Genomic DNA, 144,179 nt, shown 5'->3' with positions numbered 1-144,179 from the left:
GTTAAAGGAAAAAGAATGGGAGGTGGGAGAGAAAAAGATCGATTGGGCAGCTCTAGAAGCTGAAGACAAGGCACGAGTACCAGGTACCGGTCTTGGAGATAAATGTAAAGAATTACCAGAATTATTGATTCAAGTTTTACCCAGATTATTGACAACGAGAAAAGAAGACTGGGATGCAATCTCAGCCTGTAAACAGAAACAAGATGAAGATATTAGTGATTTTTATTCTAGATTTGAAAAATGTTTCAGTATCAACAGTGGTCTCAAGACAAGTAGTGAGTCATACCCTCACCTTTTCGTTACCAAATTAGTCGAGAATTCAAGTCCACAAATTAAAAATCGAGTTTTGAAAGTCGAAAGCACCTGGCAAGCTAATACTCCGTCCCAGATGCTCCAGATGCTCCAGTATCACCAGAATAGAATCAGGGAAGAGCAAGAACACGAGAGAAAACGTATGAAAGACACGAAAATGAAGGTGCTAGTTGCACAATCCGTTCCTCAAGACAGTCAGAAGAGGGGTCCGAATCAAACCAGTCATCCTGCAGCTCCCGTTAAAGGGAACTGCAATTATTGTAAACAGCCAGGTCATTTTATAAACGAGTGTGCAGTTCTGAAACATAATATAGCTACTGGTAAGACTAAAGAAAGACCACGTCCGCCTAGACAAGAACAAGTTTCACAGACTCCGCAGTCACAGAATGCACAACAGACAGTTTCCGCACCGCAGCCCATTGCTGCAACACAGCACGTTACATCGCAGATGTACCAGTATGCTCAGACAGAGTATCCAGAGTACCAGCCATATTCATGAAACAGCCTAGAGAGGGAGGTAGGCTTGCCTCTCATCGAGATACCTGTAGATCAAGAAGGTCCCTATGTTCACAGTCAAGTATTAGGGAAAGACAGAAAGTTTTTGATCGATACAGGGGCAAGTAGGACCACAATTAGTCATGCCGAAGTTCCAGGGGCTCCGCTCTCAGGCTCAAGAAATGTTTCCCTTGGATTTTCAGGAAAGCCAATAGTTAATGAGATATCTAAGCCAGTTACTCTAGAAGTAGGTCCATTGTCCCGCACTACTGATCTGTTACTCACTAAGTCATGTCCAGAAAACCTGTTAGGCATTAAAACACTGAAAGAGTTAGGTGCAGTCATATGCTGTTCCCCAGAGGGAATACGTCTGTTCCTACGTGACTTTAAGGGTCACTATGTATTACGAGATTTTGATTCGAGATTGTCTAAAGTTCCACAGCATTTATGGGCGCAAGGTCCAACTGATGTAGGTTACATGCAAATCACACCCCATCGTGTGACTCTCAAGCCAGGTGTAGTGTTACCCCGAATCAGACAGTACAGATTGCCACCCGAGGCTGTAGCAGCCTTATCCAAAATTATTGACGAGCTCATGGCTCAAGGAGTAGTTGTAGAAACTGACTCCAATGTATGCAATTCTCCGATCATTCCAGTCATGAAACGTACTGATCCGAATGCACCCCCAGTATATCGATTAGTGATTGATTTACGAGAGCTTAACAAATGTATTATTCCTCAGTACCCAGTTGTCCCAGATATTTCTTCCCTGTTAACAGCCATTGATTCCGAAGCCACGTTCTTCACTGTCATAGACCTCAAGAATGCATTTTTCAGTGTTCCAATTCATCCAGACAGCCAGTTTCTTTTCGGATTTTGTTTAAATGGAAGGAGCTATATGTTTACACGCGCTCCTCAAGGTTTCACAGAAAGTCCTAGTATTTACAGTCAAGCACTCAAGAGACAACTAGACAACATTCACATGCCAACTGACACTGCCCTGCTCCAGTATGTCGATGATCTACTGATCACAGCCCGTTCTGAACGTGACTGCGAGCGAGCATCCCTTACAGTCTTGTATTTTCTAGCCGAGATGGGGCACAAGGTGTCACCTTCGAAGCTTCAATTCTGTGTCCAGCAAGTGGTATACTTAGGACACTTACTGTCCAAGAGGGGTAGGCAGTTGACACCCGACCGTATCCAGTTAATAGCGAGTCTTCCCCAGCCCAGAACCCAGAAGGAGGTACGTGCTTTTATCGGCCTTACTTCTTATTGTAGACAATGGATTCCCCAGTATGCATTTCTAGCCAAGCCACTGATACAGTTAACGACACAGGAGGCAGCCGTATCGACTGTCCTCCCTTGGACATCTGAACATACACTTAGTTTCAACGAGTTAAAGAAAGCCCTATGTCAAGCTCCAGTTCTAGCTACACCGAACTACAGTAAGCCTTTTACACTTTTCGTTACTGAACGCGAAGGTACAGCATTGTCTGTTCTCACACAAGATCAAGCAGGACAATACAAGCCCTGTGCTTATTTTTCGAGCACATTAGATCCAGTCGCCCAGGCGTTGCCTGCGTGCCTCAAGTCAGTTGCAGCCACAGCACTAGCTATCAGACAAAGTGATTCCATAGTTTTAGGACATTCCCTGACAGTACAAGTCCCACATTCCGTGGAAGTTCTTTTAAACCGAACACAAACACAGCACTTGACAATTGCACGTTTAACAGGTTATGAATTGACACTGTTCCAGCCACACATAGAAATCAGACGCTGCAACGTCCTGAATCCTGCTACACTGTTACCATCAGTTAATTCAAATCCAGACCCACATGACTGTGTGGAAGTAGTTAACATTACGACTAAGCCAAGACAAGATCTGACAGACATTCCGTTACCAGATCCCGACCTGACACTTTATGTGGATGGTTCATGTATGAGAACTAGTACAGGAGAACTAGTCGCCGCGTATGCAGTGACTACTGACACTGAAGTTATTGAAACACACCGTATCGACACCCTGTCCGCTCAAGCAGCAGAGCTAGTTGCTCTGACACAAGCCTGTATACATGCCAAGAACCTGAAAGTTAATGTTTACACAGATTCACGTTACGCATTCGGAGTTGTACACGACTTCGGAGTGCTCTGGCAGGAGAGAGGTTTTATGACTTCTCATGGAACCAAGATTCAGCATGGTCTCCTTATTCAAGCCCTGTTAGATGCCATACATTTACCGACATCCATTGCTATCATGAAATGCAAAGCACATACGAAAGTTACTGACATTATTTCTCAAGGTAACGATCTAGCAGACCGCACAGCCAAGCTTACAGCACAGACTCCAGACACTCCAGTTAACATGACACATATTCCAGATCCGATTACATGCATGACAGTTAAGGACCCTACACAAGACGTCATAGATATCCAGTCACATGCTACTTCCGAAGAAATCAAGAAATGGTCTGAACAAGGAGGGGTCCAGACAGATCAAGGATGGTTAACGAAGGGTAGAGCCACATGGTTTCTCCCCGACTCTATGGTTCAAGTCATTATCAATACCGCACATAGTCCAGCACATTTAGGAGAAAAAGCTATGTTAGACAGTATCCAGAACATTTGGTTCAACAAGCATTTACGAGCTGCAGCCAAGCAGAAAGTCCGTACCTGTATGATATGTTGTCAGTTTAATCCAGGTAAAAGTGTCCCGGTGGAACAAGGTGGTTTCCAGCCCCCTGACCACCCTTTTGAGGTCCTCCAGATGGATTATATTCAGATGGAGCGATGTCGAGGTTTCAAGTATGTCCTTGTAGTTGTATGCGCTTTGTCCAGGTGGACAGAAGCATATCCAGTCCCAGATTACACAGCCGCGACCACTGCCAAGCAATTGGTTCGTGAATTCTTCCCTAGATATGGACTCCCTAGAGTCGTATATTCTGATAACGGTCAGCCATTCTCATCTGAACTCATGAAGCACGTTTCCCTTTTGTTAGGGTACCAGTGGAAGTTCCATTGTGTACGCCATCCTGAAGCAGCCGGTCTAGTCGAAAGACATAATCAGACCCTGAAAATCCGTATTGCCAAAGTCTGTAAAGAAAAAGGTGTGGACTGGCTAGTAGCTCTGCCAGTCGCTTTGTTTTATATGCGCATGGTCGCACATTCCAGATCAGGTCTGTCCCCGTATGAGGTCGTATTCGGCCGCCCCCCTAACATGTGGGGTACTCCTAGACCCCGAAGTATTACCGATGTTTCATGTAATATGCTGACAGATTACCTAGCTTCCTTGATGTCTGCCCTCAACTCATGTCGTTCACAGGTTGCTGCCGCCTTTCCAGACAATACCGAGGTGGCACCACATGAAATCGTTCCAGGCTCCCTAGTGATGGTCCGGAATTTCGACAGATCAAGTCCGCTGGAACCACGTTGGAAGGAGCCACGTCAGGTCCTCTTGACCACCCGTACAGCCGTCAAGTTGGAAGGCAGAAAAGGATGGATCCACCTGTCTCATGTTAAACTTTTTAAAGGACTGAAATCCGTTTCTAAAAACATTTCCCAGGATTTGAAGGACTGCCAGAATATTGCTCTTAAGGACTGTCCCGCACAAGACATTATTACAACCCCTCCCTTGTTAGAGAAAACTCCGCAACAGGAGTATAAGTTAAAGCTCAGGTCTAGTAAAATAAGTCAGTCAGTTTGATTGTATAAGTCCTCCCCTAGGTGAAACGGTTAGATTGTTTCTGACATGTATAAAATAGACCCCCATAGTGAGAGAGTCAGTCGAAGTTCAATTCAATGTATCGTTTTTCTGAGTTTCGTATTATTCATCAGCATAATGATTTCCTGCACCAGCTATGCGTTCTATCTGTATTGTCCAGTTCCTCATGTAAATATGTCTGCTAATGCTACAGTAGAGCACACGTTTAGTGATCTGCCTCCTCACGAATATTCTTACCGCCTCGCTATGCGCAACAACACATTTATCCGTATGTTACATTATTCACACCAGACCAGCAATGCCACTAATTGTTGGGTGTGTGGTCGACTCCCCCCTTTCCAGACACCGAAGGGAGTTCTGCCACTCTTTCCTTATCCATTCTCACATAATGGTTCGTGTGGAGCATGGTCCACGTTAACGTCATCCTCAACAGATATGTCTTTTCTTAACAGTACATGTTTTCCAGACAAGCAAGGTTTCCCCCACAGAACAGGTTTAGATCTAGAAAATGAAGTGTATAATTTAGGTAATTATTCGTCGAATTTCATGGTCCTAAATGTTCAGTCCGATACTACTCCAGACTTACCTGCTATTTCAGTACTACCAGTCAAAGGCGAATTATGTGTCCGTAATTATGGTTCCGTACACGTAGGACATAGTGATTGTACTACTGTTATCCAGTATAGTGACAGTGGGAAATCTAATTTTAAAGCTTCACGTCATTCATATTTTATTTGTGGTCAAACCGCATATGTTCGTCTGCCCCTCGATTGGGAGGGAACCTGTTACATTGCCTTCCTACTGCCACCTGTTTTCCTAGCCCCATCTGATTATCACAGAAACACACATCTAGTACACATTAGACATAGAAGGGAGTCCCCAATTGTCGATTATACTGAAACTACTCTAGAACAGTATACAGATTTCAATAAAGGTTTCTTCTTCTTTGTAGGACCTGTCCAGAATAGTAAACTGATCCGTAGGTTAACAAGAACCCTTGAAGCTGTAGTAAATGAGACTGCCTCTGCTCTAGGTAACTTAACCGAAGAACAATCTGCTATGAGATTTGTCGTTTTGCAAAATCGTCTCGTCCTTGACGTCATACTGGCCGATAGGGGCGGGGCCTGTAGGGTCATCGGATCTAGTTGCTGTATTTTCATTCCAAATAACGGGCCGTCTGTTTATTCAGCTATAACCAGACTCCATAAAATTGCCCATCTGTTACACCAAGATCCAGGCACCTGGACATGGTCCGGTTGGTTCTGGAATATAATTTCCGCATGGGGATGGAAAGTCCTGTCCTTTCTAGGTATTGCAGTAGCGATCATATTTAGCTGCTGCCTCTGTATACAATGTGGCCCTGCGATTTGCAGCATGTGTGCTACCTCTTGTATTCCTAGTCCCAAGCCCCGTTCTAAATCCCGTTCCAAGACAATTCGAGACGAGCAAATGATACTGTATGAAATGATAGATGGTATCATGAAAATTGATGTTTCCTGATGGAAACGTAGTGACAAGGAGGGAATGTGGAAAAGTAAATTTTGCCATGTTCTGTGTCCCTACGCTTCATCCATCATATGTTATGTGTGCATGACCAATATGCATATGTTGTTCCCCATGTCCGATTAATGACGCAATTACAGTTGTGTCCACCTCTGGTATGTCATTTTCCAGTCCTCGTGAATACTACGAATATCAGGCCTATGTAAAGTTATGTTGCCACGTTTCTTAGTGTGCACGTTATTCCATTATAAAGTCCCCGTTTCCAGGCCTCAAAAGGGCCCGGACCCTGGATTCAGCTCCTGTCTCCTGAAAGCCTCGCTGAGGAGCGATACAGCCCCCACCTGTATCCTCGACCCTTCACTTACTTCCTGCCTCGCAGTACCTGGTGCAGCTTGGCTCTGCCTCTGAGTCTGCCAAGAGTATGTTATGACTCCAGCTATCAGTTCAGTCCTTCTTCTCTGCATTCCTAAGCTACTGAACTGCATCAATAGTTTCCGTCATTGTCTAGCCTATTCGGCTCCACGTTAGAGAAATACTGTATTAATGGTCATTTAATATTCTTCATCACGCACTACATGTAGAATAATGCATGGTCCAGTCTTAGAATCAAGTTAGCTTTTCCCCTCATGACTTCTAGTTTATATCAACATGTTCCCTAAACATCAGATACCAGATAGGATTCAGGCACATGTCGCTCCGACCCTCCAGACTCTAGTCTCTGCTCCTAGCACAGAGTTCGTAGCCCCCAGCTTCTCCTAGTGATACGTCATTGCCAGTTTTCGCGCACCATTAGGTTAGAGGTCCCGGCTCCTTAGGTAGCCCCCTCCAATGTTTCCGCCCATTTTCATGACATATTCTGTTACGTTTGCATCACATGTCTATGTATACTCCCAGTTACACCTACTTTTACTGTTATCTCTCGCGACTGCTACGCGTCACGCCTTCTGCTCCACCCACTGCTACGCCTACTGCAATGTAATACTATGTGTTTGCGCTATGTATATAAGTTGATGTATTGTTATTAAAAGTTAGCGCGCTCATCCCAGATCAAGCCCCGGCAGCTGCTGGGCCCCAGTTGTCCTGCTGGGCCCTGTCACCTCTGTTCCTATGCAGGTTGTCCTGATCCTGTCCTTATGCTGTAATAAACCTGCAGAAACTCCTACTACCTCGAATCTTGACTCTTATTTTATTGAGCTATCTGTTATTCATTCATTCATCCAAAAATAGATCCGGTATTATTTATTTATATACCACAGTTGGACAGAGTGAGAGAACTGTTTGATGCATTCAGGTTGCTGAGCCATTTGTGGGTAGGTAGGTGGTTGCTTTTAGGGGATAACAGAATGATTTCTGTTTTGTTGGGGTTTAGCTTTAAGTGGTTAGAGTTGAACCAAGATTGTATCTTGCTCAGAGTGGCGTTAAGATGTAGCATGTCACTAGTTGATTTGATTTTGCAATTGAGATGGTTGTTATGAGCATATAGGTGATATTTGATCTTTGCTTGTTTCAGGATGATTATAAGGAGTTCCATGAAGAGGGAAGAGGAGAGAATTAAGCCCTGGGGCACACTAAGTGTGACACGTGTGGGATTCGATAGGCAGTTGATTTTGATTTGTTGCGAACAATGTTGTAGGTATGATGTGAACCACTTTAGGACTGTGCCATTGATACCAGAGCGTATCTTCAGTGATTCAAGTAAGGCTGGGTGATTTATGGTATCAAAGGCCGCTGATAAGTAAAGTAGGATGAGTAGGCAAAAGTAACCATTGTCTAAGGATCTGTGGATGTCATCTGAGATATTGAGCATGGGAATTTCAGTGCTGCAGCCTTTCCTGAATCCTGATTGGAAGGTGTCATGGAGGTTGAATTCCCCTATATGATGGCTGAGTTACTGTAAGACACATTTTTCCATAGCTTTCACTAGGAACAGGAGGTTGGAGATACGTCTGAGGTTGTTGAGATCATTAGGGTCAGCCTTGGGGTTTTTGAGAATGGGTGTGATTTGACCGAGTTGGAGGGAGTCAGGGATACAGCCCAAGGCGAGAGATGCGTTGATCATTTTTGTCTAGTATGGGGCAATGATGTGGTTAAGGTTTTGTACAATCTTGGATGGTAGGAGATCTTGCGTGTGTGAAGTGGGCTTTAATTTCGCGATAATATTAAACTTCGATTTCAGTCATAGGTTTAAAGTCAGACCGGTTGGCATTGTTTTTCAGTTGGGTGGGAAATGGTTGCTCTTATCACCTTTTAGAGCTATTTGGTCATTGGTGAGTTCAGGGGGTGGAGCTGTCATGGAGGGAGGTGGGTTGGTGAGGGTGGTTAGGACAGAGGGTAGATAAGTCACATGTAAAAAGGATTGCTCAAATTTTGTGACTTTGTTCGTGAAAAAGCTGGCAGTTTCTATATAGTGTTCATTGGTGGCAATTATTTCATGTGGGGGTGAGGACGCGATTTGACGTTTGACAATGTTTAAGAGCTCCTTGGATCAATTCTTTGCATGGTCCAGTTGGTTGCAGAAGAAAGAAGCTTTTTCTCTAAAAATGTGTTTTTTATGATAGCCTTGCAGTTCTAAGTAGTGCTATGTGGATTGTCGATGGATTTTGTCTTCATTGCCTTTGAGCTTGTCTGAGTCGTCTTCTCTCATTGTTGAGATCTGGATTAAACCAAGATTTTGATTGGATTAGTCTAGGTTTTTTTGTTTGGGCTTGCCACTTGGTCAAGAACTTCCGACATTGCTGTGTTATAGTATGTAGTGAGATCATCAACGGTAAGGGTGAAGGGGTGATGTTGTAGCTGATCATGAATCTTGGATTCAAGTTCAGTGATTGAGACTTGTTTGAGGTTTCTAGTCCACTGCTTAGGGTCATTTGTCAAGTCTAGGTGGGGTCCGACCGGGTATTGCCATTGAACAGGATGAGATGGTGGTCAGACTAGTCAATGGGTAAAATGGAACTGAGCAAAACCAGTTCATAATTAGTGATAATCGCATCTAGAGTGGAGCCTTTGATGTGTGTTGGTTCATTGCAGAATTGTTTTAGGTCATTTATTTTTAGAAGGTTCACTAGTATCCGGACTGCTGTGTCTTCAGAGTTGTTGCAATGGATGTTGAAAATGCCCCAGAAGACATTTTTCATGTCAGTTAAGGAGAACTGAGTAATTAGGTCAGATAACTCTTCAGCGAAGAGGGAGTGATCGCCAGGAGGGTGGTAAATGGTGTGAAGGCTGATAGGAGGGGAGCCTTTGCTTTTAAGTTCAACACCAAGGTATTCAAAAGTTGAGTATTCAGCGTTAATTAAAGTGGAAAGATGTATTCCTACTTTGTGAATTATGGCTAGACCTCCACCTGTTCTATTAGGTCTGTCGTGTCTAATCCCCAGTTGGAGTCAGCAGGTCAAGTATGGGGGTAGAGTAGTCTTTAAGCCATGATTCAATGAGGAACGCAATAGCAATTTCTTCACTGAGTATATATTCCGCGATGTCTGTGGCATGTTGGACTGCTGATCAACAGCAGAGGAGCATGCATGAGAGAGTACAGGGATTATCTTTAGTGCCACGTAATGTTTGAATGGTGTTGAGTTGTGTGGGAGGTCTTGGCTCACTAATAATTGAAGGGATTCTATTTGTGCTCAAAATGACAGGGATTGTGGAGGGTTTTTTGGAACCCTGGTCTGGTTCTTAGTGAGGTAAGATTCGCTGAGAGCATCAGCTTCAGGTTCGGATAATGGGCGGAGAGCACATTGGGGTCTATGTGACAGGCCAGACAAGGGAATGGAGAACCATGGGAAGCGTTTTACAGCCAAAGGCGAACCTCTGTGTGTAGGCAGGTTATAATTTCTGGAAATGCGATCATGGGTTAATTTAGCTAGGGTAGAAAGATCATGTCTTAGTTACGCTACGTCATTCACACGAGATTCATGTTTTAGCTCCATTTGATCATGATCTGTGTGAGTGTGCTATTTGAGCTTCCCACATTGAGAATGGGAGGTTGAACAGCAAGCCCTGAGAAAAACGGATCAGAGAGTGCAGTGTTATGGAGAAGTTCATTGTCGTTGGGGCTAGTATTGTTGGGAGTTAGCGTGGGCTGTATAGCATCTGTATTCGTAGGGTGGGATGTGTCCGCTGAGGGTTTAGTAAATGATGGTCTAAAGATGGGGGTTATGTCCCTAGGTTAGAAGTAAGCATTGCTGAGGTTTATTACCATGTGATTACTGGTTAAGGTGGGAACGAGTGAAGTCCTTCCAGTGGACATTTGTGGGTATTGTGTATAGATGAGGGTGTCTGGGTTGTTAGTAGCGTAGGGAGGGTGTCTCTGAGTTAAATGGTGAATTTGAGGGGGGAAGACGGCAGGGTGATTCTGGGATGATGGTCAGAGGTAAGGGGAGGAAGGCGCTTGGGAATGATGGCCCTGTTGTGCGAGTGGGCTGAAGAATGACAAGAAGTGTTGGTCAAAGATGATGAGGAGGGGGTCTGTTGCTTGTATAAGTATATTTCCTGTCTTGTAAATGGAAATATTTATTTCCCCTCTAAAGGAAGGGGAGGATGTCATCATTTTAGTTACACAGGGAATCTTGATTGTCTTAGTAACTTGTAGGAGGAGCAGGAAGATGTTTTCCAATTTTGCCGGGCATTTGGAATAAAAGACAAAGTCATTTTGTTTATGCCATTGGTCACGTTATGGTATGTGTGAGAAGTTGGCCTGGCATATGCTATCCACTATTCTAGTGGGCACCTTGCACCAGTCCAAACAACCCTTATTCATTGTAGGTTTAAAGAAAACCTATATAGAAAGCAAAGGCCATTGTATGCGCTCTACAAATATCATAAATAAATAAATAAATAAATAAAGCTATCCTAGTGGTAGCTGTGGAGAGCAGCCTTCAGGCTAAGTCTTGAAGCAATGTAAAGCAGCTTGTTTTACCAGTCTATTATCTCGTGAAGGACCAAATGAAAGGAGACCCACACCAGGTATATATATAAAATATATGTATTTAATCTAAACACATCCCTCTAGTCTCTTTATGAGGCTAGAGGCAAAAGTATATACTGTAAAGTTTACAGCACACAGTAAATTAGCACAATATATGATTAGCCCTAGGGGCGTCACAAACCATATACTAAGTAAGTGGCATAAGAACCACGATGGACATAGAGACAAGGCCTAGGGTCTGTAGAACTGCTGAGATAACCATTTAATTGTGGTAGAGGACCACCAGAATAAAATTGTTTTCCGGTACCTTGTACCACATTTTATCCTCACCCGCACTATCTACTCTGTCCTGGCCCCTCACCCCCACTTCACCCATAGGCAGTTGGATAAAAGATCTCTGAAAAAGAACCCCTCTTTGAGGTGAGCCCGTTGGGCATTGCACCGCCTGCCCGACGAGGAGCATTGCCTATGATGAAGCATGACACTCGCAAGGGTGTGTGAGGCCATTATATCCAACAAATTGGATACCCAGGGGTGGTCCTCCATTGAGCACTAGCCCTTATACCTTAGTGACCTTCTCCTTCTTTCTTTCTCCCCCTAGGAACAGCCCAGTCATCTCTCTTGTTGTCTTGATAACCAGGAACCACCCATGGTAGTGACGCAGGAGACCCACGGGGGACGTGTGCAGTGTCTAAACACAGCCGCGAATCACCATTGACTTCTATGGAGAAAGTTGCGATTAGAATTCAGGAAAGCTCGGGAAGTTGATGCACTAGCAAATGTGCATGGTGTCCAGGAGTTCCGGTTCCACATCACTCGTTAGGGCTGTGGGTCTCAGCTTTGCTGTGATCTCGTGTAGGCCTCAGAGAAGTCTGGAAGTCGATGTCCTGTGTCACAAATCCATCGGGATCTGGCAGGAGCCTTGGAAATGCAGACCGCAAAGAACCTTCTTTGGTGCCTGTTTGAACAGGGGAGTCACTCCTTGACCCCAAGGGAGATTCTTCCGCCTTCTAGTCGAAAAAAAATATCGAAGTTCCAGGATATATGTTGCAGAGTTTCGTCCAGGTACAATCCAAAGTCCTAAGGACTGGGTTCCTATACTTATACTAAGTTTAGGGGTTGGACTTACTCTAGGGTCCCACCTATGGGAGTGCCCCTGCAACTGGTTTGAACTAGGGTGTGCACAGGGACACCAAGTGTGCCCCCAGCACTGTCTGAAAAGCATTCTATGAATGCACCCACCCAGCCCCAATACACTAAAGCCTGTCTGGGAGGTGGTTACACCTCCCTGTGACAGGAAACCTGTTGTCCAGGCCTCCCCTGCCGGAGTTTTGTCCAGCAGCAGGAGGTCAGACTCCTGTCTGTGGCTGCAGCATCCATTTTGTGATGATGGGGCTCTTTTAAACTAATACCAGTCAGGTCAGTGTGTACATGTCTTCTCCGTCCAGAAGGGTGGAATTCTACCCCCGCACTTAAGAGCATATGGTCTGGCTGCATCACAGAACAGCCTCAGAGAATAGATTCCAAAAGCTGCAGAGGGGCTCAGCTCATGCTTCGGCACCCTCTCACACAAAACCAAGCACTCTGCCTTCAGGATTGATATGGCCTGCCATAGGAGTGATTTATAAGTTTATTTGTGTCAGTGATTAAAGGTAGATATAGGTAACCCATCATAGTAAGGGGTGAAAGCACCACCTTACTCAGGCTGCAGTAGCAGACCTGTGGTGCCATTTTGGAAGGCTTCCCAGGGGTTGCATAATACTTGCTTCAGCCCCTGGTAGGCCTCTGGGTACCTAAGGTACCATATACTAGAGACTCACAAGGGTAACCCAGTAACCAATCTGGAGTGTACCTAAAGTACATGCAATCAATTTAGAGAGGAAGCAGCTAGGCTGGGGTCCTGAATAGCAGGGACCCAGCCAAACTAGAGTCGAAAAACAGTGAAACACCAGCAAAAAGTGGGGGTAACCATAGTAACCAGATCCTACTCTCCTACAGTATGTATTAGCGATTAGTGTTTCCGGGTGCTGTTTTAGTAGTTTGAGATTCTTTTTACGTTGTTGGAGACATTTTTAGGATATGTGATGGTCCATGAGATAGGACCATATGTCACAAGTGCAGTGTTGAGGGGATTGTGGCGGTACGTTGTAAGAGACAATTAGTGTCTGATTAGCAGTGAGGCTGTGCGAAGTAAGGAAGTGCATAAAAGGCTAGATTAGGTGTAATGAAGGAGTGGCGATGTGCAGTGAGCAAATTAGTTAGGAATAGGTAGGGTTGAATAGGAGGCTTGGCAACACGTTAAGAAGGTGAGGGGATATAATAGTGAACAATATGATTGTCGGGAATGAGGCGCATATGAGCTGCACTGAGAAAGTCACAGGTAAGTCCGTCAACTGAGGGCAGAGTAGGTAAATAATAGGCACGTCTAAGTTCTAAGCTAAGATAAGTAACAAGTTAGGGGAGTGTAAGGAGATAGCAAATCAATATGGGTCAAAAGCTCAGACGTACAGCTAAGAGCCGCACACTAGATTCAGATGCATGGGATACTAAGCAATCAATATATGCAATATTATGACCAAAGCAGTGGAGGTCAAGCTAATACAAAATGATAGCATAGAAGTGTATGTTGATTACTGTTGCGGCCACAAGGTGGAGCTGCAGGCTTAGGCAGTCAAGCTTACATGTCTAGGAAGAATAATACATAGAGTGGAGGTCAAGCTAATCCAAAATGCCAGCATTCAAGGGTACGATTAATTACTGATTGCGGCCACAAAGTGGAGCTGCAGGCTTAGACCGTCAAGCTTCCATATCTTGGAAGTGGAAGACAGAGTAGTAAGGGAAAAGTGAGCAAAGGAAAATGGCTGCTGTGAGGGGGATAATGAGGGGCAGTTCATACAAAATGGAGGCATAGGCGAAAAATTGGCCATAAATTTCAATATTTGATGCAGCCTGATTTCCAAATCCAGGCTATGCAGCAAGTAGATCTTGATCCAGAGGGGAGGTAGGGAGAGGGGGGCCTCACCTTAAATCGAGTTCAGAGAAGGCAATCACTCTCCCTCTATGCTGCCCTCACTTTGCGGCCACATTCGCCACTCCAGTGGAGGCTCTGCAGCATTAGGTGGCAGCCGGAGTTGGACCGAAACCGGCGAGTCTCAATGAAAATATCACATCAGCCGGTGGAGAAGGCAGCCACGCACACTACTCCAGAATAATGGCCGGCTGCCTCCAGCCCGGTAGGCGGCATCAGCTTTAGGACATCGGCCTCAGGGCTCGGCCACTGGGTAGAGTGAGGTGCCCAGTGGTCACGATTAAGAGCCATATGTAGGTAGCCCAATTGCGCTCCCAAATGCAGAAATTCGCTGAATTTCAGCGTTTGCGATCACAATTTGGGCAGTGTGCTATGTAGCACACAAAAACCCACACGCAAAATAAGGAATCCCAAAATGTGCTATTCCTTATTTTGCAAATGCATTTAAGGAATCCCAAATTACGATTCCTTAAATGCAATGTAGGTAGCAAACAAGTTGTGCGGTTTTGAGTTAAGGAATCGCAAATTGCCACAAACTACAAGTTGGTGGTAATTTCCGGTTTCTTTGAAAATGGCATTTTTCAGAGTGCCATGTGGCGCATATACATGCCCTTAGCGCATGTATTTGCGCCACATGTGCACACATGTTTATTTCAGGGGTGCAAGAGGGTGTCCTATTGACACCCTTGCAACCTTGAAATTGCATTCTCAATTTGCGATTCTCTAATTGAGAATCACAAATTGAGAATGTCTTCCCATTCATTCCTATGGGCCTTCTAGTCCATAGGAATGAATGGGAAGGTATTCCTTATTTGCGAATCCCAATTTGCGATTCGCAAATAAGGAATAGGTGGGATTCACAAAATATTTTACTAATCCTACCTACATTGCGTTTTGTGATTCTCTAATTGTGATTCCCTAAAAATCGCAATTTGAGAATCGCAAAACACATATTACCTACATATGGCCCTATGTTCGGAGCCCTCTAAAAGGCGTCAGCTGCACAGATGGCGGGTCCGGCACCAACGCAGTTGGCGGACCCGAATTCAGGGACATCAATAGCTCTCAATATCCCACTCCACGGACTCAGCTCAGCAGCAGCAGGTAAGCGTTTAGCTTGGCAGCGGCATGGAGAGACTCCTTTGAGTCAAGAGCTCCAGATGGCTGGTAGCGTCGGAAACAGCAGATCCGACACCAACGCACAGGGCTGGCTACACCCGTCGAGTCACAGGTCCTGAACCAGGAACCTCAATGGGACCAGGTAGGTCTCAGCATCTCGGCGGTCGCGGGACAGAGACCTCTCGCCCGGTCATCAGCAGAGAGCCATGGGGCGGCATCATCTTGTTGCAGCCGTCATCTCCCCGGTAAGATAAAAACATTCAATGGTTCAGTTTTCCGTTTTCCTCCTGTATTTAGTGACGAGGGTGGAGAAGGGCTAGGCTAAAGTAGGGATGTATACCACAGTGTTTATACCTAGCCAGGAGCGGCAAAGGTGAGCTCCTCACCATCGGCGGCCATCCTCGGCAGGCACTCTCTACCCTGATATGCTTTTAACTGCAAGCACTCTCTACCCTGAGATGCTTTTAACTGCAAGCACTCTCTACCCCGAGACGCTTATAACTGCATGCACTCTCTACCCTGAGACGCTTTGAAATGCATGCACTCTCTACCCTGAGAGGCTTTTAACTTCATGCCCTCTCCACGCTGAGATGCTTTTAACTGCATGCACTCTCTACCCTGACTCTACCCTGAGGTGCTTTTAACTGCATGCACTCTCTACCCTGAGAGTCATGTGCGGAAAGGGTTGTACTTGGCCCAGTTTGCATAGCAGGAGTATTGACCCAAAGACACCAGTGGTAAATGACTCAACCTCCACGGTTGTAGCCTAGTGACCTGTAGCCCACCAACCAGGAGTCTGAAAGGCGCAGATGAGAGTCACCAAAATCTGCTGCCGTTTTCTGTTTCAGACAGCTTATCAGAATTGTTGGACCCGGACTCGTGGCGTGGTCCAACCCCTCCCGCATGGAGGGCCCGGGACGACATTGGCCCTCCATCGACCCGCTGTCGCCCCCCTGACACTACCCTCCATGAACTCTCGACGAGAGCAGCCCCCCTGGCAACCCACGGCTCTCCCCCCTGGAACCCGGCGAACCCTGCTCGCCCCAACTCTACAGGTCCGGCTACCACTCCGGGCCGCCATTTCAGGCCCGACTCCATCTTGGGCCCATCACGTCCCGAGCACGTGGCCTCGGCCCGACCCCAGCCGCGGCTCCAGCGAAGCCCCAACATCGAGGCACCAAGATTCACCCAGGTGGTAGAGTGGCCACTTGACGGATCCAAGAGGAGGGGAGTTTCGATGGCCCTCCAGCCATCCCCGGACGCCTGGTATCGATCGCCCTCCGGCCTCCCTGGGCGCTGGCTCCACCCCCCTGCTGGGTGTCTGGACACTCTCATCCCGGCCCCTCTGACCCCCAGGCGCGAGGGTCCGGACATCAAAGGACTCCAGTCCTATATCTGGGCCAGCCCTGGATTAGGACTCCAGTTGTCTCTTGGAGTCGAAGCCCTGCTGACCTCGTCGCGGCTGATCCTGATAAGAACTCTTGTACTTGGAACCTGGAACCTCGGAGCCCTGCTGACGCTGTCGCGGCCCGACCATGCTGAACCATCCTCGGAGCCCTGCTGATGCTGTCGCGGCCCGACCACGCTGAACCATCCTCGGAGCCCTGCTGATGCTGTCGCGGCCCGACATCGCTGAACCATCCTCGGAGCCCTGCTGACGCTGTCGCGGCCCGACATCGCTGAACCATCCTCGGAGCCCTGCTGACGCTGTTGCGGCCCGACATCGCTGAACCATCCTCAGAGCCCTGCTGACGACGTCGCGGCTCCTTGCACCCCCCAGCTCGAGGATTGAGAGCTGTGCGCAGGGTATCCTAGTACCAGTTGGTACCAAGACTGTCCCGCTACCCCCTTCCCCCTGATACCGAGACTTTAAGGATCCCTCGATCCCCCTGTACATATTGCTGCGAGAACTTGCCTTCATTCTTATATAAAGACTCTTAAGAATCTACTCTTGTGTGGTGTCCCTTTGTAGTGGTGTGTTTGCTCGGCTGTTACGATTGTAGGAGAGGAGCCTCGCCAAGGAGGCCTCTCGACGGCGCTCGGCCTATTCCATAAGGAGAGGTGGGTCTCGGGTGGTCAGTCAGACATCTTCTGTCTCCCCTGGGATCGCCTTTCTAACATTGGTAGCAGGCGACGGGATCCGAGCCGACGCAAATCGTACAGCGAGTAACTCGCCCACTACTAACAGAGACACACAGCAGCCATGAGTACTAAAGAAGCCGGAACGACCGCAGAGTTCCAGAAGGAACTATTGGAGGAGTACACCCATAAAGAACTCAAACAATTTTGCAAAGACTTAGGTATCGCTACCACTGGACTAAGCATCAAAGAGGATTTTAAAGAAGCGCTGCAAACATGGGTGGAGGCCGGAGCGACACCACCTCAAACTGAAGGTGACACGGTCCCAGACTTGCCCCAGGAAACCATAACAGCCCCAGCGGAAGAAAGACCCGCCAACATAGACACGGGCCTCTCCCACGAAGACGCCCGAGAGCGAGAGAGAAGCTGGCTCCATGAGTTGGAGCTCGCCCGACTCCGGCTGGACGGAGAACTCCAGCTAGCAGAAAAGAAAATGGCCCTTGAGCAACTACGGCCGCAAGGAGACCTGGAGGAGAGACGGAGGCAGAGAGAATTGGAAGAAAAGAAAATCACGTTCGAGCACGAGCGTGGCCTCAAAGAACTGGAAATCAAGGCCAAGAGCGAAGAAGCTGGCGCCGCTGTGAACCGAAGCCCCCGCCTCCTGCCGACACGAAGGTCCACATTCCCAAGGATGTCGTCAAAGAGTACTATAAAAATGACGACATCCAGCAGTGGTTTAAGGCCTACGAAGTCGCAATGACCGCGCACCGCATACCCCGAAAAGATTGGGGTGCCGGCTTATGGGGAAAATTCGTCAGCGAAGGAAGAGACACCCTGCTGGAGCTGGCCGACGACGTGATGTCCTCCTATGATCACATGAAGGACGCCCTGCTCACCCGTTATGGCCTCACCCCTGAGATGTACCAGCAGAGATTCAGAGACTGCAAAAAGATCCCCGGTACTACAAGGGTGGAGTACGTGAACTTTTATAGCAGGGCGCTGGAAGGGTGGATCAAGGGCAGCAAAGTGACCACCTACGAGCAGCTGTTTGACCTCATTGTATGGGAGCACCTCTCCAACAACTGCTTTGTCGAGCTCAGACAGCATCTACTCGACAGCAAACTGACCGAGCCACGGAAACTCGCCGTCGAGGCCGATCGATGGGTGAGCACCCGGGTCCCCCGGGCCCCGATAGGAGAATCAGGACGGAACACCCAGGGGCACCTCCGCCAGCGAGGCAGCGGAGGAGGCCAGAACCGGAACCGAGACTTCCCGTCTGCGCCGCCCCGGAGTCCGCCACGGGGGTCGCCCCAGAACAACACTTCGCCATCCCTGACCAGAAGAGGGCCCCCCCCAGCACGGCCGGGGCCCCACCCGAACGTTACCTGCCACAGATGCCAGCGGCCAGGTCACTTTGCCAGTGAACCCCACTGCCCAATGAACCAGCGTCCCGGCACCACCGGGCCTCCGACCCGCCAGATCGCAGCCGCAGCCCTGGGGGAAGGAGGGGAAGAAGAAGAAGAGGTCTACAACGAGGACCAGACCGAGTGGGAGCCAGCTGCCATGGCCCTAGTCTGTCTGGGCGAGAGAGACATGATCCCCCGGGCTCCACTCCCGAGCAACACCCAAAAATACCGTCAGTGGGTCAACATTAATGGGCGCCGGGCCGAAGCACTCCGTGACACTGGAGCCAGTGTGACAGCCGTCCGCTGCCACTTAGTGACTCCCGAACAGATCCTACCAAATGTGCTGCGCCCCGTGCTGGCCGCTGACAATTCCGAGACCCTGTGCCAGATGACCCAAATCCCATTCGAGTGGGGGGGGTGTCGGGCCTGCTAAGGGTGACCGTCCGGGACGACGCCCCCGTGGACTGCCTCCCTGGAAACGACCTCGAGAATTCCCCCTGGGCCCAAGTCGAGAGGAGAGAGCATCTGGGGATGCTGGGACTACCCGAGTGGGTCTGCGCGACCACCCGATCCATGGCAGCCCGGGCCCCGGCGCCGACCGAGGCCACCCCGACCGAAGAACAGGAGTGGCCCGCGCCGCCACCGCCCGCCGTCGATGAAGGAACCGACTCTGAGTCCGGGCCACCGGAGCCCAACCGCGAAGACATCGCCGAGCTCGGCGACATCCCTGAACTAGCCCAATGGCGCCAGGAAGGTGGTCCCACCTGAGAACAATTCCGGCAGGAACAGAAGGCCTGTCTCTCCCTCGAGGGAACCCGGCAGCAAGCCGCAGCTCAAGCCCCCGGGGACACATTGGGGTCCCACTGGGTCTACTGGGACCACGACCTCCTATACAGCGAACAGAAAATTGCCGAACTGGGGGCCAGCCGAGTGTTGGTGGTCCCCCTACGATACAGTCACTTCGTCTTAAACCTGGTACACGACGTGCCCCTCGCAGGGCACCTGGGGCAGGACAAAACCTGGTGACCCATTTTTACTGGCCCAAAATGCGCAACGATGTGAACAATCACTGCAGGACCTGTCCGACCTGTCAAGCCAGCGGAAAGAGCGGGGGAAAAGTCAAGGCCCCGCTCCAACCCTTTCCCGTGGTAACCACCCCCTTCGAGCGAGTGGGGATCGACATCGTGGGGCCCCTGGACCCCTGCACCTCTCAGGGGCACCGATTCATCCTCGTCCTGGTGGACCCTGCCACCCGCTACCCAGAAGCCATCCCCCTCCGGACCATAACGGCCCCCGTGGTGGGCCGAGCACTAATGGGGATCTTCTCCCGAGTAGGGTTCCCCCGAGAAGTCGTGAGTGATCGAGGCACAAACTTTATATCAAAATATATGCGGTCCCTGTGGCAACAGTGCAGGGTCACATATAAATTCACCACCCCGTATCACCCCCAAGGGAATGGACTAGTGGAGCGGTTTAACCGAACACTCAAGGGGATGATCAAGGGCCTGGAAGAGCCCCTCCGCCGCATATGGGACGTCCTGCTGCCCTGCCTCCTGTTTGCCTATCGGGAGGTGCCACAGAAGTCCCTGGGGTTCAGCCCCTTTGAACTATTGTACGGACACCCTGTCCGAGGTCCCCTCAGCCTGGTCAAAGAAGGCTGGGAGACTACAGTCCGAGATGCTCCGCCTGATGTCTACCGGTACCTCCTGACCCTTCGAAACCAGACTCGGAAGTTCCGGGAACTTGCCGAGGCCAACCTTGAGGCCAGTCAGGAGGAGATGAAACGCTGGTATGACCAAAACGCCTCGTCCATCGAGTTCGAGCCGGGCCAGCAGGTCTGGGTCATGTCACCGGTCGAACCTTGTGCCCTCCGGGACAAATGGACGGGGCCCTTCAAAGTGGTGCAGCGCAAGAGCCCCGTCACCTCTCTGGTGGACATGGAGTCCCCCAGGGACCCCCTCCGGGTTCTGCACGCCAACCGGCTCAAGCCTCACTTTGCCCGCACGGAGCTGAGCCTGATGCTAGCTACGGATGACGGAGCCGAAGACGACTCCGAGCCCCTGCCCGACCTCCTGAAGTGCTCTGAAAAAGACGGCTCAGTCGAGGGAGTCCCCCTCTCCTCTGCCCTGACCCCCGAACAGCGCCAGGACTGCCAAGAGCTGTTGGGGCAGTTTGCGGACCTGTTTTCGCTCACTCCTGGGGTCACACAGTGGTGTGTCCACGATGTCGACACCGGGGACAGCCCGCCCGTGCGACACCGGGCCTACCGAGTTCGGGCCTGTATCCAGTCCGAAGTTGCCAAGATTCTAGCCCTGGGGGTGGTCGAGCCCTCAGACAGTCCCTGGGCCAGTCCAGTTGTCCTGGTCCCTAAAGCCGGCGCCCCCGGCGCCCCTCTGGAACTCCGGTTTTGTGTCGACTACCGGGGACTGAATGCCGTCACCAGGACCGACGCCCATCCCATCCCCCGGGCCGATGAACTGATCGATCGCCTGGGGGCCGCCAAGTACCTCAGCACCTTCGACCTCACGGCCGGGTATTGGCAGATCGGCCTCACCCCTGGTGCCCAAGAGCGATCTGCCTTCTCAACCCCCGATGGCCACTTCCATTTCAAGGTGATGCCCTTCGGCATGAAAAACGCCCCGGCTACCTTCCACAGACTGGTGAATAAGGTGCTGGCGGGGCTAGAAGAGTTCAGTGCCGCATATCTGGACGATATTGCGGTGTACAGCCTCCACTGGGACGAGCACTTGAGGCACCTCTGGGAGGTCCTGACGGCCCTCCGACGGGCCGGACTAACTGTGAAAGCAAGCAAGTGCCAGATAGGCCAAGGGTCTGTGACCTATATAGGGCACCAAGTGGGGAGCGGCCATGTGGCTCCCCTCCAACCCAAGATTGACGCCATCGTGGCCTGGGAGCCCCCGGTCACCCAGACAGCTGTCCGAGCCTTCCTGGGGCTCACTGAATATTACCGGCGCTTCATAAAGGACTATGGGAGCATTGTGGGGCCCCTCACTGAACTGACCTCCAAAAGGCAACCACAGAAGGTGCACTGGACCCCCGAGTGTCAGACGGCCTTCGAGACTCTGAAGACTGCCATGTGCACCGCCCCTGTGCTCCAAGCCCCCGACTACAGCCGAGAGTTTGTGGTCCAAACCGACGCCTCGGAGCACGGCATCGGGGCGGTCCTATCGCAAGTTAACCCCGAGGGGGTTGACCATCCTGTGGCCTTCATCAGCCGGCGACTGCTGGCTAGAGAACAACGATGGAGCACCATCGAGAGAGAAGCCTTTGCCGTCGTGTGGACCCTAAAGAAACTCCGGCCCTACCTCTTCAGCACCCACTTCAGGGTCCAGACCGACCACCGGCCCCTGCGGTGGCTGATGCAGATGCGTGGCGAGAACCCGAAGCTGCTGTGATGGTCCATCTCCCTGCAAGGGATGGACTTCACTGTGGAGCATCGCCCTGGCAACGACCACGCCAACGCTGATGGCCTGTCCCGCTTCTTCTGCCTCGGCGAGGAGAACCCCCAAGAAGATGGGTGACTCTACCTGCCTTCAGCTGGAGGGGACGTGTGTTGGACCCGGCCTCGTGGCGTGGTCCTACCCCTCCCGCATGGCGGCCCGGGATGACATCGGCCGTCCATCGACCCGCTGTCGCCCCTCTGACACTACCCTCCATGAACTCTCGACGAGAGCAGCCCCCCAGGCAACCCACGGCTCTCCCCCCTGGAACCCGGCGAACCCTGCTCGCCCCAACTCTGCAGGTCCGGCTACCACTCCGGGCCGCCATTTCAGGCCCGACTCCATCTTGGGCCCATCACGTCCCGAGCACGTGGCCTCGGCCCGACCCCGGCCGCGGCCCCAGCGAAGCCCCGACATCGAGGCACCAAGATCCACCCAGGTGGTAGAGTGGCCACTTGACGGATCCAAGAGGAGGGGAGTTTCGATGGCCCTCCAGCCGTCCCCTGACGCCTGGTATCGATCGCCCTCCGGCCTCCCTGGGCGCTGGCTGCACAGCCCTGCTGGGTGTCTGGACACTCTCATCCCGGCCCCTCTGACCCCCAGGCACCAGGGTCCGGACATCAAAGGACTCCAGTCCTATATCTGGGCCAGCCCTGGATTAGGACTCCAGTTGTATATTGGAGTCGAAGCCCTGCTGACCTCGTCGCGGCTGATCCTGATAAGAACTTTTGTACTTGGAACCTGGAACCTCGGAGCCCTGCTGACGCTGTCGCGGCCCAACCACGCTGAACCATCCTCGGAGCCCTGGTGACGCTGTCGCGGCCCGACCACGCTGAACCATCCTCGGAGCCCTGCTGACGTTGTCGCGGCCCGACATCGCTGAACCATCCTCGGAGCCCTGCTGACACTGTCGCGGCCCGACATCGCTGAACCATCCTCGGAACCCTGCTGACGCTGTCGCGGCCCGACATTGCTGAACCATCCTCAGAGCCCTGCTGACGACGTCGCGGCTCCTTGCACCCCCCAGCTCGAGGATTGAGAGCTGTGCGCAGGGTATCCTAGTACCAGTTGGTACCAAGACTGTCCCGCTACCCCCTTCCCCCTGATACTGAGACTTTAAGGATCCCTCGATCCCCCTGTACATATTGCTGCGAGAACTTGCCTTCATTCTTATATAAAGACTCTTAAGAATCTACTCTCGTGTGGTGTCCCTTTGTAGTGGTGTGTTTGCTCGGCTGTTACGATTGTAGGAGAGGAGCCTCGCCAAGGAGGCCTCTCGACGGCGCTCGGCCTATTCCATAAGGAGAGGGGATCGCCTTTCTAACAAGAATGCTGCCAGCAAAGGTGTGTTGATTGAGTCTACCGGTAGTGCAGCTCACATCTGCCCTTTAGATAGAGGAGCTTTTAATCCTCTTTGGGGCTCTAAGAGGCTCCCCATACTTTTTCATGAGGGCCTGCATTGTCTCTGTCTGGCCCTGATTCTAGGACACATGGTCTGCTGCCTTTAGGAATGTGCTTGTGTGGTGCCAGGCATGTTAGCGGCTTGAGTCTTCTGGTGCTCACCACTGTCCAGGGAGATAGAAGACATTTGCTCACTAGTTCTTTGGAAACTCCTAGGGGCATTTAGGAACAATCAAAGTACCCTGTATATCTTTAAAAACATATGATTACCGCACACTGCCGTATCCTGCTTGTCAATACCGTAAAATAGTATTGCATACCATGGTATAATCTTCCATAGCATACCAATCTGTACCATTTCATACCAAACCATAGCCACCCGTCAGATACTGGACCATTCCATGCCAAACCATAGCCACCCACCAGATACTGGACCATCCCATACCAAACCATACCCACCCACCAGCTACTGGATCATTCCATACCAAACCATATCCATACGTCAGATACTGGACCATCCAATACCAAACCATAACTCTCCCTGTCAGATACTGGACCATCCCATACCAGACCATATCCACTCCTCAGATACTGGACCATTACATACCAGACCAAATCTACCCATCAGATATTGGACCATTCCATACCAAACCATACCCAACCATCAGATACTGAACCATCCCATTCCAAACCATATTTACCCGTCGGAAACTGGACCATTCCATACTAAACCATATCCACACATCAGATACTGTTCCATTCCATAGCAAACCATATCACCAGTCAGATACTGGACCATTCCATACCAAACAATAGCCAACCATCAGATACTGGACCATTCCATAGCAAACCATAGCCACCAGTCAGATACTGGACCATCCCATAGCAAACCATATCCACCCTTCAGATATTGGACCATTCCGTAGCAAACCATATCCACGAGTCAGATACTGGACCATTCCATACCAAACTATACTCACCAGTCAGATACTGGACCATTTCATACCATACCATACCCACCTGTCTGATATAACCATTCCATACAAACCATACCTAACCGTCAGATACTGGACTATCCCATACCAAACCATATTCACCCGTCAGACACTGGACCATTATATTCCATACCAAACCATATCCACCCGTCAAATACTGGACCATTCCATACTCACCCGTCAGACACTGGACCATTACATTCCATACCAAAACATATCCACCTGCCATATACTGGACCATTCCATACCAAACCCAAACCATATCCACCCATCATTTACTGAATCATTCCATACCAAAGCATATCCACCTGTCAGATACTGGACCATTCCATACCAAACCATATCCACCTGTAATATACTGGACCATTCCATACCAAACGATATCTACCCATCATATCTTGGACCATTCCATACCAAACCATATCCACCCATCATATACTGGACCATTCCATACCAAACCATATCCACCTGTCAGATACTGGACCATTACATACCAACCCCAAACCATATCCACCCATCATATACTGAATCATTCCATACCAAAGCATATCCACCGGTCAGATACTGGATCATTCCATACCATATCCACCTGTAATATACTGGACCATTCCATACCAAACGATATCTACCCATCATATCTTGGACCATTCCATACCAAACCATATCCACCCATCATATACTGGACCATTCCATACCAAAGCATATCCACCTGTCAGATACTGGACCATTCCATACCAAACCATATCCACCTGTAATATACTGGACCATTCCATACCAAACGATATCTACCCATCAGATACTGGACCATTCCATGCCAAACCGTGGCCACCTGTCAGATACTGGACCATTCCATACCAAACCATACCCAACCGTCAGATAGTGAACTATCCCCTTCGAAACCATATTCACCTGTCAGATACTGGGCCATTCCATACTAAACCATATCCATGCATCAGATACTGGACCATTCCATAGCAAACCATGTCCACCAGTCAGATATTGGACCATTCCATAGCAACCCCTATCCACCAGTCGGTTACTGCACCATTCCATACCAAACCATAGCCACCCGTCAGATATTGGACGATTCCATGGCAAACCATAGCCACCAGTCAAATACTGGACCATTCCATAGCAAACCATATCCACCCGTCAGATACTGGACCATTCCATAGCAAACCATATCCACCAGTCAGATACTGGACCATTCCATACCAAACCATACTCACCAGTCAGATACTGGACCATTCCATACCAAACGATAGCCACCCGTCTGATATAGGGCCATTCCATACAAACCATACTCAACCGTCAGATACTGGACTATCACATACCAAACCGTATTCACCCGTCAGATACTGGACCATTCCATACCAAACCATACTCACCTGTCAGACACTGGACCATTACATTCCATACTGAACTATATCCACCCGTCAAATACTGGACCATTCCACACTCACCCGTCAGACACTGGACAATTACACTCCATACCAAAACATATCCACCTGCCAGATACTGGACCATTCCATACCAAACCATATCCACCCATCATATACTGGATCGTTCCATACCAAACCATATCCACCTGTCCATTCCATACCAAACCATATCCACCAGTAATATACTGGACCATTCCATACCAAACCATATCCACCCATCAGATACTGGACCATTCCATACCAAACCATATCCACCCATCATATACTGGAGCATTCCATTCCATACCAAACCATATCCACCTGTCAGATACTGGACCATTCCATACCAAACCATACCCACCTGTCAGATACTGGACCATTCCATACCCAAACCATACCTACCCGTCAGATACTGGACCATTCCATACCAGACCTTACTCACCCGTCAGACACTAGACCATTACATTCCATACCAAACCATATCCACCCGTCAATTATTGGACCATTCCATACTCACCCGTCAGACACTGGACAATTACTTTCTATACCAAAACATATCCACATGCCAGATACTGGACCATTCCATACCAAACCATATCCACCCATCATATACTGGATCATTCCATGCCAAACCAAATCCACCTGCCCATTCCATACCAAACCCATATCCACCTGTAATATACTGGACCATCCCATACCAAACCATATCCACCCATCAGATACTGGACCATTCCATAACAAACCATATCCACCCATCATATACTGGACCATTCCATACCAAACCATATCCACCCGTCAGAAACTGGACCATTCCATACCAAACCATACCCACCCATCAGATACTGGACCATTCCATACCAGACCTTACTCACCCGTCAGACACTAGACCATTACATTCAATACCAAACCATATCCACCCGTCAAATATTGGACCATTCCATACTCACCTGTCAGACACTGGACAATTACTTTCTATACCAAAACATATCCACATGCCAGATACTGGACCATTCCATACCAAACCATATTCACCCGTCAGATACTGGACCATTCCATACCCAAACCATACCTACCCGTCAGATACTGGACCATTCCATACCAGACCTTACTCACCCGTCAGACACTAGACCATTACATTCCATACCAAACCATATCCACCTGTCAAATATTGGACCATTCCATACTCACCCGTCAGACACTGGACAATTACTTTCTATACCAAAACATATCCACATGCCAGATACTGGACCATTCCATACCAAACCATATCCACCCATCATATACTGGATCATTCCATGCCAAACCAAATCCACCTGCCCATTCCATACCAAAACCATATCCACCCGTAATATACTGGACCATCCCAAACCAAACCATATCCACTCATCTGATACTGGACCATTCCATAACAACCATATCCACCCATCATATACTGTACCATTCCACACCAAACCATATCCACTTGTCAGATACTGGACAATTCCATACCAAACCGTACCAACCCGTCAGATACTAGACCATTCCATACCAAACCATATTCACCCATCATATACTGGACCATTCCATACCAAACCATATCCACCTGTCAGATACTGGGCAATTCCATACCAAACCATATCCACCCATCAGATACTGGACCATTCCATGCCAAACCATATCCACCCGTCAGATTCTGGACCATTCCATACCAAACCATATTCACCCGTCAGATACTGGACCATTCCATACCAAACCATATCCACCTGTGAGATACTGGACCATTCCATACCAAACCATACCCACCCATCAGATACTGGACCATTCCATACCCAAACCATACCCACCTGTCAGAAACTGGACCATTCCATACCAAACCATACCCACCCATCAGATACTGGACCATTCCATATCAGACCTTACTCACCCGTCAGACACTAGACCATTACATTCCATACCAAACCATATCCACCTGTCAAATATTGGACCATTCCATACTCACCCGTCAGACACTGGACAATTACTTTCTATACCAAAACATATCCACATGCCAGATACTGGACCATTCCATACCAAACCATATCCACCCATCATATACTGGATCATTCCATGCCAAACCAAATCCACCTGCCCATTCCATACCAAAACCTTATCCACCCGTAATATACTGGACCATCCCATACCAAACCATATCCACCCATCAGATACTGGACCATTCCATAACAAACCATATCCACCCATCATATACTTGGACCATTCCATACCAAACCATATCCACTTGTCAGATACTGGACCATTCCATACCAAACCATACCAACCCGTCAGATACTGGACCATTCCATACCAAACCATATTCACCCATCATATACTGGACCATTCCATACCAAACCATATCCACCTGTCAGATACTGGGCCATTCCATACCAAACCATATCCACCCATCAGATACTGGACCATTCCATGCCAAACCATATCCACCCGTCAGATACTGGACCATTCCATACCAAACCATATTCACCCGTCAGATACTGGACCATTCCATACCATAGCATAGCCACCCATCAGATACTGGACCATTCCATACCAAACCATATCCACCCATCATATACTGGAGCATTCCATACGAAACCATAGCCACCCATCAGATACTGGCCCATTCCATACCAAACCATATTGAGCCGTCAGATAGTGGACCATTCCATACCAAATCATTTCCACCTGTCAGATATTGGACCATTCCATACCAAACCATATCCACCTGTCAGATACTGGAACATTCCATACCAAATGTATTCACCCATCATATACTGGATCATTCCATGCCAAACCAAATCCACCTGCCCATTCCATACCAAAACCATATCCACCCGTAATATACTGGACCATCCCATACCAAACCATATCCACCCATCAGATACTGGACCATTCCATAACAAACCATATCCACCCATCATATACTTGGACCATTCCATACCAAACCATATCCACTTGTCAGATACTGGACCATTCCATACCAAACCATACCAACACGTCAGATACTGGACCATTCCATACCAAACCATATTCACCCATCATATACTGAACCATTCCATACCAAACCATATCCACCTGTCAGATACTGGGCCATTCCATACCAAACCATATCCACCCATCAGATACTGGACCATTCCATGCCAAACCATATCCACCCGTCAGATACTGGACCATTCCATACCAAACCATATTCACCCGTCAGATACTGGACCATTCTATACCATAGCATGGCCACCCATCAGATACTGGACCATTCCATACCAAACCATATCCACCATCATATACTGGAGCATTCCATACGAAACCATAGCCACCCATCAGATACTGGCCCATTCCATACCAAACCATATTGAGCCGTCAGATAGTGGACCATTCCATACCAAATCATTTCCACCTGTCAGATATTGGACCATTCCATACCAAACCATATCCACCTGTCAGATACTGGAACATTCCATACTAAACCATAGCCACCCATCAGATGCTGGACGATTCCATACCCACCTGTCTGATACTGGACCATACCTTGTTATAGTGAATGTATAACATACCCTCCCTTACATCACCCTCACAAACTCAACTGTGCCACACAGCCCACTAGGCCTTATTGCCCCATGCTATAACAAACCCCAGCATACACCACAGCAGCAGGTGCATTGTACCGTATCATAGTATCTCCTTCTTTTCTGTACCTTGCTGCCATGATCTAGCATACCGTCCCGTGCCGCCCCATGCAGGACAGAGGGCTTTCTATGGCACACAAGTGAATCCACTAAGTAAATAAAGATCTCCTGCAGTTCAGGGGGAGGCCCCGCCCCCGGTGCTTCCTGTACGGGGCCGCAGCCGCTCTCCAACTCCAGCTATCATTGGAGGGGCGGGGACAAGAATCATGACTGGCTCTAACCACAGGGTCACAAACAACCCACGGAGTGCACAGAGGGAGAACAGAGGCGCCTCCGGGAGAACAGAGGAGACTCCGGAGAACAGAGGAGACTCCGAGAGAACAGAGGAGACTCCGGGGGAACAGAGGAGACTCCGGGAGACTCCGGGAGAACAGAGGAGACTCCGGGAGACTCCGGGAGAACAGAGGAGACTCCGGGAGAACAGAGGAGACTCCGGAGAACAGAGGAGACTCCGGGAGAACAGAGGCGCCTCCGGGAGAACAGAGGAGACTCCGGAGAACAGAGGAGACTCTGGGAGAATAGAGGAGACTCGGGAGAACAGAGGAGACTCTGGGAGAATAGAGGAGACTCCGGGAGAACAGAGGCGCCTTCGGGAAAACAGAGGAGACTCAGGGGGAACAGAGGAGACTCTGGGGAGACTCCGGGAGAACAGAGGAGACTCCGGGGGAACAGAGGAGACTCCGGGAGAACAGAGGAGACTCCGGGAAAACAGAGGAGACTCCGGGGGAACAGAGGAGACTCTGGGGAGACTCCGGGAGAACAGAGGAGACTCCGGGAGAACAGAGGAGACTCCGGGAGAACAGAGGAGACTCCTGGAGAACAGAGGAGACTCTGGAGAACAGGGGAGACTCCGGGAGAACAGGGGAGACTCCGGGGTGACTCCGGGAGAACAGGGGAGACTCCGGGAGAACAGAGGAGCCTCCGAGAGAACACAGGCGCCTGCAGGATAACAGGGGAGACTCCGGAAGAACAGAGGAGACTTCAGAACAGAGGACACTCCAGGAGAACAGAGGGCGGAGGAAAGAGAAGAACAGTAGAGGTGAGGAGGAGAACAGAGGACCCCCGGGAGAGAGGGCAGAGGAAAGAGAAGAACAGAGGGGTGAGGAAGAGAACGAGGAACGGTTGAGGAAACGAGGAGAGAGGCCTAGAGACAAGGAGAGAGGCCTCTGGAAGAGGGAAGGAGAGACACAGTGAGAGAGGAGAGGAAAGGAAACTACAAAACTAGCAGTGGGGAGAGCGCCTGCCATGGGCTCTAAGGCCAGCAAGGAAACCGGGACCACCAGCTCCTGTTTTGGTGGCAAAAAAGAGCGAGAACTGGGGTGCAGTGGGCCCCCCGCACACCGGGGCCCCAATGCCATTGCAAGCGTTGCACGACTGTACCCGCAATTGTCGAGGTTAGGTTTAGAAAATGGCGAGCTGGCGGACAAAGGACCCGTGCAAGGAATGTTTATTGTCAAAGAATGCGCTGCGGCCGAGCCCCACGGCCAGAAAATGACTCGTATCCAGCACTCTGACCCCCTGTACCCCGGGAAACAGAGAAGCGACTCCCATTTCTGGGAGGGGGAGTTTTTAAAAAATCATCAAGTGCGGGGCGCCTTGGGAGAGCCCTTGCCCCAGCAGGGGTACCCCAACATGCAGCAGATGTGCTCGGGCCTGGAGGCCCCCCGCTTCCCCGTCACCTGGCTGAAACATGTCACCACACTGGAGAAGTTCCGTCACATCGTGAATGAAGGCGCTATCCGCGGCTGCGACAGGACCTTCATCCTGAAGGGGACCCCCGTAACCCTGAGCGTCTCCTGCTGGTCCCCGCACATCCCGCGCTCAGAGATGGAGCGCTTCAAGAACAAGCGCTTGGACGACTTCATGCAGCGCTACTCGGGCACAAGCACCCGCCACCGGGAACTTTACTCAGACGAGCTTGAGATGCGGGAGATGGGCGCCAGCTCCCCGGCACTGCGCGACGACTCCCGCTACGGAAACTGCCTGTTCCCCTTCGGCTTCGAGGAGCTATTGTGGTACTACAAGGAGCAGCACTGCGCGCGGCAGGAGCCGGAACTGAGGGTCCTGGGCACCGAGGCCTACACCCTGGAGGTGGTGCACTGGGTGCTGATCCACAGCCCCTCCTGGGGGGGGTTCGAGCACCTGCCCCTGCTGGATTCCGTGTGGCCCCGCTCCCGGAGAGGAAACCTGCTGTGGGAGCCCGAGTCCACCACAGACCTCTACACCTGGTACTTCGACCCCTCCACGGGCCGCCTGGGGAAGTATCCGCTGAACATGCAGTCACAGCAGACGTACGAGCCCTCCAGGTGGAACAACGTGGTCTTCGCCTTCTACCTGCCCGGGGGTCGCACCCTGAATCTGGGACGGGGCCCCCTCCTGGGCCGCGTGGAGGCCTGCGAGACGGCAAGGAGTCTGTGGGGGGACAGCAGCCGCGTCCTGAGACACCCCCCGGAGAAATATGTATCCAAAGTGCAGGCGGAATATATCATTCACGAAGAGAGAGTTAAAGCCTCGTCTGCAGGGCAGTAATTCCTGTTTTCATTCACTTTATATCAACCAACAGACACAGCCTTGCACAGCCCCCGCACAGCCGCCTCTTCTGCCTCCTTTCACCCCGTCCTCCTCCTGCCACTGAAGGCCGCGCTCTCTCCCCCAACTCACAGAAACGGACTGTTCTTAGAGTCACTCCCCTCCTCCCCCCCTCACCCCCCCGACTGCCTTTGGGTTTCATCTTCTCACTGGTGCTCCTGTGAAGCGCTGCAATACCTCCGAGTGAAGTCAGCGCTACTTACAACTGCAAAAAACATATTGCTTTTAATATTCAAAGGTTAAGCATCTTTTTTACTGGATAAGACGCGCAAGCCATACCCGCCCAATAAAGCTACCAGCACCACTGTGTTGTCGTGAAATACATTCTGCTTTTTAAGTTTTTCTAAAGTTTAACCTGAAACTCTCAGAAAACATACTTCTCCGATTTGGCATTTTTAAGTGTTAAACTTCTTTCCGTTCCTCCTTCCACCCTGTCATGTCTGTGAGAGCTGCTGTAATGCATACTGAAACGGTGCATACATAGTTGTCATAAAGGACTTATCCAGGTATTTATATCTTTTTAAGTGAGTCTTGCAGAAAAGTCCAATTGTTATGTGGAATATTCTAGTTCAGCTGTTGCACCCTGAGCATGTCATTGTTGCAAGATGTTAAAGTGGCCCTTGGGCTCAGGGAGGCCATGTCTGGGTCAGGCAGTGGTGCCTGGCTTACGGTGTCTGCCCAGTAGTATATCTTATTATGACAATATCAGCAACATACTCCTCCTGTAATCACAGCAATCTCATAATAAAGAACACACTAGACATATTGTTTGTTGGAGAAAACATTGCTGCAGGTTTATTTGCATAATAAATATGCCAATATGGTGGGTCAACTTACGGGCGATCCAAGGGCAGGCAGCAGTGACACCCCTAAGTTGCCCTGCCCACCTGATGAGCCAAATTGCACCTTGGCCCTAACCAATTGGTGCTCACCATTTTGGGGGGATTACCCCTTACATCATGTGGACCACCAGTCTACCCATTTACTCACGTCCCTTGAGGTGGTGGAGCGTATCAAGGCAAGCCCCCTGTTGCTCAGATTTACAACCGCCCGCAGGACTAACGGGGCTCCATCGTTCCTCCAGGGTCCTGCCGTAAGGACTTCCTGGGGTTGTTTTGCATTTGCACCCTTGTTGTGCTCCTGAAGAGGGCACCCCTATGTACCATTCGGCATCTGGATCGCCCTGTAACTCCCCCATGGCTCTGGGTGTGGCCCCTGTCACATCCTGGGCCTCCCCACCAAGGCAGGCATTCTTACTTAGCATTCTTACTGACACCCAGCTGATTTTACGGCATCTCCCAGGTCCAACAGGGACAGGTCCATGCCCACTCTAGACAAATGAACCCCTTCCCCATCAAAATATCCTGTGGACTTGGCATGCAGGATACCGTGTCTGATAAATCCCAAACCCCTCTGTTCTGTTAATTTGTGCATGACGCTGTTTACTGTTCTGCAAGAGATTTTCACGGCCTCACCAGACCTGGCCCCATGCCAAACTAAATGTGGCGTAATCTCAGACCACCATAATTCACATTCACCTAATTGGTTGCTCAACTTATGCATGTGGATTTCATCGCTTGCAGCCGGACCTTCCTACCCAAGAAAGTCAAGTCATTGCCTCCCAGGTGTATGACCAAAATGTTGGGAGGGGATCCGCCTACTGCCAGTCTGTGCCGCACCTTCTTCAGCAAGCTGTGCCAACACATTCCTGGGAACCCCAACCTGACTATCTCAGTGAAGGAAAACCCATGCATTCAAATCCTCCTTTCGGCCTATCGCGCAACTCTCGCAATGTGAGAATGGCCACTCACCCAAACCTTTGATCCTGGCAAAATAAAGAAACACAGGGTTGCAAAACACAATTTTATCACTACTACACAAGATTGCCCATAGTTTGATCAGAATTCACACTGCGCACATATTAGCACATGGTGCTCTGCCGAATTGGACATAGTTTGCTCAGAAATCACCATGCACACATCTTAGCAGATGGAGGTGCACAAAATTGCACTTAGTTTGCTCAGATGCCGAGCTGCACACATATTAACACATGGTGCTCCTCAAGTGCACTCAGCCTTTGAAGGCTTCACATGCGGATGTAACGCTTGAAACACTGAGATTCCCACCTCCCAACCCCTGCCTGTATGGGAGTACCAAGCCGGCCAGGATTCTTGGGTTAGAAATTGGGACAGTAGTACCCTTGTCAGGGCAGGGATTTTTTGCATAACTGAAGCAACCTGTAACATGCCTTCGGTTCCAGAGTGCACCTACTTTGCCGATTTTGACCAGAAATTTGCACAGACCTTTTTGATTGCTAAACCAAGGTGAATTCCCTTCCTGTTGTTATATATTTCCTATAATAATGTCACCATTAGCTTGCACTGAACCAAAAGAATACAGTTAGTTAATACACATCATCACACAACGTAAAGAAACCTTGTGTTTTTGTCATTTTATTATACACATTACAATTTAAGGTCATAAATCGCAGATCAATAAACAATACATATAAAAACACATTAATTACACCTTCTTGTACACATTGGTTTGCAAATTATTTAAAAACTTTTTGCCTCTTTTGAGATATTTTTCCATATTCTCATGCTAACCCTTTAAAAAACTTGTTGACAAAGCCACGCCAGTTTATATACAATTCTAAATTGCAATATGTTCTGCCACAGTGTGTAAAGTACATCTGAATATATTAAAAACAATACATATTCTTTTCTGTCCTTATGTCGACGCGTTTCGGTGTGTCTTGTTGTTTCTTAAACACCTTCTTCAGGACTCAGATTAAAAACAAGATATTTTTCTTTTAAAACCAGACCAAATTATCTAAATATAAATAATAAATACAATTAAACGCGAAACATTACGTGTGCGGACATCATCTAATTGTTTTGGTTCAATGCATACTCTAACTAATTTACAATGTGACAAAGCAACAAAGACCATGACAGTTCAGTACTTTTTAGGTCTCGCCTTTTCCATTCCGCAGGAATGGAAAATGGAGAGAATTTTAGTGGTCAAAATACTCGTCAAACCAAGGGTTTTTCGGTGCGGTTTTCTTCGAGTTCACGTGAAATCACGTGACCACAAGCACGCGCATTTCCCCACCTCAAAGCCATCAGCGTCCCTCCCACAGGCTTACCCAGCGTGCGCTGGCTTCCCTTCTCCTCCCCCTAATTGCTTGTTTCCACGGCCACGCTACATCAAAGGGCTCGGCTCCCCGCCCCCCTGCTTCACAGACGCTTCTCAGGCCATCTGTTTTTCTCCTCTAAGCAGGCTCGCTCCCCGCCATATCATGGGTTATATGAGTGCGCTTCTGTCTGCCTGTGCCTCGTCACCCCATCTCTCCCTCTCTCCTTCTCTCTCACCTTACCCACTCACCACTGTGTCTTCATCTCTTTCCCCTTTTTCTTTCTTTCTCATCTTGCACACTCATCTCTATCTTTATCTCTCTCTCTCGCCTTCCTCTCTTGCACTCTCTCATTACCCATGGTGCCTCATCACGCTCTCTGTCCTTAATATCTTTTGCTTCTTCACATCTTTTCCTCTGTTTCTCCCATCTGTGTCGCTCTACACTGTCTCACACACTCATCTCTGTCTTTTATTCCTGTCTTCCGCCATATCTGCCTTTTATCTCCATCTGTTCATCTGTCTCTTGTTTCTATGTCTGCCACCCTATCTGCCTCGCATCTGTCTGCTGCCCCTGTCAGAGCACTTCAAATGCTTACATTTTCCAAACATGTAAATTGAATATTTCATTCAAGGCATCTCACAGGGGTGAGACAAAAAAAGTGTGGGCATGTATATGTGCACATGCGTGCCTGCATGCATATGTGTCTAAATGTGCACATATTCTTAGGAGTGCCTGTGTGCGTGTTCTTGTATATATGTGCATGGACATGTGTGTGTGTGTAAATGTATCTCCGGTTGGTAATGCTGTGTATGAATGTGCATGCTGCCTTATGTGGATGTCTGTGTGCAATCCATTACATTACATTCTAAATTAATGTGATTTGCACAATGTCCACCCAATGCTTGTTATAGACGGGAATGGCACAGCAGAGAGCTAGCAACACAGAGGCTGTCTTGCAGCTACCAATTAAAGCGATCTGCAGCGAAACAGTTTATCATCATAGGAGGGCCTTCAAATACGTGCATTCTGGGTATGCGCTGAACCAAAACCTCTCTCATATTTGATTTTATAACACATTGCTCCAACTATAATACTAATAATGTGATGCACTAAGGTGAAACACGTGTGTGTGTGTTACAGAAATAAACACATACTTACATTTTCAAAAACACCTTTGCTGCAATGATTTAAAGCCCAGCGGTTTTCATGGGTCCGCACGTGGACGGACTCTTAACACCCGCGCCTCAACTTTTACACTTAATTTGTTGACTCTCCCTCCAGACAGGAATGATAAGTCTAGCCCAGGGCTTTCCTTTTAAAACGCTCGCTGTCGGGTGTTAGTGCAATTGAAATAAAACAAGACTATACTTCCCAGAATGCATTGCGTCATAAAATCAAAAGTCAAGGGATTTGATATGGATAACCAAACAGTCTGGTTCCCAAGACTAAAGGGGTGACTCCAAGTATGGTGGCTTGTACGAGGATCAGCCTCCCTCCCACCTCCCCCCTAATTGCTTTAACTTTCATTGCTTTGTGCTCGGCCTCAGGCCGGCATTTCTCCTCCCCTAATTATTCACTGCATGGCCGGCCGGCACATCAAAGCCTGCTGCTCCCCATGCGTCTTGTCACCCTTCCTCCCTTGTTTTGTTTGCATGGATAGGGCAGGCTCTGAGACTTTTTCTTTTGTTTCTGCCCTTTTTTTCGAAATGTTGGCTTTTCTAACTATACATGTTCATCCAGCGGGATTTCAGAAAAGATAACCGTAGTGGTAATAACCCTACATATCGGCATTTGTTTATCCTTTTGTTTCCGTTGCGTTTTTTGTTTCCAATCTGCATTTTTTTGTTGTTTCTCAGCTTCTCCATTGTTTTACTTATTCCGATCTGCATGTCTCTGTAATGTTTTTTTTTAATAGGCACGGGAAGAGCCGAGACTAAAACCAGTTTCCAAACTTTGCAGCTCTGGATATTACATCACATCCTCTCTCTAAATCAATCTGCATTTTTGAGGGGGAGTTTCGCAGTTTATTTCTTCTTCTGATCAGCATGTCTACATTTCTTTTTTTGTTTGCACGGATAGGGTAGGCTCTGAGACTCGAACCCTGTCCCCCAGTTTCAAAGTCAGAAACTCTAAATGTTACGCGACATCCTTTTTTCAGGCATTGCTGGGCACAGGCATCACCCTGAATACTGTTTCATTGTGTTTGGCTTCCCAGAATGCATTGCGTCATAAAATCAAAGTCAAGGGATTTGATATGGATAACCAAACAGTCTCGTTCCCAAGACTAAAGGGGTGACTCTAAGTATGGTGGCTTGTACGAGGCTTGAAAAAATTATTGCAAAGAAAAGCTCAGTTCTCAGAGCGCGCTCCAAAGTGTGCTGAATAAGGTCCAGCATGTGTTTAATTTTATTTATTCGCACACAGCACCACTCAGCACCACCACAGCACCACTCAGCACCACCACAGCACCACCACAGCACCATCCAGCACCACCACAGCACCACCACAGCATCACTCAGCACCACCACAGCACCACCACAGCACCACTCAGCATCACCACAGCATCACTCAGCACCCCCACAGCATCACTCAGCACCATCACAGCGTCACTCAGCACGCCCACAGCGTCACTCAGCACCACCACAGCGTCACTCAGCACCACTCATCACCACCACAGCATCACTCAGCACCACCACAGCACCACTCAGCACCACTTAGCACCACCACAGCATCACTCAGCGCAACCCCAGCATCACTCAGCACCACCAGAGCACCACTCAGCGTCACTCAGCACCACCACAGCGTCACTCAGCACCACCACAGCGTCACTCAGCACCACCACAGCATCACTCAGCACCACCGCAGCATCACTCAGCACCACCACAGCACCACTCAGCACCACCACAGCATCACTCGGCACCACCACAGCATCACTCGGCACCACCACAGCTTCACTCAGCACCACCACAGCATCACTCAGCACCACCACAGCATCACTCAACACCACCACAGCATCACTCAGCACCACCACAGCATCACTCAGCACCAACACAGCATCCGTCAGCACCAACACAGCATCCCTCAGCACCAACACAGCATCCCTCAGCACCACCACAGCACCACTCAGCACCACCACAGCACCACTCAGCACCACCACACCACCACTCAGCTCAACGACAGCATCACTCAGCGCAACCACAGCATCACCCAGCACAACCACAGCATCACTCAGCGCAACCACAGCATCACTCAGCACCACCACAGCATCACTCAGCACCACCACAGCTTCACTAGTTCAAATATGTTCTCTCAATGTTTGAAGCTTTATTGCAAATGTCACAAAAAATGTTAATATTTCACTTCTGTTCTTGGATTTTAGTCACTGAACATAATCTTCACAACAGTTATTTACAAAAGTTTAAGCTATTGCCATTAAAAATTACAATCACTTTTATTTAAGTATTAATTATTTAAAAAAATTAAAAGCCAATGTTAATTGTAATATCAATACTTCTAAGTCAAGTCAATACAAAACATGTGACATTACAAATACTAAAAGTGTCACATATGCTAAAGTTAAAAGTATTGGCACTGTAAATCACAAAACATAAATATAAAATGTCATTTACAAAACCAATAGCTCCAACTTTCCTACTGCGAGACCTATTGGCAACGCCAGTGCTTGTTTGTGTTTACGGGACAAGCTATATAAACCCTAATTACTGGATCACCCTTCCAACTGAATTCTTACAAGGACATCTGATATCGAAATACCTTACCCTTAGTTGCACTTACTAAGAAATTTCAGTAAAGACGATGGATTAGGATTAGTGTTCCATCATGGCTCCTCAGTAGAAACAGAATCCCTGGGGGTATTGCACCTGTGGGCATTGTATTATGTTATTATTTAAGACGATGCCTTGTGATTCAAATAATCATCTTGAGTAGTTATTATAACTATATACTTACAAACACTGCACGCTATTCCTTTCCTGTGATTACGATGTAATGACCATTAGTGTAGTCTTTCGTATCCCTGTATATAAATTGTATATTTAATTATATCTTCTGTCATTCAAATCTCAGATTCTATATCTCATGTGTATGGCCACTTACCAATTTTCTGGAATTTCCTTTAAAGCCAATGCTTGTATAAAATCGCAGACTTTCTTTTGGGGAATCTTCTCAGTGTACTTTGTAAGTTATTCCCTTTATTTTGGATGTACAGCCGCCTTTTATCAGTTGGGGCAGGTATGTACTCCTGGAGTCAAAGAAAGTGCAGAAACATGGGAATATTTTCAGTTATCGCCATTTTCTTTAGTTTCATTATTCTTACGCGCTATCTTCCATTTTTTTTAAAACTTACTCAGTCACTCGTGAAATCTGTTTAAATACACTCGTTAGAATTCTAACGAGCATATCAAAATGAATAGATACACTGTGGAGTCTTTTAAACAGATTTCACAAGTGACTGATTAAGTTTAAAAAAAATGGAAGATAGCGGAAAGAATAATGAAACTAAAGAACATGGCGATAACTGAAAGTATTCCCTCGTTTCTGCCATTTCTTTAAATCCAGGAGTACATACCAGACCCATTTGATAAAATGCGGCTGTACATCCAAAATAAAGGGAATAACTTATAAAATACACTGAGATGATTCCCCAATAGAAAATCTGCGATTTTATACAAGCATTGTCTTTAAAGGGAATTCCAGAAAATTGGTAAGTGGCCATACACATGAGATATAGAATCTGAGATTTGAATGACAGAAGATATAATTAAATATACAATTTTATATACAGGGATAAGAAAGACTACACCAATGGTCATTACATCATAAGCACAGGAAAGGAATAGCGTGCGGTGTTTGTAAGTATATAGTATTAATAACTATTCAAGATGAATATATGAATCACAAGGCATCGTCTTAAATAATAAAATAAGACATTGCCCACAGGTGAAATACCCCCAGGGATTCTGTTTCTACTGAGGAGCCATTATGGAACACTAATCCTAATCCATCGTCTTTACTGAAATTTCTTAGTAAGTACAACTACGGGTAAGGTATTTTAATATCAGATGCCGTTGTAAGACTTCAGTTTGAAGGGTGACCCAGTAATAAGGGTTTATGTAGCTGGTCCCCTAAACACAAAAGAGTATTGAACTGTCTTGGTCTTTTGTTGATTTGTCACATTGTAAATTAGTTAGAGTATGCATTGAACCAAAACATTTAGATGATGTCCGCACAAGTAATGTTTTGCATTTAATCGTATTTATTATTTATTTTTAGATAATTTGGTCTGGTTTTAAAAGAAAAAATCTTGTTTTTATTCTGAGTCCTGAAGAAGGTGTTTAAGAAACAACAAGACACACCGAAACGCGTCGACATAAGGACAAAAAAGAATATGTATTGTTTTTAATATATTCAGATGTACTTTACACACTGTGGTATAAGATATTGCAATTTAGAATTGTATATAAACTGGCGTGGCTTTGTCAACACTTTTTTAAAGGGATAGCATGAGAATATGAAAATATATCTCAAAAGAGGCAAAACGTTTTTAAATAATTTGCAAACCAATGTGTACAAGAAGGTGAAATTAATGTGTTTTTATATGTATTGTTTATTGATCTGCGATTTATGACCTTAAATTGCAATGTGTATAATAAGATGACAAGAACACAAGGTTTCTTTACGTTGTGTGATGATGTCTAATAACTAACTGTATTGTTTTGGTTCAGTGCAAACTAATGGTGACATTATTATAGGAAATATATAACAACACAGAAGGGAATTTTTTATTTTCAAATAGTGTGTTACAACCCTGTCCCTTTTGGTTCTACCTGGGTAACTCTCTCTTTTTCCGGATTACACCAGGGTGAACACATGAATGGTGTCAATCTGGTTTCAGGGATGGTATGTATTGTTCTCACTATTGCCGTCACCTCACCCTTCCCTGGAGTGGCAACTTACTCAGCCCAGCAGGCTTGCTTAGCTGCAGTCCGATCACAGAAGCACACCACCTTCTACCCATCTGTGACCCTTAGTGCTTGAACCAGCAATATACCTAGTTCACTTAGTTTTCCCGGGAATTGATTGCCCTCCATCAAATACAAGCTGGGTTTGGCTTTCATGTTGGACATTTTTTACCCCGCATAGCCAGAGAGTCTTGCTTATTATTAATCCAATGATGTCAGAATCAAAATTCCCAGTTTTATGTTTTATGGCAACCCTCGTTTTGGGGGGCCACTGGGACTGATCTGCCTTCCTACAAGTAACCTTGTTACTTAATACAGCCCCCTTACTGCATTTGCCTGCCACTCAAAGACAACTGGCCACAACATGACTCCCTGCAGCTCGGTGAAGAGGATGCTTGAGCCAAATGCACCCCAGTCCATGTTTTTAGCATTTACCCTTTATGGAGGCTCCCGTTTGTGTGAAGTGTGTGTCAATGTCCTGGCAAAGCATACTCAATAGCATGTTCAACCTTGGTGACTATCCTACTATGATGTGTAAAGGCTCAACTATCCGATGAGCTTAGAACTATGTGACATTAAGCAAGGGTGTCCTCGTGTACACATGTATCCCTCTTTTCTTACAGGAAGTTTGCCTGTTCAATTTATCTGTGGTGTTTGCCCCCTGACTTCTCAGGCTGCTTACTGCTAACCACGTGAGCAGCTGCAGACGTTAATGAGGGAAATCTCCTGGTTGCAACTTAACTTATGCACCGCCCGCCTTAATGTGCTACGTTGTAGGAGATGAAGTACTTAACTCATATCTCTTCCCCTTGAAAAGATACAATAAACCGGCCCGGTCATGAGAACCGTCATAAGCACAAAGTTTTAACATGGACATCCTCTAAGTGTTAATGGCTCTACCCAGCCATAAGACCAGAGATACTCATGCATTAAATCCACAGATATGCCTTTGAGGTATGCTAACCTGTCCCAAAATCTGCTCCAGAACTGGGAACCTGTTGCCTGCAGGTACAACCCCTCCACCTCTGAAACTCTTGACGATATCAGCTGGCTGAAGCTGCGACTAAATGCATTACATTTGTTTGCTGAGGCCTGTTGAAATTAAATTGTATTCCTTTATTTTGAGTCTGGGTGATCTTGAGGTGGGTGGGGGAATAATACCTGCCTTTGAAGAACCAGCTTATTGTTTTAACCCATTTATTATCCACGTGCTGCAGAAAACTGTCCCTTCAGATCTCTGACTCTATCCAATCAAAGCATAAACCTGTGGCTTTGCCTAAGAAACCTGTATGTATGTGTATTTGAGTGCACCGTCACCCTTAAAGGTCTGTTAGCTCTGAATAACAGATGTCTGTTGATACTGAACTTAATGGTAGTCTTATTATCAAACTCAGGAGGCTGAAAGGCTATGTGAACCTGCTGGGAGCTGCACCTGTGACCAAGGGTAAACGACGGTCCCCTACAGGGGATGTATTATTCCTAATGCTTCCATCTTTCTAAAGCAAGGAATGCCCCCACGTGCAGCACTCAATCCCTCTCGAATCACTTATTTCTCACAAGAAATGGCCATGCGCGTGCATGCGCAGTTCTCACAAGGATTAGCGAGACGGAGAAGAAGAGGAGGGCAGTCTGGGGACACCGCATGCCAGGTAAGTGGCTTTAAATTTATTTTTTAATAATGTTTAATTAATTTTTATAATGGGGGAGGCAGGTGGCGGAGTTCCACGGAGTTTGTTTTCAACTCCGTGGACCTCCGCGTAGCCCTGCTATGCACACTACACCCGGGGTTAGTCCAAGCACTAGACGTCTGCATATGTGCCTTCATGTGGCACTAAGGTGGCCGCCCTCTTAGGGGGCCCTCTGTGTGGGCTGCGGGTAGCCTCAATCTGCGAGTTGGGGGGGTCATGGGTCTAAGACAACTTCCTGACAGTCCCTCCAGGCCGAGAGGTAGGTTAGGGGCATTCGAGGGGTGCAGGGCAGCCTGGGCTGTATTCTGAAGAGCAAACAGGATGCGTGAAGTGCTTCAGACCTGTTCAAGCACTGAGATCTCTGGGACGAAGCGAGCACTGCAGACTGTTGAGCTGGGTACATGCCACCGAAACTGTGCCACTTGCAGGTTTGATGCCAATCATATTGCCCAGGAGGCAGAGTGTCTTCTGTAGGGATCTGTGCATACATTGCAGTCCACAGACTCCAATACTGGGTAGATAGTTTGGTGGGATAATGCGTCTGCTGCTCCTTTGGGTGTGTGTGGTCTCAAGGTTAGCTGTATGTTATGTTATATATTGATATAGCAAAAGCTGTCTCCAGTTGCAGCAAGGCACATGGCACAGAACATTTTAATGTCGAGAGGAACATCTCTGACTAAAGATACTGTGTGTGCTTGCACCAGAAAGCAAATGAGATTACAAAAACAAGCATTGGCAAAGCCAGTTGTAAGCTGAGTGAATGAATTAATTAGTGGAAACGTGCAGGATGTATGATTGTATGAATGGGTGAATGGATAAATGGGAAAGGTGCTGGGGCAGTCTGTCAGAAGGGACAGCAAGGCGGCTGAAGGTTTGAAACATAAATGAGGAAGAGGTCCAGACAAGAGGGGTGCTGGAAAGGCAAAAACACACAGCACATGCTTAAATTGTGCTTGTGTTTTCCAGTGCGTGGCACCAGCACTTAACTTTTATACATCACCACATGTTTATGACTGCATACCACATGGTGGCGTCGTCCATCTATTTTTAGTAGCAATCATTGCAAAGTCTGATGGTTAGTCCTTGGCAGTGAGATGGGCGGTGGCCTCTTAAGGAATACCTCGGGCCTCGACGCTTATATTTTCACAAATTAAGCACTGTACTACTGGCAGTAACTTTGGACCACTTTACTAGGACATATAAACCAAAGGTTTCTAAAGACACATCTCATGACTTTCATGCATGTTCAGTTTCTCATGGTGTGGAAGTGGTCTGCATGTCTCCGAAGCAGTGATTACAACCAGTGTCGTATGTGTCCCCAGGCAGTAGGGAGCCTTGGAAGGATCAACCAGTACTGAGCTTCAGTGTCCCCAGGCAGTACAGAGCCTCGGAAGGATCAATCCATCAATCAAAACATTTGTAAAGTGCACTACTCACCCATGAGGGTCTCAAGGCGCTGGGGGGCGGGGGGGATGCTGCAACTGCTCGAATAGCCAGGTCTTGAGTAGTCTCCTGAAGGCTAGCAGGCCCTGCATCTGCCGTAGGAAGATGGGGAGGGTGTTTCAAGTCCTAGTGGTGAGGTGGGAGAATGATCTACCACCGGAGGCCACTCTTCGAATGCGGGGGACGGTGGCGAGGTCAGCGGAGCAGAGCTGGCAGTTGGGGGTGTAGAAGGTGAGTCGTCTGCTGAGGTATGCCGGTCCGGTGTTGTGGAGTGCCTTGTGTGCGTGGGTGGGGAGCTTGAAGGTGGTCCTCTTGTTGGCGGGAAGCCAGTGCAGGTCTCTCAGGTAGGGTGTGATGTGGCTGCGGCAAGGAATGTCGAGGATCAGGCGTGCAGAGGCATTCTGTATGCGTTGTCGTTTCAGGAGTTTGGCCAAGGTTCCTGCGTAGAGGGCGTTTCTGTAGTCCAATCTGCTGGGCCTGGGTGACCGTTCTTCTTGTTTCGGTGGTGATCCACCTGTAGATCTTGTGGAGCATGCAGAGGATGTTGAAGCAGGAGAACGAGATGGCGTTGACCTGCTTTGTCATGGAGAGAGTAGAGTTGAGGATGATCTCCAGGTTGCGTACGTGATCGGTGGGTGTTGGTGCTGTTCCCAGTGCGGTTGTCCACCAGGAGTCGTCCCAGGCTGAGGGGGTGGAGCCGAGGATAAGGACTTCTGTCTTGTCCGAGTTCAGCGTCAGACGGCTGCTCTTCATCCACTCGGCGATGGCTCTCAATCCTTCGTTGAGGTTGGTTTTGGCGGTGAGGGAGAGGATCAGCTGGGTGTCGTCAGCATAGGAGATGATGTTGAGGTCATGCAGTCGGGCGACATGGGTGAGCAGTGCCATGTAGATGTTGAGCAATGTCGGGCTGAGGGATGAGCCCTGGGGTACGCCGCAGATGATCTCGGTGGCTTCAGCGCAGGAGGGGGAGGCGGATGCTCTGGGTTCTATTGGAGAAGATGGAAGAGGTCTATTCCAGAGCCTTGTCTCGGATCCCAGCTTCTTGGAGGTGTGTGCGTAGGGTGTGGTGGCAGACAGTGTCAAAGGCGGCTGACAAGTCCAGGAGGATGAGGGCCCCGGTTTCGCCGCTGTCTAGCAGGGCTCTGATGTAATCGGTGGCAGCGATGAGGGTAGTTTTGGTGCTGTGGTTGCTGCGGAACCTGGACTGGGACGGGTCCAGGATGCTGTTCTCCTCCTGGTAGTGGGTCAGTTGTCTGTTGACGGTCTTCTCGATGACCTTCGCCGGGAACGGGAGTGGGGAGATGGGTAGGAAGTGCTTAACGTCCTTAGGGTCAGCCTTGGGTTGTGTGAGTAAGGCTTTGATCTCGGTGTACTTCCAGCTCTCCGGGAAGGTTGCTGTCTCGAAGGAGATGTTGATGGCCTTGCAGAGATGGGGTGCAATGGTGGTGCTGGTTTTGTTGAATATGTGGTGTGGGCATGGGTCTGATGGAGAGCCAGAGTGGATGAAGTTCATGATTTTGATGGTGTCGTCGTCGTTTACGTTGGTCCAGGTGAGCAGGGGATTGGAGAGGATGGTGGCCGTTGGGTCAGAGGTCTCTGGCTGTCAGAGCGGTCATGGTATTGAAGCTGTTGTGGATGTCTGCGATCTTGCGCTGGAAGAAGGTGGCAAGGGAGTAGCACAGGTCTTGCGAAAGTGGGATGTCATTGGTGTTGGAGCTGGGGTTGGAGAGTTCCCTTACGATGTTGAAGAGCTCTTTGCTGTTGTGTGCGTTGTTGTTTAGGCAGTCTTTGAAGGAGGCCCATTTGGTGAATCTGAAGAGGTGATGGTGTCTGCGGATGGCATTCTTGTGTGCTGCATAGCTGTCCGGTGTCTGTTCACGGTGCCATTTCTTCTCTAGTTTTTGGCAGGTTTGCTTGGAGGCCTGGAGGCCCTCGGTGAACCAGCTGGCTTTCTTGTTGGTGTGTCTGTTGGAGGGTTTCTTTATCGGGGCTAGAGTATTGGTGCAGTCGTCGATCCACTGTCTAAGGTTGTGGGCGGTGGTGTCGGGGTCGGTAGGGTTGGAGGGTGGGCTCCAGGCGATGGTGGTGGTTATCTGGTCTTCAGTGACATTGCTCCAGCAGCGGCGACGGATCTGTTGGATGAGGTGGTGTGTGGTTGGTTTCCGGAAGGTGAAGTAGATGCAGCGATGGTCGGTCCAATGGAGTTCGGTGGTGTGGCTGAAGGAGACGTGAGAGCTTGCAGAGAAAATGGGGTCAAGCATGTGGCCGGCAGAGTGGGTGGGTGTTGTGATGAGCTGTCTGAATCCGAGGTTGGCGAGGTTGTCAATCAAGGTGGTGGAGTTGGTGTCGTTGTTGTATTCGAGATAGAAGTTCAGGTCCCCGAGGAGGATGTAGTCTGTGGGGGCAAGGGCATGTGAGCTGATGAAGTCGGCGATCGAGTCGCTGAACTGTGGCCAGGGTCCAGGGGGTCTATAGATAAGGGTTCCTTTGAGGATGGTGTTGGGATCGGTGTGGATCTGGAAGTGCAGGTGTTCAGTGGTGCTGAGGGTGTCGTTGGTACTGGTCGAGAACCTGAGAGTGTTCCTGTGGACGATGGCGATTCCTCCTCCTGTTCCGTTGGTGCGGTCCCTGCGGGTGATCTTGTAGCCATCCGGGATGGCTATGGCAATGTCGGGTGACAAGGAGGAGTTCATCCAGGTCTCTGTCAGGAAGGCGACATCTGGGGAGGTGGAGTCAAGTAGGTCCCAGAGTTTGATGGCGTGTTTGCGAGCGGAGCGGGTGTTGAGTAGAATGCATCTGAGGTGGTTGCGACCTTTTTCGGTGGGTGGATTGGCGGGTCGGATTCTGGTGAAACTGCAGCTCTGGCTGGAGAAGGGTCCTTGGGTGCACTTCGGGGCGGCCAGGAAGCAGCTGTGAGATCGTCCGGTGTTGAGTGCGTGGAGGGTGCTGGCATCGTAGCTGAGACTAGGGCCAGAGGTTCTGGCACTGGGTGTGGTCCAGGCGCTGACAGGCGCAGACGGGCTTGCCTTAGGTGCGCCAGCGGCACGCCTGCTGTGCATGTAAGGGGAGGTGGGAGGGAGGAGCAGGTGGGAGGTGGGAGCAGGGTGGCAAATGGGAGAGTGGCGGGGGCCGCAGGGGAGGCAACGGGGGGAAACACAAGCGGGCGAAAACAGAAGGCAAAAAAGGCAAAAACCGTACAAAACAGAATTTAGGGGAAACAGTTGAACAGATGAGCAATTACAAATAACAGATAACAATTACAAAAACAATAAAATTAAAAGGGATGCACAAAAAATGAGATGGAGGGGCAGCGAGTTAACACAGCAGTGCCGAACTTACAGCAGCAGCGGGCTTAGACACAAGCACACAGGTGGTGCTCTGCGGCCTGGGGTTCGGCCTAACCTGGAAACAGGGTCAAGGATCAGCCAGTACTGAGCTTCAGTGTCCCCAGGCAGTACGGAGCCTCAGAAGGATCAGCCAGTACTGATATTCAGTGTCCCCAGGGAGTACGGAGCCTCGGTAGGATCAGCCAGTGTTTGCAGGTTCCAGTCAATCAAGGAAGGGGGTCTTTCGAAGAGCCAGGTTTTGAGGTTTCTTACGAAGATGGGGAGCGATGTGATCTGTCTGAGGTGGAGCGGAAGGTGTTCCAGGCTCTGGCCGTGCGGAAGGAGGAGTGGCCTCCCGATCTGGCCCTTCTGGTGCGGGGCCCTCGGTGTAGGAGAGCTGGGCTGATCGTAGGGTCCTTTGGGGTGCGTGGAATTTGAGTCGGCTGTTCAGGTATGCTGGTCCGGTGTTGTGGAGGGCCTTGTGAGCATGGGTTAGCATCTTGAAGGTCACTCTAGCTTCGATGGGGAGCCAGTGGAGTGTGCGCAGGTGCTGGTAGATGTGGCAGTGTCTTGGCAGGTTGAGGACCAGTCTTGCAGTGGCATTTTGGATGTTCTGTAGCTTGCTGGTGAGGTTTTTGTGTATTCCGGCATAGAGTGCGTTGCCGTAGTCGAGCCTGCTGGTGACCAGGGCATGAGTGATGGTCTTTCTGTGTTCGAGTGGGGATCCATTTGAAGGTCTCATGTAGGAGGTGGACGGTGTGGAAGCAGGAGGACAAGACGGAGTTGATCTGGCGGTCCATTTTGAGCTCTGAGTCCAAGATGATTCCCAGGTTGCGTCTGTGCGTGGTCTGTGGGGGTGGGCGGGCTTCCGAGGGCGGGGGGTCACCCAGTGTCGTTTCAGGCATCTGGGTTTGGGCCCATGATGAGTACTTTTGTTTTTTGGTGTTTAGTTGTAGGCAGCTGTTTTTCATCCATTTGGCGACGGCTTCCATGTCATCTTGAAAGTTGTGTTTGGTGGTGTTGGGTTAGTTGGATAGGGAGAGGATGAGTTGGGTGTCGTCTGGGTATGACACAATGTTGAGTCCGTAAGTTCTGACGATGGGGGAGAGCGAAGCCGTGTAGACATTTAAGAGCGTAGGGCTGAGGGAGGACCCCTGGGGGACTACACAGGTGGTAGGGTCGGAGAGGAAAGGGGGGAGTCTGACACGCTGTGTTCTGCCAGAGAGGAAGGAGCGGATCCAGTCGAGGGCCTTGTCTTGGACCCCTGCCTCATGCAGTCTGCGTATTAGGGTGCGATGAGAGACTGTGAGGATGAGGGCTGCTGTTTCTCCATTGTCCAGTAAGTTACAGATGTCATCTGTTGCGCCGAGGAGGGCGGTTTCCATACTGTTTTTTTCTGAAGCCGGATTGGGAGGAGTCGAGGATGTTGGGCTCTTTGATAAATGTGGCGAGTTGACTGTTGATGGCTTTCGCGATGACTTTCGCTGGGAACGGGAGCAGGGAGATGGGTCTGTAGTTTTTGAGGTCGGTGGGGTCCGCCGGGGTTTTTTTCAGAAGGGGATTGATCTCAGCGCGTTTCCAGTCATCAGGGAACGAGGTGGTTGTCAGGGAGCTGTTGATGGTGTGGCATAGCATGGGTGCAATGGTGTCGGAGGCTCTGTTGAAAATGTGGTGGGGGCAGGGGTCCGAGGGGGACAAGGAGTGGATTGACTTAATCGTCTTTAGTGTGTCTTTGGCGGTGAGGGCTGTCCAGTCGCTGGCTTCAGGGTGTCAGGGGTGGTTGGTGAGGGTTCAGTGTGTTGGTTGTCTTCGAATTTGTCATAGATGCTCTTGATTTTGTGGTGGAAAAAGGTGCTGAGCTTGTCGCAGAGGTCTTGTGAGGGAGGGATGTCGGTGGATTCGCTGGTGGGTTGGGCGAACTCCTTGATGATGTTGAAGAGTTCTTTGCTGTTGTGTGCATGAGTGGAGATGCTGTCTTCAATCACTTTTTTCCTCGTTTTTCTGATGAGTTGGTGGTGGGCGTTGGAGGCGGCTCTGAAGTTGTTGTGGGCCTTTTTGAGGTGGCGGCAAGTGCGTCTGGACTCTTCAAGTTCGGTGGTGAACTATCTAGCTTTCTTGGAATATGTGTTGTTGTTTTTCTTGAGGGGGGCTATGGTGTTGGCGCTGTCGGAGATCCATCTGGGCATGGTTCGGGCTGCGGTGTTGGCTTTGTCGTTTACTGTGATGTTTGGGGTGGAGTTGCTGAGTGATGAGGCTAGCTGGTCGTCGGTGAGTCTGGTCAAGTTTCTACGTGGGAGCAAGTGCTGGTGTCTGTGGATGGTGGGTGTTCTGAAGGTGAAGTGGACGCATCAATGGTCAGTCCATGGGAGTTTGGTGGTGTGGCTGAAGGTGATGGAGTTTCCTGTTGTGAAGAGTGGGTCGAGAGTGTGTCCTACTGAGTCTGTTGGTTCAGTCTCGATCTGGCGGAGTGCAATGTTGTGGAGGTTGTCCAGGAGGGATGTGGTCCTGGGGTCCAGTTGGTTGTCGAGGTGAAAGTTGAGGTCTCCTAGTAGGGTGTAGTTGGTGGACGTGATGGCATACGTGGAGAGGATGTCCGTGATGGAGTTGGCTAAAAGTCCAGGGGGTCCAGTGGGTCGGTAGATGAGGGTTCCTCGGAGGGTGGAGGTAGGGCTGGCCAGTATCTTGAAGTGAAGGTGTTCCATCAGGTCTGTGGGCTCGTCGGGGAGTGTGCTCTGGCGTAGGGTGGATTTGTGGACAATGGCGATTCCTCCTCCCGGGCGGGTGGGGCGGTCCTTCCTGGAGCTCTTGTATCCTTGGGGAATGGCAATGGAGATGTCCGGTCCAGAGGTGGTGTTGGTCCAGGTTTCGGTAAAGAATGCTACATCCGGGGTAGTGCTGTCGAGGATGTACCAGATTTCGGTGGTGTGTTTGTGGAGGGATCGAACGTTGAGGAGGATGCATTGCAGGGTCTTCAGTTCGGTTGTGTTCTTGCGGGCGGATTGCGCTGGGTCAGTGATCCTGGCGGTGTTGCAGGTGTGCCGGCAGCAGTGACAGCTGAAGGGTCCGTGGGTGTCGGGTGGTGATGCTAGCTTGCAGTTGTTGTTGCGGCCTGGGTTGACAGCGTAGAGTGCCGCTGGGTCATAGCATTGGTGGTGCAGAGATCCAGGGTTCCTGACGCTGGTCGCAGTCGGGTCGCGGACGGGCACAGACGAGCTTACCTTTGGTGCTCCAGCGGCGCGGCTGCACAGAGGCCACGCAGAAGCCACCATTAAGTAGGTGGGCTGGACAGCTGGGAGACAGGGGCGGGGAGGGGAGCTGGATTGGGCCAGTTGCACTGTTCATGCTGGGGGGATGGGCCATGGGGGCAGCAGCGGCGGGGAAAAACGGGCTGAAAAAGGCAAAAGGAAAAATGCAAAAAGAGAGAGAAAAGTGCAAATAAGGCAGCAAAAGTGCAGGAAAGAGTGGAGGAACGACACAGAGGACACAGGAGAGTGAAAGGGGGAGATTGAGATAAGGGTAAAAAACTAGTGAAAAACGGAGGAAAGTCACAGGAGGAGAGTGAAGGGGGAGCTTGAGATGAGGGTAAAAAACAGGTGAAAAACAGAGGAAAGACACAGGAGGAGAGTGAAGGGGGAGCTTGAAATGAGGGGAAACGACAGAAGATGGAGGAAAGACCCAGAAGGAGAGTGAAGGGGAGATGGAAGTGAGGGTAAAATGAGTGAAAAAGGAGAGAAAAAAACAGAGCAAGACAATGGAGATAGAGGTCCACTGGACCACAAGGGATGAGGAGCAGGTGAAACCTGCGGGTGGAGGAGGTCCTCGAACACTAACACTCGAGAGTTTCAGGGGCTCGGGGAAGGCCTCACTTAATGGTGGAGCTGCGAGTGAGGGAAAGCAATTTGACTGACAATGAGTCAGTACTGAGCTTCAGTGTCCCCAGGCAGTACGGAGCCTCAGAAGGATCAGCCAGTGTTGAGCTTCAGTGGCCCCAGGCAGTACGGATCCTCGGAAGGATCAGCCAGTGTTGAGCTTCATTGGCCCCAGGCAGTAACTAACCTCAGTGGCCCCAACGCATGAACAGCTGGAGCCTTACATCAGTGCCCACAGGCAGTGACAAGCTCCCAGAAGAAAATAATCATATGAACAATAATGCAAACTTTCACTCCCAAAGCAAGTTGTTTGAATGTATGAAGCTCTTGCATCCTTTGGAAATCTTAAGTATTAACCTTATGTCTTGTTTTCTTTTTACTTGGTGTTTGGGATAACATTCTACCACTGCAGAGCACTGTAAATACAAGATTTAGTGGTTATCAAAGTTTTTGGGGCTCATTTTATCAACCCCAGAAGAATGAATACACAGAGGGTCCTACAGAGCTTCAAGCCCCTTCCCTGCAAGAATCAGACCGCTCAGTGCACCTTACACGCTTATCCTCTGCGCTATTTTCCTAGCATGGATGTGTGGGGGCTGGTTGTGCTTTTGTTTACTTGACTATAAATGGGCAGGCATTTATTCATGAGTTAACCAAATTAGAAGAAAAGAAGATGTCCTCTATCACTTGACCTTAGGAACACTTTCATTTTTCAGCAAAAGTGTAAAAATATGATACCGTCTCTTCAAAATTCAAAACGTGTATTTCATTTACATTTTAACCTTTTCACCTTGGTGCATCAGATTATATCAGTGCAATGGGAAGCATTTAAAAAAAAACGTTTTCAAACATGATTTTTAGAAGCTTCCATGCTTCCCCCACCCTGACAACAATGTCAATAGTGAACTAAGATGCAAGTATGTTGTTTTGTACACCCTTTGGGGGCCTGGGTTGCTATTAGACATAACATTAAATAAAAAACAGGAGCAGGGTCTGTACATCGCACACCCTGGAGACATGCATTTTTGAGCTTCTCATATGTTATAATGATGAAAAAGGAGAGAAATTGAAATAAAACACCTGTGTAGGAACACACAATTTGGACAAGTGGGGTTGCAGGGATTGATGCAGGTTTCCTGGTTTCACATTATGCAATTTGGTCACTAGATGTACATGCTTCACGACACATACATCCAGCGTATTGCCCCTGACCCCTCACTGCCACCCTGATGGCATCAATGTGACCCTCAGTCACATCACAGACCAAACTTTTTGGGCCCTGGGAAAATGTTTGTGAGTACCCATGCTTTAGAGGGAAGGAGGTTAGCTCTGGAGGAGAGGAAACTAACCCAGCAGTGGAATCTTAGAGAGCTGGACATAAGAGCACTACAAGTGGAGTCCAGCAGTAATGCTGCAGCATACCTGCCGTGTCTGCTACTGAAGTAAGAGTTTGAATACCCAAGGATTTGGCGCCCAGTTACATGGTGGGGAATAACATAGACAAATAGTTTGCAGCCTATGAAATGGCGAAGAGTGTACAAGGTCCCAGAGGAGTCCTGGGGTGGTAGTTTGTGGAGATGCATGCCCACAGTGGGGAGGGATACACTTCTCACATTAGAGGTGAGGGACCAGACACACAAACTGCTGTGAAGACCATTCTAATCAACAAGTTTGGACTAACACCTAAGAAATACTGACAGAATTTCAGGGCCAGTCACAAGATCCCATCACAGAGTTAGGTGGACTGCTTAGACTATGCTAGCAAGGCACTGAAGGGCTGGGTGATGGGGCAGTAAAGTAGGGTAATATTCAGGGCTGTACAACTTAATTTTGAAGGAGCACATGCTTGATCTTTGTTTTACGGAGCTGTGCCAACACCTGGTTGATAGTAAGCTTTCCGACCCCAGGTAACTTGCTGAAGAAGCAGATATCTGGGTCAGCACGAGAGTTTCCAAGAAGGTATCTGTGGGGGACTCCCAAAAGTGTGGTCAGGGTTCCCACCAGAAGAAGCACGGTGAGTTAAGATACAGAGTTCTCAAAAGGCCCCAAAAACAACTCACAGGGGAAGGGGTCTGGTTCTCATTCTCAATCTGGCTACCAGAAGAAAAACTACCCTGTCGTCAACGTATAATGTGATGCGGTCCTCAAGACCACTCCCCCAACGCCAGCCCACAGATCTGTGTTTCACAGTGGATAAGCTGTGCTAAAGGTTCTATTGCCAGGGTGAATAGCAGTAGAGAAAGCAGACAGCCCTGGAGCATGCCGCGTCTACTGGGAATTAGGGAAGAAAGCACCCTGTTTACCCGGACTGAGCCAATGGGGTACAATAACAAAGACGCAGCATACGACCGAATACCATCCCCAGCCCAACCCACTGGAGGACCTCATATAGAATTTTGAAAGCCTTGGTAAAGTCAATTAGCAGGAGGGCAAGGGAGCCTTTGATGTCCTGCAGCATGAACCCTCCGGATACAATGACGCATGCCGCGACCCTGCAATAAGCCGCATTGGTCTAAGTGGATCAAATGCGGTAAAGCCTGCGCCAGGCATGTCGTCAGGATTTTTTAATATATCTTAATATCGGTATTAATTAGGGAAATCGGGTGGTAGCTCGAACACTGATCACGGAAAAGACCTTTGTTAGGTAAGACGACAATGGTGGCAGTCTAAATAAGCACCGCTGCGGTATTGAGGTTCTAAAGGTGGGGGCTCAGAATATCCTGGAAGCGCTTATAGCATAGGTACTCACTAACATTTCCCTGTGGGCCATAAAGTTTGGTCTGTGATGTGACCGAGGGCCGCACCGATGTCTGCAGGGTGGTTGTCGGGAGTGGGGTGGGTGAATTAATGGCAAGTAGGTGTAGGGGAAATGAAGCATATACATCTAGTAGCTGAATTGTGAAACCAGAAAACCTTGGATTAATCCCGGCTTCCACACATGATCAAATAGTCTGATCCAAGGCAATAGGTTTATTTCACTTTCCTTCCTTTTTCTTCTTTATTTTTTCATACAAGAGGCCCGCGAAATATATGAATTTAGGATGTGCGCTTTACAAAACGTTCTTTGGTGTTTGATTTAATAAACAATAACATTGTTAATGTATAATAGGAGCCCAGGCCACCCAAAGAGTGCACATAACTAACTTGTGTCTTGGTTCACAATTGGCATTGCTGTCAAGATGGGGGCGGAATTAATTTTTCTAAATTAATGCTTGAAAGCTATCACTTTTAGAAAGAAAAAAATACTTCAATGCACTGATATATTCCCATGTTCTAACATAAAACGGTGTTCATGAAATACAGTTTTCGAATTTTAAAGAGACTAGCTTTTTTTACACTTTAGCTGAAAGATGTCTTTAAAAATGAGTTTTCCTAAAGTTAAGTGGTGCAGGACACCCTAGTCATGTCCTTTCTTGCACTTGAATTAACCTTGAAATACATTTCCTGTTCAATAAACATCTTTTATTTTGTTTGTGCTAAGTGGAATAAACAGCAGTTCAGTGCTGCAGTTAACGAGGGTCCGCATGTAAAGGTCAGGACGGCCACATTTGGCCCCCGGCCGTATTTTGAGTATCACTGGCTTATAGTATTTAACAGGATACCCGTCCGGGTTGGCCATCTTCCCAGATTGCAGCACCAACTCTGCCCACTGCACTTCTTTGAGTTGCAGGTCCCGATCCAATTCCTGGGCCAGAGTACCTGGTATGGATGGCAGTGGTATGCCAGGCAGAAGAGTTTTTTTTTTTTATCCCAACGGGTGGCGGCGGGTGTCTTGAGTACAACCCTTATAGAATTCCACGAAAGTCTGGGCTATGGCGAATGTGTCCTCCTTTAAGATGCCCTGAGGAGTCCCGAACTGCTGGTACCACCCTGTCGGAGATACTGTGAGTCGCCCGCCAATACAGTAGTTTGACCAATTGGTCACTGGACGCATGTGTAGAGGCCAGCCAGCACTGCCAAGCATCTTCAAGAGATACCTGTTGCACTTCAATGTGGGTTATGGTCAGGGAGAGTTGAACGTCGACAGTAACATTACGTCACGAGACAGTCTCCAGGCGTTATATTTGGTCTTCGAGCTCAGTCACCCCCAGTAGGTGTAGGGCCTCGACTTGGCATACGTACCCCTTAAGATGGCCACACAACAAGGGCTAAGTGGCTGCCCACAGCTTCGTCGCCAATGCCTCTGACCCAATATTAAGCTTAAAAAAGGCCTGAATTAATCCTCTCTGATTGCAGTGTAGCTGGCGTTCTCCAAATGCCGGGCACTTAATCTCCAGGCCGGGCACAAGGCTGTCAATTGGAGACCCCAAGACAATAGGAACAGAGCCTGGTCAGAAATACAGCGTGGGAGAATGTGCACATATTAGACCAAGAGGAAGTCCGCTGCTGGCATCCACAATAGGTCAATGCGAGAGTCCACGGCATGCACCACTGAGTGGTGAGTGTAGGAGCGCAGGATGGGATGCCAAGAGTGACACACATCGCAGAGGCCAACAGAGACGGCCAGGGCAGAGAGGCAGGTCGACTGGGTGCTCCTACCAGAGTAGGAGGCAGTGGAGGAGCCAAGATCAGGATCTGGAGCCACATTAAAGTCACCCCAACCACTGTAAGCCCCTGAGGTAGAGTCAAGAAAAGGGACCGCAGTGTTTGGAGGGAGGATTGCAGCGGGTGGGTGGACGTAGCATGACACAAAGTTGTATTGTCTAGCATCCATATGGCCTTTTACACCCATGTAGCACCCCTGTGTATCTGCGTGTTGCCCTGTAACAGCCAGGGGGAGGGGCTTGTATCGCAGGATGGCAACCCTTCTTGAGCCACAAACAAAACCAGAGTGGTAGATCCTGTTGTATCTGAAGTGGCCTAAGAACGCGCAGCGCATACCCATTAAGTGAGTCTTCTGTAGAAGAACTACTGCCTGCCTGTGATGCCTAATATACTGCAAGACTATTGACTGCGTTTGATCCGGTCCAGCAGGCCATTGACATTCCAGGAAAGGACTGTTAGTTTATGGTGGAGGGGCATGACGTTCGGGGAATAGTAATTTGTTCCTGCTGGAGGGCAGGTGCTACTGTGGTAATCTTGAGGGAATGTAGTGAGAAGCCGCACAAGGCTGAAAATTATAATAGCCGTGTCTGCTGATGACAACCTGCAAAGGAAAGCAAACTGAAAACAGTGACCAGGCCAAGGGCCCCAACAGAGTTCCCCCAACACACCCCCCACACTTCACGCCAGGAAGCATCTACCCACAACAGGTGAAATCGGGGGGAACATCTGTGACAATTAGGTGCCCATGTAGAAGGATGCAGTACCTGACAACATGCTTCAATGACAGTGGGTACAACTCACACAGGATGCACAATAGAAGGAGCATCGCGAGTCACCGGCGAACTCCATGACCTGCCAGTTCAATAGGAGATGGACAGAACCGACCCCCGCCACACCCAGCCCCGCCCATACCAGCGGGCAACCCAGAAGCAGGGCTAGAGCGACGTGGGGGCCCAAGAGTCAAGGATATGTGGAAGACTGGAAGGAGGCTCCAGAATCCGCCTCACTGGATTGGAAGATCGTGGGTGTAGCATCCAGGTTGCCGGTCGTCGTCGGCAGAGGTGGGTGCAAAACAGTCTCCCTCTTGTCTGGGCTCCGGCCTTCAACATCCACCTTCAGCCAAACGCGGAACCCCTGGGCGCATCCCCCCCTCTCCGCTGCTGGCGGAGCATTGCCCAAGACCGCTCCGGGAGATTGCCATCTTGGAGCAGATTGGGGAACAGTGGCCACAGCAGCCGCTGCTCCGTCACCCATTCCCAGGCCTGGTCCGTAGTGTTGAAGAAGGGAGTCTTGGACTGGAAGATGACCTTGAAGCCGGCTGTGAAAAGCAGCATGTAGTGCAAGTTCATTGCACCAAGCTTTTGTTTCACCTCAGCAAATGAACTTCTTTGTTGCTGCACCGCCGAAGTGTAGCCAGGGAAGACGTGCACTTTAGAGTTGGGGGAACTGCAACTCCAGTTGAGAAAGGGCCTCCTGTAGTATCACGTCTCGGTACCTGAAGTTGAGGAGAAGCAGGATCAAAGGCCGGGGGGGCTCCAGGCGGGTGCCGCAGAGTCAACAAGCGGTGAGTTCCTTCCATGGCAAAGAAGGTGGACAGCCTGCTCTCAGGACCCATTCTCGAAACCAGTTCTCCAGCATCCCTGCAAGGCCCCGCTGGTCCAAGGACTCCGGGAGACTAATGAGTCGGAGGTTGTTATGCCACAATCTCTTTTCGGCGTCCTTCTGCTCTGTGCTTAAGTGTTGAGACTAAAGCCGATAGTTTAGACATCTGTCTCTTAAGGGAGGCAATCGCATCATCTACAGTGGACACCCATGTCTCTACTTCAGACGTTTTGTCCACCACATTGCATAGGTCTTGGCGCAGCAGGGAGAGATCCATGCGGAGGATGTCAACCTTGGTTACAACTTTGTCCCTCGAGTCTTGTATGGCATTTAGGATTGCCTCCAGATCTGCTGTTTTCTGCTGCGCCGACCCTGGTATCCTGGCTGCCGGCCCCCACATCCTGCTGGGTTTCAGAGGGGGGGACCATGTATTGGACCATCCTAGTCTGGGCCGAGGTTGGTGGAGGTACCCTCCCCCGGCCCATACTCCCATGCCTGGAGCCAACAGATTCCCCTGGTAGGGGGAGGTGTGGGAGATTGGCTTCAGCACCTCTTAGGGCTTTCCAGCGGAGCAGGACCACTAGGTACAAAGGGACAGAGCCAGGCAGGTGAATCCACAGGGAACAAGATACCAAAGCTTGGAGGGATATGCTGGGTGTCGTTGGTGTAGGATACTATGCTGAGGCCGTGCTGTCTGATGATGGTGGCGAGTGGGGCCATGTAGAAGTTGAAGAGGGTTGGGCTGAGTGATGATCCCTGGTGTACTCCGCAGTTGATTTCCATGGGCTCAGAGAGGAAAGGTGGCAGTTTGATTCGTTGACTTCTGCCGGTGAGGAACGAGCGGATCCAATCGAGGGCGGTTCCTTGCATGCCGGTGTTGTGTAGTCTGGCGGCGAGTGTGCCTTGCGAGACGGTGTTGAATGCTACTGACAGGTTTAGTAGGATCAGGGCTGCGGTGTGGCCTTGGTTGAGGAAGGTGCAGATGTCGTCTATGGCAGGGAGTAGGGCGGTCTCGGGGCTGAGGTTGCTGCAGAATCCGGATTGGGAGGGGTCAATGATGGAGTTGTCTTCGATGAACTTTGTTAGCTGTGCATTGACGGTCTTCTCAGCGACCTTTGAAGGCGACATCTGGTGAGTGAGAGGGTGTCGAGGAGGTTCCAAATCTCTATGGTGCATCTGTGCATGGAGTGCACGTTGAGGAGCATGCACTCCAGGGCGTCAGCGGTGTTGGCGGCGTGGCTGTGGTGAGGGTCTGGCAGCAGTGGTGGCAAGAGACCTGGCTGTGGGTTGTGTTTGGCGTGGACTGCTGGTAGTTGTTGTTTCTTCTGGGATTGAGTGAGAGGAGGGCTGCTGAGTCATAGCGGTGGATGGTAGGAGATCCAGGGGTTCTGGCGCTGGTTGCGAACAGGTCGCGGACTGGCGCAGATGGGCTTGCTTTTGGCACGCCGGCAGCGTGGCCGCACATTGGCTGCCATTATACAGGGGAAGGGGGAGGGAAGTGCAGCTGGGAGGCGTGCGTGGGAGAATTGGAAGGGCCGCGGGGGAAGCAGCAACGAAAAACGGGCGGCAACAGAAAATACAGTGAGAGAAAGAGTTGAATATGAGAGCAGGCAAAGTTAAAGCAAAATACAAATGGCAAAATACAAAATACAATTAAGGCAAGACAAATATGAGCAAAATACAATTAAGGCAAAGACAATATGAGAGTTGGCAGGGACACAGAAATGACGACAACTACTCTGCAAGAAGAAGCAGGGAAACAAGGACAGACAGCAGCCTCGAACCACTACCTGTCTCAGAGGAGGACGGGGCACCAGCGGCGAAGGCTCAGTCAGAGAAGCTGCATGGTGGGGAGCCGAGTCTCTGTCCTGGAGGTCAGAGGTCCTGTCCGGGAGGGGGGTAAATGAGGTGCCATCTCCATGGGACCAATAAGGCCCAGCCGGCCGCAATGAACTCACCCCGCAGCCCTGTAGTGAATGGAGCCTCTTTATTTCCTCCAGGTCCCAGGGCCCCCACCAGGGTCCAATCCTGGTCCTCTCCATAGCAGCTGACGTCTCCCTAGAACCCCCAAGCCCGTAGGCAGTCCACGCACTCCTCTCCCCAGCCCCGGGTCTGGGCCAGTCAGGCTCCACCTCCTTCTCGGCTCTTCACTGCAAATGCAGTACTGCTAAGGATGTGCCACCCCCAGCAGCTCATCATGTCACCCTCAGTCAGCAGCAGGTCCTCTGCTGCAACCCCAGGGTCGAGAAGCGTGGGTCGCGGCTCATGGCCTCGGATGCTGCATCCAATTCCAGCAGGCAGCTGTCGCTCCAGCACTTCACCTGCAGGGGCGGGGAATTCCCCCTGGCCGGTAGCAGGGCTGGACAGGCTGTAGTGGGCACCGGGCATTTCCCCGGTGGGCCGCTAGGTTGAGGGCTGGTTTAGGACCCATGGGGGGCCGTTTATGTTACCGGGGTCGGCAATATCGGCCTCCTGTAACAAAATCTGCCAAAACCAGCCCTCGCAAACTGCTCAGCTGCACCCCCCCTCACCCCAGGGGATGCCAGCCGACCAGTTTGCCAGGGCCAGTTTTGGTTCCCAGTCCGGCCCTGGCCAGCAGAGATACAGAGTGGCAAGGCCCCGGACTGGCCATAACTCCGTAGTACTCCGCAGCTGAACAGCTCATCCACCGGTATGGCAGGACAGGCAGCATCCCCGGGTCAGGCCTCCCCCTTTGCTCTTTATTCTCGGTCCACTGCAACTCTGGTGGGGCACGTCTCGCCACCCAGGCCGGCAGGGAACAACAGTGGCGGCCCACGGCTCCGTTCGTGGCCCACAGGCCAGGCTAGAGATATCCTGATGTGGGAGGGCCCTCACCGGCCGGAGTGCGTCCCGGTGGAGAGAGAGTGCTGTTATTAGGTAGGATCAAAGAGGATTTCACATGGTGACGGGAGACACTTCAAAGTTCGTCCGCCATGCCCATGCCCCTTGTTTGGATCATAATAAAATATTTGTTTCCACCACATTTCAGAAGTACCCAAAAAAATGCTACATTTGTGTGTTTTTTTTTATTCTGATACATTCTGAAATATCTGCAGGCTCATTTACAGACATTTACATTTTGTTTGCGCTTGAAAAAAAATAACCCCCTACAACTTTCAAGCACACCACCAGCAGCCAGCATGATTGTCGCTTAAATCCTCTCCCTTTGAAGTCAGAGAAAGAAAAGTAAACACCAACCTCCATGGAAGACAAAGCCACACAAATTATGTGATAAAATAAGAACAAGATCTAAAGACCTGTTTACAAAATTCGAGCCCTGGTGGAAAAATGCAGTACACAAGAGTTTAGGGCTGCAAGGGACTAACTCAAGTTGGACAGCTTAAAAAAATAAAGACAACTAATAAAGAGCGAGCAACTGTGAGTTACAAACCACAAACCCAACATTAAGCAATGGGCGGATGCATTCTCATTGAAGCTTTCCGAATATACACAAGATGTCGTAAGCAAATATCTTCTTGTAGGCTTTGATCTTTTAAAACCACACCTGCAGTTCAGGGGGTGGCCCCGCCCCCGGGGCTTCCTGTACGGGGCCGCTCTGCTCCCCACTTCCACCTGTCAGAGGAGGGGCGGGGACAAGAACAAGAAGTCAAGACTGGCTCTAGCCACAGGGTCACAAACAACCCACGGAGTGCACAGAGGGAGAACAGAGGAGACTCCGGAGAACAGAGGAGACTCCGGGAGAACAGAGGAGACTCCGGGAGAACAGAGGCACCGCTGGGAGTGAGGGCAGAGGAAAGAGAAGAACAGAGGGGTGAGGAAACGAGGGAGAGGCTTAGAGACAAGGAAGAGGAGCGAGAGAGACTCTCTGGTATAGGGGAGAAAAAAGAGGCCAATAAAGAAGCAGTGACGGAGAACGTCTGCCATGGACCCCAATGCGAGTAAGGAACCCGGGCCCAGCAGCTCCTGTGATGGGACAAAAAAACAGCAACACCTAAGGGGCAGTCGGCCCCCCTCAATCCGGGGTCCCGGTGCCACTGAACTTATTGCACAAATCATTCAGCAACTAGAGCAGTTAGACTTTGAAAACGACGAGGCGGCGGCCAAAAAGAATGGAATATTTAATGCCAGATGCCGCGCTGAGCCCGAACACAAAATGATTGTTATAAAGGACATCGACCCCCTGCACCCCGGGAGAGGAGAGCGGCCTCAGTTTTCTGTGAACGAGAGTTTTTACAAAATGATAAAGTGCGAGAGGCCTTGGGATAGACCGTGTCCGGCGGAGGGGGGGGGGCGCAGAAAGCCTTGGCTCCCATCGCGGCTTGAAGGGGCTGTGCTCGGGCCTGGCAGCCCCCCGCTTCCCCGTCACCTCGCTGAAACATGTCACCACACTGGAGAAGTTCCATAGCATCGTGAATGAAGGCGCTATCCGCGGGAGCGACAGGACCTTCATCCTGAAGGGGATCCCCGTAAGCCTGCGCGTCTCCTGCTGGGCCCCGCACATCCCGCGCCCAGAGGTGGAGCGCTTCAAGAGCAGGCACTTGGAGGAGTGCATGATACTGGGGGCGCATTTGGGAGCGCAGCCTCCGGCACCGGAAACTCCCCGCATGGTTGCTAGAAGCGCGGGAGATGGCGGCCAACTCCCCGGCGCTGCGCCTCGACTCCCGCTACGGGAACTGCCTGTTCCCCTTCGGCTTCGAGGAGCTATTGTGGAACTACAAAGTGCAGCACTGCGGGGGGCAGAAGCCAACCCTGAGGGTGCTGGGCACCGAGGCCTACACCCTGGAGGTGGTGCACTGGGTGCTGATCCACAGCCCCTCCAGAGAAGGGGGGGCCAATCGGCCCCCACACAGGCATGGCGGGGCCCGGCCCCTCCCACACCCCGTTCCTTTCGTGGTCGCTGGCCCCCCGCCCCTCGCCCCCGGAAGTAGTTGTACACTTCCGGGGTGAGGGGGCGGGGCCGCGGCGACGAAAGGGTTAAGAGCCTGGGGAGCGCGGGAAGCGGCCTCTTTGTGCCCGCGCTCCCAGGCTCGCTCCTCGCCCCACCGTGGGGCTGTGTAATTTTCTACCTTTGTTTTTCAGGTGTGCTTCGCGATAGGAAACTGCGACCGACGCGTTGGAGGGGAGCACGAGAGTTTGTTGCCGTGATCGAGGCTGGTACCGGAAGAGTTTTTTGCCGCGATCGAGGCAGTGACCTGAGGAGCCCGACCGACCGAGGACTGCGGTGTTTTGGGCGGCGATCTCGGGACAGCGTCTTGGCTGCCCATTGAGTGTGGAGCGGGGAGAATTTGGCCGGGACCAGCTGAGAGGAGATCCGGAGGCGCACCGCCGAGCGGAGGTTATTCAGAGCGAGCATTCGGGACACGAGGTATTTTGCGGGGCGGGCGGGCGGACAGTCACCTTCACAGCGGTGATAGAAAGCCAAGGTTTTAAGGTGTCCTCAGCGGTTAGGCATCAACGAAGTGTTCAAATTCAGTTTCATGTAAGTGAGCCGCATATCTTGCGTTAATCGATTGGCATTTGAAGTACGGCACAAGAGAGGCGGGTGAGCGCTGTTTTCCGTGGGACAGGCGCGGCTCGGTGTTCTTAAGGGTTCGTGTTTATAGCATTCTTAAAAGCAGTACAAGCGAGCCAAGTGAGCGCTGCTCTTCGCGAGGGTTGTTTCGACTTGCTTTTCTGCTTGATTAACGTTTTTTCTATAACTGTGCTGTGTCTTAGCAAAGGGCAAGAGCGTGATTTGCGGAGATTATCTGAAATGTGCAACGTGACTGGAGGCTTATTTTCTGTTAAATCCTCCTATTGAAATATTTCCATGTGATGCAATTGGTGTTATGTGAAGTGCCCTGCTATTCTCTTTAAACACAGGTAAGATCGGTGGTGTACCTTATAAAAGGGGGTGGTCGTAGTCAGGCCTCCCAAGGGATTTATTTGTCTCTCCACAGATAAGGACTTGACTTAAGTGGCAATTAAAGGCACACAACGAAGTGTAAAAATTCAGTTTGAATTTATTAAGAGGTTTGATCGACAAGTTAATAAGCACAGGATCTGTAGTGTGTTTTCTCGAAACGTCAGAAGGGCGTCGACGGTTCAGTCAATAAGTTATAAACTGCCACAATTGTAGTTTAACGTATTTTCTATTTTCAGGTAATCAAAGCCTACGATCTTGTTTCCGTGTATACCAGCTCGGGCGCCTTCAACTGGGTCAGGTACGGAGCACGGTGTGCTCATAAATATGTCTGCAAGAAGGGGGCATGGGAATGCGAACGTGGGTTTAATGTTCCAAAAAATGATGCGCAGAATGTCTGCAATGGATAAGCGACTGGGGAAGTTTGATAAACTGGATAAGACTGTGGCGGAATTGGGGGCTAAGGTAGACGCTCAGTCTGGGCCATCTGGAAGACCTAAGCGGACGATAGTACCGCCAAAACCAAGGGGCGTATTTGTGACACCGCCCAGGCGGGCGAAAACTAGGAGGGTGGGGGGTCGGCCACAGAGTCCTATTCCCAATGTACCTCCAGCGGCGCCGATCCCTCCACCTCAGGTCCCGTTGGGCGTCCCGGCACCGGTGCCCCAGCTGCCAGTGGCAGTGCCAGTCGTGCCGGCCATTCCAGTGGCGGCACCGGTGCCGCCTGTGGCGCCACCGCACGCTCCGGTGCCCGTGAGTGCGGTCCCTACTTCTATCCCCGCGTCGGGGCCAATGCCAACAGACCTGGCAGCCCAGGTAGCGGCCGTCCTCCCGTGGTTGGGTGGGGGGGGGGGCGCTGCCGGCCAATACGGCCCTCACAGCGGAACAGCAAACATTGGTTACTCAGATACTGTTGGCTAGTGGTCGGGGCGGCACGCCGCCTGCAACAGTTTCTCCCCAAACAGGTACAACGAACGATGGTGGGGCTGCCAAGATCGGCGAAGCAACGCGACCCAACGACAATGGTAAGGAGATTGCCCTGCCACTGCTGGGCGAGGGCACAATGCCTTCCAGAGGGGAGAGCCTAGCGCAACATGTGTCACAAAGTGTGAAAGAAATGATATGGGCTGACAAATATGTGAATATTTTTTCATTACTGATAGATAACAGGGAATGGGAATATGCTAAATCACAGAAGGATATGATGTTGCCTAGTGAATGGAGAGCTAAATTGTACAAATTTAGGGTGGAAGAAAACATCATCAACTGGGTGAGGGCCTTTGCGGTGTACGGTGCTGTAATTGGCGAACGCTTTCCGGGAATGCAACCAGCTATGAATTGCTATCAGAGTAGAATAACAATGTACCATGAGAATCATGTGGGGGATGTTTGGAAAGAATATGATATAGCTTTCAGAAAGTCTAAGGAATTCGATAAGTCTTTGACATGGGACAAGGTGGATTCTATTTCTTGGCATTCGCAATTTGAGAAGGGTCAGGGCGCAAGCACTAGCAATATCGGGAACAAAGGTTATTCCCCCAGGACACAACAGCCATTCCAGCAGCCCTTTCGATCAGCACAGGGTGGGGAGACAGGCCAGAAACAGAGAGGGAATGGAAGTGCGAAAGGGGTATGTTGGGACTTCAACAGACGGACATGCCACAGGGCACCGGGCACTTGTAAATTCAGGCACGCGTGCAACATATGCGGGCACCCTTCCCACCCAGAGACGACATGCCGAAATAAAGGTAGTGGAGCGGGTAATAGGGGTAGGAAGAAACCTGAATAGTACGATCCATCCCATTATAGCACATTCACCCATTCAGTTGTCAGCTATGATCCCCTGGTTGAATAGGTACCCTAATCACACTTCTGCTAGATTGTTGCAAGAAGGTTTCACACATGGTTTCCGAATTCCTGCTGGGGGTTATGTCGGGACACCACAGTGCAGAAATCAGCTGTCAGTTCTTTCCAATCCCACGCTGGTGGCGACAAAAATAGGAAAGGAGGTGCGTTTAGGTAGGGTAGCGGGACCTTTTCATGTCATTCCCACTCAGAATTTTGTATGCTCCCCTTTGGGGGTGGTTCCCAAGAAGGAGAAAGGGGAATATAGGCTCATCCACAACTTGTCTGCACCTAGGGGTATATCCTTGAATGATGCTATCGATGAAACAGTTTGCAGTGTTAAATATGCGTCCTTTGACCAGGCAGCGGACATGCTGAGGGGTTTGGGCGCGGGAACACTGATGGCTAAGTCAGACATCGAGTCAGCCTTTAGATTGCTCCCTGTTCACCCAGAGGACCAGCACCTTCTAGGTTTCTCTTTCGAAGGGAAGTACTACATGGATAAGTCTATGCCCATGGGTTGTTCAATTTCGTGTGCATATTTTGAGCAGTTCAGCTCTTTCTTGGAATGGGCCCTAAGACAATGTACGGGTCACCAGTGGGTAATGCACTACCTGGATGATTTTCTTTTCCTGGGTCCGGCGGGTTCACGGGAGTGTGCATCAGCATTGCAGGAATTTTGCGTGCTCATGCGCTCTTTCGGGGTACCACTGGCACAGGGGAAGACAGTGGGGCCAGTAACATGCTTGGAATTTTTAGGCATTGAACTGGATTCAATGGAGGGCTGTTTTAGATTACCTAAAGAAAAGATACAAAGATTCAAGAATGCATTAAGGCTATGTCTACAAACTAAGAAAGTGACTCTACAAATGTTGCAGCAGACAGTGGGGCAGTTAAACTTTGCGTTACGAGTAATTCCCATGGCTCGCCCCTTTTCGCGCTCAATTGCACAGGCCATGAGGGGTCTTCGGGAGAAACACCACCGGACACGGCTATCTGCTGAGGTTCGCCAGGATATGCGGATATGGATCGCATTCCTGGAGGACTTCAATGCCAGAGTGCTGTGGGGTGCACCCACGCTGTCCTCGGAGGACCTTGGTTTGTGGACCGATGCGGCAGGCAGTGTAGGGTTTGGTGCAATCCTTGGCAGGAAGTGGGTGGCACAGAAGTGGCCCGCCTGGTGGGAGGAGAGCGGGCTGACGGTGAACATTGGTTTCCTCGAGCTCTTCCCAATCTGGGTGGCACTGAAAGTGTGGCCGGAGGATTTGGCCAACCAATCTGTAATCTTCTGGTCAGATAATATGACAGTGGTGGATTGCATCAACCAACAAGCTGCAAGGTGTCCATTCATACTACGCCTGATCAAAGAGATTGTGCTGTGTTGCATGTCATTGAATATACTTTTCAGGGCGAAACATGTCCCGGGGGTGTTAAACAATGCAGCTGATGCCCTTTCTCGCTTTAAGATGTAGGTTTTCAGGGATCACTTGCCGGAGGCAGAGACCACCCCGGCCCACTTCCCGTCGACTCTCTGGCAAATTGGTGCCCCCAACTACATGACCTCGTGGCAGCCAGCCTAGCACCCAAGACAAGGACGGCATACGAAGGGGCGTTCAGGTCTTACTGTCACTTTCTGGGCCAGGGCTGGGAGAGTAGGTGGACTCTGGAGGCTAGCTTCAATGGGTACATAGGCACCTTACACAGAGAAGGGCGCACGGCGGCGACAGCCAACAGGCACAAGGCGGCTATCTCCTTTTTCGCACGTGCAAAAGGGGGAAGGGACCCTACGAACAGCTTCCTAGCTCAGAAGGCGTTGAAGGGGTGGCGGCGCATGCAGCCACCTTCCACAGATTCTAGGAAACCAATAGGTTTTGAACGCTTATCAGCAGTTCTCCTCGCCCTACCGGACACATGTAGCTCTACGTCCAAGGTCGGCCTATTTAAAGCCGCATTCTCGTTGGCCTTTTATGGGGCATTTAGGGTGGGTGAACTGGTGGCGGCCAATAAAGGTGATAAGATAGGTGGCCTTCAGCTGCGGGATGTCAGCATAAAGGGCGACACTATGTGGATTATAATCAGGAAATCCAAAACTGATCAGGAAGCTAGGGGGCAAAGCCTGGCGTTACATCGTGCAAGGAACAATCCCTGCTGCCCGGTGACTCATGTGGAGGTACTGATAAGACAGCGGGCGCAGGAGTGTGGGGGGTCACTGCTAATGCATGAGGATGGGTCCCCTTTGACCAGATTTCAGTTCCAGAGGGTACTAGCCATGAGTATGGCAAGGGCTGGATATAACCACAAAGAGTTTGGGACCCACTCCTTCCGGATAGGGGCAGCCACAGAAGCAACGGCCAGGGGTTTGACCACAACTAGTGTGCAAAGGATTGGGAGGTGGTCCTCAAGTGCCTATAAACGTTACGTGCGGTTGCACATGTTGTTAGAGCTGTCGCCATGTGGAGTATTGCTAACACCTGCTGTTTTTCTGGTTATTTACAGTTTCTCGGGCCTGTGACGCAGGACGGAAACTACCCACGGATCATCAAGGCAACTTATCTACATCACGGAGGAACCAGGAGGACAGACGGAAGAAAGTGGTAGTTTGGGTAGTGGGGCATTCGTATGTCAAACGTGCTAATCCTATTTTTCTTGCAGGATCAGGTAAACAGAGGGTGGAGAGCAGGGGGTGCACGGTCTCCTTTCATGGCAGGGGGGGGCTCCGCCTCAATCAGCTCAGGGACTATATGTCGGACTTATTAGCACGACATACTACACCTCCCTCGGCGGTGATCCTTCATCTAGGGGGGAATGATCTGACAGGTTTGGGTAGAAGGGTCCTCCTGGAAGAGATTATATCAGCAGCAGGGTGGCTAGCGAAACGGTTACCAGGGAGTGTAGTGGTATGGTCACAGCTGATACCGAGAATGCAATGGAGAGGGGGGGACTCAGTCAGCGCGTTGAATAACTCGTTAAAGAGGGTCAACAACAAGCTGGACAAGTTATTTAGAACTCCGGTCTTACAGACCATTGCTCATGGTTGCATCTGGGGAGAGCACTTCTACCTGCGGGACGGGGTCCACTTAACAGAGGAGGGGAATGCCCTTTTTATAAGAAATATCCTGGCATGGGTGGAAGTTTTTGCAGGGAGAGTATGATTTTTCTACAAGGGGTGTTTTCTGGGGGGGGGGGGCCAGATAGTCGGTCAACTACCTGGCCTGTGGCGGTAAGGTCATTAATCGGTGAGCAGCATTTTTAAGGTCCTTACGGGGGGGCGGGCCCATTCACGAAAGGGGCCGCCCGCGGGAGGGGCCATTGGTCTCTCTCAGAACTTCAGGGGCAGGATATGATATCCCGTATTTTAAAGGGTGCGGGGGAGGGAGTCTACGCTTTCCTCAGGCTGGTAGCCACCCCTCACAACACTATGACGTCACTAAGGTGCGCGAGTGTCTGGGCCCTCCTGTTATGGTTAAATGGAGTTCAGGGAGCGCACGTGGGCGAAACGTGCCCTGGGTTGCGCATGCGCATTTCGAACGTGAGAGGTCAGCTGTAAAAGGATCTGACACCGGTTGGCGACCTTGCCGTACGACTTTATTATTAGAATGCAGTTTAATTTTCAGGATGTTAGATTCGGTTAGGAAACACGCTGTACTAGATATTTGTTAAGGTTAGCCCATCATACCATGTCGAAACGGATGTCAATCTAATGTTCTGAAATGTGCATTCTTATTAATTGTCAGAAATGTTTATTTTATTAAAATTTTGATTTGTTTTTATATTTTAATAAATATGGCCAGGGGGGGGGCCCTGTACCCCCTGACTTCCAAAGACCCCATGTGTTGACTGGTTGAATTAGGTAATTCAGTCAGGGTGTTAAAGGGGGGAGGTGGCCGGCAGTCCCAGACCATGAGAGAAGGGGGGGCCAATCGGCCCCCACGCAGGCATGGCGGGGCCCGGCCCCTCCCACACCCCGTTCCTTTCGTGGTCGCTGGCCCCCCGCCCCTCACCCCCGGAAGTAGTTGTACACTTCCGGGGTGAGGGGGCGGGGCCGCGGCGACGAAAGGGTTAAGAGCCTGGGGAGCGCGGGAAGCGGCCTCTTTGTGCCCGCGCTCCCAGGCTCGCTCCTCGCCCCACCGTGGGGCTGTGTAATTTTCCCCGTCCTCCATCCCCTTTTTAGCAGACTTTGGGGCCGGCCAATGGTAGGTATAAGGTTTAGCAAGGTGCCGGATTTATAGTTATAGGATGCTTGTTCCAGTAGGCCTTTTTTCCGTTTACTGGAAGGTTTGAACAGTTTTAAATGTTTTGTGCATTGCGGTGATATTTTAACTAATTTCCTCCTTAGGCCTTTTTCCCGCTTACAGGAATATTCGTATATGTATATGTTTGGTGCTCTGCTGTGTATTAACAAATTTTCTCCTTAGGCCTTTTTTCCCTTTTAGTATAGCAATGTCGTATTTATTATGTGTGTCTGGCGGTAAGGTCATTAATCGGTGAGCAGCATTTTTAAGGTCCTTACGGGGGGGCGGGCCCATTCACGAAAGGGGCCACCCGCGGGAGGGGCCATTGGTCTCTCTCAGAACTTCAGGGGCAGGATATGATATCCCGTATTTTAAAGGGTGCGGGGGAGGGAGTCTACGCTTTCCTCAGGCTGGTAGCCACCCCTCACAACACTATGACGTCACTAAGGTGCGCGAGTGTCTGGGCCCTCCTGTTATGGTTAAATGGAGTTCAGGGAGCGCACGTGGGCGAAACGTGCCCTGGGTTGCGCATGCGCATTTCGAACGTGAGAGCGCAGCTGTAAAAGGATCTGACACCGGTTGGCGACCTTGCCGTACGACTTTATTATTAGAATGCAGTTTAATTTTCAGGATGTTAGATTCGGTTAGGAAACACGCTGTACTAGATATTTGTTAAGGTTAGCCCATCATACCATGTCGAAACGGATGTCAATCTAATGTTCTGAAATGTGCATTCTTATTAATTGTCAGAAATGTTTATTTTATTAAAATTTTTGATTTGTTTTTATATTTTAATAAATACGGCCAGGGGGGGCCCTGTACCCCCTGACTTCCAAAGACCCCATGTGTTGACTGGTTGAATTAGGTAATTCAGTCAGGGTGTTAAAGGGGGGAGGTGGCCGGCAGTCCCAGACCATGTGGGGGGGGTTCGAGCACCTGCCCCTGCTGGATTCCGTGTGGCCCCGCCTTGGGAGAGGGACCCTGCTGTGGAAGCCGGAGTCCACCACAGACCTCTACACCTGGTACATCAACCTCTCCATGGGCCCCCTGGGGAGTTTCCCCGCTGAAAACAAAGCCACGGAACAAGTACGAGCCCTGCAGGTGGAACAACGTGGTCTTCGCCCTCTACCTGCCCGGGGGTCGCACCCTGAGCCTGAGAAGGGGCCCCCTCCTGGAGCGCGTGGAGGCCTGCGAGACGGCAAGGAGTCTGTGGGGGGGACAGCAGCCCCGTCCTGAGACACCCCCCGGAGAAATATGTATCCAAAGAGCAGGCGGAAAGCGTCATCCACGTGGAGAGAGTTAAAGCCTTGTCTGCAGGGCAGTAATTCCTGTTTTTATTCACTGCATCAATAATCAGGCACAGCCGCCTCTTCGCCCTCCTTTCATCCCGTCCTCCTCCTGCCACTGAAGGCCACGCTCCCTCCTCCAACTCACATCCTATATACTACTGCTGGGAGATTCACCCGACCCCGAGAACTGCCCTTGGGTTTTCATATTATAACTGGTGCTCCTGTAAAGCGCTGCAATACCTCCGGGTGAAGTCAGCGCTACATACAACTGCAAAAAAATTGCTTTTAATATTCAAAGATTAAGCAGCTTTTTTACAGGCTAAACGCTCATGTTATACCCGCCCAATAAAGCCATTATAAATTCTGCTCTCTAGGTTTACTTAAAGTTTAACATGAAACTCTCAGGAAATCTATTTTTCTGAATTGGCTTTTCCAAGTCTACTTCTTTGGTTACTCCTTTCATTCTTTCATGTGGGTGAAAACTGCTGTGATGCATACTGAAACGGTGCATAGTTGGCATAAGGGACTTATCAAGGTATTTACTTTTTTTAAACTTCTTTTTATTAAGCAATGTCAGCAGTGCAAAACTGTTACGTAGGCATGCCCTGAGGTACGTGTTCCCTCGATGATTCACACAATCCGCGATTCACAAATATGGTATTATAGTTATGATACCGCTGGAGTCCACTTGTAGCTACGGTCCCATCCCAGCCCCCTCCCACTTAACTGCCCGGTGACCCCCGTACCCCCTATGTTCTACCCACAGTTGCCAGATTTTCTCCCATTTCTTGGGACATCCCCTGCTTTCATAAATTGTCCTTTCAGCCGCACAGCACCAGTCCATGTCCCTTTTCCATTGGGATACTTTAGGCGGTTGAGTGCCCCCCCAGGCCTCCATATGTTATGTTATGTTATGTTAAGGGTTTGGTAAGCGCAAACAGCTGCCCGAGCAAAGAGGCGTCCCGGCGCTGCTAGATCTAAAAGGACAGATACTCGAGGCTAGCCATACATGGACGGAACAGCTTATGGTGAAGAGAATAGAAAGGTTTTAATGGATTTCCGAAAAGCCAACAGGTTCTCAACTCCACGGATGTTGGCCGGCAAGGAGTTCCAAAGTTTAGCCGCCAACACCCGGAAAGAGCTACCACCCATACGGCAAAGTTTGGTACGTGGGACGCTCACCAGGTGTTGTCCCAGTGAACGCAGGCTACGCCGGGGAACATACAAGGTCAACAAAGGGCGCAACAAAGCTGGACTCCCGGTTTTAAGGATCTTAAACGCCATGTCAAGGGCTTTAAACTGGATCCGAGATGCGATCGGGAGCCAATGAAGCCTGCCAATCATTGCTCTGACAGGGCAACTGCGACCAAACCCATACAGAGTTCTCGCTGCCAAGATTTGGACCCGTTGGAGTCGCAGAACCTCAGCTTTGTTGGCACCCAGGAGCAGCACGCTAGCATAGTCCAATCGAGGGATAATCATGGCTTGAACAATGAGTTGACGTACTGTTGGCTCAAAATACTTCAGGATGGGTTTTAGGCCTCTCAACAGGCCCACACAAGTAGCTGCCACTCTCTTTGTGTGGGTCTGAAAGCTAAGTGAGGAGTCTATCCACACTCCCAAGTTCTTAACTAGAGGCTTTGGCATTGGCATCGTGCCCAGCGAAGCCGGCCACCAATGCCCATCCCAGAGGGCAGTGTTTTTCCCTACAAGCAAAACCTCCGTTTTGCTAGCATTGAGCTGCAGACAATTGTCTGCCATCCATTGGGCGACAGCAGCCATCCCATCTCTAAACCTAGTAGCTGATGTGGATGGCCCTTCAGCTAGAGTGATAACCAGCTGGGTATCATCCGCATATGACACCAGCACTAGGTCCCACTCCTTTGCCACTACTGCCAGAGGTTGCACATACAGATTGAACAAAGATGGACTTTGTGCAGAGCCTTGCGGAACCCCCTGACTGATAGAGTGAGACTGAGAGATGTATGGTGGTGCTGAGACCCGAAAAGATCTCTCCTCTAGGAATGATCGGAACCACTCTAAGGCAGAGCCCGTTATCCCTACCGCCTCCAGCCGATACAATAGAATGTCCGTTTGGCGACTATTGCTGTCACCTGTAACTATATTTTTGAGTATTTGGGCCAGTTTTGTTCCCCTGATACACACAGTATATGCCACCTCGCATCCAGGGGGACTTAGCACTTCCAACATTACCCGGATCCCCTTCGTCCAGTAAACTTGTATAATCGGACAGTCCCATAAAATGTGGTAGAACGTTCCCCTTTGAGTGCAGTCCCTCTGACATTCCTCCGTGAAGGTATCTAAATCTTTTGAAGTGAGTCTTCCAGAAAAGTCCAGTCGTTATGTGAAATATTCTAGTTCAGCTGTTACGCCCTGAGCATGTCATTGTTGCAGGAAGTTATAGTGGCCTTTGGGCTCAGTGGGGCCATGTCTGGGTCAGGCAGCCGTGCCTGGCCTACGGTATCTGCCCAGTAGTATATCTTAAGTTAGGGGGGTCGTTAGTCTAAGACAACGTTCTGATAGTTCCTATGGGGGTGTGAGGAAGGTTAGGGGCGTCCGAGGGGTGCCAGGGCAGCCTGGCAGTATTATGAAGAGTGAACATGATGCGTGAAGCCTTTCAGACCTGTTCAAGCGCTGAGATATCTGGGAGAAGCGGGCACAGCAGACTGGTGAGCTGAGCACATGCCACAGAAACTCTGCCTCCTGCAGGTTTGATGCCAACCGCATTGCCTAGGAGGCAGAGTGTCTTCTGTAGTGATCTGTGCATAAATTACAGGTCACAGACTCCAATATCTGGTAGATAGTTTGATGGGATAATGCGCCTGCTGCTCCCGCGTGTGTGTGTATAATTGTGTCCTCAATCTCAACTCTATTTTATGTTATATATGGATATCGCAAAAGCTGTGTCCAGTTGCAGCAGGGCACATTGCATCAAATATTTTATTGTCAACAGAAGTGTCTCTGACTGAAGGTGCTGTGTGTGTTTGCATCAAATTGGAAATGAGATTACAAAAACAAGCATTGGCAAAGTCAGTAGTTGTGGCCTATAAGTAGGGCAAGGCCTTTTTTCATTAGATCTGGCGCTAGTGAATACCTTTTGAGCTGATAAAAATGATGTACATCGTATACTTACGTAGAGGGGAATTCGGGTTGTACCGCTGGATGAATGAGTGAATGAAGGAATGGGCAGAGACTTCATGTGAGAGGCAAGGGAGGGTGTTGAAGCTGAGGCAGTGATGACAGGTTATGATACTTCTATACCGTTGTCAGAACATCGCTTTACATAAATATTTGATTCTATATACCATTGATCAAACATCGCCCCAGTGAGGTAATAATAGAAACTCTGCAGCTAACAGATGTAAATGATTTTTAGGGCACTATATACTTATATATAAATAAATATATATCTATGCCTACATATATATGTACGCTACACCAGCGATTTTTTGGTTAAAATTGCAGACATTGAATGGGAGGAAAATATGTGGTTAATTTCGCTGGATATCGAAGCGTTATATACTAGTAGTGATCATGCCCAAGGCTTGAATGCTATCAAATACTATCTAGCCAGGAGACCTATAGATTATTATGAACATAACAAAGTTATTGTGGGACTCATTGAGTGGTTCTTGTATAATAACTATTTTACTTTTGGTAAAGACATCTACAGACAATTAAGAGGAGTAGCGATGGGTGCCTGTTACGCGTGCACACAGGGAGCTGCATGTTAGCAGCTCCCCATGTGGAAAAGCAATGCCGGCTCCCGAAGGACGAAGGGAGCCGGTTGGGACCGTGGGGGCTTTGGGGCTCCCCCCACAGTCCCCAACGTTATATATGAGCCCCGGGTAGGGGCTTTCGGGGAGAATAGAAATTAGTGAAAGTTGCTATTTAACGGTAAAATTAGGAGTCACGCACCCAGCGCGGCACTCAGCACGGCCCCCTGGTGTGTGCTTGTTGGGTGCACGATTGTAATGCGTCGTATGCACGACTCCAAGCAAAAATAATTATATTTTTCAGATATACATGAAGCTTTAGATCTTGGTCTAAAAAGAGCCCCTGTGTTTATGAGAAATTTTGGTACTCACAAGTAAGTATCTATGCAGAGTCTAAAGTTGATGAGGAAGACTCTGTTACCCTCATCTGTAAAATGTACACCATCTCTCCTATAGATGCCATCCATATTGAAACGCAGATTGTTGTGGTAAATGGGCCCCATCCTATAATCTTGGAGTAAAGCAATGTGTGCTGCATTCTACAGCACACATTGAAAGAGGAAAATGCCTGAAGTGATTGCTTTTGTGCAGGAAGGTGCCCCTTACTTCACAAAAGCAATGTCCTCATGGGGCAGGCATTCTTGTACTATGGTGCAGAAGTGTCTGCGCCGGTGCATGGCAGCTGTTTCTGCGCTAGCGTAGGGGAGAGCACAGGAATGCGAAATATCATTGTAGATATGTCGCATTCCTGTGCTCTGAAAATGCTGCAGTGTGGCGCAGCTAAAGGGTTTACAGTGCCGCACTGCAGCACTTTTCTGTAGATCTGCCCCATAGAATGTGTTCAGTCATCTCACTTGTTCTAGACTAGAAAATGTTTTTTGGCAAAGTGCAAAGGATACTGTTATTTGTCTAGATTCACACTGTGAGTCAGTGTGCAGTTGGGAAAATTGTGAGAGAAGCACTTGGGTGGTTCATGTGTTTGCAGGCATATAAGTGCTTAAAAACCTTTATTGTAGTTAGGTTTTCAAGTATCAACCCACCTCCCATATTAAACATGCTTAAGTCTACTTAAGAGCACATGTTAGGATCCTGCATAAACCGCAATTAGCGTGAGTTTTGCTATCGCTCCTCAAGTGAAGGGTTATCTTGTAAATACAACGCTATTGTCGTACTCCCCTCTTCCATGTACTATTGTCATAAAAAACCTACCTTGCCTCTGGGAATGCCTACATTGCAACTCATTAGACATGCGTGGCGAGTCGTTAGCAAACAGGCTGCTAACATGCGTTAATGCATCTTAGCGTCGCCTAGTAAACAGGGCGATATAATTTCCACTGCATTTTTGGCTTTTAAAAAACAAATGCCGTGAAATGGCCCTTGTTAATATGCACTCAAGTTTGCTATGACAGACCCGGAACCTCGACTCCCACCCTGCCATAGCAAACAACAGTGTCCCGGGGGTAGGCACCCTGAGATAGGGTGACTAGAATTTTAAGGCAAAAAAACAGGACATTTCATAAAAATAAAACAAAGACTATAACTTTACGTTAAGCGAGCGCAGGGAAAGACAGCGCTCCTCAGCAGAGAATTACAAAATAGACAGCAAGAACATACTGATAAAATGTAATTTTTAAACCCAGTAGCTTGCCTGTGAGTTAAATTGCTTTCTTGGAACAACTGCTAACTGTCCCTGCTTTGTAAAATATTAAAAAAACACCTCCCCGGTTTTCATCCGACCCTCTCCAAAAACCGGGACATGAGCTAAATTTCTTGAAATCTGCCCGGACAGCTGGTGAAAAACGGGGACCGTCCTGGCAAATCCGGGACGCCTGGTCACCCTACCCTGAGACACAGTAGGAGCCGGCCCTGGGGAGTGCTGTTCCCCTGGGCCCTCGACTGCTCCAGAATAGTGGCCACGCTGCTCCTCTCCCACAATATAAAAAGCCCCGGAGGGTGGTGATCATCGGGGCTTAGAGGGACCTTTAAGCCCTCTGACCCATTTTATTGAAAGCCCCGAAGAGTAGCGCTCCCCGGGGCTGGACGGGGTGTTTTGGCCCCCGACCCAATTATTTTACTGGGAGAGTACCTTTGAGTCCCCCCACCTGTTTATTTTGTAGCTCCCTGGGCTACAGGGCCCCTCTGGACCCCATCAAATCTAATATTTTAGATCCCGGGAATTGGCCCACCCAGGTAGCTAATTTTTAAACAAGCACTGGAGCCTGTACTTCGTTTTTTTTTTTTTACTGCGGATCCATGTGCTCTGCGCACATTTCTCAGTTTAAAAAATAAAAAACATGCCTTAGGACATAGACTATTTTAAACTCCTATGCACTATGCATGTAGTGGTCTAATCACCTTTACAGTTGTGTTTGAGGCCTACAATTCCCCAGTCAGTATACCTACACTGCAGCAAACACCCTGTCACTGCTCTTGCCATGCCATAGTGACTCTTGCAGTACCATGTACTAATCCATTCACTAAAGTAAAACTCAACCTGTTATAAATTCACCCAGTGTCTATCCTTGTACTACTCCAATTATTCAGTCGACTGCTTCAAACTCCTATGCACTTTGGGGCAGATTTACAAGACCCTGTGCACCAGTACATCACTTTTTGTGACGTACTCGTGGCGCAGGGGGCTCCTTCATAGGACAGGAAAAGCCACCCTACATGAGTTTTCTTCTCCTTGTAAATATGGCCCCTTCACACACAGCACTTTGCCGTGAAGGCGCATTCCATTGGTGTTGCTGTGGGTGTTTCCACGCAACACCCATGGAACAAGGCACAGCTCCAGATTTACGATTTCTCGTAAATCTGGAGATGTGTCTGAATGCTACGCCACCCTAGACGTGGCGTAGTGAGGAGAAATGTTTTCATTTCTCTCTGTTTTTTCCTCTTTCAATGCGTGCTGTATTCTACAGCATGCATTAAAACAGGAAAAAGCCTTTAGTGATTGTTTTTGTGTAGGAAGTTGCCCCTTCCTACACAAAAACAATCTCCCCATGGCCCAGGCATCCTTGCACCATGATGCAAGGGTGCCTGTGCCAGCGCTTGGCAGCTGTTTGTGCGCCAGCGCAGGGGAGAGCACAGGAATGCGACATATTCTTGTAAATATGTCGCATTCCTGTGCTCTGAAAGTACTGCAGAGTGGTGCAGCCAAAGGGCTTATGGTGCCACGCTGCAGCACTTTCTTGTAGATTTGCCCCTATGCATGTAGTGGTGTAAGCACCTTCACACTTGTATTTAAGGTCTACAATTCCTCTGTCAGTATCTATATAGAATGTGTTTGTATAGTAATAGAAAAGTATAATTTATGAAGTTATAAATATACATTTATTTCTATTTATTTTTTACAGATATTGTTTATCATCATTAAAATAAAGTTATCATGCCTGAAAAATCAAGAAAGAGAAAAAGAGAGCTAAAGGACAGTTAATTGAAGAAAACTCAACAACAAGTATAGGATGAGCAACATAATGTGGCTAAAAAGACAAAATCTTCTAGTAAGACTACTAAGGAGTTTTTTAAAAAAAATTCTAGGCCCAAAAAGAATGTTCAGAATGTTGAAACCACTGACAATGCTTAAACCACTAAAAATAATCAAAATAATAGGATAGGAAAAAAAAGCAATTGTACAATCAAAAAATTCGACATATGGTAAAAGAAGACAAATCAGTATAAAGAGATACGAAAAAATAATTTTTATCATAGAGTAGTACATAATTTGCTGAAAGATATGAAGAAATATAAAAAGAGATCACTATTTTATAAAAAAGAAGGAGCATATTGAATCCATTGTTGAAAAGGCTTTTGAAGTAAAAAGGAAACTATTCATTTTAGTTTTAAACAGAATTTGATCACTAGATAAACCAATGCATGTAATGAAGGCCAAAAGTAAGAGAAAAAGATTAATAAACAAAACTAATTTTTGTGCTGTTTTTTTGTGGAAATGGAAACAGTTCAAGTTCAGAGCCTTTCTTTAATGAGAGTTATTTTCAGACCAATGATTTGTTGCAAGCAGTCGACACCAGTGGTGGAGCTTATGAGTTTAGAAATGGTTTTCCAATTGACAAAGAAAAGATGATTCCCAGAAATGCAGAAGGAGTGATAGCTGATGAAGTTCTAGGCAGACGTCCTAAAGCCCCACTGTACACTTGGGATTGCAGTAGTATTTGTAGTGTACGACAAGAATCTATTGATCTTTTACGTAATTTCTTGCGAGAATATAGTAAAAAAAGAGTTAAACAAAAGATTAAGATGTTGCAAGGACTAGACCCTTGCAGAGTTAGAAAAAATACTGGTTTGCAAGGTCATTCTCTGGCTTGTCTTTCTAGAAAAATATGTCAAAGTGTTTTTCACCATTTCAGGATGTTAGCAGTACATCATACTCAAATGCGGAAGTTAGTTAGAAGATTGTATTATGCAAAAAGTCCAGCACTAATGTTAAATGAGTTGAACAATGCTCTTTTGCGTGGATCAGTATCAGATGTGAAAAAGGTTTCTGATGAAATTGAGTTTTGTTACTTTGGTACTCAACAAGAGACTGCAGAAACTGATACAATAATAGAAGAAAATGTTGAAGAGAATGTGAAACATACTACTACAAAAAATGTTGGTGATCAAATTACAACGGTTATTTCAGGTGAAAGGCCAACTTTTTCTTGTATTTGTTGTCGGCGAACTCACTATAAAAATCAGACTAGGACTGTTGATCTGTATTTAAAAAGTGAAAGATAAAATAATGATATGTGGAAGGAATTTGCAACTTACTTGTTGGTAGAAAATTGTTTTGATTTAGGTTCTGATCAGCGTATTTGTAAATATTGTTATAACAAATTAGATGAGAATACAATTCCAGCTAGAGCTGTCCTTATTGATCTAGAGTTGGTTGCTATTCCTCCAGAACTGATAGATTTAAATAGCTATGAGTCTATTCTCATTCAATGTGTGCACCCGTTTCATGCTATTGTTCGTATGGAGCCTAAAACAGGTAAATGGAATCCTTCAGATTTACAAAGAGGATTAAAAGAAAGAGTTGTATATTTACCATTAGATTTAAAGAAAAATATTGAAACTATTGGTGTAGAGAGTGTAGAAAATTAACCACTAGTTATTCTAGTTAATGGCGTTCCTACTAAGAGTAAGAAAATCTGGCAGGAGTTAGTGGATGTTAGGAAAGTGCAGAAGGCAACTTTGTATTTGAGAAAAAACAATAACTACTATAAAAATGTTTTTATGACAGAAGAAGAAATATTTTTAGCAGAAGATAGTGAAACGTCAAGTGGACAAATTCAAAAAGTGGACATGGAAAGATGTGAAGAAATCTATGAACATTACAGTGTACATCCACTTCATTCAAAAGAAGTGATGGGGAATACTATTGAGTTATTCCAAAAGAAAAAAGCAAAGGGAATTCCCATGAGTGTGTGGGAAGAGAACTTGGAAGCTCATTTTTTCCACAGTTGTTTCCAACCGGAAAAGGAGGACAATATGATGAACGAGCTGTGCAAATTCCTGCATCTGAATATCGGACAATAAGATTATATGCAGAAGATCCAAGATTTCGACAATGTATCCCTAATATTTCATCTATTGTTTGAAAGTGACTTGTCTGGACTTTTATATGCTGTCAATCACATATTGAAAACAGGAGTACATCTGCAAAATGTTTCTGCAAAGGATTTTATGGAGAAACTGCACCAGAGGGATGATCACCTAGAATCTCAGCTGATTAATCTGATGGCATGCCAGCGTGGCACTAACGAATATTGGTACCGTCGTCATGGAAAACTGAAATGTATGCTATGGAACTTAGGCACTCCTACATGGTTCCTTACCCTAAGCTGTGCTGAGTACGCTTGGGATGATTTACTTGAATTTCTTCGAGAGGCAAATTCCAATTTAAGAAATATTGAATACAAGACACCTGGAGAATAGTGCTCTTTGGATCCTGTTAATGTATGCAGGTATTTTAATCATAGATTTGAAGCTATGATGTCTTTTATCTGCAATAAAAAAAATCCTCCCCTTGGAGAAGTTGTGGATTTCTTTTGGAGAAAGGAGTATCAAGCAAGTGGTGCTCCTCATATACATATGTTATTATGGATCAAGGATGCCCCAAAATTCGGAATAGATTCAGATGATACTGTTTTGTCTTTTATTGAAAAATATGCCACATGTGCTGTACCTAAAAGCACAGAAGAAAAAAACTTAAGACAACAAGTCTTACGATTCCAAAGCCATCGTTGTGGAAAATACTGTTGACGAAAGTACAAGTCTAAGGAAAAGTTGTAAACCAATTGTCGTTTTGGTTTTCCACGTCCTGTAATAGCCAAAGGAAGAGTGAACAGTTTTATGTCAGCTATGCGACATACCATCACAAGAAAGTCTCCAAAAAATACCTACAATTTAAGCAGAAACGAAGAGTCAAAATACATAAATGACTACAATCCGGTTATTCAGTCCATGTGGAATGCTAACATGGATATTCAGTACGTTATGGACAATTCCATTGCTGTTGCTCGATATGCAGCATCCTACATTACAAAATCAGAAAAGATGGAATTGAAAGAAATGTAGGAAGAGATTTCTAACGAGAAGAGACTAAGTAAGATATTATACAGTTTCAGTTTGAAGATGTTATCCCATCGAGAAATTGGAGCATATGAATGCTCAGATCGGTTATCATCTGCAAGTCTGTACTCCAAATCTAGAAGAATAATTTGGGTGAGTCTTTGTCTTCTGCAATGCAAAATCGGGTACTGAAATCTGTTCAAGAAATTGACTATTTAGCAGAAAAAGATCCAGAAAGTACAGATATTTTGAAAACGAATATGTTGGATACATATTACCCAAATAGAAGTCATCATCTTGAGAACATGTGTCTCTATGAAGTGCTGCAAAACTACACTTTTAAACAGAATACTACAGAGAACATCAATGATGGAAAATATGGAGTTATTGGTTCCGAAGGATGTTTGGTGAAACAAACAAAAGGAAATTTGATTAATCACAGGAAGCTGAGTTGCGACACTGCTGATAAAAGCGAATTTTACTATTTAGCTCTTTTGCAACTATTCAAACTGTGGCGTTCAGAATTAGAATTACTTGGAGAATTTCAGAGCTATGAAGATACCTTCAATGCTTGTAAAGATACCATTGAATGCACTGTTTTTGCAAATTATGTGAAAATGTTGAACGATGAGATTGATCAAGAAGCTACTATTGCAGCTGAGATTGCTAGAAATAGTTCTCAAGACAGTCAAAGTTCTGCTGCGCTGAGTCAAGACCACTAGCACAACCAATTGTTGAAAATGAAGCAGCAATCGCCATGAATGAGGTGGAAACAGCAATGCATCAAGCTCAAGAAGATGTAACGGACTCAGCAAACTTGGAAGAACAACAAAATGTTGAACAGAAAGAAATATATCAGCAAGTGAGACAAAAGATTGATGATGGATTTCTTCATGAAAAGAAAAAATGCACATGCACATCATTTTAACCAATCCGAATGTATGTGAGTAGACAAGCTGGAACAGGAAAAAGTTTCTTAATTAAAGTAATCACCAGTTATCTTCAGAAAACAACTGAGTCACATTTGTCTTGTGTTGTAACTGCTCCAACTGGGTTAGCAGCACACCACTTTAAAGGAATTACATTACATTGTTTAGTGATGCTACCTGTGGAGCATGAAAACAAATTGGAATATCACAAGCTATCTGGAGAAGCTTGTTGGGAAGTTTCAAGAGTGCTGAAGAAAATTACATTTCTGATTATTGATGAGGTAAGCATGGTCTCAAACTTAATGCTTGCTTTTGTGCATTTAGGAATGCCGCAAATTCTTTAAACAGAGTATGATGTCTTATTTGGAGGAAAACATGTCATAGTTTTTGGAGATCTACTGCAACTTACTCCCATAAAAGGACAACCAGTATTTAAAACACTTGCGCATGAAGACACCAGAAAGTCTCTGGGTAGTGTTGGAAATGTTAACATTTGGTCATATTTTGAATACAAGGAACTCATTACAAATATGCGACAGGCAAATGATGTTGATTTAGGAACTATTCTTCAAGATATAAGAATTGGAGTACTGACAGTACATGGCAGACAAGCTTTGCAGGGTCGATTACTTTCCAATTTGTTTCCAAATGAAAATGTAGTTCATGAGAAAATATATATGAAAATTGCAGAAAACAAATCTGTAATCTGCTTAATTCCAATAATGCGTGAGTGTTCTATATTCAACGAACAACTTTTGAAGCTGGAAAATGAAGAAATAATACAAATGGAAGCCATTGATAAAATAGAGCATAAAGGAATCACTATTATTTTGACAGAAAAGTTGAAAACAAAATTGGATTCTTTAGAAAAATTGATATCTAAAACTGCTGATTTAGAAAAGAACCTATATACATGTACTAACTGTCGGGCAATTTTAAGGCGTAATTTGGATGTAGAAAAAGGTTTATTTAATGGAACAATGGGCAAAGTTGTGGGTTTTGTTTTTTATCCGAACAAAGATGGTATTGAATTTTTAAAAATTAAATTTGATCAGATTGAAGAAGTGAAACAAATTGGTCGTTGCTCAGTTAGTTTTTTGCTTGGCAAAGATTTATATGTCCATAGAAAACAGTTTCCAGTTTCTCTGGCATATGCAGGGACTATTCATAAATCTCAAGGTTTAAGTGTAGACAGTGCTTTGGTGAACATTGGAAGTACCGTGTTTGAAGAGGGTATGGCATATGTTGCTTTGTCGCGAGTCAGAACTTTATCTGGTTTGTTTTTGATGACACAAAGGTTACTGCAGATGCAAACTGTGTAAAAGAGTATAGTAGGTTAGGATGAGTGTATGCTCCCAATTTAGGTCAACATCCTATATTTAAAAAGCGTGTAGTAGGATGAAAAAGAAGGTATGAGAACATCTGTAGTGAAGGTATAGAGAAGAGAAACAAACAAGATAATGTTGTGATTGCAAGCAAAAAGAAAAAGGACACTGTTGAAGAGATTGTTGGTTATCAGTTTGAAAATAGTTCAGGTGTCAACTGCTATGCTAATGTAGTGGTCAATGTTGTTTTTTTCTTGAAGGTTTGCAACAGCAAATTATGGAGAATCGGGAAAAACATTTTGTACATTGTTGCATTGCGTTTATGAAAAATTGGCAACTGATAAAAGTTATATACAAAGGGCCTCATTTATGAGAAGTGACGCATCAATGCGTGAAAGCAGCTATGCATCACTTCTCAGTGTGCCCTCCATGCAACATGATGGATGCGCCATATTTACTGTATGACGCATCACGTCGCAAGGAGTTACAGATATGTCCGTATTTCTGACGTATCTGTATGGCGCAAAAGAGACACGTTGCTGGAGTGTGTCACAAAAGTGAAGCAACTCCAGTAATGTGTCCTTTCACATGGGGCAAGCCTGTACAATGGTTGCCTGTCACCTGCTGCTCCGTTTTCCGCCCGTAGGTAAGTGTCTAATTGCCGTTGCCACTCAGTTTCCCTTACTCCGAAGACTGCTCCGGTGGTTGTCGGCTTCGTCAGATCTCTTTAGCGGTGCTGCGTCAAGCTGTAGCAATTTTCCGAGCAGTTTTCCAGTGATTATGTAGATTGTATAGAAGGAGAGGGACAATGAAGAATAGGGAGCAGTGCTGTTACTCATTTAGCCCATTAGTGCTAGTGCTAGTTTTGATTCAATTACAGTTAATACACTATCACGCTGGTTCGTCTCCGTTCACGAACAGACTTCCACAGAAAACTTTCTCTCGTATTTCCCTTAGTATACTTTGTATACTTTGTGCTCACTTATGTTCAAACTCCCGCTCTAATTCGTGATCTCCACCGACAATAGACAACAGACCTGCCAAACAGACCGCGAGCACCGGCTCCCTTAGCCACCTCAATCACCTCAATCCTCGATCTCCCCGCTGGCCTGTCTACCCTTCCTCCGAAGTCCTTCCTTCTCCCTCGATTCGACATCCCTTGCCGGCATCCCTCACGGCCCCGCAACTGAATCCGTGCTCGATTCACGCAGATTCACATGGATCTTCATCGGCAGGGCAGAGCTCTTGTCAGGGAAAAAAAAAGGGAGGTGGCATCAGTGGTGTATAGCCGGGGTGCAAACTAAAGTTTCTAATATATAGGAAAGGCCTTAGACTCAACTCAGAGTTTCCTGTGTTTGCACAGACTGAATTTAAGCAGAATTCAAGCCCGTGTTGCTGGAGTCTATGCTGGAGTATGTGTCGTTGTCTGGAATAAGAGCTGGAGAGCATGGCAGGGAGAGCACTGAGAGCTGAGCGCACAAGGTCAGCATCAACATTGAGGTCGACAGAGGCGAACATAAAGGAAATACGCGGATACCTCCAGGCATCCTTAGCCTGGGGAGCCTGGGGAGTCTGCAGAGCCTGGGGGGGGGTGCAAAAAGGCCCCAAAGGAAAAACAAAGTCAAACTGAAAATATGTCTATTTAGCTGCCAGGAGAGCAAGGGCATCCAAGATCTATATCCACATCAAAATTCATACCAAATTCGGGACCAAGACCAAGAACAAACAATACAAACAATAGAACCACGGGAAATCTCTATCACTGTCTCTATCCCTACGCTAGTAACCTTAAGCCTCCACGTTAAAGTAAAAGTAAAATCAAGACAAATAATGGAATTGGGGGAAACAGACCGCCCTCAAACACGCTACCCCTAAGCACCACCAGCTCATCCGCACCACCAAGAAGAAATCCCTGAAGGAACGACTGCACAACAACGCCCACGACAGCTAAGAGCTCTTCACTATCGTCAAGGAGTTCTCCAACCCCAGCACCGGCACCAACGACATCACTCCATCACAAGACCTCTGCAACTCCCTCGCCTCGTTCTTCCACCGCAAGATCGCCGACATCCACAACAGCTTCGGCGCCCCACCCACGCACCCAACCGTCGAGCCAATGCCCCCCACCGCCACCCTTCGCACCTGGACCACGGTGACCACCGAAGACACAGCCCGCACGATGAACACCATCCACTCCGGATCACCGCCGACCCCTGCCCACACCACGTCTTCAACAAGGCCGACTCCACCATCGCACCCCAACTCCGGAACATCATCAACGCCTCCTTCAACACCGCCACCTTCCCGGAGAGCTGGAAGCACGCCGAGACCAGCGCCCTCCTGAAGAAACCTACAGCAGACCCCACCGATCTCAAAAACCTCCGCCCCATCTCGCTCCTCCCTTTTCCTGCTAAAGTCATCGAGAAGATCGTCAACAGACAGCTGACCGCCTTCCTTGAGACGAACGGATCCCTCGACCCCTCGCAGTCCGGCTTCAGAGCCAACCACAGCACCGAGACCGCCCTCATCGCAGCCACCGACGACATCCGGACACTGCTCGACAAGGGGGAAACAGTGGCCCTCATCCTCCTGGACCTCTCCGCTGCGTTCGACACAGTCTGCCACCGCACCCTAGTCCAGCGCCTCAGCAACATCGGTATCCAAGAGAAGGCACTGGAGTGGATCATCTCGTTCCTCGCCGGAAGAACACAAAGAGTCCGCCTCCCCCCGTTTCGCTCCGAGGCCACCGAAGTCATCTGCGGCGTCCCGCAAGGATCTTCACTCAGCCCCACCCTCTTCAACATCTACATGAAACCTCACGCAGCCATCGCACGCCAGCACAACCTCAACATCATCTCTTACGCCGACGACACCCAGCTGATCCTCTCCCTCACCAGAGACCCCGACACCGCCAGAACCTGCCTACACGAAGGGATGAAAGACGTCGCCGAGTGGCTGAAGGACAGCCGCCTGAAACTGAACTCGGACAAGACGGAAGTCCTTATCCTGGGATCTTCGCCCTCCGCCTGGGACGACTCCTGGTGGCCCCCAGCCCTGGGCACCGCACCCAAGCCAACCGACCACGCACGCAACCTGGGCTTCATCCTGGACCCCTCCCTCTCGATGACCAGACAAGTCAACGCCGTCTCCTCATCGTGCTTCAACACCCTGCGTATGCTTCGCAAGATCTTCCGCTGGATCCCGACCGAGACCAGGAAGACTGTCACCCAGGCACTCGTCACCAGCCGACTGAACTACGGAAACGCCCTCTACGCCGGAACCACAGCCAAGCTACAGAAATGACTCCAGCGCATCCAGAACGCCTCCGCCCGACTCATCCTGGATGTCCCCCGACGCAGCCACATCTCCAGCCACCTGAGGAACCTGCACTGGCTCCCCGTCGACAAGAGGATCACGTTCCGGCTCCTCACCCACGCACACAAGTCTCTCCACGACCTGGGCCCCAAGTACCTCAACGACCGCCTGACCTTCTACACGCCCACCCGCCAGCTACGGTCCACCAGCCTCGCCCTTGCAGCCATACCACGCATCCGAAGAGCCACCGCCGGAGGAAGATCCTTCTCTTACCTGGCTGCCAAGACTTGGAACTCCCTCCCCATCCACCTTCGGCTGACCCAGGACCATCTCACCTTCAGGAAACAACTCAAGACCTGGCTGTTCGAGCAGTAGCATACCCCTCCCCCCAAGCGCCTTGAGACCCTCCCGGGTGAGTAGTGCGCTATACAAATGGTATGATTGATTGATTGATTGATTGAACATGCAGGCCTTATACCAGGCTGGGCAACCTCCAGGCGAATCATTGGAGGCATCAGTCGCAACAGAAGGAGCGTCTGAATCACAAGATGCACAAGACACACAAGATAATCATGAATAAGCAATCATCCAGAATACCCGGAGTGAAGGGGATTCTATGAGGCCTAATGAAGCCCAAAGAAGACCCGAAACCAGGGGGGCAAAAGCAAAAGAGAGCAGAAACCAAGATAATCAAGGTAAAGAGACAGATGGAGACAACCATAAGGATAAAGACAAGAACAAGGACAAGGACAAAGACAAGAAAGTCAAGAAAGATACACATCGTGGGAAAAATGACGAAAAGGAGTCTACAAAGGAAAGAAAGCAAGGGAAAGAAGGAGGGAAAGGGAAAGGGAAGGATGCTGGGATGGACCCAGGGAAAGACACAGAAGGCAGCGATCATGACAATCATGACAATCAGGAATTAATGGCTAAAAAAGCGAAACAATTACAAGCAATTAAGAACTTGAAAGCTTCAGCCAAAACAACCGGTCAGTCAATAGAGTTTCAGCCAAAGATTTCAAATTTCTTCGCCCCGCTCTCCAAACAAGGGGTTGGTGAATCTCCCAAACCTACAACTCTTAGGCCTCCACCTGGGATCCTGGAGGACCGTATCCATGAGACCAACGGGCCACAGCCGGAGCAGCGTCGAACCACGGGGCAAGACCCATGTCCGATCCTGGATCTTTGACATCAGATTACGATCTGGGAAACGAAAGGGTGAATAAAGCTAGAACTCAACCGAAAGGATCGGATAAGATCCCTAAGATCTCAAACACTAAACTAATTCCCAATCTCCCTTCTCTCCCAACAAAAGCTATAATACAATACTCTGAAACCCAAGCAGCTGATTCTGACTCAGATATTTATGAAACCGGGGTCTCGACGTCTAGTGAAATTAGCTACTCCAGCGACGATCTTAGCATTGATCCTTCAACTCCAGAACTCTCCGATCTATCAGACTTCACTGGTGCCAAGAAGAAGAAAGTGAACAAATCCGGTTCAGACAATACCCCAAGGAAAAAGCTGGAAAAAAGGAGAAACAGACAAAAAAGACACCACAAAGTGGTAGACAAAGAAACTACAGACCAAGGGAGTAACACTGAACAAACAAAATACATGGGAAAAAATCCAACTCCAAAACATATTTCAGATGCAGACCATCAACATATTGCCATAAATGAAACTATAGGAAGTGTTCATAAGCAACAGGAACGCACAAGACTGACCAGAATGCAAGTAGAACCATGTCTAAGCGAAATACTCAGCTCAATTAAAAACTTACATGAAGAAGTAAAAACAAACAACAAGAAGGGTCAGACCTCCATACAAAAGCTACAAGGAGCGGTCAAAAAAGTAAGTTTGACTTGCTCCGCGATATCAGAAAGGATGGTCGCTGTGTAAACACGTACTGAAAATTTAGAAACGGATGTCGCTAGCCTCCATACGCAAGATAAAGAGCAAGATGATATTATAAAAGATTTGATGCTAAAGGTTGAAGATCATGAAAACCGAGCTAGACGAAACAACCTCCGTTTCCTTGGAATCCCTGAAGGTGTAGAAGGAAAAGCCTTTAGGGCCTTTATGATCTCGCTTCTTAAACGCCTTCCCAGAACTTCAGTCGTGGGAAATGGAGAGGGAGGTGCAGCGCGTACAGCGGTTTCCATTATTTCTCTCCAAGCAAACTAACAACCCTTCACAATACCCAAGAGCAGTATTGATATACTTTGGGAACTTTCTGCTTCGTGAAGGCATATACGATCTCGCCCGGCCCAACAGCAAAAGGGAATACAAGGGGATCAAATTTTTTGCACGACCCGACTATGCTCATGCAACAGTGGAACAGAGGTGGAGCCTGCGTCAATTAATCACACCATTCGAGCAAACAGGAGCTACTATTTTTTTGCAAGAGCCATCCAGACTAAAAATCATTTTTAATGGCAAAATACGTCGTTTTACGAGCGAAATCCAGGCTCAGGCCTTCCTCAAAGAAATTACTCTCTCAAGTAACTCCAAAAGAGAAAGACAGCAAAAACCAACGGGTAGCTAAGATCAAGAAAGTAAATGCAGTACTATGCTCGGAACCTTCTTAAGAGGAGGGACAAAAGAAATGAAAAAGGGGGGGGGAAAGGACAAAAACAGACAAAGGAAAATGAGAGACAAGGGGGAAAAAAAAGGGGGGAGAGGGAAGGAAGAGGGGAGAGGGGGAGGAAGGAAGGAAGGAGAGGGGAAGAGGGGGAATGAAGAAGAGGGAAAGAGAAGTAAAGTAAAGGAAAAAAAACAATGACCAGAGCAAAAAGTGTGGGAAGAAAATGGGAGAAAAGAAAGGATAAAAGAAGGAGATAAACCAACAAAAAAACTACTTGCAATACTAGAATGATTATATCAAAATTCATTAAGAGACTGTGTAACCTTTTTTTTGTTGTTTTTTTCTCCTCTCTTTTTTGGCTCTCTAAAAAAAAATGTTTGTTATGTCTAAAAATACCAGGGTTTGGGAAGCGGGGCGGGCTGGGGCACACTGACCAAACTGATGCCCACACCTGGATCACCTCGGATTCAGAAAGCCTCAAGGGGTGGTAAGGGGGGTAAGGGGGTGAGGGGGGTTGGAAGAACACACAATTGAATAAAACATGGGTAATCACTATTGTTCGAGGTGTCAAAATAAATCAAATGAAAGGAAAAAATGACACATTCACGCTTAGAAACTATAACCAGAAAAGAAAGAATATAAGACAAAGACTAGTGCAGGGCTGTACCATAATTTAAAAAAAAATGGCCAAACTAAGGATCCTAACTATTAATATCTGTGGTCTCAAGGCATTAGGTCCTAACATCATATGTATGCAGGAAACACACGTGGAAGGGTCACAGAAACAACTATTAAAAAATATGGGATACAGACTGATTATTTCTACAACACAAACAACTAAGACAAGGGGGGTAGCCATCCTTTCAATCGGTGGGGGGCTACAGTTCAATAGGTCCACAGCCGATAAACTAGGGCGCTGGGCTATAACAGAATGCCTATTTGGTCAAGGGAAGAAAGCCATGATTCATTCTATATATGGTACATTAACAGACGACCCTGAATTATGGATATTCATCTTAAATGAGCTGGCTCACTGGCCACCGTCCTTCATCATATGTGGTGATTTTAATCTGAATCTTCCCCCAGACTGGCAATCAAAGCCAGATTTTCTATATAAAGGAAGGAAGCCAAGAGTTTTTAACACACTACAAGAAATATGTACCACACATGGATTAGGGGACTGCTGGCAAGCAAAACACCCTACAGATCCGGGTTACAAATTTTTCTCACACCCACGTAAGAAACTAGCTAGGCTAGACTACATATTAACTTCCAATACAATCTTATCAGAATGCACAATAGATAAACTTCCCCGAGTATTATCTGACCACAATCTACTGATACTTAGTATAGATACAGAAGGGTCTACCAATAGTCAGAAATTATGGACTTTTGAAAGAGCTTTACTTCTGAATGAAGAGTATTGTCAATGTCTCAACAAGTGGATCCCAAAGTTCCTAGAATACAATAGGGGGACAGCTCCAATCGAAATAGTCTGGGACACCTTAAAGGCAGGAATAAGGGGAGAGACCTTAAGATTCTCCCTCAACCTTAACCGGGTAGCCAAAGAAGAAATGAAAACGCTACAGGACAGACTAGTTAAAACAGAGGAAGATCTTATGAGGGCAATACAAGAGGGCAATAAAATAGAAGAAACACTGGTTACAGTAGCTATCGCAAAAAACAAAGTGGCTGATATCTTCACTAAAAAAGCAATAGGAACAGCAATGGTGAACAAAGAACACATATGCGAACTTAGTGAAAAAGTAGGACATCATCTTGCGGTACGAACAAGACAAGAAACTATGGCAAATACAATTAAAGAAATGTATGTCCCTAATAAAGGCCTTACACAAAATCAAATAGAGATAAGAAGCGCATTTCAAGATTACTATCAGGATTTGTATACTGAAACCGATAAAAATCAAAGTAAAATTTAACAATATCTAGAACAGTTTAATTCCTCACAACTATCCATGGAAGACAGAGAAAGCTTGGCGAAAATTCCAGAATGGGTTGAAATTCTACTATCAATTAATAGCCTACCTCCCGGGAAAGCTACCGGGTTGGACGGGATCCCTGTCGAATTTTATGTTAAATTTCACAAAGCACTGAAGGGAATCATAACAACCTTAATGACACATGTCTCCATGGGGGGGCAACCACCAGGCTCTTGGAATCAGGCAAAAATTGTTGTTTTCCCAAAAAAAACAGGGACCCTACTCAAATGGGATCCTATTGCCCTATCACATTAATCAACAGCGATTCTAAAATATACTCGAAATTGCTGGCAACCAGATTGGCGCAAAACATACATAAAATCACTTCTCCGCGCCAACATGGCTTCATTCCGGGCCGATCAACTACTGATCATGTTCAGAGGGTCATTACTCTCTTTGACATCACAGAGGTGGTAGGAGACCCTATAGCCCTAATACTATTAGATGCCGAGAAGGGCTTCGATAGGGTCTCCTGGCCGTACCTATGGACAGCAATGTCGAGGAGCGGTATTGGTAGCCGATTTATCAAAGCTACTCGTATGTTATACTTAAACCCCGAAACTGCTGTCTCAATAAACAGAGAGATGACAGGTAACATCAGAGTTACCAGAGGGACAAGACAGGGATGTCCGTGCTCTCCATTGCTGTTCGCTATTTTTATTAATCGTTTCATCCTCAGATTAGAATCTAACTCGGCGATATCACCAATCCAAACTATTAACGGCAATACTAAGACGCTAGCCTATGCGGATGACATAGCAATAGTTACCGGGGATCCCAGCGTAGCTGTGAAAGCAATGGAAGAAGAAGCAAAACAATTCAGGGAAGTTTCAGGATATAAACTTAATCAGGGAAAAACCTAAATAGTAATTAATAATAATATTACATTTCATGATGATCGGGTAGTTACCAGTGCCTTCTATCTCGGAGTGAACATAACATTAGACCTAGACAACCTGGTCAATATTAATTTGGAACCCCTTATAAACCAAACAAGCAAAAATTTGAGAAGAATCCATAATCTTCATTTGACCTTAGTGGGAAGATGTTACACTATCAAAATGTTATATCTCCCAAAATGTTTATATTTCTTTCTGACCATATATTGGTGGGCCATGATCATACAGTCTAGCCATATTCTTTTGACTTCGAATAATTCAGCAGAATGTGAGGGGACGATTCCGACACAGCAGGGTTTAATATTAGGTAACGAAACAAAAGCACATCTCTGGCGACTAACCTATAATTGTTACTATAAAAAAGTACGATTTAAAACCCTAAGGGGTATATATTCGGCCTGGAACAGTGTACGAAAGCTTTTGGGTATAGGGAGATTTTCCTACTACACTACATTAGTAAGGAATACCAACCTCCCAGAAACATTTAACGACACATGCATGATAAGGTGTCAAAGGGCAGGGATCATTCAGTGTGGTAATCTCTATTCCAATATAGGATTTAAAACATTTACTGAACTGAAATTAGAATTTGGATTAAACCAATCAGATTTCTTTAAATTTCTACAAATTAGAGATTTCTTAATGAAGAAAGGAGGAGGCCAGGCACAATTTGAGAAAATGTATCTGATCGACACAATAATTCTTACCCCACAATAAAAATTGGCTGTATATACAATAACTTCTTATCTGCCCTACCAGATGATATCACAAAATTTATAACAAACTGGAAGGAAAAATTAGACGTGGTGGAGGATACTTGTGAGAAATCACTTAAGGCATCTCAACTATGCCTAATGTCTGCCAACCATCAATTCCAATACTATAAAACGTTCTTCCAACTATATTATATCTCGAACAAAATTGCCAAATGGGGATCAGGCAGAGGTACAGAATGCCCTCGATGTAATCATTGTGAGGCAGATATCGTACACATATTTGCAACTTGTGTCAAACTGAGTACAATCCGTAGGAAAATCTCAATTTTTTTATCCAAAATCTTTAAAACACAAACTGAAATCACAATGACTGAACTAATACTTGGTCTAGATGGAGACAAACGACCAAAGGAAATTCAAGGGCTTATATTTATTGCTACGGCTGTATGCAGATTGTGTTTGGCTACAGCATGGCTAGACCATAATCCTCCAGCTTTCGAACAATGGCGAGCCAGACTTCTGGCAACATATAATCTTGAAAAAGCTATATCCGAAAAAAAACACAAAAAGAGTCAAAATACAGGGTTGAAAATATGGGACCCACTAACACGTTGGATACAGAATCCGGTCTGATAATTATTTTATTATATAATTTACTCTGTTTACAAATGTAGTGAGAGAATGCATTTTATGTTCACTGTTATCATTCAGACACAAAAATGTAATTTATTATTTACCATGTTTTATTTTCTTTAATTACTGTTTTTCTTACATATATGCTCAAGCTTGGGGGGTGAGGGGTTGGTTGAGAATGTATATGCAATAGATTTTATTGCTTCATATGGATTTTTATTTTAAATCAGGGAGGGGAGAAAATGGGGAAAAATGTATCAATAAAGATTTATATAAATAAAAAAAAAAAGACAGCAGCACCCTGGTCTCGGATGGAGCACTGTGTGGCTGTGCTCACCTAATCCGGAGGCCCTCCTCATACACTACTGAAACAGCCTCTTGCCCTTCATTTTAATACGCAGCATGGGATTGGTAGAGCAGGGGGAAAGCAAAAGCTGCAGGTTCACATTCAGAAAGAATGATGAGCAGCATGGATTGTTAGGCGCGTGAACCATCAGAGAAGGTGCCGGACAAAAGAGTTCAGTGTGGAAACAGATTCAGGGTCATTGCAGCAAATATAATTTCTTCTAAAAGTTAGATGAGACAAAACTCATTCATTTTCATACACAGGGCTCAACTACACATGCTGCATAAAATGTACATTCAGAATTAATTCTGTAAGAAGCATAGGGAGAACGTGAAACATATTTGTCTGTTACTTTCTAATTGCTCTTTGTAGTACTCAGTGCTTTATTTATAAAAGAATGCGTGCAGGTACCCAAAGCTCTGCTCAGAAGCCTGCGGCCTGTGCAATTAAATGTTGGTGTGCCGATTGCCAAGCCTGCATAGTCCACAAAATGTAAAAGAATATATTGCGTTATCCTTCTTTTTTTTTTTTTTAAATTTATTTATACAAAAACAGATGAGTCGGTTAGGACAACAACAAAGAGAAAAAGAGCAGAAAAAGCCTTTTGTCGAGCACCTACAAATTCAAAGCATATCATTTTGACACCTACACACAAAAATATAGATACAGTCAGCTGTTTGATATGCATTACTTCAGGGAAGTCACAATAAGACCAAGACAATTTATAAACATTTCCCGCAAGTCCACCCTTACGTCTCCAAATAATTTGTGACTGACCCCCATATCTGTTCTCCAATCTTCCTTCTACGGGAGCCCTTTAAAACATACAAGCTGTGCTCCATATTATGTACCGCAAAGAACCGGGACCGCCATGCTTCAAAGGCTGGCGGTTCTTGTTGCAGCCATGCAGATGCAATACACAGGCGGTAGACTGCAGTCACTAAAAAGATTAGTTTGACATGCTTTTTCTGAATATTGGTGCTCGGTATACCCATTTCAACCCCCGAATAGTATCTGTGTTGCTGATAACTGTATCTGAGCGCCCACAATTGCCAATATACATTTTTCTATCTGGGACAACAGGGGTGCTACTGTGGTACATGTACAAAAAATCTGAACATCATCCACTGAGACAAACCCACAGCGAAAACATTTCCCAACTACATCGACCGGCCATTTGGACACTTTGTCTGGGGTGTAATATAAATTGTAAATTGATTTAAAAAGTTGCGCCACCAGCTTTGCAGACAGGAATAAGTCTTTAGCCATACATAATGAGGTTTCTATTTGAATATCCTGTCTACCGAGTTTAGCGCCCCATTTGCTATTCTGTTGCTCTATATCATCTTTTTTAGTGTTTAACATATGATTGTATAGAACACCAATCCTTGCCCCTTTCATAATGTCCTCAATCAAAAGATTTGGATTTGGTTTGAAGTTGCTCCCCGTACACATTAAGTAATTTCGAATCTGTAGATATTTCACAAAATGTTGTCTAGGGAGGAGATATTGTTCACGTAGTTGTTCATAAGATTTAAGATAGCTACCCTCATACAAATCACCCAACACACTAATACCTTTCTCCCTCCAATTATATACTACTCTATCCCGCACATCTAGAGGTAAAAAAACGACGATGACAGTGGAGTATACCACGTTATTTTCTCCAGGCCCAATAGCCCCCTGACTGTTCGCCAAACCTTATATGCTGCCTCCATTGTCTTAAAACGCGTACGTTTGTAATAGCTTTGTTCTAGGTACATGAATAGACAGTTTTTGACTTTTAACCCCAATGTCATTTGATAGATCGAAGGGCAGTCCGCAGGTCTGGCCGGGCCTTTACCAGTTAATAGAATCCCCATACTTTTCAACATACAGGCGTAGTAGTATAATGTGAAGTCTGGTACCGACCAGCCCCCCAAGTTTCTTGGCAAAATCATAAAACGCCTAGCCCTTCGTGCTTTGCCCCCGGACCACATAAAACGCATACATATTGTCTGCAATTGTTCTAAACTTGTCTTGGGAACTTCAAGGGGTGCACATCGAAAAAAATATAGAATTTGAGGAAGAATCAACATTTTTAGTAGATTACATCGGCCCACTATTGAGAGATATAGGCATTCTGCCTGGTCTCATTTTTCCGTACGCCGACCATGAGTTGATCCCAATTCACTTTACCTAAAGAAGTTGTACATGTAACTCCCAAATATACCACCTCTTGGCATAGCCTTGAATCAGTATAGTTTGGTATATTTATAGTTAGTAGCTGAGTTTTGGCCGAATTTAACTTGTATCCTGACGATTTACCAAATTCTACCGCCAACTGCTCAATAGCCTGCATTGCCATTCTAGGTTTGGACGTGACCACTGCGACGTCATCGGCATATGCCAACACCTTGACCTGATATATATGCACCCTTAGCGGGATTATATACATATTAGTATCCAGCATTCTTAGAAAAGGCTCGATATACAAAGAAAATAATAAGGGGGAACAGGGACAGCCCTGCCTGGTCCCCCTACAGATTTGCACTACCGATGATTCCAAACCCATAGTATTAATCCGGGCCACCGGATGGTAATACAAAACCTGCACTGATTTTATGAACTCTGGACCAAATCCTCGACCCTTCAAAACATCCCACAGGAAAGACCATGCAACGCGGTCAAAGGCCTTCTCCGCGTCTATTAAAATTAAACAAAATTTTTCCCTAGTTGCCGCAGCGTAGTCAATCAAAGTTATCACTCGGTTAACATGATTAGTAGTGCTGTGTTGAGGGATAAACCCATGCTGTGTTTTTGATACAAGACTCGAGATGACCTTGGACAGTCTATTAGCTAGAATCTTCGAGTATATTTTTCCGTCTACATTCAGAAGCGATATAGGACGATATGATCCCGGTAAATTCGCTGGTTTGCCTTTTTTGTGACATACCACTATACTTGCTTCTTGCCATGATTCAGGAGATGAGCCTTTCTGTGCAGCTAGCATTGTTGCCAAGAGGTCCTTTTTTAAGAGCATGAAAAACGTTTTGTATACTTCCAGTGGTAGTTTATCTGGACCTGCGGCCTTTCCAAGAGCTAATCCATTTACTGCCACTTCTAGTTCTTCCAAGGTGATGGACGCCTCCAACATTGCCCTATCATCTACCGAAAGATCCTTCGAACAGTGTTGACTAATCAATAATGCCGCATTGTCACTATTATACTCGTCATTCTGATATAGCGTCTCGTAAAACTGTCTAAATACCTCCAAAATGCCCTGTTTGTCCTTGACTGAATCGCCATTCTGATCTAATAGCTCATCAATACACTGGGCTGCAATTTTTGCCCTTATTTTCTGGGCAAGACATCTGCCACTTGCCTCGCCATATACATAGTGGATTTGTTTTTTAGCAAAAAATTTCTTGGCTGCTTCCTGGGACCACCTCAGATTTACCCTTGCCTTCAGACGCGCTACTTCATTGATCTCGTCATCTATGTTAATCCCCGCCTGTACCCCCACCATGAGCGCCTCTTCGGCCCTAATCAGCTCCTGATAAAGTACCTTTATTTCAGCTGCTTGCTTTTTTTGATTATATAGGCCCAAACTCAATGTCTCCCCACGAAAGGCAGCCATGAAACAGTCCCACACACAGCTCTCATTACTGCTCCCGCGATTGATGTTAAAAAAGGATATGATCCACTCTTCCATGTGCTCAATGAAGAATTGTTCAGTCAATAATTTACGATCAAAAGAGAACTGTCGTGAATGCTGACTGGAAGTGATACTAGATAATGTCAGTACAACTGGCCCATGGTCTGATGTCACTCTAGGATATACTTGGATTGCAGCCTGATATAGCAACAGTACAGAAGTAAAAAAATAATCTAATCGAACCAATGTCCGATGTGGAAATGAAAAAAAAGTGTACCCAGGTGACCCACCCCTTAAGAACGACCACACATCCACCAATCCATGAACTCCCATGAGTGCCTGTAAGGCTTTAAATACTCTCGGCTTCCTGCCAGTATATCTCACCTTCTCATTATTTAATGTGTTGGGTGCAAGGTTTATATTGATATCACCGCACATGATCAATGGTGTGGGCCAAGCTGCTAGTTCTACGTTTAGGAAATTAAGAGTTTCTGCTTCATCTAAATTTGCACCGTATACCACACATACAGTAACTTTAGTATGGCCCACAACACATTCTGCAATTGCCCAGCGTCCTAGCCCATCAGATTGTATCCTCCCTGTGGTACCTATATGATTTTTGCCAAGAATCGCCACTCCTCTAGCCACCCCTGAATATTTAGTGCATACAATTAAATTAAACCCTAGTTCTGTTAAAAGTTGTCTCTTAGACCAAACCACATGAGTCTCTTGTATGCATATAATATCACATTGTAGAGCGCGTATCTCCTGTGCTACTCTCCGTCTTTTCTCCACTGAGTTCAGCCCCCTGACATTCAGCGTGCCCACCCTTAGACCCCTTAGACTCCTATCTGCCATTTAACCACTTCCACATTTGTGCCTTTAATCCAACTAATTTTCGCAAAGTGCTCACCGACAACAACAGAATATAAATTCTTCCCAACCTAGCCTCATGTGTTATTTTTTTCTTTTTCCACCCCCCTACACCACGCCCCACCTTACTCCCACCCTCCCAGACCCCACCCACCCACCCTTGCCACCACCCTTCACGAGGCTTAAGGACCATGTCCTCTGCGATGTAGAAGTGCCTCGCTGCAGAACGTGACTTCCCTTCTCCCCCCCACAGGCTCCATCTCTCCTCACCCTGAATCATCGGCCTTACTTTAGGCCTATTATGACCTCTTCAAGATATCCCACATAAGCTCTAACTCGAGAGCCAGCATATCGAGCATTACATCATGCATATTGGATTTCTCCCATCCACAGATAATCATTAGGACCGGGCTCCCTTTTATTTTTTTATCCTACACCCAAATCAAACATTACATCATGTTTATAGAATTAATATTTCTCAAGTCCCTGTCCTCAAGGCACTAATTACCTAAGCAATATTCCTACACTAAGTTTTCAATGCTAGCTCGAAAAAAAAAAGGAAAAAAAGTTAAATGGGGGAGAACAGACCATCAAATATGGAGGGCCTATATTCCAAACACAGAACAAAATTACCTCCCCTACACCCCTTCACCCCTGATCACCCTTAATCACCCAATTAACTTATAACTTATAGCTCAGCTCAGACGCTCTCCACAAATACAGCCTGTACTTAATGGGTTATACTCTTAGGACTAGTACTTAGAATTAAGTTTTTGTCTGTTTATCCATCTGATTCATATATAGTTGAGCCTCGGACCCAGAAGTAAAATATCGAGTTTGTCCTTTAGATATGATCTTCAATTTAGCTGGGTTGAGTAGAAAGCATTGGGCGCCTTTTTCCTGAAACGGCGCGATTAATTTCCGCATTTGCCATCTCTCGTTCACTGTTGTTGGACAAAAGTCCGGGCGGACAAAAAACTCACAGCCACCCCCATTCCTCCTTTTCTCTGGGCGTGCGAGGTCATACAGTGCCTCACTTAAAAGAAAGTTGTTCAAACAGATCAAAATAACCCTTGGATATGTTTTCTGTCCATTATCGCGCCGCCGATTCACAAAAGGGAACCTATGTCCCAATTCCAAGATTTTAATTCCAGAAAGGCCTCCCTGAACACTTGGATGATGAAGCTACGAGGGTCCGACCCCTCTTTACCTTCCGGAATGCCCAGAACACGTAGGTTATTGCGCCTGGCGCGATTCTCAAGATCTGTGAGTTTTCAGTCTGTATCCGACTTTGACTTTTGCAATGTCTCAATAGCCAATTGTTGTTTTCCCAGACTCTCTTCAGTTGAGGAGACTCGCTGTTCCACCTCCATCACACGGGTGGTTACATCAGTGCAGGTTTTCACTAGGCGCCTTACAGTATTCTGAAGTTTTTTTTTTACCGCTCCTTGAGTCCGCAGCCCTTCAGCTCTAGTCTCATTTCGATGAGCCATAACAGTTTTATATATCAACCCTAAAGTGACTGCATCTTCAGTAATCTCCTCCTCATCCAAATTGAGCTAAGCATATGGGGCGCCTTGATTCAGGTCTGAGTTCCCTGCAGCTACTGCCACTTTCCTGACTGTCTCACAAATTATACCATGTTCATAACTACCATGTTCTTGCTCATCCGGAGTTGTCCCCCAATCACCAAGGTTACTTAGGCTGTCTTCATCATTTTCTTCGTTTTCTTCGTTTTCCTTGTCTGATGGATTGGTCAGATCTGACATTGAGTAGAGTTTTCCATCTGAGCCTGCGTATTCCGAACCGTTACCTCTCTCTTCACCCGGGAGGGTGTCTGTAGTTATTGTTATATTATCCGCCCCTGTACTAGTAATATTTACCTCACCGTGTGGCTCCCTCAGTATATGCTCTTCATCGCTACTGAATAAATCAATTTCCTCTCCCAATTCAGGCTGAGGTATTGCAAGCGAATTGTTATCAGGTAACGGAGTTTTCTGCGGATCATGTTGAGATCCATCCTTTACTTGATCACTATGGATCTCCGAATTTGGTCCGCCGACCTTAAGCCTGCTACCCTTGACGGGGCGTGGCCAGCTGCATGGCTGAGTGAGACGTGCCTCGGCGCAGCTCCCGGCAAGACTGCGTTCGATCCGACGAAATAACTACCTGGCAGCGAAGAATCTTGTGGAAATCGACTGAGGGGGCGGCGGAAGGCGTGCGGCACCTGGGGGGAACACCGCCCCCGTCCTACATCTGAGAGGAGGCGAGATAATAGGCGGCATACCCCCGGAGATGGCGGACCTGGTCACCTAAGATGGCGGCGCCCGGAGACACTGAGACCCGGGCCTGAGGAGAGGGTGCGGCGGTGAGGGCATCGAGAGGCGCCTCCCCACCCGTGCGAGAGCGGAAGACCCTGGGCCTCGCTTCGCCTTGCTGCTGGGGACTCCCCCCCCCCACCCCCCGGCGCTCTAGCAGTCCCGGGAGCGGAGACGGGCTGGGGCCTGTGAAGCCGGGGCCTGAATTTGCTGCTCCCTGCCCGGACTGTGAGGCCTGCGCAGGGTGGCCCCCCCCTGGGCCTGACGCAGCTCTGTGGAGGCCGCGGAAGGGTCGGAACTCCTACGGAGACCCCCGGGGCCGGAGCGTGGTGGGCGTCCTGCCTCCCCCCCCCCCCGCTAATGACGGCGATGCGGGCCTGCGGGGCACGGGCCTAGACACGGAGGTGACGGGAGGATCTGAGGCCCTGAATTGTGAACTTGGGCTCCCTGTTTGCCCCCCCTCCTCCCCTCCAGTGTGCGCTGGGGACCCTCAGAGACCTCAAATCGCGACGGAGACCAGAGTACAGCGTGGACAGGGCCTGACCCACCGGGCTGGCTCTGGTCGCCCCACTGCGGAGGGCCCACTGGATCAGGAATAGTGCTGGAGACGCCCGCGGTGCGGTGGAGACGCGAGGTTCGTACCAGACCCTGTGTTGATACCGCCTTGGGAACGCTGAGACCACTGCCCCCTCCCCACCCCTGCTCCAGGAAACCAACAGCGGGGGACCTTTGGGGGACAGCATGGGCAAAAGAGACCCGGCGCCAAGGCCTGCCAGGCAGGAATCCATTGAGAACTATACCACTACGCGAGCACAGAGGGACGCAACTGTGGGGGCCCGGGACGCACAAACGGACACTGCTATGCTCCTAGAAGTGATTCAGGCCTCGAGAACTGACATACAGAACTCTAGAGCAGCCCTGGAGACCAAGGGCCAGATGTAGGTAAATCTTATTTTCCGATTCTTAAATACCGAGTCATACCGAATCGGTATTTCAGAAACGGAAAATGAGATGTAGGTAAAAAATCGGTAACAATTACCGAATCGGAATCAGTCGGTAATCGTAATCGGTATTTACCGAGTCGGAATATACCTACTCGGTAAAATCCGATTCGGTAAAACCCAAACTTACCAACGGTTCCATGGCCCATAGGAATGAATGGGTAGTCCCGACTCGGAAAATACCGAGTCGGAAAAAACCGACTCGGTATTTACCGAGTCGGTAATATCCGACTCAGATTTTGAAACTGACAAACATGTGAGCCTGTGAACCAATCAGGTACTCCAACCACACCCAAATCCAAAGCCACTGGGGAACTAACCAATCAGATCCAAGCACCACACCCCAGTACCTGGGACAGGCCACGCCCATGCAGGTGCAGAAACCAACAGTCAGGAGAGCAGGAGGACAGAGTGTGTAGCTGCCTTCCCTGAGTCAAACAACACAGCAAGATGGAGAGTCAGGAGGCACAGAGGGATGCTGCAGAGCGCAAAAGGAAGCAGAAGTTCAGCCAGGAAGAACTGCAGGTGCTAATTTCCGAGGTAGTAAGACATTACAGCAACATTTTCGGGAAGCAATCTCTGCATGTAGCAGAATCTATCAAACGCAGCACCTGGTTGGAAATACAAGGCAAGGTAAATGCCATTGGTGTCACCCACCGTGACCTTGAAGATCTGAAAAAACGGTGGTATGACATCCGCATTATCACAAAGAAAATACTTGCTGCCCACCGCAAGGAAAGTGCTGCAACAGGGGGAGGAAGAAACAGAGCCCCTAGACTCAGCGACATCGAGGAGATGGTGGCATACACCCTTGAGAAGGAATGCATTCACAGCATCGGAGACGCTGACAGCTCAGCAAGAGGCGCAAAGAAACAAGGTAAGATGCAAGTACATTGTCATTTACCCATTTACCTATTCCCCTCACAGGACAAATCAGACTCCACAACAGGTTTAACTAATGTCTTGCAATGCATCCTGGGAAATGTAGTCATGTGTAGATACCTCAGAGCAGTCAGCATGCATTGCAGCAAGGGGAGCAACAGACAACTAGCATAGGCAAATGAGAGACAGGCAAAAGTGCAATAGAAGTGTGTTTTATCATGAGACACAGGTGAACAACTCCACTGACACAATGTCCATGTCTGTACACAGGAGAGTCAATGCGCAGCACAGCAGAGGTTAGAGAGAAGAGGAGGGAAGGAGCCGGACCAAGCACATCACACGGAGGGAAGGACCAAGAGCAGGCAGCCCTGATACCTGAGGAGGCAACAGCACAAAATCCACAATCCCCTCTCCTATTTGGTAGTCAGGACACAGGAGCGGCTGAACAATCACCCACCCCCACAACACCATCCCCAGTGCTGGGAAGGGTAAGGTGCCATGATGTGCCCCCTTGCAGAATACTGGAAACATCGTCGGAGGAGGAGGTGGAGGGTGACACACAGGACAGAGGCAACACCGAGCAGCAGCCCACTCCCAGAGTAACGCGGGCCAGTGTCCGAGGGCGACGGCCACGGGAGGCAGAGGATGTGCGTGAAGTTCAGGGTGTCTTCTGCGGACTGGAGGCCACCATGGTGAAAGTGCAGCGCCTGCAGGCAAAAGCGATGATGGGGGTTCAGAGGCAGGCACGCACAACAAATAACAAGCTGGATGCAGTAGGCAAGGGCATAGGGGAAATGGCAGAAAGCATGCAATCTATGGCTTTAGGAATATCTGATATTACACAGTGCATGACTGTCCTGTGTGACAAGTTGGACAGGGACCATTTAGAGAGACGCAAGGCCCGTGTGGATGTGCGTCAGCAAACAAAGGCCCTGAACAGGTTTGCCACTGCTACCACTGTGCTGTGCAGACGGTCAGTGACGATGCAGGATGCCATAGTGCGGTGCTGCAACAATTTATCACAAGGTATGGCCAGGATGACCTCTGCTATGGAGCTTGTGCTCGCGCATCTGACTGGCACTGGAGGCGACACTTGTGCTTTGGAAAGCGAGGGGTCCACCAGCAGGAGTGGTGCAAGCACTCCTGTGCAAGACTTACGGAGGAGTGGCAGGCGTCAGGGAAGTGTTACAGGCCACAGTGAGAACATTGATTCACAGCCACAGCAGCCCCGCCCTGTGGTCCGTGGCCACAAGCAATGACTTTGCCCTCCACCCGAGGCTGTAGTCACGGTGGTGTTAACCGTGACAACACACTCATGGAGTGTTTGATATTGTGAGCCCAATGTGAGCTATCAATGCTGTGGCGTAGTGAAAATTAAACTACTTACACAAAGTTACATTCATGCCTGTGTCTCTTTACTCACTCAGATATGTGATCTTCACCTCTGTGCCTTCCTTGGTGGCGAGATTATGTAACATTGCACAGGTCGCTATGATCTTGCAGCAGATTAAAGGGGTGTACTGCCGTACCCCTCCACTCTTGTGGAGGCAGCGAAACCTGCTCTTAAGGAGTCCAAATGTGCGCTCCACTACGTTTCGTGTAGATCTGTGAGCCACATTGTAGCGCCTTTCACTCCTGGTGGATGGGTTGAGGTAGGGAGTGAGCACAAAGGACCGCAGGGCATATGCACTGTTGCCTAGGGGGGAGAAAGAATGACATTAATTGCATGTACATGAGACGTAGATCTGCTGTGAGTGTCATGGTGTATCAATGTGAATTACCTAGCAGGTATCCATTTCCAAATTCTCCGGCAAGTAGGCGTGTGTATATTCCACTATTCTGGAATATATATGAATCATGGGTACTTCCGGGGAACTTGGCAACGATGTCTGTGATGAGATTCCCTGCGTTACATGTGACCTGGACGTTGATGGAGTGCGTCAACTTGCGGTTTCGGTATATGTGCTCTGTGGCTGCAGGTGGACAGAGTGGGACGTGGGTACCATCGATGCAGCCTATCACTTGAGGGAAGTGTGCCAGGTGATAGAAGTCTGTCTTGGTTTTGGCTAAATCTGCTGGTGTTGCAGGGAATGAAATGTAATGCCCCATCCTCTGCATCATTGCGTCGAGAAACCTCCTAAAGAAGCGGGACAGGCAGCCCTGGGACACACCACCGACTGCAGCTATCACACTCTGGTAGCTCCCAGAGGCCAGCAGGTGTATGCTACATAGCACCTGGACATGGGGTGGGATGGCGTGGGCCCTGGGTGTTGGGTGCTCCAGGAGTGGTTGTAGGTCCCTGATCAAGTCCTTGATGGTTTGAGGATGTAGCCTGTACCTCTGGAGTATTTCAGGCTCTGTCAGTTGGAACAGTGTTATCCTCTGCCTGTACACTTGTTCCTCCCTTTGCCATTCTCTCTCTCCTGCTGCCTGTAGTCTTTGCCGTCTTGCTATGACGTAAAAAGCCGCCATTATGGTTCCAGAGGTGCATTTTGGGTCTCTTTTTATGGCCCTCCCCTGGTTACCACCTGCATTCAATCCATGGTAAATACCAACTCTTAAATACCGAATTTCTGCAAAATCGGTATTTTTGGGCTTTCCTACATCTCCATGGCCTGTTTTTACCGTTTCTTATTTACCGATTCGGAAAATAAGAATTCGGTATATTAGGATTTGGTAGATTCCGCCTCGGTAATTTACCGATTCATATTTACCGAGTCGGTATTATTCCGACTCATATTTACCGAGTCGGTATTATTCCGACTCATATTTACCGAGTCGGTATTATTCCGACTCGTATTTTCGGATTCTGTAAATATTGGGCTCCTACATCTCATTTCATGGATTCCGGTCGGTAACGGCCGATTTTACCGATTTTCGGCCGTTACCGACCGGTAAATGCCTACCTACATCTGGCCCCAAGATCAGAGAGGTGGGTTCGGAGTTCCTCTTGCTACGCCAAGACTTCAGGAACTTATCTGACAGAGTGGGCACGGCTGAGACCAGAATCTTGGTAACAGATGACTCCATTACCTCCCTCAAAAAAGATATGGCGGAATTGCAGGCTTCTCACAGACAGCTGCTGTGGCGGGTGGACGATGCGGAGAACAGAGCACGCAGAAACAACCTGCTCTTTGTGGGCCTGAGGGAAGGAATTGAGAAGACTGACACTGCGGCTTTCCTGCACTCATGGCTTACGTCTATGTTCCCGCAGGCTCGCTTCTCTAACTGCTTCGTTATCGAGAGAGCGCATAGAGCACTCCTAGCCAAACCACCGGAAGGAGCGAGACCTCGCCCGTTCATCGCAAGATTCCTCAATTATGCGGACAGGGACCTCATCCTTAGAGAAGCTCGGAAAATGGGAGAAATCAAGTTTGAAAACACCGTCATCATGATCTTTCCTGACTATAGCCAAGATGTGCAAAAGCAAAGGCGCTCCTACGACACTGTGAAGGCTAAACTGCGAGAACTGAACATATCCTATATGCTACTCTTTCCTGCGAAACTGAAGGTCTTGTTTAAGGGCAAGTCACACTTCTTCAATCGCCCAGAGGAGGCCTGGCACTGGCTGGAGGAGAGACCGTTGCTACGGGAGGCGGAGGAGGAGGGACGTAGAATCCGTGCTGAACAGGCGGCGGCCAACTTCAGGAGAAGCCCGACCGGGTCACAGAGGACAAGACACCATCGGACAGGCAGACAATCGCAACGGACACCATACCCGCCCCAACAAGTAGCACCCGGGGGTGACCGGGGAGGTGGCGCCGCTGCCGACAACGGGGATCCCACTCAGGGGTCCAGATTCAGGTGCCTGCTCCCACTGTCAGGAAATGTGACGGACCACGAGGACGATACGAATATCTCAGACGTGGAGGAACAGACGGAGCAGTCCGTACACCCACTAGCCGTTGCCATCCGGGATCTGGAGCAAGGAGAGTCGGGCAACTCGGAGGCTACTGAACCTGATACGCAAGACTCCCATTCCTGAGGAGCTGAGGGACTGAGATCCAGCATAGCAGTTATTTGCTTTGGGACACGCAAGTAACACTTTTTGTCCTTTGGGGTGGGCATACACCACTTCAGAACTTGAGATTGGACAGCTAGACATTTCTTAGCTGGGGTTATTTGAGGGGTGGGCGACAGACCTTGCTGCCTGGTTGTCCGAGCCATTGATGGTTGTACGGGCAGGATGGCCGGGGGGTACAGGTGGGGTGGGGGTGGGGGGAGCAGGGGTTGTTCATTCAGTTTGGTTGTTTGAGGGGGGAGGGGGGAAGTACGTTGTTGGGTGCACACAGTCATGGAGGTTGGCGCATTCTGTGGTTTTCTGATACGGGCGACTGCCCGCCGTGTTTGACCCCACCGCCTGGATTGCAAGTAAATTGTTGTTATACTTATGGCCACTGAAAAACTGCACGTCCTGACGTGGAACGTAAATGGTCTGGGTAACAAGATTAAGCGTGGTCTGGTGAACAACTATCTCAAGAGAGTAGGCCCGGACATCATTTTCCTGCAAGAGACACATTTGAGGGGCACGGCCTGTGCATTCATAGCAAGGGGTAGATATAAGGTGTTGGGCCATGCGCGTTACACAACTGACTCTAGGGGAGTAGCGATTATTGTTAAAAATACCTTCCCTTTCCATGTCACGCGTACGTGGGGGGACCCGATGGGAACATGTATAGGAGTACAGGGGTCCTGGCGTAGACGCACCTACACTCTTGTATCAGTATATGCTCCACCCAAATTGCAGGCAAATGCGCTAAAGATGCTTGCGACCATACTCTTAGACACCTCAGATACCATACAGATAGTGGGGGGTGATTTCAATGATGTGATGGACAGGGGTCTTGATAGATCAGGAGCGGCTAGCAATCGAGGTACTCAGACTCCCCTGGCTCAAATGATGTTAGAGATAGGCCTGACCGATGTCTGGAGACTGCTACACCCGAACACTATGGCCTACTCATTTTACTCGGCCGCGCACAAGGTGTTTTCCAGGCTGGATTATGTCTTTATGCCTAGACAGGAAATACCTATGGAGGGCACGGCGGAATATTTGGCAAGAGGTCTCTCAGACCACTCGCCGCTACTAGTATCGATGGGCCGGTCTGGGCACAGGAAAGAGGCCACGTGGCGCCTTGCCGCCTGGGACCTGACGAACAAGACAATACTTAAAGGCATTAGAGCGGATGCACGGGTGTACCTGGCTGAAAATGATGGGTCGGTGGACTCGGCAGTGACCTTGTGGGAGGCGCTGAAGCCGGTGATGAGAGACAGAATAAATGGCAGATTGGGGGAGGAGAAGAAGAGGCTACAGGAGGAGGTGGGGACTGTGGAACGAAATATAGTGGAGCTGGAGAGGGAACACTTGCTTACTAAATGCACGACGACCTTGCGTAAGCTGCTGGACAACCAGAGACGCTATCGAGAATTGGTGTCGGAAGAGGCAAGAACGCAAAACCTGGCCACACTCCACCGACTCTACGACGTGGGAGATAAGTCGGGTAAACTTCTGGCCTGGCTTAGTCGTAAGGAAAGGACGGCGCGGTGGGTAGAGGAAGTCATGGATGATAAAGGGAAGACTGTGTGCTCGGACCCCCATATTGCGGATGCGTTCGCGGCTTACTATGAACGCTTTTACGAAGCCAGACACCTGGGCACATGCGAGGACTCACTCCTCTATATGTCACAGGTCAATCTCCCTGTGGTGGATGCTGAGGTCCTGCCGGCGTTGGAGGCCGACATCTCCCTAGAGGAGGTCAAAGCTGCTATTACCGGACTAAAACCGGGCAAAGTGCCGGGACCAAACGGTTTCCCCCCGGAATTCTTTAAGTGCACGGCCGACATATTGGCTCCACACCTGAAAAATCTCTTTCTTGCAGCATATGAGGAAGGGAGTCTGCCCACTGACCTCACCATGGCGACCATAGTCCCTATCTACAAAGAGGGCAAGCCACGGGGGGACTGGGCCTCCTACCCATCTCCTTGCTGAATACGGAGGTGAAACTCCTTGCCACGATCCTGGCATGACGCCTGAGACAAGTACTACCCAACCTGATACATTTAGACCAAACCGGCTTCCTACCAGACAGGGCCACGAAATTCAACCTCCGTCGCACGCATAACTGGCTGCAGGAGGTGAGAGATAGGGATCCGCCACATTGGTTCCTTTCCTTGGATGCCGAAAAGGCCTTTGACTCCGTGCACTGGCCATTCCAGGAGGCCGCCTTACAAAAATTTGGTTTCGGCCCAAAATTTCGCTCATGGGTACATCTGCTCTATACCAACCCGCGGGCTAAGGTGAGGGTAAACGGGAGGCTCTCCCGCGAAATTTTGATCCAAAGAGGAACCCGATAGGGGTGTCCTCTATCGCCGCTTCTTTTCACATTGACAATTGAGATACTGGCGGCCAGGATTAGGCAAAACCAGCAGATCTCGGGATTTCGAGCTACGGACGCAGACGGGACGCAGGAGAAACTGTCCTTATACGCGGACGATGTCCTCCTTTACATCACTAACCCGCAGACCACAGTACCTGAATTGTTCCGGGAGTTGGACTGCTATGGCAGCTACTCCGGATACGCTATAAACTGGCACAAGTCCATCCTTTTTGACCCCAAAGGAGACACAAGAGCGGGTGCTCTTCCGGACAGGTTGGTGGTGTCCACGGAGGGCTTCCAATATCTGGGGGTATTCATTACGCTGGACAGGCAACTGTCGCGCCACAAAAATGTTGAAAGAATACTCCTGAACTCCGTCTCTGATATGGACCGCTGGCGCCAGCTCCCTTTGACACTCCTGGGCAGAGCAGAAATGTATAAAATGATAATACTACCCAAATATTTATACGCCCTACAAAATGAATATTATCTAATCCCGGACGGCCTCCTCCGTAGAATACACGCCGACCTACGATCTTTTGTATGGCTAGGTAAGCAGCCGAGGATAGCGCTGAACACCCTCCAACGCCATCAATACAGTGGTGGAATCTCGCTCCCAAACCTTGAGGCTTAATATTGGGCAGAGCACTTGTCCCCCATTAATGACTGGCTCCACGCCCCGGCGGACCACCCTATGTATGCGCTGGAACGTTCCAAACTGTCCCCATATAATTTGCTCCCATACTTATACGGTAGATCGACAAAGAGGTCCTTGCTCCCGGCCACGAGCATCACACTCCGGGCCTGGAGAGTGGCCACGAGACGCATGGGATGGGATAGGAAGCCCACCCGACAGACTCCACTCTGGCACTGCACATGGCTCCCCGAGCTGCATAAACTCACAGGCTTTAAGCAGTGGGATGTTATTGGGATCTCCACAGTGGGAGACGTCGTTGCCAGGGGAGAACTGAAATCCTTCGAGACACTGAGGGCAGAATATGGGCTCCATCGTTCGCAGTTTTTTAAATACATTCAATTGCGACATGCATGGAGGGCGCAGGCCTTGACTCTAGAGGGTCTCCCAGAATATGCGCCGCTGGAAGGCAGACTACTACAGGAGCAGATACCAAGCAAGGCCGTATCACTCACATATAAAACACTCACAAACAACATGTTGGGAGATCTGGCGAAGCTCAGGGTAACTTGGGAGCAGGAAGTAGGAACGCTTGAAGATATCGACTGGGACCTAATACTAATGCACCCGAGGGAGGTGGCTATTAAATCCCGCTCCGCCTTATCCAATACAACGTGCTCCACAGAACATACTTTGATAGGGTGAGATTATTTAGAATGGGGAATACATCAGATGATAGGTGCCTACGATGCCAACATGAGGGAGGGGATTTCTTCCATGTATTATGGGCATGTGGTAAAATACAATCCTACTGGACACTCATCTTTACTGAACTGAGAGAAGTTCTGTCTGTACCGCTTGCACAGGAGCCCAAACTGGCCATCTTGGGAATGACTAATGATGTTGACCTCCCCCGCCCCTTACTGGTGTTCCTGACACTGGCCCTGGTGGTAGCGAAACGAGACGTTGCAAAATACTGGGGGGCTGTGACCATCCCCACGGTGGAAGAGTGGAGAAGAGGGTTAGACCTTTACATGGCGGCAGAGCGAGTGACGTATAAATCCAGAGGTTGCCCGAAAAAGTTTAAAAGGGTCTGGTCGTAGTGGAGACAGTACCATGGGTTGGATGGTGGGTTGGGGGTGGGAGGCTTGTGACGGAGCCCCAGGTTAGGAGGAAGGGTGAGTTGGAGGCGGAGGTACACGTTTGGAGTGAAACTCGATGCAACAGTCACGCAATGATTAATGAAATGTCCTTGTACCATTTGTTTACCAGGTGCGGGAGGGAGGGATGGGGGTTGCGGGAAATGTATAATGCCACTACCATGACTGTAAAGTTAAGTTTTGAACAAGGGGATGTTATGCCGATTTTTCATTCACAGAAGTGCTTGTTGTGGGGGGGGGGGGAATTTAATACTGAAAAAGCAGATGCCTAGATGACTAACGTGGATACCCCCTATGCTACGGTGAGGGTACAACGGGAACGAATCGAAGATACTGTCAGACTGACTTTTGGGTTACGCACCGAAGAGACACTTGGGGTCCCATGATCTGAATTCTACTATGTAACACTGTCTTACTTAATTAACGATGCTAACGTTGTTCTTATGTCTGAGTATCTGCAATAAAAAAAAAATTAAAAAAAAGAAAAAAAAAGCTTGCTACCCTTTTTATTAAAGATTGCTGGGACGACTCGCTGTCGCACTGCCGCCTCTTGTAAACCTTGACTTGACTGAGTCTTAGCATTCTTTTGAGGCTGCTGGGAATTAGGAGTAGAGAGAGTTGCTACTACTTCTTGTTGTGCACTACTCACGCCCGTGGAATGCTCAGCATTACATACTGTCACCAACGTTCCATCCACAACACCGAGTTGCGCTGTATTGCTGGTTATATTCACTTCCGCACCCCCTTCTGTTAACGCACCCACAGGGGCTGATGCAGCTGCGGCCCCCCGGTTCCTTGTGCCACCTCTCCCTTTTGGTGCCATTTTAAATCCAAATATGGATAGCGAGTTCTCTTTCTAAAAAAAGAAACTTCCAAAAAATTGAGCGTTTTGCTTTGCAATGCACGCTAAAGCACCGTGCATGTAACAGGCAGTGAACAACTATTGAGACGAGTGTAGCTCCAGTTATTATTATTTTTTTCCCTCCGCAGCGTAGCTCACCGTTGCAATGTATTTTCAATGTCCAACTTGTTCTTTTACACCAATGGTGTCCTGGCTGCAGCGTTTGAGCTCTTACCAGCGGCTTTCTGTTCTGCTGCGGTCCGTCCAAGAGCCGACCGTTAGTACACAGCTGGCGTTCGTTTGCAGGCTACCAGCCGGACACTCCCCACTCGCTCCGGAGGCCGCCTCTCCCTCACGCTGCACAGCGGCTCCACCGGACCCGAGCCGACACAGGAGCCGACACTCTCCGCGACCAGGGAACTCCTGCTCGAGAAGCCCCACTCTCAACAAACAGAAGACAGCATCGACAGCATCGACATCCGTGGCATCCACAGCGACCGTCGTCTCGTGAGCACAGAGGTATAGGGAGAGTCTGGCAGGGGGGATTTACGAGGAGTCACGCCACGCACAGCTCACAGCACTTCACCGGCCACAGTAGCGGCCGCCATCTTTCCTCAGTCTCGGCTTTTGCGTTATCCTTCAATACAAATTTAGATTGATAAAAAAAAAAAAAAAACGTTTGTACGGATAGTGCACAGACAATTGTAGCACTGCTTGTGTTAGTGCTTGAGCCATTGTATGAGTACATCAGCAGTGACTGGATGATTACAGTACTGCAAGGAGAGTGTATGCTGAATTTATAAGTACTTGGGTATTAGTGGAGAGATTTCATTAGTGTGTAGTACTGGTTGGGTGACTGGAGATGGGCATGGGGAGTCACAGTGTCTTTGATAGACTGCAAGGGTAGTACCTGGGTGGATTAATCTTACCTGTTTTCAAGTAGATATGAAATTAATAGTAATCTATGTTCACTTCTTTTTTTAAATGCAAATTTAAAGTATTTTAAACTTTAGTAGTAAGGTCTGTAAAACAGAAGAAAACAATTATTTTATTGCATATAATGTTATATTTTTCGCAACACAATATAAGTATACAATTATATCCCATATTCAATTAGCCATTTTTTGCTGTCTTCAGATTGTTTTGAATTTCACCATAAAGTGATTTCAATGACAGCGGGCAAAAAATACAATCAATAAGATTGTTAAAAAAACATACTTCTCTTCAAAATATCTACAACCAATGCAACTTGGTATTTACATTTTCAAAAATAAACATCCTTATTAACATAAAATATAATACAAAGACCAAATATTATCACCACCTTCTTTCGAACACAATTTTTCAAACGCAATATGAAAGAAGAGAATTAATAATTGAAACCGTAATTACGAACATCTTCCCTATTGGCCGAATTATGTTACTGAAAATATTTATATTGAGTGTATCCGAAATAAACGTTGTGTCATATACACACCTTTCCAATAGGCCGAAATGATATTTCTGAAAACATTTGCAATGAGGATAGCCAACATACACTTCTAAAATCATATTCACATGTTTCCAATAGAGTGAATGATGTTTCTAAAATCATTTGTAGTGGAAATATCCCAAATATACTCAGTAATTCATGTTGATATCTTCTTAAAATTTTGGCATCAAAAATATTAAGTATGAATTTGGAAATTCATTAGGCAACCAAAATGTATACTCCAAATGTGCATCATTACATAGTTCCCATCCTTTATTGCATTTTAAATAGACAGTATTGTGTCCAGATGTTGAAGTTGGTCCATCGTGGAAAACAATAGCTACTGTTTTAAAAGTTGTTTCTGAAATCGACACTTGACCTGCCACAACATTTTAAATTTTGGTTTCCAAGTTTGTTCCATCTGCTCTACAACGTTGCAGCATTAAAATAATACATTGTCCACATCTTTCTATAAATAATGCTGACAACATTTCCGATTTTAAAGGGGATGATGGATGGAGAGTTTGAGCAAATCAAACACTCACCCCCAGTCAACTGATCTGGGTTTAATCCATCACCATTCTTTAGCTCACTCAGCCACCCCAGTTCAGACATGGCCATATGCAAATCAGTCTGACCCTGTGCCTCATGGGAACAGTCCTGCCCGAACTGCCAAGCCATGTCTTCCCTGGACCGGAAACAAGCATCCTGGGACCGGTTTCGGATTCATAATCCTCATCAGCCAGGCTATCTTGAATCCAGTGTCCAAGTGAGCAAGGGACTCACGTCTGAGCATACCCTGCCACACTTAGGGCGAACAAAGCGATACAAAAGGGGATGATAGACGGAGCGTTTGAGCAAATCAAACACTCACCCCCATTCAACTGATCTTGGTTTAATCCATCAACCATTCTTTAGCTCACTCAGCCACCCCAGTTCAGACATGGCCATATGCAAATCAGTCTGACCCTGTGCCTCATGGGAATAATACATTGTCCACATCTTTCTATAAATAATGCTGACAACATTTCCGATTTGCACTGAGTACATTCCATATGTTGATTAAATGATTTTACTAGTTCGTTGAAAGAGACTGTTTTCAAATCTGGCATTGTCAAATATATGAATCGTTCAGTGTCTATTTTAGTGGTAGACGAAAATGAACAGCTGCCACATCTATGAACCCATCTGTAACGTAGTCCAAACAGATTTTCAATTTGTATACCTTCATCTTTTAATACAGCAAGCATAAACATAAGAAACTCCTGAGCATCTTGCTGTACATTCTGTGTAAATTGTGAAGCACCAGAACATATATCCAGAAGATTCCGCACATCAGAAGCAGTATGGATTTTTGTTTTATTAGTTTTTAACTTCTCAAAAATATAATGTAGCAAAGAACAAAATCTTTTTTCTCAATTTTCAATAATTGCATGCTGTAGATTTTAAAAAAAAAAAGACAACATTCACAATTACATCAGCATAGCAATTGATACCTGAACTATTTTCTAGCTGATATCCTATAATATTAACAACCATGTTCCCTTCTATTTTCCATCCTGACCCGTCATTCTTTTCAATTCTTTTTTCTTTGCAACCTCAGTATAATCTTTATCTAATTTTCATTTTGGACGTATTAAACGTTTTTCATAAATAGGATATTTACCTAAGTTAGGAGCATAGCGCCTTCTTAACCTACTGTACTCTTTCACACAATTTACCTCTGCACTAACCTTTTGCTCATCAAAATCAATCAAATAAAATCCTGATAACGTTCTTACTCGAGATAATGCAACATACACCACACCCTCTTTAAACACAGAACTTCCAATATTTACCAAAGCATTGTCTACACTTAAACCTTGAGATTTATGAATACTCAATGCATGTGCTAAACAAACAGGAAACTGTTTTCTACGAACATACAAATCTTTTACAGGCAAGAAACGAACAAAACAGCGACCAATTTCTTTCACCTCTTTAATCTGATCAAATTTAATCTTCAAAAATTAAATCTCATCTCTATTTGCAAAACTAACAAAGTCAACGACTTTACTCATTGCTCCATTTACGAAACCGTTTTCAACATCTAAATTACTCCGTAATATTACCCGGCAGTTTACAAAAGACATAAAAGGTCTTTTCCAAACCAGCAGTCTTAGATATTTATTTTTCCAAAGAGTCTAATTTTAACTGCAATTTCTCTGACAATAGATTATTTACTCCTTGATGTTCTATTTTATCAACAGCTACCATTTTCATTATCGGTTCATTCTCCAGCTTCAACATTTCTTCATTGATGTAGAGCATTCTTTTAGTGTTGGCATAAGGCAAATTATAGATTCCTTTTCTGCAATTCTTCGGTAGATTGTTTCAGCTGCAATATTTTCTGTTGGAAACAAGTTTTTTAGTAGCCGACTTTCTAAAGCATTCTTTCCATCCTTTGTTAAGATACCAATTCTAATATTTTGAAGAATATTTCTATAATCTTCATCATTTGCTTGTCGCATGCTCTTGATAAGTTCCTTATTTTCCAAATAACTCCAAATATTAACATTTCCAATACTTCCTGAACATTTTTTTCATCAAGAAGGGTTTTAAAAACAGGTTGGCCTTTCGCAGGTGTAAGTTGTAGTAGATCACCAAATCCAATTACATGTTTTCCTCCAAAATAAAAGATCGTAATTTGTTTTTAAAATCTGCTGCATCCTCAAATGTGCAAACGCAATCATTAAGTTTGAGACCATGCTTACTTCATCAATTACCAGAAGTTTAATTTTCTTTAGTACTCTTGAAACTTCGAAACAAGCTTTCACAGATAGCTTGTGGTATTCCAATTTATTTTCATGTTCTACTGTTAACATAAGTAGACAATGTAATGTAACCCCTTTAATGTTCTGTGCTGCTAACCCAGTTGGAGCAGTTACAACACAAGACAAATGTGAATCTGTTCTTTTCTGTAGATAACTTGACAAACATTTTATCAAGAAACTTTTCCCCATTCCAGCTTGTCCACTGATGTACATAAGAATAGGCCTAAATGATGTACATTGGCAATCATTCTTTTCATGCAGTAATCCATGTGCTATCTGTTGTGTAACTTGGTGATGATATATTTCTTTCTGTTCAGTATTCAGATGTTCCTCTAAATTTTCCAAATCAATATTGTCCTGTTGTGCTTGTTGCATCACCGTTTTTACTTCACTCTGCCGCTTCATTTCAAGTATGGCTTCTCCAGTGGATCTTGACTTTGTGGAGCATAACCCTGACTATCTTGAGAACTATTTCTAGCTATTTCAGTTGCAATAGTTTTTTTCTTGATTAATCTCTTCTTTCAACATTTGGAGATAATCTGGAAAAATTGTACATTCAATGCTATCTTTACATGCATTGAAAAATCCTCATAGCAGTCAAAATCTCCAAGTAATTCCATTTCAGTCCGCCAAGGTATGAAGAGTTGCAGAAGAGCTAAATAGAAAAACTCTCTTTCATCTGGAGTATCATAACTTTATTTCCTGTGATTAATCAGATTTCCTTTGTCATGCTTTACCAAACATCCTTCAGATCCAATTACAGCGTATTTTCCATAATTTATATTTTCTGTGACATTTTTTTTAAAACAATAATGTTGCAGTATTTGATATAGACAGATGGTTTCCAGGTATGGACTTATATTTGGATAGTACAAATCCAACATATTTGTTTTCAAAATATATGTACTTTCCGGTTCATTCAGTGCCAAGTATTCAATTTCTTGTACAGATTTCAAAACTTGATTTCATGCTGCAGCAAGACCAAGACTTATCCAGATGATTCCCCTTGACTTTGAATATAAACTTGCAGATGTCAATCAATCCGAACATTTGTAGGATCCAATTTCTCGATGTGAAAGCATCTTCAAGCTGAAGCTGGACAATTTTTTACTAAGTGTTTTCTCCTGCGAATTTTCAATTCTGTCTTCTCAGACTTGGTAATATGTGACGTGATATAGCGAGCATCAGCAATTGAGTTATCTGCAACATATTGTATATCCATATTTGCATTCCCATCTTCAAAATGACCGGATTGTAATCATTAATGTACTTTGATTCTTCTGTTCTTTTTAAATTTTATGTATTTTTGGGTGATTTCTGAGTGATGGTATGCCTCACTGCTGACATAAAACTGTTCACTCTTCCTTTGGAAATTACTGGACGTGGAAAGCCAAATTGACATTTTGTGTAAAATGTACTCTTTGACTTATATTTGCGTTGACAATACTTTCCACATCGATGACTCTGAAACCATAAAACTTGCGGTTTTAAGATATCTTCTCCTCTTGTTTCTGGACTCACACAGGTAACATACTCTTCAATAAAAGATAAAACACTCTCATCCGAATCTGTTCCAAATGTGGGTGCATCCTTGATCCATAAAAGCATATGTACATGAGGAGCACCTCTAGCTTGGTATTCTTTTCTCCCCAAAAAATCAATAACTTTGGCAATAGGTGGATTTTTTTTATTACAGATGAAAGACATCATAGCTTCAAACCTCTGAATAAAATATCTGCAAACATTGACAGGATCCAGGGAACACAGTTCTCCAGCTGTCTTCAATTCAATATTTTCTATATTTGAATTTGCTTCTCGTAGAAAATCCAGTAAATCATCCCATGCACACTCCGCACAACTAAGTGTAACAAACCATGAAGGGGTTCCTAAGTTTCTTAACATTCATTTTAATTCCCCATGACTTTGATACCAATATTCATTAGTGCCATGTTGACATGCCATCAAATTAATTAACTGCCATTCTAAATGTCGTCTCTTTCTTCAACTTTGTCCATATATTCCTTTGCAGAAACATGTAAACGATGTGTTCCCGTTTTTAATAATTGGTTGACTGCATATGAAATTGCAGACAGATCACTCTCAAATAAAAGATGAAACAAATATGGAATACACTGATGAAATCTTGGATCTTCTGAGTACAGTCGTAAAGTACAATATTCTGCAGCTGGAATCTAAATTGGTCGTTCATCATATCGTCCACATTTTCCAGTAGGGAACAGCTGTGGAAAACAACGAGCTTCCAAACATTTTTCCCATACACTCATGGGAGTTCCTTTTGCATTTTTCATCTGGAACAATTCAATAGTATCTCCTATCAGTTCTTTTGAATGTAGAGGGTGTATCGTATAATGTTCAACAATTTCTTCTTTTCTTGAGTTCTCCACTTTTTTTATTTGTCCACTTGAAATCTGTTTCATCTCCTAAAGTCATTTCTTCTTCTTCTACATTTACATTTTTATAGTAAATATTGTTTTGCACCAGATATAATGTAGTCTTTTGGACTTTTGTGACATCTACTAGTGCCATATTTTCAGACTATTTGTGGGTACACCATTAACAGAATGACTACAGGTTTAGTATCCTCTCTTTCTATACCAACAGTTTCAACATTTTTCTTAAAATCTAAAGGTAAATACCCAACTCTTCCTTTTAAACTTCTTTGTAGATCTGTTGGAGGCAGCTTACCTGTTTTAGGCTTCATACAAATTATAGCCTGAAAAAGGTGCACAGATTGTATAAGGATAGCCTCATATGTATTTAAATCTTTAAGTTCTGGAGGTATAGCTACTAATTCTAAGTCATTATGGACAGCTCTAGCTGGCATTTTTTTTCCTTCTAATTTATTGTAAAAATATTTACAAATACATTGTACAGTCCCTAACTCAAAACGACGTTCCGCAAACATATAAGCAGCAAATTCTCCCTATTTATTATTCTTTTCTTCTTCACTTTTTAAAAACACATCTACATTCCTAGTTTGAATTTTATAATGAGTACATCGGCAACAAATACAAACATAGGGGTCGAGTAGGATGGCGGACGGAAAAAGTCCATCCGCCATCCTGTCTGGGGCAGGTACCGTCTGCCACAAGGGCGAAGGAACCGTGCCCCCAATTAGGATGCACCCGCCACAGTGGCAGGTGCATCCCGCATTTTTAACATTGTGGTGGACGGTGCTTAAAGCACCGCCTGCCGCAATGCTAAAAAGGCATGCTGTGCGTTTCAAAGCACAACATGACAGGCACCGCGCGGTGCCTGCCATGTTGTACTTGGAAACGCAGGCGGGTACCATAGGTACCCCCCATGTACACCCCCCACCGCCCCCTTCACCCTGGTGGCCCGCAACAGGCCCCCAAAGCAAAGAACGTATGCCTTTCCGTGGCGGCATTGCCGCCACGGAAAGGCATAGCCCACAGCCCATCCTAATATGGCTGGCAGTGCCTGATAGACACTGCCACCATATTAGAGCTTTTCCACCACGGTCGCAAGCCCACCGCGGCGGAAAAGCAGCGGACGGTGTTTCTCACCGCCGCGGTCTCCCCGCCATTGTAATATGGAGGGGGGGAAATTGAGAGCGGATGGGCACGGATGGCGGTGGCGATCCGTCCGCCATCCTAATCGCCCCCTTGGTTGGGATTTTCACCAGAAACCACTTTAAACTTTGCTATTTCTTTTTCAAACTTCACATCAGTAGTATCTTCCACCTCTTCTTCAACACCTACACTTTCTCTACATTCCTCTTGAGGAGCAAAGAAACATAACTCTATATCATCACAGACTTTTTTACATCCAACACTGAACCATGCAAAAGAGCTGTAATCATTTCATTTAGACATAATGCAGGACTTTTCACGTAGTATAATCTTCTAACTAACTCCCAAATTTCTGAATGATGTACTGCTAACATTCTCAAATGATGAAAACAACTTTGACACACTTTCCTAGAGAGACAAGCCATAGAATGACCTTGCAACCCTGTATTTTTTCTCAATTTGCAAGGATCCAGTCCTTGTAATATTTTAATCTTCTGTTTCACAGTTTTTCTTCCATATTCTCTTAAGAAATTTACTAAAATATCAATAGACTCTTGACGTATACTACAAATACTACTACAATCCCATGTAAACACTGGAGCCTGGGTACGTCTCCCTTGAACTTCCTCAGCTATTGATTCTTCAATATTTCTAGGAACTATCTTTTCTTTCTGAATTGGACAACCATCTCGCACCTCATAAGAACGACCACAGGTATCAACTTCATGCACTAAACAATTTTGTTGAAAATAACTTTCTTTATTAAAAAAAGGTTCCATACTAGAAGTATGCTTCCATTCCCCGGAAAATATTTGACAAAAATGTGTTCTATTTACAAATCTTTTTCTCTTATATTTGTCCTTCATACGTTACATTATTGTATTTAAGGTGTTCAATCTTTTTAAAATTAAGATAAACAATCTTCTTTTTAGTTCAAAAGCTTCTTCAATAACACTAAGGCCATCATTAGGATGGGGGCAGACTTTGTCTGCCAGCCATCCTGACAGAAAACAGGACCGCCTGCCATATGTGCAGCGGTTCCGTGGGAGAGATTAGGATGTGCCCGCCACTCTGGCGGGCGCATCACGCATTTTTAACATTGTGGTGGGTGGTGCTTTCAGCAGCACCCGCCGCAATGGTAAAAATGCTTGTTGTGCATTTGCATGGACAAAGTAGCAGGCACCAGCGGTGCCTGATGCATTATGCATGTAAATGCAGGGGGGTACCATAGGTACCCCGCATCTACCTTGGGGCCCGCAACAGGCCCCCAATTGTGAACTCCACATGCCTTTCTGTGGCGGCAACGCCGCCTCGCAAAGGCTGCTCTCTGCCTGCATACTAATATGGATGGCGATGTCTTGTAGACACCGCCACCATATTAAACCATTTTCCACCCGGTCGACTCGACGACGGGGCGAAAAAGAGGTGGACGGTCTTCCTGTCCACAGGGGAAATGGGTGGCGGGCAGGGTAGGATGTAGGGCGGTAGCGATTCATCCTACATCATTAGGATCTCCTTTTTTTGTCTGTAAAATGCTGATCTACTTTTATATATTTTATATTTTGTCAGTAAATCCTATTATATATTCCTTTTTGAATTTCAGAAAATTGTTTGTTCCATATTCCAACATAATTATTTTTCCCAAAATCCAATTTTCCCCTTTTTTTGAACATTTTTCTTTTGCTTTTGTTTCACTGTTCTTGTTCTGTCTGTCTCTTCTATATTTTTAATATTGAAAACAGTCTTTGCAAGAAGACTTTCTTTGAACATTCATGTTGTACTGGATCTAATTTCTCTTTTCCTTTTCTTTAAATAAACCTCCTTTCTTTCTTTTCTTTTTCTTTGATGTTTTCTTCTCATTGTATCTCCTTCTTAATGATGATGCAAAATATCTGTGAAAAAAAATAAAAGTTTTGAAAACAGGTTAATATAATTAAAAGAATTATATATAAATTTTCAAATGTATAATTATAAAAATATTCACATATATAATTATAAAAATACATACAAAGAAACTACATCATTGATTTCCGCAATGGAATTGTACCACCTGCATAATTGTGGTAGTCTATGAGTAGTGTGAAAGATACTCCAGCACATCATTAGTAGTAGGTATCTGATTATGTAACAGCATGATTAGAACCTGTATCATTCCATAAATGGCTAGTGGCTAGTGACTAAAGCATTCCAATACTACAAGTATAGTGCCTAGGTGCATTTATAAGTACTTAGATTTTGGTGGAGGGATAGGATAAGTAGATAGTGCTGGATGGGTGATTAGAAAACTACATGGGACAGACAGGAGAATTCCTACACTACGTGCATACTAACTGGGTTTTAACACCAGTGTACCAATAATATGTAGCTGGTTAGAGGTATGCATAGATAGGCCACAGAACATTGTGATTTGGCTGGTCGTTGAAAATATGGGAAAGTGGTGTTTTCATGTTTTTTTTCATCGGCACCACCTACTCTGCATATCGTTAGAGTTAGTTGTGGCTCTCATTTGTGGAGATTTTTTTGGCAGAAGGTATCGATGGAAAAGTGGTTAGATTTACAGCTTTCACCAGGTTGAGAATGGGATAATATTTTAATACACAGAAAAAAAGACAGATGTAATGAACATTATAATTAGAAAATAGCATTTAAAAATAATCAGAATGATCAGAATATTGTAGCTGTACTTCTATTACTGGCTAGGCCATTCCGTAACTACATAACTGCTAACTAAAATAATTACAGTGCTGCAAACAGAGTGCATAGTGCATGTATAAGTGCTTAGGTACTGGCAGAGTGATAGCATAAGTAGATAGTGGTGAATGGCTGATTGGAGAAATGCATGGGACTAACAAGGGGATTCCTGCACTGCATGGGTAGTACCTGGGTAATTAGAGAAGTGAATTAGTAGTATGTTCGCTGGTTAGACCAGCTGCAAGCCGAACAATGGTTTGTCGAGGCAGAGCTGTCGTAGGGGAGAGGGGTTGGCCTAATGGCTAAGGCGCTCGACCTCGGACCTGGGGATCTGGGTTCGAGTCTCGGTAACGACGCCAAAAACCTCCTGTGATTCTGGGCAAATCACTTAATCTCCCCGTGCCTAAAATGAAAGTGTGTCCTAATGTAACGTAACTGGTGCTATGTAAGGCGCTCTGATACCTCATTCGGTTCGGGTCTAGTTCGCGCTATATAAAACTCTACAAAAAAAAAAAAAGCTGAGAGCTAGTGCACTAGCTCGTAGAGGAAGATCTGCAAGTCGACTAACTGGGTTGCATAGGAAGAGCTGCGGGCCGGCTCAGAGGAACAGTTACGGGCCGGTGGACTGGCTCATTGAGCATCAGCAGCAATCTGTCAGCTCGCAGAAGGAGAAATGCGAACCAGCTACCACAAGAACAGCTGCAAGCTGACTACTATAGCTAAAAGAGCGAGTCGTTGGCTTTCAAAGGGATAGGTGCGGACAGTGATGTGGAGAGAGTGAGCGTAAAGCAATTATCTGGTAGAGAGACAGCTGCACCATATTTCCAATATAGCTTTACAGAGGTACCACTGCGGACTCCCTCACAGAGAAAGAGTTGAGAGCCCATTAGTGGTTCCCAGAGGGAGAGCTATGAGCCAGCAGGCTGGCTGGCTCATAGAGGAACACCTGCAAGTCAACTAGGTGGCTCGTACAGAGAGAGTTGCGGACCGACTCACAGAGGAAAAGTTGCAGGTGGACAGGCTAGCTCGTACAGGAAAAACTGCGAGCCAACTCGCTGGCTTGTACAGAGAGGGCTACGGGCCGGTTCACAGAGGAACAGTTGTGGGGCGGCGGACTGGTTCGTAGATGAAGACCTGGAAGCCGACTGACTGGCTCATAGAGGGAGAACTGCGGGCCAGCTCACAGAGCAATAGTTGCGAGCCGGCGGGCTGGCTCGTACAATAAGAACTGCGAGCCGACTGCCTGCCTCATAGAGGGAGAACTCTGAGCCGGGTCACAGAGGAATGGCTGTGGGCCAACCAGTATAGGAAGAGGTGCGGGCCGTTCACTTGTAAAGTTATATTTGTACTACTGTCATGTGGGGAGAGGGAGCATAAAGAGGGTATCTCCCAGAGAGAGCTGCAGTATATTTCCACTGTTGGCTTGCAGAAGTACAACTGCTAGCCTGAATGCTTGCATAGCAAGAGCAGCGAGCCAACCGGTCATTCGCAGAGGAACAGCTGCCGGCCAGCTGGCTAGCTCGTAGAGGAAGATCTGCGAGCCGACTGCCTGGCTCGTAGAGGGAGAGTTGCGGCCCAGCTCACAGTGGAATAGTAGTGAGCCGGCGAGTTGGCACGTAGAGGGACACCTGAGAACCGACTGGCTGGCTCATAGAAGGAGACCAGAGGGCTGGATCACAGAGGAACGATTGCAGGCCAGATCACAGAGGAACAGCAGTGGGCCGACTAGTATAGGGACAATTGCGGACCGTCCACTTTTGAAGGGATAGGTGTGGGACGGTGATGTTAGGAGAGGGAACGTGTATCTCGTAGAGAGACAGCCCCTGTATATTTCTTGTGTTCACTTGCAGAGATACAACACTGACATAGCTCGCAGACCAACAACTGCGAGCCAACCGGTAGTTTGCAGAGGAACAGCTGCGAGCTGACTGGCTGGCTCGTAGAGATAGAGTTGCGGGCTGGCTTGCACAGGAACAGCTGGAGGGGTAGTATAGGGAGAGGTACGGGCCGTCAACTTGTAAAGAGATAGGTGCAGGATGGTGATGTGTCTAAATAAGCAGAAGAGGGACCCTGAGAAAACCAATTCTGAGGGAGCATCCAACCAGGGAAAAGGACAAACTAAAGAACATCAAAGGATGTCTCCAACTATAAATAAAATTAGGGCAGTAGCTCCAAGATATAGAAACATTCACCCACAGAACAGCTGAACTGATATTTTATTTATTTGTCATTATTAGGTATTTTATATATTTTTTTAAAGTCAAAAACATATACAAAAAATTCATCCATGGAAATACATCAAATATATCACAAAATACATGCATAAAAATTCATAAAAAACACAGGCCCAACCCACAATAAACAATATCCCAAAAAATGTATATAAAATAAATGTACACACTATATCACCAACAACCCTAGAGCACATACATTCAAAACATACAGTGAATCAAAAACACATTAAATTAAAAAAAATTAGAACATCAAACATTACAAAGAACAAAATATACAATACACAATAGTGCCATACAAAACACTGACAAAAAAGGGGAGAAAGAAGCGCCAACGCGCTTTTGGAAACTACACAACACACAATAAAGATTCCTTATTATATTAGTGATGCATTTTCCCTTTTTGACTCTTTACACGATGGTTGTGGGTTATAAGGTCGAGTCTATGGTTGGAATGTCAGATGTATAACCATTCACGTTTCTTCTGTTTTATTGTTTTTCTTTACTGTCTTCTGAAGTGCATGTAGTTGTTGTGTGAAACAATGTGAATGTCTTGCTCAATGTCTGACCTACATTGGTCCTGTTTTTAACTTCTGTTTATCTTTTCTTAAGTTCTTTTCCACCCAGACAGCCTCTTCAGCCCAGCAGTGCACACTGTATTATGTTGTTCTTCTGATGACCACTCCTGGGTCACGAATCATAATTTAAACATTGAAATGTGCGCCCTGATGAAGGAATCTTTATTGTGTGTTGTGTAGTTTCTGAAACGCGAGTCTGCGCTTCTTTCGCCCCATTTTTTGTCAGTGTTTTGTATAGCACTATTGTGTATTGTATATTTTGTTCTTCGTAATGTTTGATGTTCTAATAATTTTTTTGCTATTTAATGTTTTTTGATTCACTGTATAATTCGAATGTATGTGCTCTAGGGTTGTTGGTGATATAATGTGTACATTTGTTTATATAATTTGTTTGGGGATATAGTTTATTGTGGGTTGGGCCTGTGTGTTTTATGAATTTTTATGTAAAGTCTGTATTGTCTTTTGTGATATATTTGATGTATTTACATGGATGACATTTTTGTATATGTTTTTGACTTTAAAAAAAAAAAAATACCTAATAATGACAAATAAATAAAATATCAGTTCAGCTGTTCTGTGGGTGTATGTTTGATGTTCTTTAGTTTAGCAGGATGGTGATGTGGGCAGATGGAACGTGAAATAGGTATCTCGTAGAGAGAGAGCAGTGATATATTTCCAGTGCTGGCTTGCAGAAGTACAACTGCGGGCCAGAGGACTCACAGAGGGACAGCTTATTCCTAAAATCATATAACCTTTTAAACATATGTCACATCCCTTTTATACCATACAAACTCATTACAATCTTCTCTATACACTAGAGATCCCACCAACACCTCAATAAAAGTATAAGTGCTATTTTTATACTGGATAAAGCTCTAATAATATTTTTTATAATTTGTATAAACACTACTATTGGGTACACAAAATGGGCAATGTGGGATGACGAGAGTAAACAGAGGAGTAATTCCTAAACTTTCATTCTACAATTCATTTGATATACGTATATTCACAGCTTTGAGTGGAATAAAAAGATTACGGAAATCTGAAAGGCGCACCAGTGTACAGCACAGTTAAGACCCGGCCCACTTAAAAGCTTGCCTTTTATTCTGCACAGAGAAGAAACGCTCCCCAACAAATTCCATTTGATAACACCAAAATCCAAAGCCTCCCAGTAACACACTAGACTTTACTGATATTGAAATCTACCTCTCAGTATAAAAAATGACACCACAATTGTCCACATAACATTTCTGGTTTTTGTTCCATCTTTGTTAAGTTAATAACCCATGAATTTTCTACTCTTACCCCTTCCCCATTATTTCCACACTAAGCATAATTTAACTTATGTTCGTATTTGATATGCAGATTCCAAATGTCACAAACGCATGTAATTCATTCCTTGTCAAACAGTACATGTAATGCACCGCTCTCATCAAGTATGAAACTAGTAATGGCACAATTTCCCTGTTGCTCCACACATAGATACATGTAAGGAACAAATCAGAACAGTTCCTTGATTTTTTCAAATTGCAAAACGTCTCTCTATTGGTTATTTTTTAACTTTCCATATAAACAGTTTAAAAAACAATTTAAGAACACATACAGATGAGACGTTGAATGTATTCTATCAACACACTTTCTAGAACATTCTACAACACCTGCAGGTTAAAAGTACATAATTTTTTCAAACCTGCCGATATTTTTTTGCAACATTTTCTCCAACACTTAACGCACCTGCAGGTTAAATGATCACCATTGTTTTAAGCTCGAACAGTGCCTTCCAAATGCAAATTGCAGGCGTGGTTGAACTGAGCAAATGTTATCCTATCATATGAAGTCCACGTTCAAGCTGCTTTTTATTAACCAATGACAAAGATGCTTTTCGACAAATTATTATGCACCCTACTTTTTAGTAAACAATGCTTTTCATCACCCAATCAGTTATCGTTTTGTATGAGTAAAAAACATATCTCTTATTCTACGAACGGACTGCATGAGCTACAGACATCTATCCATACTTCCCAGCCATACCTTTAAAATGGTAGTGTGGATCGTAGGACATAACTATGTTTTCTAGTTGAAGAGGCATGCAGAACGAAGACATATTGACTTAGACCTAGGCTTACAAAATGTGGACATTAAATGGTTTGGACAAAGAGGATTAAAGTGACACCAATTGCTCCCTTTGGTTAAAAACTGCTTGCATCTCCAACACCCTGACCTCATGATTGTGCACTGTGGTGGTAACGACATAGGCACATTGACTGGAGTAGGTTTGGAAATGCTAATGAAGGACCCTTTCGACAATTAATGTTTATTTTGCCTAAAACTGTCTTGTATATTCCAATATATGCCAAAGACAGAAATGGAAATGGTCAAACCAATTTTGTCCTCAGATTGAAAAATCTAGGAAGAATGTCGAAAAAGCTGTGTCTGCATACCTCTGAGACCATAGAATGGGGTCGATTTACAACAAAAACGTACGTTTTGATATGGCTGATATCTACCGAAATAATGGAGTACACTTAACAGATCAGACGAAATCGAGTTTTTCTGAATAACTTGAAGCTGTGCATCCGCACTTATATGTAGCTCCAATTAAAAAACACAAGGGCTCTTTATAGAGCCACCTTATATTCCTACTAATATCTTAGCAGAGTGACAGCTGTGATCTGACACAGGAAGACTTGCGGGCCATCGGGCAGGCTCGCAGAGAGAGAGCTGCGGCCCGTAGGCTCGGCTCGCGCAGAGAGAACTACGGGCCGTCGGCTCGCAAATGCACAGCAGCGTGCCGGCTCACAGAGGGAGAGCTCGAGTCTGATTCGCAAAGGGACAGCAACGGGCCTACGGCCCTACTAGCAGAAACACACCTATGACCTAATGGACTGGCTCGCACATGTACAGCTACGGACACCACGGCTTGCAGACGCAGACCTGCGAGCCCACAGACTGGCACTGTTTTATGCTTTAGAGTAGTACAGTGGTGTTTGTGTACTGTACGGGATTGTACTGCGTGTACTGTTTTAGGAATTAGAGTAATGCAGTGTGTTTGTGTAGTGTTTTGAGATTCGTGCTGAAAAAACAGTTTTACGGTTCAGAGAAGCGCAGTGGTGTTTATGTAGTGTAGGGGGATGCACTGGGAGTAGTGATTTAGGGTTTAGGGTAGTACTGTGGTGTTTGCCTACTGTATAGGGTCGTGCTGGCAGTAGTCTTTTAAGATTTAAGATACTACAATGGTGTTTATGTACTTTAGGGGGTTGTGGGGGGTTAGTGTATTAGGGTTCACGATACTGCAGTTGTGTTTGTGTAGTGCAGGAAGTTGTGCTGGGGGTACTCTTTTAGGATTTAGGGTAGTGCAGTGGTATTTGGGTAATGTAGGGGATTGTGCTGGGGGTAGTGTTTTACAGTTTACGAAAGTGCAATGATGTTTAGGTAATCTTTGGGTACTGTAGTGGATAGTACCGACAGACCAACTCACAAAGCTCCAAGCCGATGATGACCTTCTAAGGGCATAGCCGTGGCCTGGTGAAAGGGGTATCTCACACAAACACATATGCCAGTGTTGCCTCGCAGAGTTAAAACAACTGACCCGATGGCTTGTTGAGGAAGCGATGTGAACAGACGGACCGAATCACAAAATTACTGCCAACACTTACTGGTTTCAACAGTTCACAGCCAACATGCCACAATCTCCTGCTCGTAACCCATCAGCCAATAACATGTCACAATTTTCAAATATCGATATCATAAATTTCATATTTCTCAAAAACTACTGAACAAATTTACACCATTTAAACAAAAGCATGCTTTCTGGACGATCACCTTTCTCCTTGCCAAATTTGGTGTAATTCCGTTCAGCTATTTCACCTGTAGTCTTCTGTAAAGTTTTGTATCAAAATTGCATGGAGAAAACACATTTTGGTACCCTTTTTTTTCTCAGTCCCTCCTCCACCATTCACCCCAAAACTTTCAATATGGGAGCTAATTACAAAAAGAAAAACTATTTGAATAATCTCGTAAACTTTCACCAAACGACGACAAAGTTATGAGCACATAGAGGGCTCCAAGAGGGGGGTCGCGCAACCCCCTCTCAACATTAAGGAAGCCCCGGGGCTGCGTGGAACCCAGTGGGCCCCCACTAGCCCTGCAAGCCCACACTTTTTTTTAAAGAAATGCCCCCGTAAGCTAGCTCACCCAGGGCTCTCATTAAAATAAAGCATGGGAACCCGCGACCCCAGCGCGAATTGCGCTGCTTTATCTATTTACATTCTGGGACCCCTGAGCAGGCCTAGGGGGTCAGAGTGTTTCTACCCTGCCCCTTTCCCTTGTTTTATACCTTTGTTTCTCCGTTTTTGGGTGACTTGCTTCTACCGAGCCTCAAGATGGCTGCCAACACTTCCTGGTTTGGATTACTAGCAGCCAATCACAGTGAAGCTCGTGCACACAACTTAGGCTCCACCCAGATATCTAAACTTTTATTTTTCTAATTTCTCAGCAACTACTGAACGGATTTACACCATTTAAAAAAAGAACGCTTTCTGACTCCCGCACTATCTTCGTGCAAATTTGGGGTAATTCCGTTCAGTAGTTTCGGCTGTAGCCTTGCACAAAGTTTCTATAGGTAAATTATTTTTTCGGTCTTATTTTTTAAATTTCTCAAAAAGTACTGTACGGATGTACACCATTTAAAAAAAGTTTGCTTTCTGAACCAAGCTCTACCTTTCTGCCAAATTGTGCATAATTCCGTTAAGCAGTTCGGTCTGTAGCTCGTCGCAAAATTTCTTATGGAAATTAACATGGGGAAAATGTGTTTTGAGCCCCTCCCTTCTTTCTCAGCGCCTACTTGACGAATCACCCCTAAACTTTCAGGATAGGAGCTGGCCTGGATAGATTTTTTGTTTGGAAAATTTCAGGAAGATTCGTCAAACAACGCCAAAGTTATTAGCAAATCAAAAAATGCTTTTCCTATGGAAACTAGGTTCTAACTATAACTACCTACTGGTGACTGCCAGTAGGTAATATATGTCAGGTACTATTACTGACAGTGACATTCTTACAAGCAAAGAGGAGTGCATGGACAAGGGACAGTGACAGGTGAGTGAATGAATTCATTAGTGGAACCGCGCAGGATGTATGTCTGTATGAATGGGTGAATGGATAAATGGGGAAGGAGCGAGGGCTATCTGTGAGAAGGGATAGTGAGGCTGCTGAAGGTGTGAAACATAAAAGAGAAAGGGGTCCAGACATGAGGGCGAGGGGACAACACACAGCATGTGCTTAATTTTTACCCGTGTGTGCCTGTGCTTGGCACCAGCGCTTAATTTATATACATCACCACATATTTATGACTGCCTACCTCATGGTGGCGCCATTTGTCTATTTATTTTTTTAGCAGAACTCTTCAACAAAGTGTTCAGCATGATTTAAAAAATAATAATAAAACCAGTGGGTCCAGAGCATCCTTACAGCTTGCAGTAACCTGGAATATTTCAAAATTTCAAACATGTAAAGTCTGATGGTTAGTATGTGGAGGTACTGGCAGGGATGATGGGCGGTGGCCTCTTGACAAATACTTCGGGCCTCCGCGCTTATATTTTCACAAATTAAGCACTGTACTGCCAGCAGTAACTTTGGATCACTTTACTAGGACATATAAACCAAGGGCTTCTAAAGAGACGTCCTATGGCTTCCATGCATGTTCAGTTTCTCATGGTGTGGAAGAGGTTTGCGTGTCCCCAAAACAGTGATTACAACCAATGTCGTATGTGTCCCCGGGCTGTATGGAGCCTCGGAAGGATCAGCCAGTGTTGAGCTTCAGTAGCCCAAGCAGTACGGAGCCTTGGGAGGATCAGCCAGTGTTGAGCTTCAGTGCCTCAGGCACTACAGAGCCTCGGAAGGATCAGACAGTGTTGAGCTTTAGTAGCCCCAGGCAATATGAAGCCTCGGAAGGATCAGCCAGTGTTGAACTTCGGTGGCCCCAGGCAGTACAGAGCCTCGCAAGGATCAGCCAGTCAGTATTGAGCTTCAGTGGCCCCAGGCAGTAACTAACCTCAGTGGCCCCCATGTATAAACAGCTGAAGCCTTACCACAATGACCACAGGCAATGACAACCTCTCAGAAGAAATTAATCATATAAATAATAATTCACACATCTGCTCCCAAAGCAGAGTTGTATGAATGTATGAAGCTTCATGCTTGGAGTAACATTATACCACTGCAGAGCACTGCAAAGTAAAGATTTGGTGGTTATCAAAGTATACAGGGCTCATTTTATCAACCCCAGAAGAATTAATGCACAGAGGGTCCTACAGAGCCTCAAGCCTCTGCCCTGCAAGAATCACACAGATAGTTGCAGCTTTAGCACTTCTCATTGGCGCTATTTTCCTAGCATGGATCTGTAGTGCCTAGGGGTGAACAGATTTCACCTTTTGGGGATTTGAAATAACTGACCTGTCTTATATCCACAGTGGGCCTAATGCAGGGCCGGAAGTGATTTAATGAATGGTAAAGCGACCCAGTACTATAAAACCTGCCCCCTACGATGCTGTGCTGCGTTGCTCCAAAACTTAGTTGATTTGCCCCACAGTTTCCGCACAAATCTCTGAAGTAGGTCCAATAACTCACTGAGTAGCAGCACCGATTCAGAGGTACCTGCAGATTGCATACACATCTTTGTTTAGGAGGGTTAGCACACCAGTTGTTATATCAGTGGTGGAGGCAGTAATGATGGTGGTAGTAGTTATTGTAGTGATAATGGTGGGTATGCCCGTGATAATAGTGGTGGCAGTGTTTATAGTAGTGATGGTGGTAGTTGCAATGGTGATAGCACTATTGATGGTGGTAGCAGTTGTGATTGTGTGAGTCCGGTAATTCTGGTAGCAGTGGTGATCACAGTAGTGGTAGTTGTGGTGGTAATACTGGCCTTGGTGTTGAAAGGGACAGAGAAGATGATAACAGTGGTGGTAATAGTGGTGACGGGGTAGCGGTAGCAGGTAAGAGGGTGTTGATTGCGGTAGTAGCATTGCTCGTCACTGCTGTGGAAATGGTGGTAGTCATAGTGGTTGGGAAGCTGGCGATGGTGGTAGTAGTGATCCTGGTGGCAAAAGCGGTGGTTAAGTTGATAGTATTGGGAGTAATAGTGGTGGTGGTGACTGCAGTGCAAGTTATAATGGTGGTAATAGTAATTATGGTAGTAGTGGTGATGTTAGTGATGATGTGGGGGGGTTGTTAATGTGGTAGCAGTGGTGACAGTGATAGTAGTGGTGGTATACTGGTGTTGACATTGGGTTGATGGTGGTGGTAGTCACTAGTGGCGGTTGTAGTGGTGGTTGTAATGGTTGTTGTTTTGGTTGTGATAGCTGTAGTAGTTATAATGGTAGTTATGATGGTTATCGTAATAGTGGTAATATTAGTGGTGGTGTTAAATGTGGTGGTGGTTGTGCTGCTTTTAGATGTTGTAATGGTGTTCTGCAGGTTGACTTGTGAAATTAGATGCCTATAATTATCTTTCTTTTAAGTCCATTCCACACCACAGCATCGCTGCATCACAAATACATTTGGCTTGTGTTAGACCTGCCAGTATTAGGTGGGTATTTCCCCAGACTTGTTAACTGCTTACCTCCTCTTTCTGCTGATTCCTTTTTTGGCATTAGGACTCTGAGCACTTTACGGCCGCTCACCAGTGCTACAGTGCATGTGCTTCTCCCCTAAACATAGTAACATTGGTGTATACACAATTGGCATATGTAGTTTACTTGTAAGTCCCTTGTAAAAGGTATACCTTATACCCATGGCCTGTAAATGAAATGCTACTAGTGTGCCTGCAACACTGACTTTGCCTCCCACATATTTAGCCTTACAAACATGTCTCAACCCAGCCATTGCAGTGCCTATGTGTGCAGTTTACTGCCACTCCAACTTGGAATTTAAAACTAATTGCCAAGCCTTAGACTTCACTTTTATTTATAAGTCACCCCTAAGGAAGGCCCTGGGAAGCAACATAGTGCAGCGTGCTGTGTAAGGAAAAAATAGAACATCAACTTTTAAGTTTTACAAGTCCTGGTACTGACAAACCCCCAAACTAGTTTTTCAATACTGTGAGGTCTACTCCTCTCCTGGGTTAACATTGCACATTCCTTAATACTCCTTAAAGTTATAATTCCTGATTAGAAAGGAGTGGCTGTATCATGTTTTATATCTTTGAAATGGTAATGACAAATCCTCTTTGCTGGTAAAGTGAGATTTGACAATACTATTTTGTAAATACCCCTTTCAGAAAGTTGACATTTCTCTGCTCTTTTAGCTCTGTGTGGCTGCTGTCTGTCTGCAATACTTGCTTATTTGGGATTATGCACTTCAATGGCTTAAGAAATACTCGGATTGAACTGGCAATTTTGACTCTCACACCCTAATTACATAGTTTTTTATTTCTTGTTTGTACAACTAGTCCCTATCACCCTTTCTTTGAGTGACAACCTAAATAAGCTTATACACCTCTAGTTTAGGTGAATATTAACTTACGGCCAATAGACTAATTCAGTCACACACAGTGGTGGATCCTCCCTGAGTCAGAGGAGTGTCGCCCCACTGCTTTTTTGCAGTGACAAAAAGGGAAAATAAAATGAAAATAACTTGTTATTATCATTTTATTTTCTCCTACTGCCGCCCACTTTGCATTGGGGCGGGGCAGGGTAGGAGTGGTGGCACCCTACTAAAGTGCACAGTGACTGCTTGACCAGCCCTCTAGGGCCACCCAAAACAATATTTTGTGACCTTTGCATGTTCTCCATGCAGGCTGTATTACAGCCTGCATGGAGAGCATGTTCAGGCCCCCAGTCAGCATCTGAGTGGCAAAACACAGCGCTCAGACCAATCACAACGTTGCTTGCAGCTTTTTTATTGGCTGACTGGTCACCTGGGTGTGTTTCAGGTAAGGCCGAGCAAGTGAGGACTACGGAAATGAGGAAGCGACAAGATATTTTAGGCTGGAACACGTGATCTACGAAAAGATTGTGCAGTGAGCTACACCCACACCAAAAAAGCCAGACACCAGCAAACTCAATTAGCCAATCAAGGAACTATGACCAGTGAGTGAGACTGGAGAACTCCAGCCCCATAAAACCTATTAAGACTTGCGCCATGTAGAGACTTTCTCTCCTTTCTTTTCCATCTTAAATTTTAACGTTCTCCATCTTGGTTTGTATTATATATTTTTTTAGCCTGCAAAGTGCTATCAGGAGCACTCTCCATAACTAAGGGGATACACTTTTTCCCCTAACAGGTATGTTTCTTTTGTTTTCCTGCTGACAATAATATTCTTTGGGCACAACAGGTACAGATATAACACAATTTAACTTTCATCATGACTGATAATTCACTGCCTAAGAAAATAAGGAGTACAAACTATAGTTGGAGTTAAAACTCAGTTAAGCAAAACAAACTTAAGTTGAACTCAAAAGAGTGTCACTACAGCCTATGATAGTGTCACATCGGGTGTTAAAAGGATCACACAAATGTAAAAATATGTTACAATGCTGTTTATTATTATTGTCATATTCCTTTTCAGTGATAGGCCTACAAATCAGCCTGTAACCACATTATGAATGGGGCATAATATGCTCCTCAAAGAAGACGACTGAGTACATTTTCTAGCCCTCATATACATCGCCTAAACATCTTTGCAGAAGTTCAATGCATAGTTGGTCTTCCTTATATGATGGTTCTGATAAAGGCCAAGAGACTTGTAAGAACTAGCCAAAACATGTCCACCCAATCATATGGTGTTGTGGACCAGTAATTCATCCACTTTAACAGGACCTGTTTTTTAACCTTATTCTATCCAGTCTTCATAACATTTTTCTTCATTTATTTATTTATTTATTTATTTATTTTGCATCTTGTACCGCGCAAACTAATACCCGAAGGTGTCAAGGCGCCTAACAAAAAAAATCAAAAATGCGGGCAGTCATGCACTTACATGTATGCTTGGACAAAGAGACGTGTTTTAAGAGCAGCCCTAAAAGTTTGAAGGGAAGGGAGGGACCTAAGTTCTAATGGAAGATCGTTCCACCATTTAGGGGCCAAGAGGGAGAAAGCCTTACCACCCCATCTAGCCTTCCGGATGCGGGGGATGTGAAGGAAAGAATGATTGGATGAACGAAGGCTTCTGCCCGGGTTGTAGTGGATCAGGATGGCTCTAATCCCTGTAGGGTAGCATTTGGCCAAGGCCTTGTAGATCATACACATAGATTTAAAAACAATCCGCTCCTTAATCGGAAGCCAATGAAGCTGCTTCCTGGCCAACGTGGCCGAAGAGCGACGGGGAAGATCGAGAACGAATCTAGCTGCCGCATTCTGGACTACCTGCAAGCGCTGCATCTGACTCTTATTCAGTCCAGCATACAGCGCATTGCAGTAGTCCAGACGCGATCCTAAAAGGGCGACAGCTAGTTGCCTTCTTGCAGGTTGGGAGAGGTAGTTCCTTATTTTTCTAAGAACATGAATTATGCCCCAACAAGTCGACACTGTTCTGTTGACTTGTTGGCTCATGTCCAGGGTAGGGTCGATCATTACCCCAAGATTTTTCGCCGAAGAAGTAGGTTTGGGGCAGAGACCCAGCGAGTTAGGCCACCACTCCATGGACCAGATATCTTCCCTTCCACCGAACACCATCACCTCGGTCTTCTCCCCATTCAATTTGAGCGAGTTGTAAATCATCCACTGGCTGACGGCCTCCATACAGGATCTAAATCTGGAGGCGGTCAGCTCAATTGACTGGGAGAGAGACACGAGGATCTGTGTGTCGTCCGCGTAGGAGACTACCTCCATCCCAAAAGATCTAATAAGTCTGGCAAGGGGGGTCACATAGATGTTGAAAAGGGTAGGACTAAGCGCCGACCCTTGAGGGACCCCACATTGCACAGACAGGGATGGAGATAGAAATTTTCCCAGCATTACCCTCTGCTCCCTATGGTCCAAAAAAGAGGAGAGCAAACCCAGGGCTGCCCCCCGGACCCCAATCTCACCCAGACGAGATGTTAGGACCTGGGGAGATAGGGTATCGAAGGCAGCTGTAAGATCCAGGAGGATCAGGAGGGATGTCCGACCCTCATCCACGCTCATGCGGATGGAATCAAGAACCAGGGTGAGGGCGGACTCGGTACTATGATCCCTCCTGAAACCATGCTGGGACGGGTCAAGGCAGCCTGAGTTCTCCACAAAGGCAGCTAGATGCTCGTTAAGGTGGGACTCGAGCATCTTTGCAGGGGCCGGAAGCAGTGAGATGGGGCGAAAGTTTTTTAAAACCCCAGGATCTAGGGAGGGCTTCTTAAGAAGAGGTTTGACCACAGCATTTTTCCATTGCTGTGGAAAAACCCCCTCCCTCATGACCCCATTCATGATCTCAAGAAGAGGGGGTAGAAGAGATCCCCTTCATTGGACAGGAGCTAATTTTAACCAACATCCTGTGTCCACTCCAGGTTTCCTCCAGCTGGAAGATTATGTATCAACAGTCATTGATTTTGAGCTGGCCAAGTTAGAGTCCTACACTGTGCCCCAGAATTTTGTATGGAGTTTCAAGTGTCTATCAAAGGCATCACCCTGAAGGTGCAGAAGGTTTTGAGAGCCTGGGCAGAGGACTGGGATGCAGAAGCTGTGATCCCAGAAGAGGAGGAGCAGGAAATTAAAGAGGGGTATGAGGAGTTGATCCTAGATACTGTCCTGGAACTGCTTGAGGAGAGGGAAGCCAACATTAGGTCTAATGCAGCTAATGTCCACAGAGCACGCAGCAGCATTTCATCTGCCAAACACCTGTCCCTGGAGGACAGGAGAGAGGAGAGAAAGCTGAAACTAGAGCTTACCAAATTGATGTTGGAGCAGGAGGAAAAGCTTGTCAAACTGAAGTTTGAGAAAGACCAAGCTCTAGAGCAGTGATCCTGAAAGTACAGCACGGGAGCCGCAGGCAGCCTCCTGACTTTTCTATGTGGCCCCATGGTCAACACCAGCACTGGGCTGCTGTTTACTTGCCTATAAATGGGCAAGCATTTATTTATAAGTTAATCCAATTAGAAGGAAAAAAAGATGTCCTCCACCATTTAACGTTAGGAACACCTTTATTTTTGAAGACATCTTTCAGCAAAAGTGTAAAAATATGATAACACCCCTTCAAAATTCAAAAAGTGTATTTCATTTACATTTGAACCTTTTCACCTTGGTACATCAGATTATATCAGTGCATTGGGAAGTATTTTATTTAAGTGGTTTTGAACATGATTTTAGAAGCATTCATGCTTCTCCCCACCCTGACAACAATGTCAATAGTGAACTAAGAGGCAAGTCAGTTGTTTTGTACACCCTTTGGGGGGCCTGGGTTAATGTTATATATAACATTATAGTGTATTAAATGAAAAATAAGAACAGGTTCTGTACAACGCACATCCTGAAGACATGCATTTTTGAGGTTCTCTTAAATGTTATAATGATAAAAAAGGAGAGAGAGTGAAATAAAACATCTCCTTCGGACCACGCCATTTGGGCAAGTCGGGTTGCAGGGATTGATGCATGTTTCCTAGTTTTATAATTGAGTCACTAGATGTAGATGCTTCGTATCACTTACATCCAACTTATCGCCCCTGACCCCTCAACTGCCACCCTGCTGGCAACAATATGACCCTTGGGCGCATCACAGACCAAACCTTTTGGGCCCTGGGAAAATGTGTGTGAGTACCCATTCTCTAAAGGAAAGGATGTTAGCTCTGGAGGGGAGGAAAATAACCCAGCCCCTGAATCTTAGAGAGCTGGACATAAGAGCACTACAAGTGGAATCCAGCAGTAATGTTGCAGCATACCTGCAGTGACTACTACTGAAGTAAGAGTTTGGATACCCAAGGATTTGGCGCCCAGTTACATGGTGGGGAATGACATAGACAAATGATTTACAGCCTATGAAGTGGCAAAGAGTGCACAAGGTTCCAGAGGAGCCCTGGGGTGGTAGTTCGTGGAGGTGCATGCCCACAGTGTGGAGGGATAGACTTCTCACATTAGAGGAGGGGTCCAGGCACACTAAACTGCTGTGAAGACCATACTATTTAACAACTTTGGGTAGACACCTACGAAATACTGACAGAGGTTCTGGGCCAGTTACAAGATCCCATCACAGAGCTGGATGGACTGCTTAGACTATGCTAGCAAGGCACTGAAGGGCTGGGTAAAGGTTCAGTAAAGTAGGTTATTATTCAGGGCTGTACAACTTGAGGAGCACATGCTTGATCTTTGTTTTGCAGAGCTGCCCCAACACCTGGTTGATAGTAAGCTTTCTGACCCCAGGAAACTTGTTGAGGAGGGGACATCTGGGTGAGCACCAGAGTGTCCAAGAAGACATCAGGGGTGACCTCCAAAAGAATGGTCAGGGTTCCCACCAGAAGAAGCAGGGGGAGTTTAAATACAGAGTTCTCTAAAGTCCCCCAAAACCACTCACAGAAGAAGGGGTCTGGTTCTCATTCCCAATCTGGCTACCAGAAGAAAGCCTAACCTGACAAGAGTCATCTCCCAGACCCATCAAGTGCTTCGAGTATGGACACTACAAGGGGGATCCCAAGTGTCCAAAAAGAACACTAACTCCCACTGGAGGAAAGGTTCCAGTGGTGGCTAGGGTAGGAGTTTGTCCCAGTTAATGGAGAGGAGCTTATTGGGGTTACGCTAGTGTCCTGGGTGACAGTGAGATGGCTCGTAAGATCCATGTGCCAGCAAATACTATAAAGTTTGGGCAATGGGTCACCCGCAATGGGCAAGATGGTGAGGCTCTGAGGGACACAGGTGCCAACATGACTAAGGTAAGGAGTCAACTGGTGTCCCCAGAGCAGGTGATTCCCAATCCAATCCAGAGGCTGTGGCGGTTAACAACAGAGAAGGTCACTATCTAGGGGCCCTTGTTCCATTTCAGGTAGGGGGGCCAGGTCTTCTGAATGTTGCTGTGAGCCCTGCAATGCCTGTGGACTGTTTACTTAATCATGACCTTGCGCACACTACCTGGAAGAAAGTGGAGCTCAAGGCTCATGTGGGGATGTTGGGGTTATCTGATTGGATCTGTGCTACCACAAGGACCATGGCTGCCCGGGATAAGAGTCAAAATGGTCGGGAGTCTGGAATAATGGCCCAGCCAGCTACTAATAAGGGAAAAGGCAGAGGGCATTGGAAACTAGCCGCTTAATGTCCTTCCAGTGAGGTGGATGGGGCACCTGTGGTGGATGCCCCGGACCACAATGAGGAGCGCATTACTTCCCTTGGTGACCTGCTAGATAGCATGTGGAAGAAGGTCCCACCAAGGAGGATTTCTGAAGGGCACAGAGGAAGTGCCCAACCCTTGCAGGTATGAGGCAATAGGCTGAAGCCCAATCAGCAGGTGATGTATCTGATAGTCATTACATTTACTGGAGGATAACATCCTTTACAGTGTGCCTAAGGCTCCTTGGGATGGAACATCAAGGATCCTGGTGATCCCCCAGTGCTACAGGGCCTTCCTACAGTAGCTGGCCCACAAAATCCCCCTGGCAGGACACCTGGGCCAAGACAGAATGTATCCCCCAGCACATGTAAAATCAAATTGGTATATTCAAATGTGAGTCACACAAAAAGCACAAACAAATAAATCAATCTGTTAATTTTCTCTATATTTCTTTATTTTTCTATTTTATTTGATCTTCAAGTTGTCGGTTAGTGAAAGGTTCCCAAGCCAACATGTGTTTCGTCGTCTCAGTAAAGTTGTACATATGACTTGTTCACGGCTCAGCAAAATCACTATATTGCAGTTTCTAGTGCGGTGATACTTCCAAACCACACTAATCCTGTGGTGTGAGGTAAAATCCCGATAAGGACTGATGGCAGGTTTCCAATATTGATTCCAACGTTTGATCTGAGTTTCCCAAATCTGCTGGACTTTGAACAGACTGAGCCGCCGATCCGCTGGCTCATTATCTCACGCCAGACTCCAAATTGTGAGTAATTTGGAGTCCGGCGTGAGAAAACGAGTCAGCGGAACCTTTCACTAACCGAGAACTTGAAGATCAAATAAATAAGAAAAAGAAAGAATTACAGAGAAAACTAACAGATTTATTTATTTATTGGACTTTTTGTGTGACTCACATTTGAATATACCAATTTGATTGTATGTGTGCTGGGGGATACATTATGTAATGTCTTGTTGCTTTTACCACAGAAACTAGAGAGGCAGGTCGTTCTCTCTACCCCTTTGAGCACCGTCATTATTTAGGACCTTTCCCAAAAATATCTAGTGGAATTACCGATTAGCGCCTTGACCCTATTAACCTATACCACCTGGGCCAAGATTAGATCTTTGCAAGGCTTGTTCCTCACTTTAATTGGCCTAGGATGAAGACTTCGACTTGTGTGACCTGCCAGGCCAGTGGGAGCCCAGGGCAGATCCTTAAACCCCCCTTTAATTACTTGCCTGTCATTGGCATACTCTTTGAGAGGATGGGCATCCACATTGGAGGGCCTATGGATCCCCAGACTTCTTCTGTTGGATCTTGCCACTAGGTACCCAGAGCTATTCCCTCTGAGAACCATGACTGCACCTTCAGTGCAGAGGCTGTGATGGGGATTTTTTCCAAAGAAGTTGTGTCTGACAGGGCACAAACTTCATGTCTGCAGTCAATGTTGAAGGTTTGTGGGGTAACCTTCAAGTTCTTTACTCCTACTATCCACAAACTAACTGGCTTGTTTAGAGATTCATATGCACAAAAGGAGCATTCGGCGAAAAAAGGGGTCAGATTGCCCGCACTCAATCATTTATAACAATCACGAGACCTGACCTCTGTTGAACAAATATCTTTTTATTTCTCATGACCCACGGGTAGCTTCTAAACAACTTTTAACTTCCCCACAGGTACAGCTAACTACCAGTGACCTGTTGGTCTGGTTATTCCCTTTAAAAAATCTGTCAATAACCCCATCAAGTACACATGAATGTGTCTGTAAACCCTTACATAAATGTGTGAAACAGAAAAAATGTGAGAAAGGCCAGAAAGCACCTCATGTACGCGCACCCTGGATGGTACTCACCAGTATGCCCACGTTATCATCATAGGTTGCTTTCATGACCAAACAGAAAAAGAAAAAGAAGGTGCGTACTGAAATTCCTCAGAGGTGGAAAATCAGAGAAAATATATAGGAAATAAATGTAAAAAATTGACAAATGTCACTGAGAATGCAAGTATCACTCAGTGCCCACTGGTCCCCAATTGTGAAGGGAGAATTGTTATTCCCATTAATTAAAAGCGGTACCGCTCAAATGCGGAATATACTTTATTTAATGCTTTGAGTGTCCTCAGGTTAAAAGAAAGGCATGTATATGGCACACTTTCAAACACAAAAGGCCAACATGTTTCGCTGCCAACTTGTTTTCGGCAACTACATCAGGGCTGATGGGGAAACCAGTCTTCACCTCAATTGTTTATCACACCCAACCTGCGGGTATTGACGAAAATAAAAGAAGAATGTGCCAATCATAAACAAAGCCTGTCTTCACAATGCTCATCAGCATTCCTTAATAAACCTCCTCCATACAATTATATATTTACCGAGTGGTTGCTGTCATTCCTCATACCTGCAAACCACTTCATTCAAGGATTGTGCGCCAGATGGTCACGTGTCTTCTTTTGGACTGCAATCGTCAATGTCAACCTACAAACATGTGTTACAGATTACTAGTGTACGCAGCCCACCTACACCTACTTATTTTACATATGCAGTACTCCTATCTTCTCATGCTCGATGTCCCATATCCTTCAACTCACTGACTGCAGGCTCATTGATAAGATTTGAGGCCAGTAGTACCCAGCCCCACTCCACAGGCCAATTTCAGCCCCAGGCTTTGTCTGCTGGGTGACCCCTGGGCACCGTGTCTCCACTGGGACTGCGTGGTCCCTGCTGGCTCCCCGTATCCTACTTGCATTGCTTTCAGACAGAGTGAGCTGCTAAACATACTGCTCCCTCTGTCTGAAAGCAAGTCTGCTCCGCTTTCAGCAAGCAAGAGCATTTCTGAGCTCTTGCTTGCTGGAAGCTTAGCATTTGCTGTGGCATGGCAGGAGCGGTAAAGCTCCTGCCAAACACAATAAACAGCTGTGTCCTAGGGGTGGCATCCTAGGACATAGCAGGAGCCGGCCCAGGGGGTGGTGGTCTCCAGGCAGTGGTGGCTCCTCCGCTAAGGTGGAGGAGCATCGCCCCACTGCAATTTGAGTAGTGCAACAAAGAAAAAGAAAAAGGTTATAACAAGCCGTTTTTACAAAAAAAAAATCTGCGAGGGACTGGAGCCAGGTGAGTGAGCGGTGTTATTTGCACTCCTTAAGTGCACATGACTGTTTGGCCTGCCCTCTAGGACTGGCCAAACAATCATGCGTACTTGGCAAGTTCTCCATTGGGATGTGCTGCAGAGGCCTGTGGTGAACATGCCCAGCCTCCCCAGGAGCTGCCTGAGCATCCTGTTTGGACTCTGTACTTATGTGTCTGGATCCTATAAATGATTTAAATGAATTGAATTGAAATGAAAATAATGTTAAAAAGTACCAAAGTGTTATTGATATTGATATTTGTAATTTTGTGACACTTGCTTGTTTTCTCCTCTATAGAATTCTCTATTTTTTGTTTCTTTCCTTTCCTATCCCCTCTATACTTCAATTTTATTTCATTTCAATGTTATCAATGGTGGAATGCGTCCTATATGAAACATTTGTGATGATTTGGATTTTGTTGAAGAGGCTCTAATCATTCAGTATTTATTGAACTCCGGATATATGCCCATCCAGGGCTTGATTTATTTACATGAACTTAATAATGATTGCCCATCTTGGGCTTGATTGGTTTTTTAAATTTATTGTTGAATTTATTTTCAGATGAATTGTGCATGCGAAAGTTGATCAGTTAGCCCCCTGGTTTAATGTCCTGTTGAATATTGAAAAATCAAAATGCAAGGCACTTGAGCGTCAATGGCGTAAGGATTACGACCCTGACATTAAAAAAATCTATCATAAAGCCAGGAACTCATACCACACTGCGTGCGCTAAAGCGCGAGCCTTGTTTGTCTCGAACACCATCACGGAAGCCACCAATAAGCCTAAAACCTTGTTTAACAAAGTTAAAGAACTTGCGGGTGCACAAACTACAGCTGCAGCCCCTCCTCTTAATACCCAACGATGCCAAGATCTAGCATGTTTCTTCTCCGAAAAAATCGAGAAAATCATCAGGGACATTAAAACTGCCAATAATGATTCTTCCCCTTTGGCAGACACGGACTATGTTCCTCCCATTGAGAATGTTTTGGAATTTTGGCCTTCCATTACGATCAACTTATTGAAGACCATCTTTAAAACCATTAAATCTGGATCCCCTCGGGACCCGATTCCCATCAAAATAATCAAACAATTGGACGATCGATCCCTGTAAACCATTGTGAATTTGCTAAATTCCTCGCTGGAACTTTCCACAGTCCCAGCTTTATGGAAACACGCCATGATAACCCCATTGCTGAAAAAGCCCACAGCTAATCCAGAAATTCCAGCAAACTACAGACCTATATCTCTGCTCCCTGCCTTTTCTAAATGCTTAGAGAGACACATCCATTCGGTCTTATCCACCTTTGCTGAAAACAACTCACTCCTGCACCCCTCGCAATCAGGTTTCCGGGCTGGCTTCTCGACAGAAACCACCCTTCTAGGAGTCACGGAACACATTCGGAACCTCCTTGACAACGGTCAAACGGTCGCGCTTGTCCTTTTGGGCCTGAGCGCGGCCTTTGACACCATATCCCATGAAACACTCATTAAGGTGTTACACAGAAACGGCGTTCGTGGAAATGCGTTCGAATGGATTTGTTCCTTCTTGACTCAGCGGACTTTCCAAATAACATCTTCCTTGGCCTGCTCCGACATTTTTAAAGCCCCTCACGGAGTGCCAAAGGGCTCGATTTTGAGTCCCCTGTTTTTTAACTTGTATCTCAGACCCCTGGCCGACCTAGCAGAAAGATCCGGACTCACCCTCATGACATACGCCGACA

This window comes from Lissotriton helveticus, chromosome 8 (genome assembly GCF_964261635.1).
Source record: "Lissotriton helveticus chromosome 8, aLisHel1.1, whole genome shotgun sequence".
Taxonomy (NCBI): Eukaryota; Metazoa; Chordata; class Amphibia; order Caudata; family Salamandridae; genus Lissotriton; species Lissotriton helveticus.
Note: the sequence above shows the minus strand (reverse complement) of the source record.